Source organism: Barbatula barbatula (genome assembly GCF_947034865.1).
Source record: "Barbatula barbatula genome assembly, chromosome: 12".
Lineage (NCBI taxonomy): Eukaryota > Metazoa > Chordata > Actinopteri > Cypriniformes > Nemacheilidae > Barbatula > Barbatula barbatula.
This window is the reverse complement of record NC_136775.1, coordinates 10,373,724-10,495,619: the sequence shown is the minus strand read 5'-3', so window position 1 is coordinate 10,495,619 and position 121,896 is coordinate 10,373,724. Positions and strand designations below refer to the sequence as shown.

At 40.1% G+C, this 121,896-nt stretch overlaps 5 protein-coding genes across 7 annotated transcripts; 1 reads left to right on the top strand and 4 right to left on the bottom strand.

Moving 5' to 3' along the window:
• Positions 1-3,641: 3,641 nt before the first annotated feature.
• Positions 3,642-5,189, bottom strand: pdp1 (pyruvate dehydrogenase phosphatase catalytic subunit 1; the record flags this gene model as incomplete). Its single annotated transcript, XM_079469981.1, has 1 exon — positions 3,642-5,189. The coding sequence occupies one exon, from the start codon at positions 5,187-5,189 to the stop codon at positions 3,642-3,644; it is 1,548 nt and encodes a 515-aa protein (XP_079326107.1).
• Positions 5,190-12,816: 7,627 nt separating this feature from the next.
• ino80c (INO80 complex subunit C) lies at positions 12,817-15,411 on the bottom strand. Of its 2 annotated transcripts, none has more exons than XM_079470284.1 (5): positions 15,032-15,411; positions 14,765-14,860; positions 14,095-14,206; positions 13,847-13,914; positions 12,817-13,762 (listed from the first exon to the last, which is right to left on the bottom strand). In XM_079470284.1, the coding sequence occupies exons 1-5, from the start codon at positions 15,242-15,244 to the stop codon at positions 13,631-13,633; spliced, it is 621 nt and encodes a 206-aa protein (XP_079326410.1). In that variant the 5' UTR covers positions 15,245-15,411; the 3' UTR covers positions 12,817-13,630. The 2 variants fall into 2 exon arrangements, with proteins under 2 accessions (XP_079326410.1, XP_079326411.1); XM_079470285.1 differs by having other exon boundaries at positions 13,163-13,762; positions 13,847-13,902; positions 15,032-15,357.
• Positions 15,412-20,268: 4,857 nt separating this feature from the next.
• Positions 20,269-86,201, top strand: galnt1 (UDP-N-acetyl-alpha-D-galactosamine:polypeptide N-acetylgalactosaminyltransferase 1). 2 transcript variants are annotated; one of them, XM_079470056.1, is made up of 13 exons: positions 20,269-20,596; positions 45,598-45,706; positions 56,427-56,573; positions 59,095-59,263; positions 68,470-68,636; positions 74,586-74,793; positions 76,816-76,986; positions 77,835-77,952; positions 78,596-78,776; positions 79,641-79,780; positions 81,450-81,548; positions 81,672-81,806; positions 84,334-86,201. In XM_079470056.1, the coding sequence occupies exons 3-13, from the start codon at positions 56,435-56,437 to the stop codon at positions 84,478-84,480; spliced, it is 1,674 nt and encodes a 557-aa protein (XP_079326182.1). In that variant the 5' UTR covers positions 20,269-20,596; positions 45,598-45,706; positions 56,427-56,434; the 3' UTR covers positions 84,481-86,201. The 2 variants fall into 2 exon arrangements, with proteins under 2 accessions (XP_079326182.1, XP_079326183.1); XM_079470057.1 differs by lacking the exon at positions 20,269-20,596 and adding an exon at positions 24,574-24,860.
• A 1,922-nt stretch (positions 86,202-88,123) lies between these two features.
• On the bottom strand, positions 88,124-101,516 carry tmem245 (transmembrane protein 245). The gene is made up of 17 exons (XM_079469414.1): positions 100,012-101,516; positions 99,030-99,147; positions 98,478-98,573; positions 98,248-98,367; positions 97,632-97,823; positions 97,363-97,532; positions 94,196-94,300; positions 94,017-94,099; positions 93,826-93,916; positions 93,299-93,397; positions 93,068-93,199; positions 92,858-92,980; positions 92,617-92,762; positions 91,330-91,430; positions 90,531-90,705; positions 90,245-90,439; positions 88,124-90,161 (listed from the first exon to the last, which is right to left on the bottom strand). Exons 1-17 carry the CDS (start codon positions 100,603-100,605, stop codon positions 90,116-90,118), a joined length of 2,586 nt encoding a protein of 861 aa, XP_079325540.1. The 5' UTR covers positions 100,606-101,516; the 3' UTR covers positions 88,124-90,115.
• A 415-nt stretch (positions 101,517-101,931) lies between these two features.
• frrs1l (ferric-chelate reductase 1-like) lies at positions 101,932-106,176 on the bottom strand. The gene is made up of 5 exons (XM_079470595.1): positions 105,817-106,176; positions 104,817-104,901; positions 104,379-104,517; positions 104,050-104,296; positions 101,932-103,480 (listed from the first exon to the last, which is right to left on the bottom strand). The coding sequence occupies exons 1-5, from the start codon at positions 106,019-106,021 to the stop codon at positions 103,308-103,310; spliced, it is 849 nt and encodes a 282-aa protein (XP_079326721.1). The 5' UTR covers positions 106,022-106,176; the 3' UTR covers positions 101,932-103,307.
• Between the last annotated feature and the right edge of the window lie 15,720 nt (positions 106,177-121,896).

The following is a 121,896-nucleotide window of genomic DNA, read 5'->3' as shown; positions in this document are numbered from 1 at the left end:
TCGTTATCGCAATGTACGGTAATACTGGAAGCCGACCACTCTTTCCCCCATAGGGATGCTGCGACGACCAGTGGATACAGCTCGAAAAGTGCAGAGGATGCTAAGGCCTGCGGAATCTCTAATAGCTGGGGGGGCCAAGAGGATGCAAACCAACGACCTTGGTAAAAGCCTCCGAAACCTACAGAAGGGGCGGCGTCAGTGAAAAGGTGAATATCGACGGGGGAGGAGGACATGTCACTGTAGAAAAATGACAAGCCGTTCCATTGCTTGAGAAATTGTATCCATAAGCTCAGCTCGTCAAGGCAGGGGCTGGATATGGATAACATGTCCTCTAAAGCGTGCGCGGAGGACGCGAGAGAGAGGAGGTGTGAGACGAACGGGCGACCTTGCGGGATTATTCTCATCGCGAAATTCAGATGGCCGAGAACGGACAGGAGCTCGCGTTTGGAGCAGCGGGGATTAGCTAACAGCGAGGAAGCGATGACGATTGTTCTGTCGATTTTCTCTTTTGGCAGTGAAGCCTGGAATTGAAGAGAGTCTAATTTTATTCCGAGAAATTCGATGGAAGTGCTCGGTCCTGAAGTTTTGTCTGGGGCAAGGGGGACGCCGAGTTTTTCAAAAACCTGTTGGACTTTTGCTAGATGCGCAGCTGGAAACGAGTCGGGAGACGAGATGATTAAAAAATCGTCTAGTAGGTGGATTAGGTAGGGAATTGCATAATTGTTAGAGAGAATCCAGCAAATTGCCTCTGACAACATGTCGAAGATTTTGGGGCTGCTTCTGCAGCCGAAAGTGAGGCGGACAGAAAAGTAAAATTTATTGCGCCATTGAATGCCGAAAAGGTGCCAGAAGTCTGGGTGGATGGGCATGACTTTAAATGCGGATGTAATGTCGACTTTGGCTAGCCAAGCTCCACGACCTGCATGTTTTATTAAAGTAATGGCTTGATCGATGTTGTGATAGTGCAGCGAAAATTCCTCAATTGGAATGAGGCTGTTGATGCTTGGAAAGGCCGAGCCGTGCGGTGACGAGAGATCGAAAATGAGGCGCTTTTTGCCAGAGAATTTACGCGTTGCTACGCCGATGGGGCTGATGCGAAATACGGAAAACGGGGGAGCTTCGAAAGGGCCGATAATGAATTTTGCGTCAATCTCCTTTTTAATAAGGAGATCGACTGACTCTGGTTCGGAAAGCGCGGACTGAAGGTTGGGGCAAATTAAGCTGCGTGATGGAAGACTGATAACGCCGGGGTCGAAGCCGTTCGAGAGACCGGTCAGAAGGTAGTCCGTGAACTGAATGTCGGGGTGCGAAGACAACTCGAAAGACAAACAAGAAACGTTCACGGGAGTCGAGAGGTAATTTTTTAGATTTTTATTCTGCATTTGGGACATCGGGCATACGATGCGAGCGTGTGCACCGCTGCAGAAAAGGCACACGTGCAGGTAGCGACAACGCTGCCTGGAACATCTGCCAGAATTGAAACTCCTGCATGCTTCCAGACTGCTGGGTTGCCCGTGAGCTTGGTTTGCTGGGCGGTTTGGCAGGCGCGGAACAGAGGAAGTGGATTTGGGAGGCGTAACTGGGCGTGAGGGAAGAGAGGGGGTGACTAGGGGACAGTCGATAGTAGAATGCGCTACTGAGCGACATACCGCGCAGGAAATATTCCGAACGCCTAAGAAAACCCTGTTATGCAACTCAGTGTCCAGTGCGCCCCAGTAGGGGCACTGGTTCCACTGAGCCACACGAATGGCACATTTGGCGGAAAAAAGTTTGTGGTAAGTGTAAAAATGCGCGCCCCCGTAGGAGAGAGCGAGCTCTGCCACGATGGCGAGGTAATCGCCCAGCTCGCGTCTCCTATGAGGGAACGCAGTGCAGATCACGTCAGTGTAACGGGAAAAAGCAACGGTAAATTCGGGGAAAGACAGTGTGCGGGTGTGGTTGGGTGACTGATTTTTAAATGTGAGTGATAGATCACCGTAAGTGATCTGCCGCTCGGTTGACGGGGGTGATAATGGTGAGAGGAGAAAATAAAGGTCTGTGTCCGCACCTGTCAAGATCTGTGCTCTTATGTTCCCCGAAACAGGAGGCGGTTCCAGGGCTGGTGCGTTGATTGGCGCTGGCATAGCTGTCGCCGAGGCCAATGAGAAGCTCGATCGAGCCTGCGGAAGAGAGAGAAGGGGGGGAATGGCGGCCGCCTGAGCGGCTAGCGGAGTCATGCTCGCGCTAGCAGCGGCTACCAGGGTGGCTGGGAAATGGCTAGGAACCGGCGCCTGCATCGCTAGCTGAGGCAGCCTCGCGCTAGCGGCGGCTACCGAGGGGGTTGGGAAATGGCTAGGACCCGGCGCCTGCATCGCTAGCTGAGGCAGCCTCGCGCTAGAGGTCGACGCAGGCGCCGTGGGCCAAGAGCCAGGGGCAGGAAATGGGTGGTAAAGCACCGGAGCTCCAGGTGCTGGTGAGCCAATGCTTTGAGGGCGGCCCGCTACTGCTGGCGGGGTGTTTGCAGGTGGCCGAAGCTGGCCAACGGCGAGAGGGACCGGTGGGTCCGTGGCGATACCTGCGCTCGCGGAAGCCCTGCTGTTCCGGCTTCCCCGCGGGCGGCCGCGACTAGCTGCGGAGGTGGATTGCCCGGGTCGGGAATACGGAGAACCGCGAGCCGTGCCCGGCTTGGTGGCGGAACCCCCGGTAGCGCCCTTCGGTGAGGCGGTGTCCGCCAGGGAAGAGGCGTAGAGGCCGTAAAGCTCCGCCTTGGTCATCCGCCTGTGGAAGTGGACGTCCGCGTTGGACAGAGCTAGTCGTAAGCCCTGGACGGTCCATTTCTGTATGGCGGGGATCGCGTTGTGAGCGGAAGTGTAGGAAGAAGCCGGGGAAGCAGGTGGACGTCTCTTAGAGCCAGGAGACGATGTGCCACCTCTGGGCTTAGCCTTCCGAGGTGTAGAACGGCGGAGCTGGCGGCCTCGTGATGAAGCCGGGGAATCGCTTGATGTATCCGATCCTGAGCTGGACTGATGAGCGCTCGGCGGCGCTGAAAGATTGTCGTCGATGACGTGGGTCTCAGACATCGCGTTGATGCTTAATCTTAGGAGATCGAGCAGGTAAGATGGATTCTCTATTTATGAGCGAGCTCGCTATGGCTAATTGTGTATGTGCAGTGATTGCTGATTGTGGACCAGCCGGCTGATTATATGCTACGGCTCCTCCCGAACTTTGTTAATTAAACATCATATAATAATAGCATCTTGTCTGGACATCACTTGCTACTTTCATTTTCAATCTCCCATTCACTCACTCCCCATTTTAAGTGACCTTTGCATTAGTTTACATACATTTCTACATAACAGTCGCCCTCACCATTTATACTCTCTCTCCACGATGCAAAATGAGCTGAAAGTATATGCATACAGTTCAACAGTGTGCAGATTCTGTTTGGCCACACAGCAGATCAATGGGAATCAACCTCACTAACCTACTGAGATAAAGCAGCTGCCATGAATATATGAAAATAAAAAGGAACCTCAATACATACATAGTAACACATTCCACTGGCAAAGCTCTTGTTTTGCTGTGCTGAAATGACTGAGGATGCAGTGTGCACAAGGTGATTTATGTAACAGAGGGCATGTGGAAAAAAAGTATGTTCAGTTCTACTGTCCGCCAATAACATGTGGGTTAAACTGCACTATAATAATGGTAATGTCATCTCTGTACATGCGAGCCAGTTCCTCTGGCAAACTCAGCATCTTTGACAACCTCTCATGATCCACCATCCTAAACTCATTACTCCCCACAGCATGCCGAATCAGATGCGTGGCTGAATTCTGATCCTCAAATGTTGACGAGATGCGAGCTTTTCTCTCCTGCAACAATCCCTGCATCTGACCCAGGGTCACCTTAAATCCACCAACACTGACCGGCTGCTGCTGGTGAACTCCGGTGAGATGCTCCCCTACAATCCTCACCACTTCCTGTCTGTGTAGTGTTTCCCACAGTCCGTCTGAGCCCAGCACCAGGAAACGGTCCTGCGGACGGAGACGATGTCGGGTGATCTCCGGTTCTGCCGTAAGGTAGGGTGGCGTGTGGTAGTTGGGGGGAATAAACTTGGCGTGTTCGTTCTCGTGAAGCTGGTCGGGACCTGACTCTAGAACACGGCGCTGCAGCTCGATGCTCCACTTAAACTTAACGTCTCCGAAGGCACGAAAGGGCATGAGCAGCCCTAACAGCCGATCCTGCTTGACCACAGTCTTCGCCTCGGAGCGTGGGTGCTCAGACCGTACCCGGTGCACCTCAGACTCATTCTGCGCGCTGTGATCATTGGTTAGCGTATGTGCTGAGAAAGACCCATCGGGTTCTTGTACACCCAGCACCGCACGCCCATCTCCGGTGTTGGCCACATGCAGCTCATTTCCATCTATGTGCGCGACACATGCCGTGGCTCCCGAGAATGCCACGCGAAGCACCCAGTAGTGCAAATACGCATTCGGGTCGCCAACCTGCGCTTCCAGAGAAATATCATTGTCCAACCGTTTGAAGGCACTCACGAGCGCTTCTGCAACATCAGGCTGCTCTCCAGGAACGCTCAGATCTAGAAGCTCCTGCCAATACGTGCGCAAGCTTGAGAAGTAGAGCCGTGAGGCTTCCTTACTGAAGTAGTCGTTGGGATGCTTGTGCCACTGCAGGACTGGATGAAGAGGCCGACCGTTCTCCATTGCATTCTCCAGCTCCACCAACGTCTCATGCGGTAGCATCGAAACAGCAATGTAGTAGAATAGACGTTCGCTGAGAGCCTGCGCACAGGCGCAGCCGGCGTGACCGTCAAACACGCCGTAGAGCATGCCACGTGTTTGTAGGCACGTCGCAGCGCTTCGCCGGTCCTCGATGGGTGCATTGGCGGGTAGCTGGTTGCTGTCGAAGCCCATAACTGAACTGAGGTTTTTGCCATCAAACTCAGGAACTTTGAAACTGTACTCATTCGCCTTTAAGATGCTGTTAACCTGAGGTGGGGTGAGGTAGTACGTGTGCCATGCAGATGATGTCCTGTATCCCCGCGACTGGTGCCATCTTTGATCAAAGTTGTATGCGTGAGTTGCACTGGTGCAGGACTGAAAGCAGTTTTGGCATGTAATGGTTGGTGTGAAGATCCGACCAAATTTCCTTCCAAGGGCGACCCTGAACAGATGACAGGCTGCAGCCATGATGATTTGACCTAACCTTCAAAAGACCTGCTGGAAACCACAGTCGAATAACAAATAATAATCAGAAAATGATCACATCCGGCAGTCAGATTTTAATGAGGTTCAATACCCACCAAGAATTATTCATTTCTGGAGTCTTCATCTAAGATTGCATTCTAATAAATGTAGACATTTAAAACGTTTAGATCTGATCAATGCTCTTACCTGACTTGACTTAAAGTGATAGATGCAATAATGAAAATCTATCATCATTTACCCTCTCATAATTTCAAACCTTTAAGACTTTCTTTTTTCCGCAGAACACAAAGATAAGAAAGTTGGAAAGCGAACAGCACTGGCCCCCATTCACTTCTATCGTATGGACACAAAACCAATGCAATTGAATGGGGCCAGTTAACAACATTCTTCTAAATATCTTCTTTTGTGTTTTGCACAAGGAAGTCATACAGGTTTGACATGACAAGAGGGTGAGCAAATGATGACAGAATTTGTTTTGGGGTGAGCTATTATGTTAAGGTCAAGACATGGAAAAGCAACAGTATTCATGGATGGGAGAGCAACCAAAACCTATTAATAGACCCACCGCCACTGCATTCTTGGACATGCTGACCGTCCGTCTGACCGTCCTACTGCCCCCATATCACTCACTTATTACATAAAACAACGCCACTGATTTATTAGAATAGTAAATACCGTACTTGCACAGAAGGTTAAATAGTTGGCAAGAAATTGTCCACAAGCTGGTCTAAAGCAAGCGCATGCTACTTTAAAACAAACATACCGATACACTTCAAATGCAGCTTTCGTGCAGTTCAAACGAAGCTCGTACATGCATGAAATAACAGTGTCAAATATCCAAGAAGAAATCCGAAACGATTTAAATTTACGACTGTAAACTTAAAAACAAGCGTTGCAAATAATGAGAAGGACAAAGCTTATTGGAGTAACGTTAACGTTTCGCCCCGTCAGTTTCATATAACGTTAAGACAACATTATTGTAAGCTACGAAGTTGCCATATTATTTACAGTCATGGGTTGAGCTGAACAATAAAATGAAGGAAATAACATCACACAGTGACTTTATCTTTAGATTTTATCTGAAGAAATGCAGATGTAGGGGTATAAACTCGATGAGACAAGGTGTGGACTGGTCTGTTATGCAGTGCTAATAGTTGACGCCACTGCTTGTTAAACGCGTTGCGCTGTAATCGCCTGTACGCCATCGCCGAACACGTCGTGTTGTAGTATTTATAACCAGAACACACAAGATAAGCATCTTACCTTTATTTCTGGTTGAGTAGCAAAATGTGTGACGTTTGATCAGCCTACATTAGTTGATATAGCTACACACACCCCGCCCACTTCCTACGAGCCTGCCTTTTTCGGAGCAGATGATTGGTTCGCTTGCGCAGCTGCTACGTCATCAGGTGTGCGGAATCTTTATGTGTTTAATCATATCATACGGCATTAGAAAGTAAAAACATTATTTTCCATTCCTTGTTTATTTTAACTCTTTCAATTTTACATGCGGAAAATACGGACATGGCGACTGTAGTTACTGCGTTCACACTCCATCCCAGTAGGTGGCGGAAAAGCACCATAGTGTTCAAATCTCCAAGGATCTGTAGGAGAAAATCCTCAAAAGATAACCCTCTTGTGATCTTGCTTTACAAATCTTGTGGGAGTCATTTTTACAGAGGAGAATTCAGATGACCCCCATGTCGGAGGGGTCCTGCAGTTTACACAATAAGAAAATCAGATTTTACTCCCTGGAAGATAAAGAGCTTTTTTTTGTGGTGTGTAGAGATTTACAGAAACATGTCAATCACATATTTCGGCCCATATTTCAATGATATTATTTCATCATAACTTACTCTCAAACAATACTTTTTATGTTTACAAATAGTCAATGTTTTATTTAAATTAATTCAAGGAGGAACTCATTACCGCACCCATGTCCTTAAAAGAGAAGCTTAAACGTGATAGAGAAAGGAAAGTTAAGTATGATAACACGATTGATCACATCAAGGTGAATATTTAGTCAATGACCAATTACTCAACACATTTGGTTATTTTATGTGTAACTAGGTGATTAAACTGAACTACGTCTTGTTTTTAATCAGAATCAGTCTCAAAGAACAGAGAAACACATTAAAAAAGAGTTATGAAGCTTCACCTTCTGCACTTACCGCACTCGGGCAAGAGGGAGATAAGAAGACTCAGATGATGAAGGAAAAGTTTGAAAAGATAAACAGAGATCTCAGCTCTATCAGATACAATAAAAGACACAAAGAAAAAGATGAAAGCCAATGATATATCGCTTCTACAAGTGAGAATTATATTTTTGTGCACACCCAGCCAAACCCTTTATCTTTTAGAGGGACAACTGTTTTCTGATTAATATGGTTTGCAGAATTTCAAGGCCTTAAGGAAAGGTGAGTTGCTTACTCAATCCCACTGCAACATTTACAAATGGTACAAATATATTTTTATGTATTTGGCAGACACTTTTTAGGATGTGTGTTCACTTGGGCTCAAACCCATGACATTTGTGCTTCTAACACAACAACGAACTGGGGGATAGGGATTTATCTATGTACTGAGCTATTGATTGTATTGTTTCAGGAAAGTGAGAAAGAGTGGAAAACTAAGGAAACAGACGTAATGTCATGTTTTAATTCTTATTATAGTACATGCCTGTCATCTTTGATAATCTAGGACTATATGTCCTGTCTCTTGACCCCAGAAGTGTTCAAGAGCTTTGTGTTCTTGTTTATCTATTGATAACCAATCATGTGAGCTTGATTTACCCAAGTAATGACGTAGTTAGTTGACTCTGTTAGCTTAAAAGCAGGTCGGCTTGTGGAACTCCTTGAGAGTGCTGAAGCTGACTTCTGCTGGCAAAATTACAAACTATATTTCTTCAGTAAATTTTCTTCTATTAATTACATTCCTGATTTCTTGTCTTCATTCATCATAACTGGTCTTCGGGTCTGTACTGTAAACCCCCAACAGTAATTAAATGAACAAGGTTCACCTTTTTATCATCTCCTGTGATTCTTGACCCCAACACCATACATCCAAAGATTACGCTGTCTGATGATCTGAAAAGTGTAACGTACAGTGGAGTGTTGCAATGATGTCCTAATAATAGAGACCTCCACCAAGAATCCTTCTGTCCTTGGTTCGGAGGGTTTCAACTCAGGAACACACTGGATGTGGAGGTTGGGACAATTCAGATTGGGTTGGGTTAACGACAGCATGAAACCCAAGGACAAGAGATTTGTTTAAGAAGTATGTCTGTTTTTTGTGTCACAGAGATGATAATACTTCTCACAATCTCCAGAAAATTCCAAAGCTCTCTTTACCGTTAAAGAGAAGCTTCGGATGGTAAGAGTGCAGCTGGATTGTGACAGAGAAAGAGTGTTATTCTATGACCCTGTAACTGACAAATGCACAGAGATGGTGTTTCCATTCTTTGATAGTTATGATAAAACCTCTCCTCTAAAGATATTACCAAGTAAAGGGTTGTTAACAACAGTAAAAATACGAAAATTTGGTCTTTAATAAAAACAAGGTCACACAAATTAATGTTTTCATCGCTGCTTTACGAAAAAGAAACAATGCATTTAAAAGTCATACATTTAGACGGTAGGCACAAGTCCTACTGTAACCATTTTATTTAAGTGTGATTGTATATGATCTGTAGATTTCAGCTCAATGGCTAACTTTTAAACCGTCAAAATGATAAGAATCTTTCGAATGTCATCCATTATTGTCTGAACACTCATTGACTTAAGTTAATGCCATTATGGTTTCTTGTATTGAGTGTATTTATGACTAAGCAGCTTGTACCAACCTTCACCTTTTTAGTCCCCCTTGTCTACAGGTGCCTATTAATCTCTTCAGGTCTGTAACTGTAATAAATTAAGATTCGTCTTTCTTTGTCACTACAGAAGCCATTTGGGTGATGTGGTTATTTGAAAATAAACTAGGCCTAATTAATGTCACATTGAATGGCTAGAGTGCTATAATTTCTTGTACTATTACACCATGTATTAAAAAAATTGTTTGTGTCCTTTCAAATCCTTGTATGTCCGAATCCGTTATGTGTTTCATGAAATGGAAAAACACTTTTTAAATGAAATAATGTGTTGATGAAGTTGACAAGCACTTTTTGCAAAACCAATGACAAACATAAAGGGTGATTAGTACAAAATATTTATCAGGAAATACAAGGTTTCAGAAGGACAGCAGTTGCTTTGTAACAATACAAAATTGTAAAACATGTTATAGAAATACGTTTTAAGCTGGATAATATGTGTTTCTATAATGTGTGCCAGCTAGTTGTCAAGCGAACATAACTAAAGACCACATCTATTAATGAAGGGATTCTCTCAAGAGGTTGTGAAAAGCCTAGCAGTTCACAAAATTTGTTTGTGGTACAACTGGCAATCTTAGCCGAGTGTTAAACATATATTAACTTGCCCACAAACGCAGCATTACAGGTAGTTGTGTTAGAGCAATACTTTTACAAGCAGCAGGACAATGTGTCGAGAAGCAGGGTGTGCTCTGATGCACATCACTTCGAAAATAAGAATATAAGTGTGCTAGCCAAGTGTTAAACATATATTAACTTACCCACATTGTTTAATTTAGACTGGAGGGAGGTGAAACTATGAACAGCGCTAGCAAATACACTAACTGCGAATGTAATAGTTCATGACAAAAAGTAGACAAACAGTTAATAGTTTTTTGCCAAAACACTATAATAATGGCAAAATACGGACAAACTCTATAATATTTTGTAATGATTTTAGGGTAAGCTACTGTTGATTTGTAAAGTGAACATGTGGCCATTTTGAGTATAGCCCTACTCAAATTGTATGCTCTCCATTTTACCCATCCAAGTACACACACTGTGATGATATTTGTAGTAGAAACAAATCACAATTTGTATTTAAGCCGTGTCATTTACATTTATTCATTTGGCAGACACTTTTATCCAAAGCGACTTACAAGCAGTGGCACATTACTGCAGAGCAATCAGGGGCAAGGAAGTGTCCTTGAGCAAAACCTCAGGTCTTGCTCAAGGACACTTCAGACCTGCTGGCACTGGGATTCAAACCAGCAACCTTCTGATCACAAAACCAACGCTGTAACCACTAGGCCAAACCACTAGGTTTTTCATAATGTTGATCTGTAGTTCCCAGCATGGGTTGTATCTGGCTGCATTACGTGATTTGTCATTTTAAGTGGTTTTCAGTAAAAGGTTCATGTTTTTTGTTCATTTATCTTTGAGATTTAGAGGAGCTTTGGCATTATTTTTAAGTTTGAGTTTAAGTTGTTACCGTTGTTGTGCTTGTTCCTAGGCTGAGGGAGACACAATATTAGTCAAGAAGTGTTTTGAACAGTCTTCAAAAGTTGTAGAAAAAGGGGTGTGCCAAATTAAATATAACCGCTGTAATAATTAGGAGACCATTTCAGAGAGCGTTTTTTAATGTACAAATTTACAGGTATGTGTTTAGGTGAATTAATCTTTTTTTGTTTCATTCTGTGAACTCACAACAATATTTTTAACCAGATTTCATTTCATTTGCATTTATTTGAAGTAAATTACAAACTGGAGAAACAGGTCAAAATAACAGAGAGTTACTCTGTATTTTTTTCAAACCTCAAATAAAATAAGTTCACATTCAGATACAGTTATATTTGAGCATGTAGGGAAAATTAAAAAAGATGTGTGAAAAAAAATCACAATATGTGATAACCTTTCATGGGTCTTGTCATGCTGTCAGTCTTTCACATTGCTGCTGGGTGACTGAACTGATTAAAAAAGCACTCCTGAGATTTTATTCTATTGAAATTCACTAGCAACAATGCATCTAGAAGTGAAAATTTTGAACTGTCTTTTCATTTTTACTCTCAAGTAATAAGCTTTTTAATCGGACAATAGTTTATTTGTAGCTGACTTCACCCTATAGCTGTAACATTTCCATACACAAATGTGCATGGAAGTGAAGGGATAGTTCACTAAAAAATTACAATTCTTGTCTTCATTTACGCACCCTCAAGTTATGCCAAAGCTGTACATTTGCGGAAACTATCCTTTTAAAGATTATTAATGCTCATAATGAAGCCACTTTCTTATTGACATTTGTGTCACACCACTGAAACAACTGTGACACCTTGGGCCATCTGCCAATACAGGTGTGTCTGTTTTAGCTAACAATCCTTTATGTAACATGCATACCAGATGTTGATCATGTAAGGCTCCATAGCTCAGTGGTTAGAGCACTGGTCTTGTAAACCAGGGGTCGCGAGTTCAATCCTCGCTGGGGCCTAAATGACACTGCTGTCGCTTTTAAATAATTATGTTCAAAAGGGCATTGTAGCAGGATAATACAAGAGAACCAGATAGAACCAGATATTTCCCCATGTTTTACTCACCCTCAAGGCATCCTGACTGAATATGACTATTTTCTTGAAGAATAATGCATGTATCATTTTGTGGTGAATCAATGTTCTTATTGCAAAAAAGAATCTCGCATAACAAAGCTTCCAGGTGTGAAAAGGTAAAGACTTTATTGCTCAAGTCAACAAAGTGATATCCTTAGAAGACATCTAACAATAGAGTTCTTTGCATCAACAGTTATAGCCAAACAAGGGGGTTCCTTACTTAGTACCAATCAGGTAATTTCCCGTTATCTCTTAATGTTTTGGGCCATCCCGCTTCATCTGCCACCCTTTTTCTTAAGCAACAAAATTTGTTTCTAATGGTGGTAAACCAATCTTCACTTAATAATGCTATACTTATTTTATCAAGTAATCCTTCTCTCGTCCACCACAATTATGTCATGACTCATAAGTCATCATGACCTGTTCATGACAAATGGGGTCATTTGTTTCATGACCCGTTTGCTGGAAAAACAAGCCTCTGGTTCAAGCGCAGTCGAGGGATAACTGAAGCTATACATTGACGTTAATAGCGGTGTCAATATGGATATTTATTTTAGATGGATGCACTTTTTGGAGCTTCAAAAGTCAGGATTCCTTGAGGGTAATTGTTTGCGAGTAAATTTTTTTAAAGTATCAAATTTGGCAAAAGGTAAAAATGACAGAAATAAATTATAATACCAAGTACCAAACACTTCTGTATTTGGAATCACTTTGTTGAGATCTCTTCCCATGGCTCACAAAAGAATCTTGAGGATTTTGGGGAAGTTTGAAAGTTGGGATCTTTTTTTATTGCTGGATGCTGATGATTAGTCAAAAGCTGTGCTTTTTTACTGATAAAAGATAGCTATGACCTCTATACTGATAACTATTTAAACTTAATTTCAGATGTTGCAATGCACAATGAGTAGGCTGTCATGCATTACAGATAATGAATCTGCCTGTCATTGCTTAAACAATTGACTGTCAGGTGTTTCCTGAAGCGGCAGGTAAACATTAGACACACCTCTTCAAATGCGTAACAAGGTGTGACTACCTTTCAAATGGTAAAAAGGACCAACTAAACATCCAGTTAGGCTCCATAGCTCAGTGGTTAGAGCACTGGTCTTGTAAACCAGGGGTCGCGAGTTCAATCCTCGCTGGGGCCTAAAAGACAATGGTGTCAAATTTTAGAGAGCAAAATTACATTTATTGTGAAGAATTCTAATTAGTCACTGATGTAACATGAGGTGTGGTTTACAATGGGTCAAATCAGGAAAAATGTATTTGTATAAATATGCTGAAATATCAGAAAGCAAACTATTGATGCAGTCATTAGAAACTTTAATCATAGATACCACATTGTTCCCAGTCCCTCAGCGAGCCCGCAGATGGTGCTATATGAAACCCATTTCTGTTTTAAATTTCTTTAAATGGTTGTCGTTCACATTCATGTTAAAATCATTTAGGTTTGAATTCAGTTTTAGAGGTGAAAGACTAAAGTTGCAGTAGCAGACAGACGTTTACTGAGCCTATATAGTGTAATCAATTTTATTCAAGCAAGACTTTTCCTTGATACAACTTCCCATGCACATACAAGCACTCACAATTAAAGAAAATTCTACTATAACGATCTGCTACTTTCAGAACACTTTGAGACAGATTTCTATTAACAATCTTTTTATTTTTAGACAAACTTTTCGTAGAAAGGATTTGGTTTGGAGTTAACGCTTGCAGTATAAAGGTGAATTCAGTCCATACTTTTTTGTGTATTAAAACATAATCGAAAGAAAAGTAGTAGTCAAATGAAAGTCCAGAACTTAGAAAGAGGGGCAATACGTCTTATATTACACAATCAGTTTCACCTTACAAGATTAGCACAAATATTTACAAGAATTACACACTGATCAATTGGATTAGTGAATGATCTGAGTCTGTGGATCCTTCAGATCCTGTAGTATTCAAGAGTCAGTGAGCCTGTACACGTGTGTGGAACACATTCTCTCTCATGGCACAATGCAGGTTGCTTTGCGGAGAGCCAGGTATCCGGTTACTACGTCTGTGGGTAACTGCCGGATGTAGGAAAACTCTTCTGTCGATGCAAAGCACAGTTTGGTCTGAGGGTCAGTGTAGTTTGCCTGAGACACAAAGATAAAAACTATTAGGATATGATTGTTTTGAGAGTATAAGTAGAAGGTTTACAACAGATTTCAAAGACTCACCGGCAGACCAGAAATGTCTGAGTACTTTTTAGATGGTTTCATAGAAGGAGGTGCATCTATGGTACAGTCTAAATGAAGTCAAAATCCACAAGTAATAAATACTGTATAATATAATTGTGTCAAGTACATTACAAAATATAACAACACTCCACCGCAATACATTTTGTGACAAATCTTCTTTTTAGTTTTGGTAGTTTGGCCTGAATCACTTAAATGCATCCTTTATTACAGTTAGAAATCAGACTCACAGTTGGGATCAGTAGCTTTCCAGGGAAGAGCTTTCTCCGCAGCCAGAATCTGCTTCAGATTCTTCCATGTCCGATTCTTCTTTCCTGCTGCTGCACCACCAATAGCTGAGTGCTAGTGAGAGAGAAGATTAGATTAGATTAAACTTTATTGTCATTACACATATACAAGTACAGTGTAAAGAAATGTAGTTTAGGTCTAAGCAGAAGTGCAATTAGCAAGTGCAGGATATACAGTTAGAATAAATACAGAATACAATATGAGAGAATATAATACAGTGGGCATGGACTATACAAATATTTTGCAGTAGGTATGTTCTATGAAAATATGACAGTAGGTATTTACTATGAACAATATATACAGATGGCTATATACTATGAACAATAATGTACAGGTGGATATGAACAGATAATAATTTAGACTAAAATAGTAATAAATTATTGACATTGGCTATTAAAGTTGCAGTGCAATAGGTGATTTAATCCAATTGTTGAAGTAAACAATTTAAAGTAGTCGTCAGTGAAAGCAATTCCAACTATTTTCCTCTCATTCCAAATTTTATATAAACAGCATTATAAACCTTAACATTGCAAACTTTTTTCACATTTCAACTCAAAACAACTGATTTTATCAAATAAGCTTTGTAAAAGTAACTCGGAACAACCATCTTACCACGAAATTGGGGTTTTTAAAAGGAAGAGTCTTAATAGTAGATTCTGTATCAACTACTGATTTGCTGCCTTCGGCAGTTTCCTCCACAGGAACAATCTGAACAAACAGGGAAATCCATCATTAAAACAGATTCATTACCAAATATAGTGAGAAACGCAAACAGTAAAGTGGCTTTTCTGACCACAGTCTGTGCTTTTTAAAGTAAAAGAACGGCAGACATCTAGAATCCATCTGTACTCGAAATCAATAAAGGTGTAATTTCTTTACCTGAGCTTGAGTTGTTGACGCAGAAGGCTGTGTTTTTCTTTTTTTACTGTTGTTATTTTGTTGGGGGGCTGTGAGGGTCGCGGGGCTAACTGCCCGTTTCTTGACCCGGGCCTGTGCGATTAACGCCGCTGCAGATGGAGCTTTACTTGCCGAGACGGTAGGTGAATTAAAATCCCTGATATTTAACGTCCCCGGTGCGGAGGGCGCAGACATTTGTCTAAACTGTGTTTTAAACAAAGAACATAAGTGTAAATGTAACAACTTGCTTATGTTGAGAGCACGTTAGCCATCAGCTAACCACAACATCCCGTTCACCCGGAAGTGGTAAAGAGATGGTTCCCTCTGCCGGTAAGACAAGTAAAGTCCACATGTAAAAGAACGTTGTAAATATGAATTTATTGTATTATTTATAAATATGGTAATAAAATGCATCTGAGGTGTTTCAGAGTGCCAGACATTTTGGAATACACTACGTCAGCACACCCGTTGAGCTTACATCTTAGTTTTGATTTCAGCTTTCAAACAGACCTATTATTACTATGAAGGTAAAATCATGCCAAAAAGATTTGCATGCGCAGGATAACGTTTGTAAACGCGTGACATTGCAAGCATAAAATACATTTGCATTCGCAAAAACAAGTTTTGCAATATTGTATCATTTTTTGTAAGTGTAATTCATGTGTTGTGAAACTTCATATTAACGCAAATAATTATGATCTGTATTCTTCTGACCTCCAGCGTTTTTTCCACGCTTACACTTTTAAGACACGTATTTTGCGCTGAAATAAGTCCAAAAGCATAGCAAGTCTGTAAACAGAGGTGTGCATGTAAAAACAATGGTGTTATGTATGCACTTCACAACGGATTCACCGCGCAGAACCTGTCTTTGTATATGTAAAATAAATGTGTTGCCCGTCTGCGCTTAAAGTTTTAGCAGATTGTCTCACTCATTTGGATTTGCATAGCTTTGCAAGCGTGAGTGGGGAGGTGGGGCTGATTACTCATCTCATCGTTTTCTCTTATCTGATTGGTTCATTAACGCGTCAGTCAGGCAGACATCAGAAATGTACTTTAATGCATGCACACTGACAAATAAAGAGATTAAGTACTTAATATATAGATGATTCTTTGAACATTAAACTGACTGACATGTGTTGAATTACCAATATATACCCTTAAGAAAAATATATTTTTTTGTTTAACCATGGTTACCATAGTGAATCCGTTTTGTATGGAGGGATTATTGAGTCAGATTGTAGACTAAAAGTCTAAAACTAAATCCCAAACTAAAAGTCTAAATTTAATACTAAAAGTCTAAGTTGAAAATGAATTCGGTATATAGGATTGGGTCTTTGGTATTTAGGATAGGGCATTTTGTATGTAGGTGTCACGATCGTGGTAGTGGAAGAACCCAAGCGCAGGCAGCAGGGATGAAGGGGTTAACGAACAGACTTTAATAATAAAACCGGAACAAAACAAACACCCTCGATGGGGAAAACACTATTAAACAAGAAACCAACTGAAAACTAAACAAGACTAGCAAACACTCAATAGAATCATCAGGAAACATGAACACTCCAACAGGGCAGGATACATGAATACGTACAACCAACGAGCACAAGACAATAGACAAGAGGGTATATATAGGGAGACTAACAAAGGGGATAACGATGTGCAGGTGTGGGTAATGCGACACAGGAGGAGAGCTTATCTAGAAACGAGAGGGGCAGGGCCAAATGACGAGACAGGAGAGAACGCATGTCCTGATTGACCATAATATGTTCCTCTCCACATAAAACACGTTGGTCTGTCATGATTCTGCCCCTAGACCAGAAAATCAAGACAAGAGCAGGCAGAATCATGACAGTAGGATGGGAATTTAATCATTTAGCCATTTAGGTTTGGGGAGCACTGGAAGTGTTGTATAGGTGTGTTTGCACGCATCGAGTTTGTATGTATGCGTGAAAAAGTCTACATGCTTGCATTACTAACATAATATGTATTGGTATGGATTTCACATTAGTGCGCACATGTTTTTCATATGTGTTTGCTTGAACATCCAATACTATATGTATATGTGAGCAATGTATATGTGTGTATGCACGCTTTTATATATGTATTCATAAGCTCAGTTTGATGTAAACCGTACAGCGCCTCATAGTCCTCGCTCCAGCCACTCACTCGCTCTGTTTGGTTTCATTACTGTATGCTCCTTAGCACTGGGAGCTCCCTCTGCTGTCCATAAGGTGCCTCTGCGTACCAGCCATTTGGGCCACGCCTCCTGATTTGCATACACGCCTCAATTCTCAAATGTCCAATCCTCAAATTCCCAATCCTAAATCCCCAATTCCTCAAACCTAAATGGCTAAACGCCCAATCATCAATCCTCATAGTCCCAATCCTAAATCCCCAAATCCTCAATCCTAAATGGCTAAATGATTAATGCTACACTCGCAATGCTTTTGGGCTAATTTCTGCGCAAAATGTGGAGGTCAGAAGAATACAGATCATAATTATTTGGCGTTAATATGGAGTTGCAGTTTCACAACACGTGGATTACATTTATGGAAAACTATACAATTCTGGAAAACTTGTTTTCTTTCGTTTGCATCTTAAGTTACACCTTTACAAAACTTAATTGAGAATGCAAATTTATTAAATGTTTGCAATGTAGCGTCAAATTTTATCCTGTGATATGATTTTACCTTCATAGGATACCAGCTTTAATATGTTTGTAATGAAATGTAATAACAAGTCTATTTTACTATTCTCACAGAGGCAGCAGGACAAAGTTAGAGTTATTCATTTGAATCTCTCTGTTCTTGTACTTTCTTTGAATTACATTAATTGTCATTTCACCTTTTCTGCAGTCTTAAATGTCAACTTCAGAGTTCACTTTTTTCTTTCATGTAGATCTCTCTACATGTTATGGAACTCAGAGATGAAAAGAGAAAAATATGAGAATGAAAAATCTGCACAATGTCAAGCAGGCTGCATGTTTTGCAGAATATTATGTTGGATGCCCTTTGAGTCTATTGAAGATTGCCAATACTTTTATTAACTCAAAACTTGATACGCATGAAGATGAAACTTTTTTGTTTGGCTTTTTAAATAAAGTTTAATACAATCAGTAGATGTAGTAGATTTATTATATTATTCATTATTACAGATAATTATAAATACTTCATCGAGGAAAATTAATAATGACCTGACTAAGAGGATAAATAAACATAAGCACAGTCATTGGTTTTCAGGGATTCAGGATGATTAATATCATTGACTGACAAAAGTTGAGGCATTAAAAGTACTTGTACCTGTGTGAATTGTACGAAACTAATGTTGCTTTACTAACTAAATGTGCCATAGTTTTCAGATAGAATGTGACCCAAATCTACATCTTAAAGAAGAGCATTCCCTTTCATCAGTGAATAAAACCTACCCATAGTTTGTTCCGGTGTCCTGTTGACTTTGTTGAGTTTGATCATCATTTATCACTATTATTGTGTGCACACACACATGCACGTACACTCCTGTTCCTTTAAGAAAACAACAGAGATGTTGGCGGTAGCTGATAAGAATGGATACAGATCCTCCTTCCTGTTATACTGTGGGGTCTGCATCCTATCTTGGCAGTTGACCTTAATACAGCTGTCTGGTTCACCTCAATTTGCTCTTGCTGTAGTGTTTTGGCAGTTCTATGGCTGGGTTACAAGGCTGAGAAAGGACGGAGGCAAAGACACACTTGACATCTCATTCATATTTCATCATCACGGCAATGTCGTTTCAAGTGGCCAGTTCATACAATACATAAATAAACAATAACTATATTCTGGGTTCAATAGCAAACAACCATACATTTTTCATAAGGAAGAAATGAAAAATTTGGCTTTACTTTGGTTCTTTTTCAGAAATTAGCTCTAAATCAATAATCTCCAGTGACAAGTGAGAAATGTCAGGTGTGTGTATGCTTATGTTAGTTTAAGAAAGGCATGAGTTAATCATGAGTTAAGAGACAGAGGTGTATCAGTCATCAGTATATTTACAAATCTAATATAAACTACATAATTGTTTAGTTTTATTCAATATAAAAATAAAATATTTTACTAAAACATAAGCAAGTCTATGTCAAACATACAGATGCATTTGCGGTTTGTACATCTAGGTGATGTGCTATTTAACTGATAATTAAATGTGTTTTTGCTTATTTGTAATGCATAAATTATTTGTAAAATAGATTAACAATTAAAATTGATTTATATTTGAATATAGAAAAGTACATATTATAATTTTAGATTATTACAAACATAATTCATTCTCTGACTTTTTTAAAGCTGACAAGAACACTTTTCCAAAACAGGATGCATGTGTGTTGTATATGTACAGAGCTTTTTCCAAAGTGCAAAAATAATCCCATATTTCACACTACAGGATGTCAACATTACAGCGCAGTTTACGTCACAAGTTACAGTGCAGTCCTTAGGAAAACTGGGGTAGGGCAATAGCTAACATTGAGAGTAAAATTATAAGCTTCACTAATGGCTAGTATACACTACAAGTTTTTTTACAAGATTTTTAAAAAACTAGACATCATACACTTGCAGACTTTTTGAAAGTTTCAGATAGAAACACACAAACTGATAAAATCTGCTGACTGGCACATACTTTCTGCAACAAGTCCAGACTGAAAATCTGAGCAAAATCTGAGCAAAAGCCTTGCAGTGTATTTTAACCTTAAGTAAACATTACAGTGCAAAAGAGTAAACATTGTTTTAAAGCCTTTCCTTACAGTGGGAACTCACCAAACTCCATAAACTGATAACAGCTTAGATAAAAACACTATCTCAGTAAGGATTCACTAAATCAACATTTTATGATATAGTTTATGTTAAGATGTACTGAGTAGGCCTAAATATCATTTCACCTAATGTGAGACAGGGTGTTAAACGCCATTTTTGGATATTTAATTTGACATTCATTAACTGTTAATAACAAATATACGCACTAAGTCAACTCACTCGCTTTCAGAACAGTCTTTTCTCCACTTTTCTCCTATATGATGAATTAAGATTCAGTTAATTTATTGATCATAGTATTGCCCGTCTACGCAATCTCTGTCTATATGAACAATGCAGTAACAGTAAAGTCATTGAGGCCAGTATATTGACAGTTCTCTTCCGGGTTGAAAGAGTGGGCGGGGCTGTCCAGTCTCCGTTATAGACCGAGTAGCGGCGCTCAGCGCATTCTATCAGCCGAAGCACAGCGCTCATACCGCGGACCGAGTCTTCTCGATCCTCCGTCAATTTACACTATAATTTCGGGCGATCAGGCCGACCTGCGCGCATCAAATTACCGCTTCACCATCCCCGCGAAACCAGACGGCGGATTTTGAGGCATTTCGGACCAAGTCTCCTCTCTATCATGTTCGGGATATATTTGTGAGGTACTACGACCTGAAGATTACATTTTCACTGTGTGGACTCTTCACATCCGCGCTGGGACGAAGCGAGCGGTGCCAAAACATCTCCGTTTGTCGTTTCGTGCGCTGTTGAGACACCAAACGAGAAGGTAAAGGGTTTTAAATCGTGCATCTAACCGTATTATTGTCTGATCTCGAGTCCGTTTCTCGAATATCCGACAGTTCCTTGGTCGCTTCGTGCGTCCGTGTTAATTCTTCATCATTAATTCTTCAACATGCGGATCGACACAAGGGCTGTAGTGTTTCAAGCCTGTTAACCTTTCATTCAACATTTCTTATAGAAAATCGCTACCGGCTAGTGAGGATCTGTCGCTATATATGGCTGTGAGATCGAGTTGGCATTGCAGAAGACTTTGCTCCTTGAGAGATTTTTTTATGATCCATGTGTGTCCTACTCAGGGAAGTAGTCTATCAAGAAGTGATCATTGAGGGTAGTAACGTATTTTAGGTGGGATACTTTGACACTAAATGCTTTGTTTGGTTATTCTTAAATATTATGAAATTGTACCGTGTTGGTACCGTTTCATGTTTGCAAGCTAGACCCAAATGGCATGACAGATGACATTGAGTATCCTTTTCCTAAACACCTAAAGTTGTCATCATCATAACACACTGTTTTGCCTGAACCAGACGCATTGCTAAGTAAGTTGTCAGTCATGCTTGCTTACAGCAAATGACGGCTGCCAGATCAGGCAGTGCCCACTCCTTTAGATTTGATTACATTTGGAGCTCTGTGGTCGGGCCATCTTTATAGATTCAGTGCATGATTGATCTTCGAGACAGACGGAGCACTTATGTCTCAGTAATCACTGGAAGGACCATTAGATGATGAGAGAGTGGAGAAGGCGGGTAGCGGGCCCCTGGAGTCAGCCCGGCAAAAATGAAGCCGTACAGGCAGAGGAGCCAGAAACGAATCTGTCATATTTTTTCACGGAGGAATAAAAGAGAATGAGGTATCCATTATTTATCTGCTGCTAGTTCGCTTGGTCTTCTTCTCGGATCTAAACAGTGCGCTGTCTATGTGGGTTTTGGACAGGGAGCTTTTAGGCCCTTGCTACATGTGTGTGTTCGTGAGTTGGGTGGAATTGATAGTCCCTGTGTGCGAGCGTAAAAGTGTAGCCTGAGGGCATCGACTGCACCAGTCAAATGGTTGCTGTGCTTGGAGTACAGTTTCCTTTCAAGTGGAAGAGGCTGGCAAAGCACCACGGTAGGGGCGAAATACAGATGTGTGACTTTAACGTACTAAGTGTGCAGTATTGTTTAAAAACAGGGGTTATAAAAAAGATCTCTGTTGAGAAATCTTACAGAAACTCCAAAGCTGCTCTTAGCACCCACTTCTGCATTTGTAGGAAATGAAGAATATTCCAGTACAAGATCAGGCCATGAAACACAGAAAGCTGCTTCCCCCTTCAGCAGGACTGCAGATGTGCATGTGTGAGGCATCCAGCGTGTGCGTATGGTGGGTGTGGTTCTGTGTGACACACTGCTGTCAGTTTGTCTGTAGTTTTGTTTCTTGATGCGTGTGGTTATGTCGACGTGTTTTTGATGTGTTTGGGTTGGGGTGGGGGAAATTTAGTGTGTTCCTCCGAGAGGCTTTGGAACAATAGTTCCATTCTGCAGCTCTCCCTAGCTGCTGCCCGGGCCTGGCCGAGCGCTTGCCAGAACAGACAGACAGATGGAAGGAATCGTGTTCCTGCCGGCACCTGGCATCACAGAGCACAGGAATGCCATTGTTCCTCTTACCCAGCGGCCGACGCGCTTTCCCGGACACACTATGTCGATGCAGGGGCGGAACTGAATTCCAAGTTGCATGGTGCATCGAATCTCAGTTGGAGTGCTGTTGACAGTCACTGGCAACATTTGACATGAAAGCTTGGCAGAGTGAACAGGCTATGAGAAAAAGCTCAGCACTGCATGTTCAGGGTCACCAGTAATGGATTAGATTAAGACCCTCCATTGGCACTTGTGCAGCACTCTGATATTGACATTCAGGTTAATGGGGATCTCCAGAGGGATGGTTGATGGCTGATTCTAGACAAGGCGAGACCTTTAATGCCATATTTTAATATATTTTCCTGAAATAGAAATGACTGGAAGTCAAGTCATGTTTCATAATCCTTCTGGCTTGTTTCTCATAAACCAAAAGCACCAGAATTTTCTCATATAGATAAATGAGTTGGTTTAATTTCAGCCTGATCATATCAAGTTCCGTAAGCACACTTTATTTAGGGCTAACTTCCATAATGTACTTAAAGTGCTCCTAATATACTAAGAAATATAATTTATACTATAAAAATAGAATTAATAGTTATGTTAAGCTATTTTGAGACACCATGAATAGGATAAGTACACATATATCTTAAGAAGTACTAAAACTATATATTTACATTTAGCAGTCCATAGCGACATACATTGCATTATCCTATACATTTTACATAGGTATCTGCAATCCCCTGGGATCGAAAACACAACCTTGGATTGTAAACGCAATGCTCTTACCACTGAGCTTCAGGAAAGCATATATATATTTATCTATATGCTGTGTGTGAAAATAGAGGATTTTATGTAGGCCTACATTTAAGTGTATTCAAGTTTTTTAACCTTAAATATTTGACCTATTTCAACTTAAATATTTGAGGCAGCTTTTGAACTAAAGTTTTTAAGTTAAACAAATCAAAGTCAAACCACATTAGGAATTTAAATAAAACTAAAATTGCATTTTATCCGATTTTCAACTTCTAGTTTAGAAGTAGTCAACCTAGTTTAGCAAATTTCAATTTAATTTTGTAAGGTAAGTTTGCAAATTTAGTTATATTATATATGCCACGATTTGCTTATTGAGAATATTTTTGCACACCTGTGGTCCAGACATTTACTTTTAATGATCTTTACTTTGTTGGACCTATACAAGGCATTTCTGTAATACCAGCACTAGAATATTGGCTGCGTTAGTAAATAGGAATCTCTGTACGTTTCTAATATGAAACAGCGACCTTGTATTCATCTATCTAAGAGGCAGCTGGGCTGTAATTGGATTTGGTCTGGTGTTTTACGGCTGTGGAGATGCAGATCTTTAAATCATGAGCCACTGGCTAGCAAATTGGCCATCATGATAATCTCTGAGAACTCATCTGTAATCTGGAGCAATTTCTGTAGAAAAAAACGATTGACAGGCTTTGTAGACGTTGTTACACAGTTCCACGCTGTTCTAGAATTAAATTAAAGCTCATTAGGGCTGATTTGATCTGCGGCGCATCAGGTGACGGTGCATGTTCTTTACCATTAAGCAGTCTATTAGCTATCGTGCCATCATCTTCAACCTGCCATTTTAGAAAACCCTGCACCTTGAAGGCGCATTGAATTGTACCCCTGCATTGTTGACATTAACAAGATTATTTCTTCTCAGTGTGGGTTGAGGATGATTCATCGCAGGAGATCCCTTTCTCCACGCATTGGGATCATATGTTGATTTCCTTTCATATTTGATCTTCACCTCTTCCTTGTTATCTGTCTCTTTCTTTCGCTCCCTCTCGATCTCATTCCGTCTGTGGTTTTCTTTTTTGTTTCGTGGAGACTCTGTCATAACAACACATCATTTTGCCATCAAGCTAAAAGGAACTAATGCAATACTATACATTTTCTGAGCTGTGTTAGTTGTGAAATTGATCTAAACTATTATTGTGAGCATTACAATCAATCTTTTAAAGGACTGGTTTTAAAGGAACTTTTCACTAGAGATTTTTTGTCACTATTTACACACCCTAATGTTTTAAACCCATATGAATGAGCATTTTCCATGAAGCGTAAAAATGTAAATATTGAAAGGACTAGTCACTGTTTTTTCATGCAATCAATACACAATTTCAAAACCATTCTTATAATCCACAAGTATTCATTGCATGTTTTCCTTGTTTTAATATCCTTTAGTAGTCTAGCATATGTATAATTTATCTTTAGAAATGATTCAATAGGGCATCTGGCGGAAGATCAGAATTATGCTGGAGTAATGAGTCGGTTGTCCACTTGCTTCCGTCTCCTAATGAAGTCAGAGACATTAAACTATATTAAGAGGAGGATGGTAAAATGGCTCAGGATGTAAAGTGACTGGCCTTGGATCAGATTACAGGAAGGCAAAGGAAACAGGCAGATTACGTTGAGATAAAGAGGCGTGCGTTGAGCAGAACTACAGAAACTGGGATGTTGGTCGGGTTACAGACATGTGTGCTGAATGGAAAGGAAGCTGGAATGCCGGTTAGATTACAACGCTGCGGCGAGAGCTGTGCTACATGAATACGACTGGAAAAAATAAGTTGATGAAGCAATATGGCTGTTGCACCGATGACTGCTTAGACGGTGAGAAGATTGGTGACCTTGTTTCGTGTTTTATGACATCAGCAGAGAAACTGTTGGCGCTTGTACCCGGTGTCCTGCTGTTAGCACACGTGTTTGTCGGTTAGTCTGACAGTGCTTCTGGCTTTTTACGACTGCAGTGTTTTAAAGAAATGGGTCAGTCTTCGCCAAGAGCGATGAGAGCCAGGTTGGTGTAGAGGAAGAGCATTTGGAATGAGTTGAACTTGCAAACACAGCAGCCCTGTGTAAAATAATGGTGTTAGCGAATAGGCTAACTCCAGCGTATTATAAAGGTCTGTTAAGGATAATTTAATCTCAGTGTTGCAGGCCTTCATTTATGACTAGCTCAAGTTTTCAAGCTAGCAAGCTGTCTTTCTTGTAGCAATAAAAAGAAAATCAACACTCAGAGGGTCAGAAAAGCCCTGGGGCGAAAATGCTCATGTTCACTTTAGCTTCTTTTGATGCTTATTGTTAATCTTTAATGCAGTGCGTGATGGAACGAAAGTTATCGTATCTGGATCAACAGGGTTTAAGGCGATCTGTGATAGCCTAACTGAGATGACAAACGGCACTTTTGCATATCAATCTAGAGCATCTCACTTTTTGTGCCCCCGATCCGAGTAATTGTTTTAGTACCTCCTGATCCGATACTTGTATTTTCCTAGTGCTTGGTGCACGCTCCAGGTATATTAAGGTTATTAATATATTACTATTTAACAGTTCAGCATTCTATAAATGATAACCTAACATATTGTAGCAAACATAATGACAGAATTTGTCTTATAATTCAATGGCAGGATTAGATTAAACATTCAAAATGCATTCTTTATCAATGAAGTATAGTTTAAATGCTTTTACTGCAGCTTGACAGGAGTTTGTCAAACAGAATAACAGAGCTTTATTTGACACTGCCTCAAAATTAAAACACTCAACACAATATTGCAAGTTCACTCTGTGTTACTCACATGTATATCTTTGAACTTTCACTTTGAATTAAAGGGAAAACAGCATCTCTGTTGTGTTAGCGGACAGACGTTAGTTTTAGGCACTAAATTGTTCTCAAAGGCTGACTTGACACTGCTGTTTCTCTCTGACAGGTGTTGTTGTGCGCCCTAGGGAATGTAAATGCTTTTTTTATCATGTAAAATTGTATACTGGTGTTTAGAGGTTGACCGATTCATAGTTTTTGCCGATTAATCGGCACCGATAACGATAATTCGAACTATCGGCTATCTGCAAAAGTCCCGCCGATACTTTTTCCTGGTTACGTTTGATCCAGATAGCAGGGAAAGCTCTACTGTGATACGCAGGTGGAGAGTTCTGAGTATAGTGTAAGACAGCAACCTCTAGAGGTGGAAATAATACTGACGGCCTGTTTGGTTTGGAGACGCGAGACCACAGTCTGCACAGAGCGGAATACATCTGATGGGGGTTTAAAAGTTTCACAATGACAAGGTAGAGCCAGTTGCAGTAAACATGATGTTAAAAAGTAATTAATTTATTGACTTTATGCTGCATTTAATGGGGAACAGCAGTATTTTTGCCGACAGGGCTGAGTATGTGTTAACCTTAGTAGCCTATTATTGTTAGCTTAAGAAGTTATAACATGGTGACAAAAAAACACACAAAAATGTAAAAATTGTATTATTGTAACTATGGATAGGCATTTGTCAGAATTGTGTGTGTGTGTGAGCGCGAGATCCGCCTCCGAAATAGAAAACAGATGACAGAGACAGCACGAACGGCTTAATGTTAATGACATTTGTTTTAATCTAAAGAAACACTCATGTGAACAAGACTGTATACATTGTTAAATATTACAATAGTTTGGTGCCAGGAATGTTTTAAATTATTAAAATTGTAGAAATTACCTACTAGATTTTTGTTTAAATCATACACTGGAGTTTAATATTTATTAATGTAGGTTATATTTACGAGTTTTATTTAAAAGTACAATAGAGTTTAGGGGTTCAAGCAACTTGTTCATTGGTGTAATACACTACTTTGTGTGTTTTTTATTTGAAATAAACAATTAAAGACTATATGTAATATATCGTTATCGGCATAATCCAATATCGGTGGACCTCTACTAGTGTTATCGTGGATGGTATTAACTGGAAAACCCCTACATCAGACCCTCTTACAGAAGATGAGGCAAATATTTTCCTACAGAGTAAACACTTTTTTTCCGAATTTCATTCGTTTTTACTTACAAACCATCATCCAAGTCAGATTATGAGTTAAATGTCTGCTTTAGGGTGTAAAAACATCTCCACATACCTCATTTCGTTGTGTTAAGTCCTCTGCGTGTTTAACTTGGGTTACTACTCAGTCAATGGAAAATGAAGCTTAACGGTTTGTTTGTAGACCTGGTCCCCAGAGTTTGAGAAACGGACAGTTTGATCCTATTTAAACAGCAGCACAATGATATATAGAGGAGATCAAGGCTGTTTGACATGCTGTTTACTCTATTAATATATCTGAGGTTTATTTATGTTTTTTAAACAATGTGCTCTATGATATTAAAGTACTAAGGAAAGAATATGTGTAGTTGACAAATATGCTGTATATGTGTCCTTTATGGTGTGACATACTATAGCAAAATGTTGAAAACAAAGTGTTAATAATACATTATTTATATAAATTTACATTATTAATATTTATAATATAAAATATCATAAGAGAGATTTAAAGACAATGCAACGTTATTGTGTTTATTAGGGTTGACCCCGAATAGTCGCCAGTTTGATGCTTCGATAGGAGGAGCCTGATTCGGCTACCAATCTCACAGTCAAATCTTATCAAGGGTGTTATGCAATGGGGGTCATGCCATTTTGGTTATATGGGCAGTGGCGTAGCAGATGGGCAGGCACGGCGCCACCAAAAGTATTGTTATTGATGTAAAGAAATGGGAAATATTTAGGGCAATATAATTAATTACTATCGAGTAGTTTTGAAAATAGTTTTGAGTCGAGATCTGGTCTAGTAAGTGTCACATCATTGTAATGCGATGTTTAAGGAAAATGTCCATGAATTCTTCTATTTGTGGCTTGTGTTTTGTGCATTTCAGACATTTTGCCTAAACACATTTATTTTGCACAATGTGACTTGTGTTTTGTGCATTTCAGACATTTTGCCTAAACACATTTATTTTGCACAATGTGACTTAATTTCATAATTTATTACAAAGGTATATTCTGTTCTAAACAACATTTGTAAATTAATGTTTGATTGTTTTTTAGTGCATAAGTTTTGCGCTGCACTTTGCGCTGTACCCTTGTTAACCACCTGGAGTCGTCCACACATGCACACAGGCGCGCACACACACACACAGACACACGCACGTGCTATTCAACTATCAGTCGACGATAAGCAAGACGTGACAATTCTGAAATCTTTAATCCAGGACACCCCTAGTGTTTATACTAATTTACATGTCTCTGAATTCTATACACACGCACACACTCTGCCTTTCTTTGTTTTTGCTAGGAGCTGGGATGATGACAGCTTGCGTTATTCTTGAGGGAAGGATGCAGTCCCTCGTTTTGTAACACATTTTATTGCGTGTGTGTGTCTAGCTGCTTTGGAGCTGGCAGACGACATGACTTGTCCATAGCACTTGCATCTGTGGCAGTGCCACCATGAAGTGTTTACACACACAGCGCTCCTGATTGACAATTCTCTTGCGGTCCCCGTGCAATCCTTCCCATCTCTTAAAAAAAGGGAGAGTAAACTCAGGTAGTGATATCATCAGCATTTCGCCGGGTGCTTTTTTCAGAGCGCCTTCGAGAAAATCTATCTTTTATGTCCTCTTCTTTTTTGGAGCCAGGCTTAACTTCGTTTCAGTCATACACTTTAAGTTGCTCGAAGACAGCACGCTTTGTGTATTATGTTACATTAGCACGCCTGCCCTAATCGACACCCCATACATGTCTGAGCGCTGAGAATATTAGCGTGTCTTCATCTTTCCTGCAGGCTTTTGAGCTATCATCATGTTTCAGACTGTCGTGTGTGTGCGTGCACGCTGCTCTGACATCATCGTGAAGTTCACGCTTTATTCCACTGCTGCAGATGAAGAGCTCTTGCGTACAGACATCATGCGATGAGGGGACGGGGCCTCTGTGGTGCAGAGCCGTGTGGGAGTGCGGCTGTCTGTGCATCTCTCTCACTTCAGGTTTCTCTCTCTCACACTGTGGTCACAGGGGAACAGGTTCACATGAAATCAGTCAAATTCAGGAAGGTAGTTCTGGGGCTGAATGTAAACTCTGAAGGAACATTGCAGACAATCTTCTTAATCCTGACTTTTGTGTTTTCTTTGATTTAAAAATATACAAATATCCTAGTTTACTATATACATTTATTTAAATAATGGACTTTTGAAAGAAAATATTTGTATAACTTCGGAACTTAAGATGGTTTTTGCATGCATCTCAATGACAGAGTAAGCTTTGGCATGAAACTCTAGATCGCGCAGTTCTAAAGTCTAAACCAATCTGACATAAATTACCACACGGCAAAGCTGATTTGTTCCCTCCATATCAGCAGCCAATGAACTTGCTGCTCTACGTTTAAATATTGCCTAGTGATAATCGTAGCAGTACAGCGCTTCAGAAACCCTCCTCCATCCCCAACTCCACCTGTATAGATCTGCTAATGTGATCACGTAAGCTATGGGGGTTTATTCATATGTTATATGTGCAGCAGCAGCTTTCCTCATATGCACACAGCAGCAATCTGTGGATGTATTGGCAGTAGCAAGGCTCTGTATTTGCTCTGCCGCAGCAGCCTAGCAGATCTATTCCGCCAAGACCAAATATATTTATAAGTCATGTACCCTAGCATGCCAAGCCCTTCGAGAGTATTTAGGTTTTTCATGTTTTTTTAAAATAAATGAAGCCTAAAATTGTCCTGTTATTCTGACATCATTTATCCACTCTCAATGAAAAATATTTATTTAGAAGTGGTTTTGTGTCAATACAAGGAAAGTCAATGGGAGCCAATGTTGTTTTGTTACCATCGTTCTTTAAAATATATTATTTTGTGGTTCACAGACGAAAGAATGTCATACATCTTTGAAATGACATGAGAGTGAGTAAATGATTAAATCATTTTTATTTTCTGGTAAACCATCACTTTGAGGAACATACCTGACCATAAAATCTAGTTCAATTTCTTCTTTTCTAACAATCATTTATATAGGGAACCTCATTATACGATATCACTATTATGTGGAAATTTGTGTTGCACATCAGAAATTCATTCAGGTGTAAAATCATAACACGTCAGGGCAGAAAGAGGAGCAGTCTTTGAGCTGAGACTGCTAATGTGTTTTCGAGACCAGTCGTTGACAAATCCAAATGATGAATGCTCAAATGTGGAGCCGCCTGTAACACTGACTTGTCATGATTTGAAGGAGCACTTTGGAGTGCGTGCTGGTTTTGTGTCAGGGATAGGGTTGACCTTTGGATCCCTGCGTCCAGAGGTAATTTCTTTCCTTTTTTGTCTCCATGGCAACTCACCTTTTGATGAGGTCATCGCATTCCCTTATGCACATGGTGGTTCACATCTCTTTTGTGGATTATTTCAAATGTCAGGAGATGTCTCTCTTTCTTTTTTGAGATTTGCTTATCCTCATTTGGCCTGGTGCTTTTTGTGCTAAAGAGTCTCACATTTATAATCTTTAGTGAGGATCTCTTATGAAGATCAGACACAACTCACTCTAAACCAATGTCCACATGAGGGTTGGGTTTTCTTTTAGAGTTGGAATAATTGCTGTTTATTTTTAACATGGTAAATTTAAAGTTAAGATAGTGCTGTCTCAGTGAGCATTAAATATAAAGGCATGCTTTGAAAAGGGATTGTGTTCTGTGAGAAACCCTGTCCAGACGCACAAACATACTGCCAACAAGGCATTAGGAACAGAGCCAGGCACCGTACTATACACAATTCATCCCCCACAAAGAATACAGGAATTCATTTCTGTATGTACATGCTGTGCACTGCAAACATATACACATGCATGAATTCATCAATTGAAATTTGAGGAAGTTTTAATCCCACTATCAGTTGAGATGAACTTGCACCAATGTACAGCTCGAAGAGGATTAGCAAACGACACAGATACCTGAAAGAGAGCTATTGTGCGTGCACGTGAGACACCTGCCTGACCGATCTGCGACTCGATTGTTGGCAGTCCGTTCACAAAAGCCACAAGAGATCCAGCAAGGATTTGCAGGAGTCCAGCGGATCAACCCGGAACATCTCTGCACAACTCCCCATCTCATCCTCTGCTCATCTCTTCATCTCTCTCTTCATCCACCCCGTATCAGTCAGCACAGACCCAGAGGATTAGACTGGATTTAAGAACACACTGAATGTGGAGAGCGCTCCAAAAACCCACCCAAACCGTAAACCCGGGGCGCTCCAGACTAATAGAGCTTTCCACATCTCGTCTCAGTTTTGCTTGAACCCATCAAGCCAAACTGTTTTATGCTAATGTAGTAGTTAGTTGTAGTTAGTGTGTTTCCACTAAGCAAGTCAATTGGTCGTTAAATCTGCAGGACTATGATGTTGTGATGAATTATGTCATTTCTCATTGAGTCATTAAACTTAATTGAGTATGTTGAAAATCCTGTAAATGAGAAAATGAATAAAAGTTATATGCTATAAATTGATCATATTCCGTATATTAGGACTTGAATGAGAAAGGTACTCATTTAAAGTCGAGTCCTTACTACTAACGTTTAGGTCAAGGTTTAATTATAAAATGTTGAATTGCCTCGCAACTTGCCCGTTCACCGTAGAACAAATAAACACCAGAGGAAGTCACTGGACACTTGTTTACTACTGGTCACGATGACATCACATCCTTTGCACCAGCTGTGTTTCCTGTAAGGCAGATTGCAATACTATCAACCTAGGGTTGGGAAAATAGATCAATCTGTCTGTTCTGTGTCTGCAAATGCATTTTAAATACTAAGAAGTTTGTTTTTAGATAGGAAAATGTGTTAAACAAAGACAATTTTGAAAACTAGAATAATAAATTAGAGCTCTCAAGCTTTTGAACTATTTCCTGTATACTAAATGAAGAAATTAAGCCAGCATGCTCTTGAAATGTGTTTGAAGTGTTATATGGAATTATGTAGATTGCTAATCTTTTGCCCACAGCGACACGTTATACGTTATAGGAATCTCATGTATTTTTGGGAAAGACGCGGATGTGTGTGTATTTGCATGCACTACAATAGAACATATGGGGATTTCCATATCAGAGAGGAAACACGAGGACAGTAAGGAAGCTCCTCTCCAAACAAGCTCTTTAAAAATTCACGGTCGGAGGATCTCACCTCAACAGTCTGCAGTCACAATCGCAGCTCATGAGATAACCAAAGTGTCAGAAATGCTGCAGCGTTCTGTGTGTGTGCTGTCTTTTCTCTCAATGACTTTATCTGCAGTCTGTTGGAAGCCTTTATCAACTCCTTGCAGCTGTATACATAGCTGCATACAGTGGCACTATTGTGCATGTGAAAGAGACATCGAACAGAAGAATGGTAGGGTTTGTGCGCGTCTGAGTTCGATCGGGTTCGGACGGCATGCATCATCTTGTGTAGAGGTGTGAGTGTCTTCGTATATAGAGAATGTGAAGCTGACGTCACGCCCTATGTTGCATGTCGCATTGGCGCTGCCATCCTGGGAGGATTATACTCCACTGCTATTATTGTTTTGATATGTACGGTTACTTGTTGTGTTTAATATATGGAGAAATCAAAATTGAAAGGACCATGGGCTTTTTCTGAAAGACTGCATCAGGCTGTTTTAAACACATCAAGACCGACTTACCATAGTTATATTTCCTAATCAAACAAGTTGAACAAAACACTGCATTGAACGCACTAGTAGCCATCCTTCCAAGATGGCGCAACATGAAAATGTGTTTGCCTGTCTGCGTGTGTTTGTGGGAAAGTTAAGCCGTTAGAAATCTCTCTTGGGCTTGTGCGGCTCTGCGCAGAGGCTCTACAAACTTAATCTGCCAGAGACCAAGAACTAGGTCAGCCACCTGACGGACAATGTGTGCATGTCTATTACCGAACGATAAATAGAATATTGATGAAGCTCTAAATCATAAGTGAGAGGCCTTTATAACAAGTGAACTGGAAGAGTCGCTAACCGGCTGATTCAATCTGAAGCCAATAGCATAATTGTTTTAATTCACACGGTCTGACTGTTTCGCTTTTCCTATTGCAATGGGGGTTCAGCTTGCATCTTTCACACTTTTGATGTTTTCCTTTTGTTTGCGTTTAGCGGGTTTTAGTGACTGTGAGAGAATGCAAGAAATGGTCCACCAAAAAATCATCATTACCTTGTTTTGTTTGAAAACCTTTTTGTGATTATGGAACATGAGAGAGGATGTTTTGCAAAATGTCCTATTAGCTTTTTCGTGGATGGGATTTCCGTGTAGAATTTTCAATGACTTAATAGATTTTATTTTAGACTGTTCCTCACACAGTTCTGTCATGTGACTGGTGAATATAGTACCTGAATCATTGGTACTTTTGTCCCTACCGATAAAATCATTGCATGGGAAAATACAGTGGACAAAATTCACCTCTTTTGAAGCCAATTTGCTCAAAGTGTTTGGTAATGTTCCTACTTTAATAATTAAAATCACTTGAAAGAAGTGCTTTAAGGTTAAATATTTAAAAACCATTAGACACTTTAAAAGCTTTAATACAAAACATCATGTTGAAACGTAGCCCAGGAAATTGTCTGGCCTTTTTCACACCTCATGCATCCATAAAAAAATTGGTTTGGAGTTTTCTTTTTTTTTACAAGTATTTCTTCAACTAAATCTGACATTAAATGACAGTGCTTTAGAGTTTAGAGTTTTTCTCTCCGTTTTCTCAGCTGATGAAATGTTTGCTTGCAGAGTGACACAACGAAACATGATGAAACAAAATAATTTATGTTAATTCTCATTTGCTCTCTCTCTCTCTCTTTATGATTTGCATGATTGGTTGGTAGTTTAGGGTCAGCGGCTTTACTGCATTCCTCTATTTGACCCCCGGAGAGCAGGACCGAGGAAAGAGGGGTGGAATTTCATCCCCCATTTGCCCCAGTGTTTTTTGCTTCCTGTTTTCAAAATAAATATATCCATTATTGTAATTTAGACAGGGCAAGGCAATGCAAGGCTCTGTAGTTGCAAGACATCTTTTTCCTGTGCTTCTTAATGAGTGTACTGTGGTAGGCTAACCGAGACCAGTTTTACTGCACCTATGCATTGTTGTTCTTTTTTGCACATATTTCTTCTATTGTTTTCCCCTACTTTGTAAGTCGCTTTGGATAAAAGCATCTGCTTAATGTAAATGAGTGGAAGCCAAATGAGAAAAATGAGGTGATGGGAGCAATTGAGTCAGCTAGCAGGGTAATCGTGATGTCCTTTCTGCATAAGAATGAGAGAAATTAAAGAGAAAGTTAGAGACAGAAAAGCTTTCGAGACGGCAGTGTGATCGTTAAGCGGTACAAGTGCACGGGTATTGATTTAACTGTCCGTTACAAACCCACGGCCTTTGGCTGGCCTCTGATGTTAGACATAGGGCTCTATAATACACTCTGTGCCAGGCACAGTGTCATGATCCTGCTTCTCCTTGTCTTGGTTTTCGAGTCTTGTGGCAGGATCATGTGTTTTGTGTGTAGAAAGAGCATTGTTTTGGTATGTCACGCCATGCTCTCTCTTCGGAGTCGCGTCCATTAGCCCCGCCCCCTTGTTTCCTTGTTAGTGGCGCATTAGTGTTTAGTCTTGTCACTGTCCCTGGTCCATCTTCCCCTTAGTGTTTCATTCCCCTCACCTGCCCTGTGTAATCCTCCTGTTAGCTTTCCCTTAGTGTTTAATTCCTGTCACCTACTGCCACTCTCCCTTTGTAATTAGTCATCGTAAGTGTTCCCCCTTTTCTAGCCCCAGTTTCTCTCTGTCCCTTGTCGGTTCATTGTTCACATTTACTCACCTTAGTCTGTCCTGCTGACCCTGCCTCGTTTTGAATTACCCGTGTTCATGTTTCCTGTTCTTGAGTTTGTGGATTATAATTTATTTGTTATTCAAGGAACATCGTTTGTTTTGTCCCCCTTGTGGGAAGTTTTCCTTTGCATCTTTGTCTTGTTTTGTTCTTGTTTTCCCCATGGAGGGTTTTTGGTTTTAATAACGTTTTGTTATTTAACACTCGTCTGCCTGTGCATGGGTTCTGTCCTAAACCGTGACACACAGTGCTGAAATAGACTGCGGTCTTTAAATAACTAAACATTATTGCGCCTGTTGGTCAACGGCGCAATAATTTTTAGTTATTTAAAGACCGCGTCAGTAATATGCGTCTATTTGCGGGTGCACAGCGCACGTACATTCTGCTTATTACACACAGAGGGACACGCAGCAGCACACATACAAGCCAAACATAAAAAAGAAATGGATTACAACGTAAAAGATGATAATTGTGTGCATAAAGATGATAAATCAGGCTTGTACTGTAGATGGTCTGTTCGCGCACTTTAACCTAACGCACAAGCAGATGTTTTTCCTCTCTGGAGAAGCATCCAGTCTTTGCTCTTGCAAATTCTGCATTGTTAATTGCAAATTTGCCATGGTGCGAGCGCAACTGGATCTGAAATGGTATTGGAGATGAGACTGATTGGTTTTCTGCACGTTTAGCCCAAACACACCGGTGAGAATAGAGACAACCCTTTTAGACCATGCGCCCAGGCACGCCAATCTTTTTACATGTTCTTAAACTAGCAAAAGTGGATTTGAACACGCCCTTAGTGCACTTGCGCTTTAGACCATGCGTTTAGATCATCCAAATAGGGCCCATACTGTCATTATGTACGTTTATGAGAGGGGAAAGCTATAGAGAGATTGTGATATAATAACTCGGCAGGCAAAGGTTTTGAAGTGAACAAACTGTTTTGTTTCATCATATCATTCTCAGTTTTATTGTTTTTATACCAAAATAATTGATGTCCAACCCTTGATCATTGTTAGGACATAGTAAGGTCTAAATTGATTTATTTAAATTTGACTAATTTATTAATCATAAAGTTTCCTCACAGGTCAGGTTTTTGCGCAATTCACTAAATGAATGCATGCATGCTTATTCCTATGGTTATCAAACTTCATGATATTTACAAAAATAATTATAGTTACGCTCACCGAAACCTTTTGCCATTTTAACATTTCAATTTAGACATGATCTAGTTACTCAAAACGTTCTCACAAAATGCCAGGTCTTCCTACAGTTTTGTCTCAATGATGTATTAATGCATACATGTTAAGACATTTGCATATTATCATTTAACAGATGCTTTTATGCAATGCGACTTACAAATAAGAGACAAGCGAACAATTTGCCAAATGAAGGCTCCAATATCTGTAGTGTAGATTTAAATCTATGTCAATACAGCGGATTTTAATAGATGAAGCTAATAATACACTATGAAGTGCTTTTAGTTATGGGTGCAGTCTCGCATCCACAGTCAATCAATTATTTGAGTATTTTAATCACCTATAAGCCACAGGATTATGGGGTGAAATGGAAAAAGGACCTGAGAAACTCCTGTCATTCTCATTATGAGTCCATGAAGGCCAGGGGGAAAGTTGGTTAAGCATGTGTGGAGGATGGAGGGGGTCTGTTGATCTGCTACAGGTGCTCAACATAAGCTCTGATGCTAATTACATCTGCCAGTGACGGCGGCGGTCTGTTGCCATGACCACAGCAGGGTGTGTCTGACTCCTTATTCCCCACCGATGGGATCAGGTGTGTGATACACGTGATTAAACTCTCAACATTATATTGGCTGCAGTGTCATGAAAGATGTAGTGAAAATATACACAAGTAAACACACACAAAAATAGCCTTCAGTGACCGCTTTGTTGAGTATGCTTTATCTTAGTAGCTTTATCTTAGTATCTTTTTATTGTTGTTTGCATCGCGATGGGTTTTACTAGTTTGGGAGTACCGGGTAGCAGAAAGGCTGGTGTTTGGAGTGTATTTTAGTTAGCAGTGTATAAAAAATTTAGGCCATCTAGCGGTGAGGTCGCAGCAAACGGCTCACTCCAGCCCTTCCTGACACAGGGCAAAGAGGTCGTCACGTTTTCGCTTCTTGGGCGAAGAAGATAACATATTTGACATATTAACATAAGATTAACATATCATTCACACTGTAGAGCAGTTTGTCCATTAAGGGCTACTGTAGAAACAACATGGCGAATTCTATTGAAGTGGACCTGCAACGATATATATGTGTATATATATATATTAGAAATAGCTCATTCTAAGGTAATAAAAACATAAGGTCTTTATGCATCTCTGAAGACATAGTTATGAATATTATGTTGCATTTCAGTCAATAGATCCTCTGAAAAATTACACACAGCACCTTTAAGATTTTGTATTGAAAATGTATGCAAGTATTGTTTATCTATAAAGGAAGTATTGTCTATAGTGGTCTCAGATTTATTAACCCCTTTTGTGTGTAAACAGAAAGTGACTCTTTCTCTGCCGATTGCTAAATTTCCTGTTATTTTCTAATAGACCTAATGAGCCCACAAATTAATTTGTTGTTGTAAAATGACTGCTTGGTCATTTCACCAGCCCCGTGTCATAGACTGAGAGGTGTTGGCAGTGGGTGGTTGTGTTAATTGTGAGGTTTACAAGGAGAAAATACTTTCTCGGTGGCAAAATGAATTATCACTTGCATGTTCTTCCACATTCATTCAACCCACAGGAAAGCGTGTTTTAAACAGGCTTAGCACTGCATATTTATCATGGTAAATGCTGAAACCCTCACGTTACTCTTGTGAATGTGTGTGAATGTCTAAAATCACTACTCTGTGTTTTGCTGGTTTCCTGAGCAGAGATAAAATGTGACTGGTCAATGTTTCTTCAGAGCGACTGTGTGTGTGCGTTTGTGGTGGGCAGAAAGGGAGGGAAATGTTCACCTGAATGAATCTCTAATGGCAGGAAAGGGATCTATTCATTTGTCTGTCTCAAACTGGTGTGCCATCTCTCAATTGCAGTGTGTGTGGATGCGTGTGACTGGATCTGTAAGAGGTATGGAGGCAGGAAATGTTGAGCATACATGACTGTAATATGGGGGTCGTTGTATTAATTTCCTCCGCGTTCCCCAATGTGTTACCTTTTGATTCAGTTTGGTTGTAAATCAGTTTTATCGTTCATAGCAATAATTCATTTATTAATGCATAAATGTAATCATTGTAATTTGCTTAATTCAGCCATTCTAAATGAAAAGTCATTTTATTTTGTAATAAAGTTCAACACAAAATCAGTCAACCTCTACCTTCCGTTTTTGTCAAATTGATGATGGGCATTGTGTTATGGAGGAGAAACAGTGAGAGAGATGAAACCGATTCACAACTCACTTTTTTGTGGCTCCTCCAGCTTTACTGAAGTCTTCTCTCTGCTTCTCTTCTTGTAACACTTTTATTCTGTCAGACGGTGGACGTTAGAATAATCTTGTAAAAAGTGAAAGAATTTGAGTCAGGGAGTGAGGGGAAAAGGGTAGAAAAGAAAGTGTTTGTGTGTGTGTGTGCGTGCATGGGCGTTTGGGTGGGGTGTTGGCAGTAATATGGCTGAGATCACTGTGGGCTGAACTGAAGAATCACATTTCACTCACCACAACTAAACACATGTACAGCTGCCCCAAAGACACATTTCAATTTCATCTTGATTGAATTTGCTGCGGCACAGCATCTTTGTTTCTATCAAACTTTGTCACTTTTATTTCTGTTTCACTTTCAATCTAATGACCTGATTTTTTGTATTAGTGAAGTTCGTTATTAAAAAAACGCATCACTGCAGTTTGTACCTTTTAAATTCTACAGTGTTTTTATCAAGTTGTATATGCAGTATTGGTGGTATTTGTTTCACATTGCTTTAACAGAAAGCAGAGATGTTCGTATTTGGACTGTACTTTGATACTCACCTACCCATAGTGTTGTGTTTATGTACAAATATATCTTTCTACAATGAATATGGTTAACATTATTACATAAGTCTAAGAGAATTAAAGGGACCCGACTCCTTTACAGCGCAGATGTGAAAACAGAAGAGAAGAAATCTCTTTTCTCTATGAATCAGTCAGCCAGGGCACAACCTGTTGTTTCTTGCTATTATTTAGGGTTAGGTTTTTTTTTAAAGCTGTGTAAATTGTCCCTCATTGTGAGTGATTCCTCTGAGAATGTTTTTTTTTTGTGCTATTACTTTTCTATGGCATCAGATTTATGATTTTCCCCCTAGGGGGCAATGAATCTAGCAAAAAACCTATAGACTTAAAGAGACTTTTCACTTGGGCTAGTAAGCGTTCATCTAGGAAACCACTCAGCAACTATTCTGGTCACCTTAGTGATATACTGATATATCGATCACATCAATTTATAATAAGCCATATTATTATACATTTAAAGGGATAGTTCACCCAATAATGAAAATCTGTAATAATTTACTCACCCTTTAAGGTCCCATTCCCCGCGATCCCATTTTTCAACCTTTACATTTACATTTAGTCATTTAGCAGACGCTTTTATCCAAAGCGACTTACAGATGAGGAAACATTGGAAGCAATTGTAACAACATAAGTTAGTTAGTGTGTATAGTATAACATAATATAGTTAGTATAACAACCTTTAGTTAGTGTGTAATATTGCTGTAAGAGCATAAAAAATACCTGCAAAATTATAAAGCTCAAAAGTCAGTGCCCAGCGAGATATTGTCTTTAACAGGATTCACTTTTCACGGACTAAAGGGAACACCTGGATTTGGACTACAGCCCTCTACTTCCCGGGTACATGATGTCACTATTCCGAGTGCTTTTAATTCCAAAGGAATACGCCAAAAAAGGTGCAAGGTCTTCCTTAGAGAAGAGGAAGAGCCTCTGGAGTAGTATTTGGTTATCAGAGATTGTAAACATTTGACTGAGCTACGCGCTAAACTACTTTCATTACAGGCCTACAGCTGGAGATAAGAATTCAGCTACACACATTTGGATAACCAACGGTCAAATAACAGTTTCCATGACTTTTTACATCGGCTGTGTAAGCTGTTCTGTGTAATACACTGATATTTTGTGTGTGCGCTGCGCACACTTCTATGAAACTTCCTTTAAAGTCCTGCTTGCATATGTCTCCTGTTCAATCTGCTTGTTTTATTATCCAACTCGGGTCCAATAGAAAGGCAAAACTAACGCTTCTGTTATTAGTGTTAATTAATATTACCGGTCTGACGGCATTTGGTCCGGTGTCATTTCCCTTGCCATAGCAGGAAAATAATTGCAATCTCTAACAAAGATTGACGTTTGTTTATGCACTAGCAGACCTCCGTTACACTTCGATCGATCCGCATGTTTTTAAGTGATGCTGACACCATTGCTACTGTTTATTGCTAAAAGCCAAACTTTATAAATACAAATGCACTGAGAGGGGCACCGACAAATCACAACAGCCTGTCAAGCGGAAGCTCACTGATATGGTATGGGTGGGACATCTACACACACACACACACACACACACACACACACACACACACACACACACACACTCTAAGCGAGGAACCAATCACGACAAACCTGCTCACCAATCCGAACGTTTTGGAAGGAGGGACTTTATATAGACCGGAAGAAATCCAGTCGTTTTGTTAGAAGAGAGACAGCTATGAACTATAGACTTGAAATATAAAGCGGTTTTTTTAATTAGAAACATGAACATCCATTGTTAAACACCCAAAAACATTATCAAAGCCTCAAAAACAGAAAAAGAATGGCTCCTTTAAGTTGTTCCAAGCCTATATAAATTAAGTTGTTCTGCTGAACACAAAAGAAGATATTTTGAAGACTCTGTATGCAAACAGCTCTGGGGCACTATTCACTACTATGTAAAAAGCGCTTTATAAATAAAGTTGACTTGACTACCATTGTAAGAAAAACTCATGTGGTGCCCTTGAACTGTTTGGTTTTCCACATTCTTCAGAATATATTCTTTTGTGTTTAATAGAACAAGTCTTGAACAAATTGAGGGTGAGTAAATGATGACACAATTTTCATTTTTTTGTGTAAACTAGCCCTTAAACATTATATATACACCATAACAACGGCACATCATTGCCCTACCAATAGCTCACAGCCGTGCATGAGCAAGTGTTACATTTTCTTCATAAATGTGAAAATCTAGTCGCTATTCACAAGAGCAGATCAGCAGCGCTAATAAATGGTCTTGAATACTCTGTAGATCTCTTCTTTGTGCTTTGACAGAATTTCAGAAGGTCTACATAGCATAACTGGAAATGCATGACAGAATTAAACCTCAGAGTTATTAAATAATTTTTTTTGACTGGTGGGTGCGCTTTATTGAAACTCAATGAGCTGAATGAGTCAACCGATTCAGCAACAAGGTGATTGATGTTCTGCCTGAGTCTTAAAATGAATCTGTCTCTAGTTCTTGGATGTCAGTTATAATCCCAATCGCAATTCGAGTAAATCTTTCAGATTCAGATATTTTAATCCTGTGTCCTTTATGGGTGCTGTCTTCTGAAGGAACAACTCTATGCATGTGCTTCTCACACAGCTTTTCACTTGTTTTGAGCTGTGCTAGATGGGGACTAAGGTGATTACAGTGTCATTTACACTACATTTTGGATAAATCTGTCTGACAAAGTATAGTTGAGCTACTGGAGTCTGTGCTTGTTGTTCAGTCAAAATTGTTGACAAAAGGTTTTTTTTAACTGATGCAGTTTTGTGAAACTTTTGAATGTTATTGCAGTAAGAGGTTTGTTGTTGTTTTATGATGGGATGTTGTGAGCGTGAATTTTACATCGGTTGAGAATGTGGCTTGCATGCCGTGCATTTTAATGAAAAGCAATATTACGTTGGTTTCCAGCGGGTTCAACACACACACAAACCACTATCCACAAACACGACCTCTCCATGCATAAACACAGATGCTTCGCATGTTTTAACAGTCTGTCCAAAGTACCGCATGACCGTTTTGGGAGCGGCGCCACAGACGTTTCTCATCCTCTCTAAGGCGTGGTGAAGGGCCAGATGGACAGAGTCACGGGTTGTCTCAGATGACGTGCCTAATGTTCAGATGTTATTACACACACACACACACACACATGATTGGAGGGCAGGCCTTTGTGGTCTGTGAATTCACATGCTCAGCTGTGAAAGAACACAGAAGTGTTATAGGAACCGTAGTGTAGTCTATGTAAGCAATCCAAGCAGACTTTGTATTACTCTCGGCTAAGTGCCAGAACATTACACAGCACAAGTATTACACGCCATGTGCGTCTGAATGCTTCATAAAACTCTCGTAAATTCTGCCATCTCACTATGTGAGCAATTGCACTTATGTCATACCGCACTGACAAGTGAGCTGTGATTTTCCTTTTATACCGTGTCAGTTGGCCTTTCGGATGTAGTGGGAGAGAAAGTGCATAGTACCAAGATTTTGAGTTTGATTTTTGTATTGTTTTTGTAGCGAACATTTGGGCAGGGAGCACTGTTTGGTGCCAGTGCAGTTCTTAAAACCAGTCCTATGTTGGATTGATGGTCTTAACTGGTTTAAACTGATCTCCCAGTTTGAACACTGCCATTTCATCTTGGTTTCTAGCAAGTTTTTCAGTTTAAGCAGGTCAAAAGACCTAAACCCACTTTAAAACCAGCAAACAGGCCAGTTTAGACCAGCAAACCATTTTGGACTGTTTTAAGTTGGATTACTGAGGGAACCCTCACATGCCTGAATAACAGAATGTTGAGCTTTAATAAACTACAGTATTATAGATCGGCGTTATTGTGACCGATTGTACTCCTGTAATTCTTGGTTTAGGTTCATTTTCTCCAAAGGGGTAGTTCACCCAAAGTTTTTGCATTCTGTCATCATTTACTAACCCTCTTGTCATTCCCCGGTGTGACTTTCTTTTGCAGAACACAAATGAAGAATGTTGGTAACCGAACACCGACGGTACCAATCGACTTGCATTGGTTTTGTGTCTATACAATAGAAGTGAATGGGTAGCACTCATGCTCAGTTTTCACATTCTTCAAAATATCTTCTTTTGTGTTCTGCAGAGTAAAGAATGTCAAATGTATAAAATTATGACAGAATCTTCATTTTTGGGTCAACTATCTCTTTAATGACCCTGCTGCAGTGGCTGACCTCATACAGGCATCATTGACACTGCATAGTTCCTGGAAAAAAATCTCCTTTTCCTGCAAAGCTTGCCACTTCCTTATGGTTTGAGTTGATGATTGTATAGATGATCTGATCCATTAGCAGGAAGTCAGTGTCAGGCTGTGAAGTGGAACAGAGGCTGCTTCCTGCCACATTGCCCTGATGGCGTCAAACCTGAGCGTATGATGGCGCGTTCGCATATAGAGAATTTGTGTATTGCATCCCATTAGGAGCTTGCCAGAGAGAGAAAAAAAGGAAAATGTTAGTCAGGAGTATTGCATTTCTGTCTTTTCATTGGCACGCATGAGTGAGAGAGGACTAGGTGCATTGACTTCTTGACAGAGCCGAGTAATTTATGTTCCTCCGAGCAGCGATTCATAGAAAGCATCACTCTTTAAATCACTTTCAAAGCTATTGAGGAGATTAATATCCGAATAGCTCCACCGACATGAGCCATAGAAAAACAATCCATTCACTCTCTTTTCAACATCATTAAAAACACTGTAGAATAGGAACTCAATTTCTTGTTGGGTGTCCAGTAGTCTATATAGTCTTGCCTGGTTTTAAATGACAGCTTCCCATTCACACTAAACAAAGTCAGGATGCTAATGTCATAGATTATTTTCATAAAATAATAATGATATTGCTTGAATGCACAAACAATAAGTCCCTTTTGAAAAAAGCATCTACAGCAAAACGTAATGTTGCTTTAAGTGTGCGTGAGAGTAAATTTGTGGGAGAGTAAAGCTGAGAGTCAGCTCAACTGAGGAGTTTAGCTCTCATAGGGTGATAAAGTATTGAAGAGGGAAGAACAATTGCTTTTATGGTCAGCTTGAAATAGGAGAGTTGATCTTTATTGAGGAACACAATCGGCCGTGTGTGCATGTATGTGTTTACAAGTGGGATAATAGAAGTATTTTATTTTCCTGTGCCCATTTAATATCGATTCTTATGGATGTGACAATCTGACTATAGAAGACTATGCGTTGAAAACAAGAGACCTCAAATGGGTATTAAACTACCAAATATTGACATCTGACCTATCAATACTGTGAAAACCAAGGTTGACATTTGCCTGAACTGTGTTTGCTGTTCCCCTGCTTTGCAACAATTCAAAATAGTGAAAAATGAAATTAATAGAAATAAATCGAAATATAATTTAATTCAATTAAACCATCTGCATGAGATTTCAATACCCACTCAGTATTCTGCTGTCTCATATATGGTGTTAAATTATTTTGCAAAAAGTTATCCAGTCATAACATATAACAAATGATTTACTATTATTAGTCTTCTGTGTACAGTAACAATAACTTTATTGTACAGGTTGGAGAGAGTGATAAATGGTGACGTAAATCTTAACTTCGACAGTTTCAGTGCAAGAAACCTTGATTAAAGTGGGGGGAAATCTAAATGCAGGTGTAGAATATGTCACCTTTGCATGCGTGTTAAATTCAGTTTTATCATGTGAAGGTGTTTGAGTAGATAGGAGTCTTTAATAATTTGCCCTTTGTTCACCTAACACCCGTTACCATGGTGCTTGGGAAAAGCGCTAACGCTAGTTGTGTCACACACACACACACACACACACACACACACACACACACACACACACACACACACACACACACACACACACACACACACACACACACACACACACACACACACACACACACACACACACACACACACACACACACACACACACACTAGTTATATGTGATGTGTGTTGTTGGGTGGCCTGTGGAATGGCCTGTACAGTTTGAGGGATTAGAAAACTGCCTTTGATGAAGTGTGTCGGCTGGGCGACTGTCACTTCACAGTGTGTCAAAGCTCCACTGATAGAGATGTTGGGCTGCATGCTGATATTTTATTCATCTTGGTTTGAAATGCGGTGCGCCTGAGCTGCATGTTTTTGGAGGATAACCGATTCTAACTACATCATTTCTACCAACACACTCATCTCCTTTGAGAATGCAGGAGAGGCTAAAAATTAGGAAACAAAATGTATTTATTTGGTGTAGAAGCCCAACTTCTGGGAAATCTGTCTGGAGCTGCAATGATCTTATTTAATCTTTTGTGATTATGATTTTTCGGTGCAGGTGAATGTTTTTGCATGCAGGCTGTTTCATTCTTGGAGTGCTTTTTTTATTTCCCTTGAGTATGAGAGTTAATCTCTAGTTTTGGTGGTCATTTCTTCTAAGACTCTTTAAAATATGGGACATTCGGGTCACACTGATGAATCTGTTTTGTGCCATATCCCGATACTATTTCTGTTGCCATTTCCTTTTCTGTCACTCTACTAATAAAAGACCACTGATCATTATCCATATATCCAAATATGCTTGTACTGTATATTGTTCGATCACAATATTTTGTCTATATACAGGTACAGTACATTCTGTCATCATTATATCCATATAATATACTGTATATACATTGTTTGTTACTGCTGCGCACAAGCACACGCTGGTTGATATCTTTAACAGATTATGTTTTTGTGTATTGCAGAGAGCATGCGCGAGTAAACGGTGTCTGTGGCGGGACCTCAAGCTCCTCCACTCTCCAGGAGTCCCTTTGCTGTAGGACACGAGACCCTCACCCACACTTAGTTCAGCAGGTATGCAGGGAAAACACAGCAGACAGTCATTCTGTCTCTACAATGCTTAACGTGAATCAGCCATATCTCAATTTTACTCACAAGACATGATTAATTCAGTGTGACAATGATGCAGACATTTCTTGTGTCTGAAGGGAAATATTCGAAGAGTCGTAACCAGTGTTGGGAGTAACACATTACAAAAGTAACAATATTACGTAATATATTCGTTTTTGCTTTAACATTTACATTTAGCTGACGCTTTTATCCAAAGCGACTTAAAAAGAATTCAGGGAGCAATCATAAAAGAGCAATATACGATAGGTGCTAATACAAAGTTACTAGTTTCAACAAAAGCTAGACCACTACCTGTTGAGAGAAGAGAGAGGGTTAGTGTTTTTTTTGTCTGAAAAACGCAGTAATACATCGTATTACTAATTAAATTTGTAATAAATTCTACTGGATTGAATGGTTATGATGGGAATATTATTGGTTGTAATGGAAACAAAAGGCTCTACTGGTATGTGTTGGGTTCTTTTGACAAGACCATTAAATCATACTCAAATAATGTCCAAAATACACTACAAAAAAGTTATTTAATAAAACCTAATGGAGTTTTAATGAAAACAATCCTGTTTCTGTGGTGGTTTTTTTTCAGCAGGGTAGTCATACTTTTGTGATTATTTTGATCAAAGACACTCAAAAGTAACGCAAAAGTAGTGTAACGCATTACTAGTCAAAGACAGTAATATTGTACTGTAACTAATTACTTTTAAATGAGTAACTAGTTATATTTAATTTATTACATTTTGGAAATAACTTGTCCAACACTGGCCGTAACACATTGTAAAATGATTTTCCCCGTGGCTTGCTCCTGTATTATGAGAAATGTATTTTTCATTTTGGAAAGCATGTTTTTTTTAAGTAAGGAACAATGTGTTTGCTAAAAATACGTTTTGTCCTCACGCACTGTAAATGTGCGCATGTCAGTGGAACTCCTAACTCCTAAATGGACAGTAATGCAGATTGATCGGGCTAATGCCACAAAATGGCAGAATGATGGCAAATTGAAGTATTTAATTTTACTTGCTTTTACAGCCTGGCTTTGCATTGGTAATCAATTTGTGTTTGTTTTCTGCTTTGGGTGCAGTTTTTGCCGCACACCTTCTTCCATCTTCCTGTCTGTTTTTGCTCTGTTCTGTTGTTGTGTGTGTGTGTGTGTGTGTTGTGCTGGTTTGAACGAGGTTCTGCTTGAGGCATGCAATCATCTGTGAGAGGAAGAGGAAGTTACATACATAAGCTTGGTGGGGGGGGGACTTTTACCTCATGCACATGTGACCATTTTCTTTATATTGAACACTATTATTGGATTCTTGATCTAATTGGTTGTTATTGACCTCCAAAGGTTTTTTAAGGATTTTTAGAACATCTTTTTGTGTGGCTCGGAAACAATTATATAAATTTGGAATTATTCTTAAATTGTAAAGGTCCGGTTTTAAAATTTAGCAGCATCTAATGGTGAGGTTACGAATTGCAACCAACAGCTCAAGTCACCCCTCCCCTTTTGAAGCACTATGGCTGCTGACACAGGGCTAAGATGTTGTTGAGTTTCCACTTCTTTGCAGAATGAGTTAAAGTATTTATGAAACGTGCTTAGTAGAGACATTTTTCAGTTTAGGGCTACAACATGGCGAATTCACCATAAAAGGAATACCTGCGCTGTATGTACATAGAAATAGCTTATTCTAAGGTAATAAAATATAACATTTCATTATGTACGGTCTTTATACACCACTAGTTATGTATATTACATTGCATTTCTATCAATAGAACAGATCCTCCAAAAAATTACACACTGGACCTTTAAGAAAATTGCTGGCTTGAAAATAGAGCAGAGAAACCTTGAGGGGTTCCTGTTCACTATGCCAGTCTATTTCGAGCCCCCCAACACGCACGCCACACCCACGCTTTGTCTTCGGGCCTCTGACATCACCGCTTATTGCCGAAGTCTGAAATTAGATGGTTACATTATGCGCTATAGTTGCATTCTGGGTAATTCTGCTGACCTCTAAAAACATACAACAGGGTATGTCCTGTTACACTGTTTCCATCAAGCCCAACCCCATAAACACACAGGATTCATGGGAAAGTGAAAGTCACCTACCTCTTTAACCATATCCTGCTTCTTTTCTTAATTCTCATCTATCTTTTCTCCAGAGCAGTATGTTTATTCAAGGAACGTTGGAATATTTCCATACGGCTAGCAGATATTGTTTGGTTATGGGCCTACACACTTATCTCCTGTAACGGTATGTGATGTTTTAACCACATTGAGCAAACATAAAGAGCAGAGACGGATGGTATAGACTGGAATGACTCCCACACACCGCTGAAGTTTTACAGGAGCTTGGACGTCTCAATGTAACAAGAGCTGGACATGCACTGCAGAAGTCATTAGAAGACTTTTCCAGAGCTTGCCGCGATAACTGGACTGGATCTGTTAAACACCCAGGAATCGTTGCCTGTCACCCAGCTGGTGTGTGTGTGTGTATAAGAGAGAGTTCATTATGCATGACTGTATCTTGGTTGTGTGTTAATTATGGAACTAAGTCTGGCAGCTCCATCCTTCTCGAAGCTGGATTTTCTCTTTGAGGTTTTATCAATTGCACACACATACACACACTACACATTCATACTCAACAATCTTAACATTTTCCGACACCCCTTCTGAATAAATGAATTATCATTTAGGAAGGGGTCGTCTATTTCTCTTTCTCTCTCTGTTCCTCTCTCTCACTGTTAAGTCCTTATCGGGGGCTGTTTGCTCTGAAAAAACGGACTAGAACTATCTATGCAAATTTCCCTCTCTATTTAGAAGTACATTTGTATGCTTGCTAATTTATTCCTGAGGTCAAATCAGTTCAGAAAAGACAGAAAAAGTAAATTTGGTGCTGAATGAAAAACACCCCCAAAAAAACGTAAGTCTTGAGTGGAGTTTTCTGTGCTGTACTTTTTGTGTATGTGTGTTCTATCAGTCAGTGTTTGTTGTGTTGTGTGTGCTGGTAAATCTCCAAAGAAACACTGTGAAGTGTTAAGTGTGTAGGTTGTTGCAGGAAATGCTTTTAACTGCTAGTCTTAATTATATTTAGTGTGTAAAACGCTTAGCACAACAGTGACTTTAGGAAGTATTTAGAAGTTTCTTGACAAGAATGCATGTTTGTGCTTGTGACGACTTTCTTTCCATTCAGAAGAACATTTTAAATAAAATCAACATCGAAGAAAAAGCATAGTAAAAAAATGGCAGTTAACCACAGTCCTATACAGAGATACTGAAATAGACATCAAAAACATAAAAAGTGTGCTATAAAGACGGCAATGGAAAGAAACATCAAAACGTGAGATAAGAAAACTTTACCTAAAACAGCACTTATTAGTCTGGGCAAAATGAAAGGTTTTTAACCTACTGTAGATTTATATTCATTTTCTGATCTGTATTATAAAACCCAAGAGCTCTGATGATCTACTTTAACATTGTTATCGTTACTAATCCAGCATTATTTAATACAGTAGTGAGTAAAAGTCATCTCCAACTTTGGTATATTAACATATTTTACTTTTATTCAAATATATTATGAAATATAATAAAGAAACTCTCTCTTTCTCTCAACAGTTGTTCTAGTTTTGTTGAAACTAGTAACTTTGTATTAGCACCTGTTTTATTATTGCTCCTGTATGACATATCGCTTTATTGCTCCCTGAACTCTCTTTAAGTCGCTTTGGATAAAAGTATCTGGTAAATGAGTGAATGTAAATGCAACATGCAAGCTCGCTGATACATATTACATAGTTGTGATTAAGCTTTTAGATGGGGGGGATTGGCAAAAAAAGACACAACACATAAGCAAAGCTTATGAGTCAAGGCCCTAGAGAAAATATTACTACAATGGAGGATAAGCACATATTAATACATTTTAAAATGACAGTTAAAGTATGCGTTATATGTATTCTTTATTGTCTTTACGGTTCTTTTGACTTAAAAGGACAGTCTACCATATAACATGGATGCTCATATAATTGTTTAAATCATCACGCATTAATCATTCAGTGTGCATGATGCATATTTATTAAGGAAAGGAGCAAGCATACTAAATCAACATATTAACATAACCCCCATCGCACAAAGATGAATCATAATTCACACAGACAGGAATGCACTATGACCAGGTTACATCACACGTGTTGTACCCCCTACTAAGAGCTTTGACCGCTGCGTGTAAGCTATTCTTCAATGTCTGTAGTGTGCGTATTATGCATATTATTTGAGCTGATAGTGATAAAGCAAAGCTCGCCTGGTATAATATATCCTATTCCTGCTGTAAAACCATCAACCTCATCATTCACCTTTTGTGCTGCTGTATGGGATCGACTAATTTAATATACATAATTCATAATTCAATCATGTAGTGTGCAGATGACCTGTTATTGCCTATGCAGTACGTGCCCTTCCTGTATGTGTTGCAAAGGGTATCTAATTTTTTTTACTGCATTTAAGTATTTTGAATCTTTTCCAGACATCTTTTCATTGACAGCTGTTTGATTGACACAGAGGTTCTTCTGACCAAAAAGATATCACACTTTAAGTACAATTTATAGTGAAATATTGCGCATGTATATTAAGGATGTCATAAAACGGCTGAAAAATATAATCTCATCTTTATTAACCCTTCCTTCTCTCACTTTTGTGCTAAGAACTATAGTGAAACATTTAGAGATGGAGATGAAAAGATGCTAAGATTGAAGCAGAAAGGGCTGTGGCGGGTTTAATTTGCTTTCCTCTAACAGACGGCAACAGCCAAAGAAAGTTAATTACCCTCTCGTCTCGTATCTCGATGAGCATGCGTGATACGATTGGGTTGCGTTTGTTTGTGTGTTCGTGTACCCATCTGTTTTCCTGCCAGGCAGAGTTGTTAGGAGACTGTCTGCTTCAGCATGCGACCGCTCTGTCTCTTTAGCTCTTTCTTTTCCTGTGGCCTTTTCTGCCCTGTGTTTTCTCATTTTATCTCATATCATTTGTTAATCACGTTCGCCTGCCCGTCGTCTACCTGCCGTGTTGAGCAGGAAGCCGACCTTCTCCGCATGTGACGCATACATGTCGACACGGGCGGTGTACTGTCCATATTTTTCATCATCAGATAACAGCATTAACAGTGAATGATGTGAAAGCACGTTCAGATCTTACTGCAGGAAGTAACACAGGAACTGACACGCAAAACTTCAAAAGAACAATCACAGTGGTGCTATGATACTCTATTTTGCGGCTGTCTGTGTTTTTGCACTATGCGCTACCTGTGCATGCAAGTACCCACAGCATGCATCACAGGGGCAGTAGTTAAGTGAGTGTGTAATCGTATCTATAGCCCTATTTGGACTGTAAATGTTTTTACAGGGGAATGTGATGTAAGTTCAGCATTTGCAGGTACTGGTTGGCAACGTTATCGCCGTCGGTTCAGGGAAATGTTGTTTAGGGAAATTGTTTAAGAAATGTCTTTGTTTTTTCTCCCTCCACACATGAGATACTTCCTGTTTTGTTTTTTATGACCAGACCGTAGTTTCGTGGTAACTAGACTTCTATTCAAAGCATCATCTGTTTGTGTGCATGGAGCTATCGGCCCATCAGTCATTTTGAAAGTTCTGCACAAATGATGCTCTCTGAGGACTGAAAGAAATGTTGGCCACGTTGACATTGCAGATACGTTAGTTTTATCACAGTGAACAAAGCAAATGATCTCTCACTGACGTCATTCTGAGAAACAGTTACCGTCTGAATAGTGCATAAGACAATGGTATTTGTCCAGGGAAGCGTTTTATGCACATATGGATGAAGGAAACATCAGATATGTGAAGATGAGAACAGGATGGCGAAGGAAGCGAGGTGATTTGTGACCTTACATTATGAAGCCTTATGTTTTTATTACCTTAGAATGAGCTATTTATATCTACATACAAGGTTCCCTTGAATGGAATTGGCCAAGTTGTTTCTACATTAGCTCTAAACGGACAAACTGCTCGACAAAAAGTGTTTCATAAATACGTTATCTCTTTCGGCAAAGAAGTGAAAACAGAAAAACATCTTCGTACTATGAGAGAACAGCTCCCTTAGTGCTTCGAAAGGGAGGGGTGGAGTGAGCCATTGGTTGCAATTACATTTACATTACATTTAAATTTTGGCAGACGCTTTTATCCAAAGCGACTTAGATAGCATTATCCTATACAATTTACAAAGGTATCCTAGGTACCCTGGGATCAAATCCACAACGCAATGTTAATACTCTTACCACTGAGCTACAGGAAAGCTACAATTCGCAACCTCACCGCTAAAATCTCCATATTGCTCCTTTAACTACTTTCATACGATCATTTTTGTTTCATTCTGAGAACTAGTGACTACATTTCTACCAACTTCCAAAGAAATTGTTTGGTGAATTTGTTTTTGTTAGAATCTTGTTTGACACTGGACTGGAATGACCTCAATGCACATGAACATGCTGATTCAAGGCAACATTGGAGTGATCTCCTAATATTTTCTGCGGCTGTATATATTTAGCATTTACCACACAACATTATTTCCTTCACATAATAATATAGGACTCATGCTGTCAGATACTCACTGCACACACACACTCCAACACTACAAAAGGATGTAGATCTTTTCTCCATACAACCGATGTCAGCAACATGCACATTAATCTATTCCTAGTGTTGTGTAACATGTCCAGTCCGATGAGTCTGAACCAGAGTGCTGATGTCATGTTTGTGATGTCAGACTTCACCATTCTGGGCCAGCTCACTAGAGATGTGTGTCTCTTTTCATTTCTCAGGCCTGTGTGCTCACTTAGGTGTGTACGTGTGTGTTGTCAGGGTGATGAATGTCTTGCCCGGCTGGCGTGGGCTGCGGCCTTTGCTTTTGCTCGTATGATGGACGAGGGCCACCAGAAGAGTGGCGTAACTCGTTGTGCCAGTCATAACCTTGAGCTCCATACACACACACTCTCTATTTGCTTTTGAGACCTCCTCAAAGGTCTCTGATGTCAGCAGTTTGGCAAACTTTGGAACTAGGGATTCTCCGATCAACCATCTTCTGATACTGACTCCGATACCTGAGATTCAGTATTGGCCGATACAGTGCAGGGCATCAGGCTCAACTTAAACAATAATTTCCTAACCCTGTAAAACAAAAGAACAAACATATTATTCACAATAATAATTGTGAATGCATTAAAGTTTTATTTGTCTTCCAGTCTTAACATTTTTAATAAAAAGTTTTATTTGTTCTGTTGAACAATGGTAGTCAATGGTGGCCAAGAACCGTTTGGTTACAAGGATTCTTCCAAATATCTTTCTCTGTGTTCAAGAAATGTATATATATTGGAACAACTCGGGTGAGTCGATGATCATAGAATTTTTTTTTTCGGGTGAACTGTTCCTTCAACAAATCTTGTTTATATAGCAAACATAAAAGGAACCCAAACCTCTTCTTTTATAAGCGTATTAAAACTTTAATTAATCATATATCAACGGAACCGTGTCCCATCCCAGCGTTTGTGTCTGGGTGGGGCAGAAAATAAAAGAGAAACCATGAAAGAAGGGGGATGGCTGACGTTCCATTTTGTTATTTGATGGCGTTGCTGTCATTATGTCCTTTTCAATATCCCCTCATCTTTTATGTGGAGCACAAAGAGCAGTGGTTCTTGAAGAGACCCCGGTGGAATGTGACAGGACAGAAAACTCTAAATATTAATTTAGGTAACACTTCAGTAAAGGGAGGAATTCTCACTATTAACTAGTTGTTAGTAGCATGTCTATTATTTGCATATTGACTGTTTATTAGTACTTATAAAGCACATATTCTGCATGACTATATTCTGCATCCCCGATCGATAACTAAACCTAACAACTACCTTACTAACTATAAGTAAGCAACAAATTATTGTTTTTTTAGGAATAAGTTGTAGTTAATGGTTTGTTAATAGCGAGAATTGCCCCCTATATTGAAGTGTGATCTTAATTTACATGTCGTGTTTTAAATGTAATTTTAAATGTTTAATACATGATTGATAAATATGGAATACATCTCGGTATGAATTATTGTTTATTTATCATTGGTGGATGTAACTCAGGTGCGTGACGGGCAGGTCAAACACAGAGCGGGGGCAGACAGACCCTTGTGAGTCCCTCACCCTCTCTCTTCCAGCGAGCTGCGTGCAATTTAAGTTTCTAATGTATTCTTGCACTTGAGACGCTCTTAAAAGCTGTTGTTATTGCTGCAAAGTGCTAATTCCATCTTCTCAAGGTTAAATTAATGAAGCGTGCAATGTGTTTTAGTTTTGACACGCCATTTTGACAAAAGCCGCTGCAGTAATGTGCAAGTCTCTGTTTGTTAGATACAGTTGTTCTCTTGATGTTTAGTATACTGTACGCATATTTATTTATCTTCTGTGTTAAATATTATTTCCACATGTTTATCTTTAAAATAGGTTTGTAGTCCATCTGCAAGTCCCCACAAAGTTATTAAATCCCCCATAAAAGTAATTTACAGAGCCCTGTTTATAGTGCACTATAGAAACGTGTTTTGTATCTGCTGACTAACTTGAAAAACAGGAAAAAAAACATCTTCTTTAGTTTGAAAACAGCTATTAAATAAAAATTGTTTTTGTATTATTAACAATTCATTAGAATCGGAGAACGAGGTGTAAAGATAAAGATTCACAGCTCTACAATTATGTGTTTATTCGTGTGATTTTCTATGGCGGTCATTTTGTGGTACTTGGAACAACAAATTATATTAAAGGTGGAACCGGATCTGAAAAGTTTGAGAACCACTGCACGTACTCGCACAAATACACTTCAAAGAATCCTATGGATACAGAGACTTTGAGTATCTGACAGAAGTTTTGCGGTGGTGTCATCAGTACAGCTCTCTGGAGAGAGGATGCTTTCAGGTTTCATTTTAGTCCCCAACAGCAACGGTGGACTGCTCTTCTTCTACACAAACTTCACTTACACACACACGGTAGATCAGGAGAACACTCACATATACATTAAATTAGCTTAAATAAACTAAATAGCCATAGGTATGTGGACACCAGCTATTTAGTTAACGGGCTTGGCCATTTTAGTGACACATGTTACTAAATAAAGCCTGTAGGCATTCAGTCTCCTTAGTCTTTATCCACATTTATCTAAATAAGTTTTATGTCCTTTTCAATAGAAATGCTTACCACCCACACTGGCATGTTGGAACGGTTTCTAAAAGTGGCTTGTCTACACAAAAAAGACAGAAACATGTAAATTAAAATGCATAATAGCTTCAGAAACCAGGCTTTATCTCCCAAGATTACTGTCTGATCTCACAGATTCTCTTATCTCTGAATGGAAATCCTTCCTTCATCAAGTGCAAAACTTTTCCAGAAAAGTAGGTAGGTAGGTACGTAGATGTTTAAAAACTATGTAGACTCACAAAAATACTTTTCTTCTGGAGTATTTGTAGAGAAGGATTATGCACAGCAAAGTGAAGTTTTTACAACTTGTTTTATAGTTTGGCGTTCTCAGCGTGTTATCTTTAATGTTGTGTAATTGGGCTGTAATGACTTCTCCTTTATCAAAGTATATCACACGCTTCTCACCTCCCCCAGGAACATCTCATCCTTCCGTTTCTCATTTTACATTTCATCCATTTTTTTATTCATGTCTAGTTCGCTCATAAAATATTCATTTCACGTTCATTAATTAAAGTGGCTGGCTGGATTAAAGGAAGACTGTTAAAGAAATAGTTCACACAAAAAGGCCATTTACAATTTATGGTGCCATTTACATTCAGAACTCTTAAAGGTACTGTTGTGGAATTTTCTCATTCCTTAATCTAGGTTGAGTCCACTTTGACTAACGCAATACACAGAGAAAAATGGAAGTACTTTGCAAAGTATTTTATTGTCGTTTAATCTGCATCATAAGCAATGAGATGGTGCAGAGAAAAGGCGCTCTTTCCTCCTGCACACAGAGTATATATATGCTTAAAACGTGACACCCCTCCCTTTGCCCCCCAGCAAGAATACCGAGCTGGTTTACGAGAAGTGATGCCCGTTATTCCAAACAGAACATCTTGGCCCCTGCTCGAGGGCAAAGGCAGAGTGGTATGACACGTATTGAGAAAAACATGATAACATTTTAAAGAATCATAGATAAACACTTCATAAACATAGACAGACACATCAAGAAGCAAGATTAGAAAATTTCCATTACAGTACCATAACTATTTTGAGGGTCAGACGATGGACATTGGTCTTTTAAAAGAATAAAAATGCCATAAATGTGAATATATTCACTGGCTGTATTGCATGGTAAAAAACATTGCTTTTAGCAACTGTGTTTTTAAGACACAATAAGGCTGTAAAAATCACACGCGGGTTATAATTGGTGTGTTTTATTTCATAGAATAAAACGTGAACATATTTTTATGGATTTGTTTACCACAGATCTTATTTCAGGCGATTTACCAATAACCCGTTAAAAAAAAACCCATAGACTTTGGAGCGATGGAACCGGAAGTCCTTAACTGCTAACATGCTTCCAGGGCTTGCATACAAAAATTCGTCATCTCTGAGCCTTCCTCCTCCTTAGAATATTCTATGTGTATATATATTGTTGGATGTGTTTGCACTTCTCATGTGTATTTGTGTTTCAGGTGTGAAGATGAGGAAGTTTGCCTACTGTAAAGTGGTGTTGGCCACCTCTCTAGTGTGGGTGATGCTAGACATGTTCATCCTACTCTACTTCAGCGAGTGCAACAAATGTGACGAAAAAAAAGACAGAGGATTGCCGGGGAGAGACAGTAAGTACAGAATCACATACCCATTCATACAGCATAGATTATATTATTTGTGCATATAGCTGAAACCTTTTGTTTTTAGATTGAAACGAACATTATTTAACTTGCATATTGATTTACAAATGAGGATATGACGAAAATTTGGGAGAGGGGAATTTGTGAGATTTAGGATGGTACAATGTTAACAAGTAACATCTAAATTAGGTTCTTGATTTTAATGCTAACTGTAGTTACAGTTTTACTCCAAATTCTCAAAACATATGAAAAACTGACACAAAAATGTATTTAATAATAAAGAATATTATACATTTGAAAAAAAAAACGATATCCTCAAAGGGAAGTTTGGTCGGATTTAGTTCACTTTTACCTATCATTTTGTCCAACATTCAGAAAACATAGAACAACGTGTATGTCTCTAGCTATGTGTATCTATATCTGAAAATATTGAACTGTGTGTGTTTGTGTGGGAGAGAAAGAGAGTATAGAAATATTATATGATAGTTTCTGAACTGTATTGATTTTTTATGTTCTGAAGGACACAAACAGTTCCAAAGCTTATCTGAACAGAAAATCGAAGAAATCCAAAAAGAAAAAATATTTGAACACTTTTGGACACTTCAAGTCAAACTTAAAATAAATGAATTCAAATCCAAACAAATTATGTTTTATCTTTTCCTCAGTACTAATGTCTTATTTTAAGTCATTTTTAATGAACGTTCATGCAGGTGTCCTAGTGTTATTGCATTTATCATAGACATGGTTCACTAAATGCCAAGTCCAAAAGCTAGCTAGTAAACAGTATTTATTGTTTTATAAAATGAAACATCCTATTGAATTTTTTTCCAACTATCTAAATAAATGCCACTTATTATAATATTTAGTTATATAATGTTGCACATTTTAAAGTATGGCTCAAAGGGACAGTTCACCCCCAAAAAATAAATATGTCATCATTTACTCACCATCAAGATGTTCCAAATCTGTATACAGAACACAGATAAAGATATTTGAAAGTATACTTGTAACCAAACAATTCTTGCCCATTGCCATCATAGTAGGAAAAATGACAATGGTAGTCAAAAGTGCCCCAGAACTGTTTGCATTCCTACATTCTTCAAAATATCTTCTTTTGGTTCAATGGTAGTCAATGGTGGCCAAGAACTGTTTGGTTACCAGCATTCTTCCAAATATATTTCTCTGTGTTCCTCAGAACTAATACATTTGTACAGATTTGGAACAACTCGAGGGTGAGTAAATTAAGACTTTTTATTTTAGCATGAACTGTACCTTCAAGAGTCCAAATACATTTTGGGGAACAAACTATGAGAAAATGGAGTGAATAATGAAACAGTATAAAAGTGTTTCCTTTCACGTTGCTTTGTCAATTATGTGGTTGGTTTCTATGTGGTCAAGATGTACTTTGCTTGGTTTTATGAAACAATAACCCTGAAATAATCTGCACATTTTCTGCTGTGTGTGCATCTGTGTCACAAGCGATGATTACAAGATTTCCCCCCAGAATCCCTCAGGAATGTCATTGGGTTTTGCTGAGCAGGAAAGCAGGACAGAGTTGCCTTATAATGCGCTATCTGATTCTGGACAGCTACATTCTGCCCACTTGACACACACAACTTTCCCACACGAACACACACACATGTCTGGTTTATTATCTCCGTCGGGACATTCCATAGGCATAATGATTTTTAAACAGTAAAAAATATATTTTATCCCCTAAACCAACAAATCATATAAATTGTACAGAACGATATTTTTTGAAAATCTAAAAAAGCAAATGCTTTTATGCCCATAAGGACCTCAATTTTGGTCCCCACGGTGACACGAGTCCCCACGAGTTGGTGTGCATTCAGGTTTAGGTCCCCACCGGGATATAAAAACAAGTCCACACATACACACAGAGGGATTAAAAACAGGCAGTTTGCCTCTTAGAGCAGATTTAATCTCTCACTGTTTGCAAATCTGACCTTAATCTCACCAAAGCATGCTTTTTGAGTTATTAATGATCAAAGCTCAGTGCTTATCCACCTACACTCACACAAAATCGCACATACATTAAAACAATAAAACCATTACAAACACACGGACCACTTGTGGTAGAGCTTCTATTTTGTGTTTTTATTTATAAAATATTAAGAATGTGTTAGTATTTGGTCTGTCCCCTTAACTTTAATGAGAGCATCCACTTCACAAGTGTGTGCCAAACCTGAGGATTCTTGTTATCCCAGTATGATTTGAGAATGTACTTGTGTGCTTGTAAGGATATCTGACCTTTTGTACACAAGAGTTACCGTTTGATCATAGTGACCTAGAAATTGTACATGATAAAAAAGGTTTTGGACACTTTTGTGTGTACGAAGAAGTAAATTAAAGAGTGTGTTAGTACATTGTGAGATAAAGTCAACTCCCATGGTTGAGAAAGCTGAGAGTAGTCATTATCCCAGACAAATACACACGCGAATGCCTCAGGCAGGGGAAGAGTCTTTAACGTGTGTGTGTTGTGTTTCAGTTGTGGTTCAGAGGCCTCACGACGGCCCAGGGGAGATGGGAAAGCCAGTAGTCATCCCTAAAGACCAGCAGGAGAAAATGAAGGAAATGTTTAAGATAAACCAGTTTAACCTGATGGCCAGTGAGCGGATCGCTCTCAACCGATCTTTACCAGACGTCCGGCTTGAGGGGTAAGTATTGAGTTGCTTTAAACATCTCAGATCATAAGATGTGGTTTCATGTGTAACATTCAATGCCAAAAACAGAATGGACATGTGAACATAGCCCTGCAATATTATGTTGACGTCTTTGTGTTTTCTTTATGTTTGTTATGGGTTTTGTAATGGCTTGTCTGCAACAATGATTTTATCTATTTTATGTACATATAAATGAATAATTTGATTATTCAATCAGCATATCACGTAAATGATTTAATTATCATTTGTACTTTATTGACAGTTCTACTAACTGGCTAAATAAACACATATCACATTTCTTCTGCACGAGCTACAGCAGTTCTTTGACTGTTTGCATTTGGCTTTAGAATGACTGACGTGTGGCCGTATGCATGTGCGCTTGTTCCTTGCCGTGAAATGCGTGCGTCAGCGACCGAAATGTAAACATTGATCCGTGAAATGTGTTTATTTTCTAGCCCTCAGATTAATTACTGCAGAGGCATTTTTCCTCAGCTGTATTTGAAGCAAACCAATAGAATCAACAATTTCAATTAAAAGATAAGAGCGTGTCAATTATAGAGCCACAGCCATGACCCAACTTCACACACACGTTTACACAGCGTCATAGCAGAATGCTTTCACCTTCACACAAATGTGATCTTAGAATTCTCATACAACGATAAAGAGACACTTACTGAATCGTCTTGTTTTCAAACAAACTTATGAAGTGTTTGACTGGAGACAGCAGGCTGAGGTCTTAATGTGTAATAATGAAAGGGTTGAATCAGATTATTTATCTGGGGCACAACATAATGAGGGATAGAAAAAAGGACGGTTCACTGAAAAATTTAACTTCTGTCATTATTTACTCATTTCAAACCTGTATAACTTTCTTCTGCACAACACAAAAGAACATATTGTCAATGTCGATTTTTAAATGATAACACTGAATACCTTTTACATTTACATTTAGTCATTAAGCAGACGCTTTTATCCAAAGCTACTTACAGAGAGTTCAGGGAGCAATAAGCAATATGTCATACAGGAGCAATAATACAATAGGTGCTAATACAAAGTTACTAGTATCAGCAAAAGCCAGACCAATACTAGCAAAAATAAGACCAAATATTCACAGAAGAGATGGGTGTTAAGTAGGTTTTTGAAGGTCGTGAGAGATGTGGTTGAGCGGACTGAGTTTGGAAGAATGTTCCACCAAGACGTTGTGAAGGAGAATGAGAAAGCGATTTACTACCCTTTTGAGAAGGCATAACAAGACCCCCTCCTGGTTCCCCCGAACGCAGGGCTCTTGATGGGGTGTAGGAGGGTGCGAAAGTACGGCTGGGCAGATTCAGTGATTGTCCTGTAGGCAAGCATCAGTGACTCGAATCTGATACAGGCTTCTTCCGGTAGCCAGTGGAGAGAGATTAAAAGGGGTGTCACATGAACCATCTTGGGCTGTTGGGAGGCGAGACATGCTGCTGCATTCTGAACCAGCTGGAATGGTTTGATAGCCTTTGTTGGAAGACCAGCAAGGAGAGCTTTGCAGGGGTCCAACCTTGAGATCATCAGGGCCTGGTGATCTTTTATTTGTTAGATAGTTACAAAACCCATTGACAAACAAAAAGGATGTCTAACAATAATAATTTATTGTAAAACATTTACCCGTATTAATTTTCTATGTTTTTTTCATGCATAGCTGGGTGTTTTTTGTTTCATCTTTTGAAATGAAATTAATAATTATAATGAAAAAATTTGTGAATAATAATAAGTGAATTTTGGTGACCAAATCTCACATTGCCAACTCAGTGCTTACATGCCTCACACAAATGACAACTACACATTTGTGCTCATGCATCGGGACTAAGAATTACCTTATCTTCCTCATCCTGTTCATCATGCAACACTCGAGGTCCATTTCAGAATTTATTCTAGAATGACTGGGACCAGCCATAATAAAAGTCTGGATAAAAACAATCACAAGAATATTTTCAAATGTACATAAAACTTTTGGTCAATTACAAGAGATACATATTGTCCCTCTTAGACAGAAACCTTGTATGTCGAAAACTGTTACTGCACTATTTTTCAGCAACACTGACAGACATGAAAGGTCTACAATATACTTGTAATATCAAGTATATTGTATAAAAGGGCTCATGTGACACCCCTTTCCATCTCTCTCCACTGGCTACCCGTTGAAGCCCGGATCAGATCCAAGTCACTAAAAATCAAAATAAACTGATCGACTAAAATGTTCCCAATAGTTTACATGAGCGACTTCATGGATACACAAACCTGTTTATTACCTGCAGTAGAGCTGAAATGAATTTAGAGTTTTAGCATTTTTATTATCAGAGTTAAGCTAATATGGGACCATAGACTGCACAATATGTGGTGAATTGTTTGTGTGTAGCAATCATTGACCCCGTGTTATTTAAACACATTATTGGAACTGCACTCGGCGCATCAAATACTGACGGCTAATGTGTTTGCATTGTAGATGTCAGATTACTGTGTGTGCATAGCTGCAAACGAATGTGTGTGTGCACAGCTTTATTCTCAGTAGCTTTTATTTCCGTTATACTTTGCAGTGTAATGTTTACCGGAGAAAAATAGAGACGGAGAAAAGCATAGATGTATGGATAACATGTCAAACTCGTCCTTGAGAAAGCTTAGAAAATGACGTTTGTGTGTGTTTGTGATTTGCGACTTTTCTTTTGTTTGGCGGGATACCGCTCCAGACGTTTCTGCTTTCCCACTGCATTAAATAACGTGAGGAGTTTTTTCCTGCTGCAGTGGCCGCACACATTCAAAAGACCTTGGCTTGAATATTTACGGTTTTAATAAGTCCCTCGATGTTCTCTTTCTCTGGGTGCGACCATGGAAACTATTCCACCATGACAATAATGTGACTTGTTTTTTCTGAGCCTAGTAAAGCAGGAGCTTGTTTATGACAAAGGAGACATGATATTCACACACATAGCTGCACATACAGCTGTTAGGCTTATTGTGTTATCATGAATTACATCACAGTGTATGTCATCTCTGCTTTAGTGATAACTAGAAGGTCGTGTGAAGAACTTTCTTTAAGAATTTGTTTGTGACTCGCACTTTAAAGCTTAACCACAAATATCACTGGTAAATTTAAATTGTTTTACGACAAGCATATCTTAACATGTTGGCGGTGTAAGATTTGTATATGTAAATATAGTATAATAGCCTTTTTGCTATTTTTAGTTGCCACTGTAGTTAAGTGAGAGGTAGAGTTGTTGATGTGCGAAAATGCTAATGTCAACATCATTGTATCTTTTGCGGTTTTGTTCAAACATTTGCTCTGACTAAGGGACTATATATTGAACTAATGTACATATACAGTTTCTGCCCTATTTTGACAGGGTTCCGGGTGGAGATGTCCAGTGTAGGGTGTGTATGCTGAAATTGTGTCGCTGTTGTGAGCATGAGCTGAATAAGCTAATGCAAGACACCGCATCTCAGACAGTTTATGTGCTACTCTGACCTCAGGAAGGGAACTCACGGAGTCTGATGTCATGTGTTGACTTTTCAGCTCAAAAACATGCGAGAGGAGGATCATCTGCATTCCATAGAAATTCATTTAGTTTCTCTTTGCTTCTGTCTGGCTCCAGACTCACAAAAAATAGCAGACGGACAACATTTAGGAGACCGACTTTTTAGGAGCCAGATCAAAATAAACATGAAAACAATTTTGTGTGAGTCAGTAGTTACCTCGGTGATCACTCACACTGATTGAATAGTTTAGATCAATTCAAGTCGATATCTTGAGGGTTTCATATTGATTCACAAACCCATTCAGCTGTTTCATTAAAAAGAAGTGGCTTATTGAATTAGGAGTCAGTCATTTGTATTACAATCAGATATCACGCTGTTGTGTTATATTCCTTGGTGGAAAGATGCTGGATAAATGTGTTGGTAACACAAACACACACATACAATGTAATGGAATAGCAGATTTATAGCATGAATGTGCAAATGACACATCTGCAGTCACGGTATGATGTTGTCATGGCAACATGGACCAGCATTTCCAAGGAATGTTCAGCACCTTGTTGAATGAAATATTCCACGTTTTGAGAGGGTAAGACCAGGTTTCTTCTTTTATTAGAAACGCGCAGCTTATAAAATGGGATATCAAGGAAGCAAATACATCAAGTTCAATAATATGTTCAAATGCACAACGCAAACATTTTTTAAGGTGAATTTGTTATTTCTGTTTCAGAAATAATGACTGTTATTGAACTCCCCCCGGCTGACAAATAATGCCGCTCTTTTACTCACTGCATCTTAAGCTGGGACGTGAGAACGTATTTGAAGGAATCGCATATGTCGGGTCCGGCCGAAGGATCAAATTGTGATTGGACTGGCTTGACAGTATCTTAGCAACACTGTTAAAACATACTACTGCGCTTTTCTCTTCCCCAGATAAACATTTTTCTCTGCCGGCTTCTGTTTTACCAGACCTTCTGCTCTTTTCATCATCTTACGCGCACACACTTCACACTTGTAGCTCCCGTATGCCGCAGTGTGTTTTAAATTACTGTTTTGCTGCTCTGAAAGGAGTAAAATGGAATACATTATTCCGTTTCGGTAAATTACATATCAAAGGAGGACGAGCAAGAGACACAGAGAGGGAGCGAGGAGAGATATCTGATTTCAAAGCAGTACGATATCTCAATCTGTACAGAAGGATAAGAGTGGAATACCTAGGCAAGGAAAAGGAAAGTGGAGATGAAAGTGATTGAAAATGCATCTGTCAAAGTGTGAAGTGTGTGTATGTGCAAACGTTGTTGTGTTTTTCAGCCTGGTTGTGATTTTAAAGGGTGGCTTGTTCCTTCATTACACTCCCATGTGTGGTGTGTGTCATGATGAAGATGAGTCTTGGACTCAGGAGATGTTTTCTCAATACATGAAGCAGAAAGGATGATTGACATGAGATTTAGCCAACGGAAAAGGAATAAATGAGTTTTTATCTCATGTATCAATGAGAGTGTCACATTCAACTGATTTGCAAATTTATATCAGTTATTAATGTTAAGTAGAAAAAACGCCTAATCCTAAATGGCAAATTGCAATAGCAGTTGTACGTGCATAAAACCTTAAAGGTCCAATGTGTAATTTTTTGGCGGATCTATTGACAGAAATGCAATATGAACCATTAGGGCTGGGCAAAATCGATTTATAGTTTTAAAAAATGTGGTCGATTCGATATCGATTCTCAAAAGCCATGAATCGTTTAATTCATACATCCGCGTGGAGTTTGTGTCTGGCATCTTTAAGCACTGGGACCGAGCCATCTATCAGTTTCAAGTCATCTCCAAATCCAGCGTTTTATTCACCGTTTATATTACGGATGCTCCGGTATCTAGGTACTTTGGTACTAGGCCTATCTCACGAACTGATAGCAATTTGATGATGTCAACGCGTGATGACATCCAGAATGCATGAGGAAATTAAATCTATAATCATTGATTCGAATTGAGAATCGAATTATCAATAGAATCGATAGCCAGCCCTATGAACCGTTAATGGTTAAATTACCTTAGAATGAGCTATTTCTGTGTACATGCATGGGTCCTCTTGCATGAAAATCACCATGTTGTTTCTACAGTAGCCCTAAACGGACAAACTGCTCTACTGACCGCGTTTCGTATATGCTTTTCAGCAAAGAAACAAAAAAGTTCTGCCTCAGCCTCCATAGTGCTTCGAACGGGAGGGAGAGGGATGGAGTGAGCCATTGGTTGCAATTCGCAACCTCACCGCGAGATGCCACTAAATTTCATACTGGACTTTTAAAAGTGGACTTCTTGGAAAATAATAATGATGTTCATGAAGGTTTGGCATATTGTCAATGTTTTCTTTATTAACTAGGTTTGTGTCTCTGTGTGTGCAGATTTTATTTGGTTCGGTTGTCTAATGTGGAAAGCCAACCATTTTTGGCTTGTATTCCTGTAATTAACAAGTGATGCACAACCATTAAAAACATGTGGCCAAGACTATAAATGTGCATCCAACATGCACACAGACACACAATCTGTTTAAGAGTTGTGTGTTTTACAGTTGTGAGCAGCTGAACAGCTGGAAACAATTCTGACCTTTTCTCCTTTGGTGCATTCCTGCTGTCGGGGAGGGACGTGTGTGTGATGCTGAAAGCTGTGGACACACAATATTTCCTCTGCTGTATTTTTCGCTCTGATTCAGGCCTAAGTTGCTTCATTAAAAACCATATCCAAAATGTTAATAACATTTTGAATATACAAATTTAAAAACATTACGCTTTAACTATTTTTAAAAAGTGTTTAGTAGAAAATATGATTTGAGTTTATTAGTTCTGCCCTGTTGTTTTTTTAATTCTTGGCAGAACTTCAGATAATTGTCTGATTTAAAACCACATGGGTTTCATACTTGCTTTTCCGTTTGTGTGATTTCAGCTGGTAGTTTTGTAGTGACTTTTCAGGATGTCCTTGATTTGTGCAGTAAGGGAATGAAGTGCAGTTCTGTTTTCACTTTGCTAGATGTGCAATGCGGGCCAGGGGTGATCACAGGGCCCATGATGTTTTTTATGGGTGGGCCCCCTCTACTTCAGCCCCAATGAGCAGAATATATAGAGAACCCCTGGTGGGGGTCAGCCTGTCTGACTTTGGTAGTGAAGTCATCATTTTTTATATTATTACTTTTACTTTTTACTATTACTTAGATTAATATATATATATATATATATATATAGAGAGAGAGAGAGAGAGAGAGAGAGAGATAAGATGCTAATATTCTTCACAAACACACACACACCCAGCCCAAAAAAATGCATGGAGAAGTAACTCAATCAAGTAGGCTGTCCCGTCCATAACTGAATAACTACAGCTGGAATATTTCCTTTCCACTGTGTGTGTGTGTGTGTGTGTGTGTCTGTCTCTCTCTCTTTTCACAGCACAGAACTTATGGAGGATTTAGCCTGAGGTTTCTGATCAAATTTCCAGTATAATGATGCGTGTATGTGTGTGATGGAAGAGTGTTGCAGACCTGCGGCTGTTTTTGTCTCTCTTTGATTGCACCAAATATATCCCATTATTCCTTGTGACTGTGTGTGCATGTTTGTGCGTCTCTGAGGGCTTGTGTTAGCATATGTGCATGAGCATTTCATCTTAGATTCCTTCCATTTTTGTCTATGCTTTTCTATGTTGTTTTCGCCTGATAGTCTTACACACAGGGCCAGGCATATGTCACCCTCTCACCTTTCAGTTGGATCATGTTGTGTGTGCTGATCAGAGTGAATTAATATATAATATCCCTACTGTAATACATTTATTTTTTAACACCCCGTAAAATTGCATTACAAACGAAGTGTTATTTAAAAAATAGGCTTCAGTTACACCACAGCCATTCATTATGATTGGCTATTTACTGGTTGGTCGCAGGTGGTTTTAGCGGAGGTAGGTTTTCAATTTAGAGAACATATGAGCGAACACAAAAATCTATGTAGCGCTCAATAGTCCTCAACATATTCGGTTTTCATTTTCTCCACATAAATGCAAATAGAAACCGTATTTTTATTGGAAATTTGGTAGAAATACTCTTAGTAATTCAAAGAATGAAACCAAAATTATCCTTTCAAAAAGGAAATTCTGAAAAACTGAAAATAATTTTAAAAGGGTCTCTGAGTTATTTCTGCAGCTGTTTATCTGCTCATTTTATCAATATATAACAATACATAAACCAGAATGTAAGATACATTCAAAGCTAGAACTTACAGCTATGCACTAAAGCTCTTATTTTTGGGGGGCATATTTTGAGGTCTTCAAAGAGAGAGTCCATGTAGGAGAGAAAATGCGAAAGAGAAATCTGTGACCCATTTTAATCAGGCAGGTCGCGGGGCTGACCAATGAGACGCCTTGGCTGCAAATTAAACTGTTGTCTAGGGTGCTGAGAGTTGACTTCAGGTTAATGACTTTAGAAAAGAGCGCTCTGTATGTGTGTGTGTCTGTGTGTTTTCAGAGACTTGGGCTGATGAGTTTAAGAAAGATTGGGCCGGTGAGGGTCCGTGTTACCACAGTGATGAGACATGATGGGCTACAGCCCCTCACCGTTTTGTAATTAATGGTGTGTTTGTGTGTGGTTTGTAATGTCGAGTGGGTTGGGAGCTGTTATGCAGATACGATATGGGAGAATTATAGGGGTGTATAAAGGCAAATAGAGTATATAGATCTAAAAATACAGTGTGATTTTGTTTTTTAAATTTCATGTCTTTTTTTCTACGTTACCCCAGATTGTTGTTTTGTGTTGGTGCGTTTGTTTGATGTTTTGTCATTTTTGGGTCAGCTGTGCCAGGGCAAACAGGAAACAAGGCAGGAAGTAGGGGCTTTTGTCTCACTTTAGCTCTCCAAATACAACATACACTGGCTTTCCTGTTTCTATCCAGGCACAGGCTGGCACAGAACCCTACAGTTACAAAGTCCGCAAACAGTCAACATATCCTTTATCACCAATTAGGAGGTCGAGAAGTGGAATGTGTCACTTTTAAAAATTAACGCATTTATTGCAATTTCAAGCCTTCTTGCGTTCTCTCTCTCTCCCTCTCAATTTTAATTTTAAGTCTGCTGCATAACAAAGCTGCATTGCTAGACCCTTTGCAGCTGGGCTGTACACAATGCCGGCAATGGAAAGTACAATAACAATAACAGCAGTGCAAACACTTAATGTTTACATAGAACAAAGTCCATAGCAGAAAATGGAATAGAGTGAAACAAAGTAAGACAAGACTAGAAATGAAGGAATAGGGTTTTGTTGTTTCTCTCTCTAAGGGGAATGATAATTGTTAGCCCTTTTCAGACTATAGATCAGACCTTCTGACGCTCATTCAGCATCTAGTGTTTTCTGTTTTTAGAGCTTCTCACAGTAGATAAGATGCTTTCACAGTCTCTCCATCAGCTCTCCAATCTCCATTTCTTTATAACAAACGTGTGTGTTTGTTATAAGTGCCAATCTCATCTCAGATAATGCTTTCTGAAGCTCTTGAGACCCACTGCGGCTCACTGTGTGGGGGTGTGCGTGCATGCGATAGAGTTAGTTTCATGTGGTATCAGTTGGGTTTAGGACAATTGTGCAACTGGATTGATGATTATCTTGTTGTCGAGTTTTTTTTGTTTTGTTTTACAGCTCCTTCATTCTTATTGATTCTTTGTGGTTTTCAGATGTAAGACGAAGGTGTATCCGGACGATCTCCCTCGTACCAGCGTGGTGATCGTATTCCATAATGAAGCATGGACCACTCTGCTCCGAACAGTCCACAGCGTCATTGACAGGTCCCCAAGACAAATGCTGGAGGAAGTCGTTCTGGTGGATGATGCTAGCGAGAGAGGTGAGTGTGTTTGTTGAGATCTTTTTATGATTACTGAGGTTTCTTAAAGATTATTCAAACAAAAATGACAATTCTCTCATAATTTCAAATCTCTAATCTCTTCATAGTTTCAAAACTCAAAAAAACTGAAAGTTGAACACTCATAAGCACACACTAAGTGACAGATCTGTCTGTGTCTGTATTTATTCAAGTTAGGATGAGCACATTGCATTACAGCGCCACGGATATAATGACATGGTTTTGTTTCCACTCTTCAGAAATGCTCCCATCATCCCGTTTTTTTAGTACTCTAGTTTGTGTGTGCGAAGGGAACAAAACACATCTATCAGATGCTCAGCTGTGGTCTAATGGTTAGAGCGTTGGGCTTGTGATCAGAAGGTTGCCGGTTCTAATCCCAGTGCCAGCAGGTCATGACTGAAGGGCCCTTGAGCAAGGCACCTTATGCCAGATCATTATTTCACCCTGATAATCGTGATTATGGTTAAATAATAGCTTTGACATTAAGTATGTTTGAAAAGAATGTATAACTTTCTGTACAGCATTTAAACGCCATATTTTATATAAACCTAAAAAACTACTCCTGAAACATTTTATTGCGTTGCATAGTCTCCAAAGGTCCACTTTATTTTATATACATTCATCAAAAGTGGCCAGGTTGCATGTGTGCCTTATCTGCCCTGTACAAGCCGCGCCTGTGTGCTTAACACATTAAGACACCTTATAGGCCTAATATAGTCTACACAATAAGGCAATATGCAATATTCATCAATGTTCCTGCAGAAGCTTGTTCTGTTTTTGCTAAACTGTGGGAACAGATTGCGAAGCGTGTGCATGGTTTATGAATTACCATGCAAAAAAAATGAGGATACAGTGTACAAGACCAAGAGCACAGATTTTGATGTCGTGGGTATGGTTTATTAATCCGTGAACACGGTTTTGTAAACTATGGGAACAGTTTTAGAATCTGTAAATTCAGTTTTTAAACCGAGTGAACGAGGTACAAAACTGGCCATGGATTTGCGGATCTTGTTTTTTTTTCTCCGACAGGTGATCTGGCGGGCTCCGTAGATTTACGACATGAATAGCAAGTGTGTTTGTTCCAACACATTTACACATATCAAAAAAAAGTGAGAGTCCATTGTGTGTATGCTGGTGTGTGTGGGTGTATAACTCTATTCTCTTTTGTCTTTATCTGCCGCACTAACCTGTAATTTGAACTAGATTATGGGATTAGTGGATTAGTAGGTGTAATGAATATATACCTGGAATTACACTGTCAATAACCCATCCCGCCGTGCATTCGCACACACTGTGACCTGACAGTCGTTCACATTAACATTTATGCATTATCAGACGCTTTTATCCAAAGTGACTTACATTGCATTATACTACACATTTGTTTCTAAGTATGGGCAATACCTGGGATCGAACCCATGACCTTGACATTGTCAGCGCCATTCTCTAACCACTGAGCTGAAGGAAAGCTGTCAGAACTTGGCAGTGCCATAGAAATGTGCAGCAATGTGCCTGGTGGCTGGCAGTGTCTCCATGGCAGCTGCTCTGAAGTGCCTTTTACCCCCGGATACATGACCTCTGCAGAAGTCTCGGCCTCGGGCATCACAGGCACGGCTGTGAAATCCCTTTGCGAGTGGCCTGTGACACCCGGCTTGGAGTGGATCGCTGTCGGGTGAATATTTCCTCACAAAATCGGACAGCCGGCTAAACCACTCACATCAGTGTGACTCTATAGGCCTATGGCACAAACACATTTCAAAAACCTACTTTTCTAATAGTGTGGAGGTTTGCGGGCATTGAGGAATTTTCAGGTTCAAACTCGCCTTCATGAGCATCATAGCTCAGTTTGTCAGCACACGTGTGCTTGGTTGCAAGAGAATGCCACAGGGATGACATATTTTTGTATGCAAAACTTTCAAGTTAGTTAGGGTTTTAGCATATCCAGTTCCTTAAAAGCCGGTTAACAGGTTAAGGTTAAGAAAAGCAGCAAATACTTCAGGGTCATAAAACACACTAGTAATATCCCGCTTGATTTTTTTAAAGCCTTACCATTTCTGAAAAATCGTTGGTCAAGGCAACTAATGTGGCGCTAACTTCCAAGTTGGCCTTCCAAAAGTACATCATCCCTGCAACACTCTATAGGAATAATTTATTTAACGTTTGTGGTAGTCTGACACATAACACACACTCTTTGTGTAATATATCAATGTGAGTTTCTCACTTACACACTCAGTCATTCACACAACACTGGAAATGCTGACTTTACAGTTTTAAGAGCACTATTTATCCGAAGGGCACTCTTCAAAAAAAAACTCTCTCCCTTTTGTCCTTCTTTCTCTTTGTTGATTTCTCCCATGGTTTCTCTTCCTACAGTTGTTGTCTGTATTGGAGGGTAAATAGTGAATGTAACAGCAAACTATCGTTTCCTCTTTAGTGGATTCACAAGGAAGAGTCTGCTTTGGACTTTTTCGAGTGTGTATGTTAGCTTAAATTGCGCTGGCTTGTGGTCGACATCCCCCAGGAAACATTACCTCAGATGTTAAGTAGCCTAGGTTATGTGCACACATAAACAGATGTTTCTCGAAAGCTTAACAGCAGCCGGAGACTTTGTTGTCCTAAGCAAAGTATGATAGTGATCTACAGTACAGTATGTGTGTGTTTGGATTCTCAGTAAGCTGCGTTTGTAGTTGTTTGTTTTTACAGTCAGTCTGGTGTGTTTGTACAGTATGTGCAGCTGGAATGATTATGCAGAGATCAAAACTGAGTTTGGTGAGAGACTGTAAAATCATTAGGTGTTGAATTGTTTTGAAGCTCGTGACACACGTTTACTTCTCTATTAAATGAGGACATCCCATAAACTTCTATTGTTTTTATACGCAGCTAGTTATAAACACTATAACCTAACACTATAGCCTCCTACATATTCAAATGGGTCCCAAGAATTGTTTTCAAAATCTGAAGATTTCTACAAATATGTTTTCTTTATAAAATCAAATCTTGCTAACTTTTGTCTACAAATTTGTCCCCAAAATATAGTTATGTGGGTACACACATTTGTTTTGATATCTTTGTGGCATGATAGTAATCTATTGTTTTTACACTGACTATTTTCTATCCCATATCCCAGACCACACCAATAACTCTCACAGAAACCTTTATGAATGTTTACATGGTTAATAAGCATCATTTTGTATGTTTTTGAATTATTTTCCCTCATGAGGACCACAATGGAGGCAGCACCTGTACGCACACACACTCCTTCCTAACCGGTGCAACATTTTGTCCTATGCAAAAAAAGATACATCTATGTCTCTCTCTCTCTCTCTCTCTCTCTCTCTCTCTCTCTCTCTCTGTGTGTCATGCACACACACGTGCACTAGTTCGTTCAGTAATAGATTGACTCCTCAGGTCACGTCCTGCATAAGAATAGCTGCCAGCCCCCCATCTTCCCCCCACCTCTTCCCTCCTCGTCTATGCTAATCTGTCGCTCCTGTGGAGAGATAAAGACCCAAATTCCTTCTCTCATCTAGCTTCTGCTCAATTTTGTCCTCTAATGATGTCCTCTCTCGCTCTCCTCTCTCTCTCTCTCTCTCGCCCACTCTCTCCTCCCCTTTTTTTCCACTTAAATGACTAGAGGAATACGCCAGGATATTTATTTACATATGCATAGATTTAGACACGTACTGTATAGACACAGCGAGGGTTGAGTGGAGTACAAATTTGACACAGTTTTTGATGTAATGAAATGGCTTTCACAACACCTCCAATTTAATTTCCATAATGTGACATTTGTCTGTGTGAAACAGACCTAGAAGGGACTTTATTTTTGGAATCTGGATTTGATTGGCTTGTGAGAAAAATGTGATGCTGTAACACGATTTGCTATTTCTTGTACTTTATGGAGCTTTACAGCCCATGGTTACTATGAACTGTCATTGTATAGAAGGATCAGGCCTATAGACAGTGTATTTGTATTCCTTGTATTAAAGAGATAGTTCACCCAAAAATGAAAATTCTGTCACTCTCTAGTTGTTCCAAATCTGTATACTTTTCTTTGTTCTGATGAACACAGAGAAAGATATTTGGACGAATGCTTTTAACCAAACAGTTCTTGGCTTCCATTGACTACCACATTAGGAAAAATGACAATGGTAGTCAAAAGTGCCCCATAACTGTTTGCTGTCTTACATTCTTCCAAATATCTTCTTTAGTGTAATCTTTCCTATTATGGTAGTCGACGGGGTCCAAGAACTTATTTACAAGCATTCACCCAAATATCTTACTCTGTGTTCATCAGAACAAAGAAATGTATACAGATTTGGAACAACTATATAGTGAGTAAAGGATGACAGAATTTTCATTTTTGGGTGAACTGTCCCTTTAAAGATGACGAAAACAATTGATTGCTTATGTCTTCTCGCAGTTTACAGCCAAACAGAGGAGATTACCAGACAGTAACATGAGGCATAAAATGAAAGTTCAATCGCTGTTTCTCTCCCTGCTGAATACATCACTTGATCTCTCCGCTTTATCTTTCTATTTCTGGAGCCTTATTGCAATGAGAAATTCCTGCAGCTACATTTAGTTCAGAGTGTTCTGTTCCACATATCGCTCGTCAAATAAAGCATAAGAAAGCAGATAAAGCTGCCGTGGAAGCGTATTGCACAGACTTGTTCTCATGTCAAACCTTTCAAAGCCTTGTGATTACATGTATTTGCACGTTTGGCATGTACCAGTTCTTCTGAGTTTCGTTTCATCATGCACCGTATTTTTGTACAATTTATTACTAAGGGATAGTTAAACCAGCATAATTTTGACATGTTTAATTACAAAAAAAAAATTGTGTGCACTGTCCATTTAGGTTTATGCATGGTACTTTATACACAGATTACCTTGTCGGCCGCTTTGGTCAATTTACGCGCATAAATGCAACTAAAATAAAGGTTGATGTTTCACAGGAGTTCTCCTCGTTTGGCTTTGTTCTCTTTCACGGTCATAGTGTGACCTCTGCAGCATCTGCCTTGGTTTGAATAATCCTCTCAGACAATTCAGTGTCTCTTGAAAATAGCTTATTTGATAAGAACACAAAGCTTTGGTAGCTGAAGCTGAAATAGGAGCAATTTAATATGGCTGGTGCAGCTGAGCATGTTGATCCTCTTCTGGCATCAGGAGCTGAGAGCTCTCAAAAACAGCGTTTGAATCATCGGCAACATGAACTCAACCACCCACAGCAGACACTTATGTAGAGCCATACTTGATCAATCATTGAAGTGCTTGAGAATGGATGAAGAAGGGCTTGTGTGCGTCACAATATGTTTATTCAATATCTCAGTTTTTCTTCTGAACACAATGATAATCAGATGATTTATGACACTTTAATGTCTCTTTTATGACCTGAACCTGCACCCTGATAGCACACTACATCCGGCAGACCTCAGATTGATGTTTACAGTACATCTGGAAGACATCTACAATACATAGTTTGCTGATCTGCAATACGTCTGCTCTCAGATGCCATATAGACATCTATAAGACGTCTGTAAGATGTTTAAGATTTAGAATGAGTGAAATCTTCTATGATGATAAGCAGATCTTTTTACACAGCAGAAGTTTTCCAAATCTTTCGCAGACATCTTACAGACGTACAATAGTTCACCCAAGAATAAAAATTCTGTGAACATTTTTTCACCCTCACGGCATGCAAAACCAGGTATATGACTTTGTCTTTAGTCTGTGGAACACGGAAGAAAATATTTAGTGAAATATTTCAGTTTTTTTTCCATACAATGTGGGTCAATGTTGTTTGCTCCTCAACCTTCTTCAAAATATCTTCTTTTTTGTTCTGCAGAAGAAAGAAAGTCATACAGGTTGGAAATGACATATTTTGTGTCACTAGTGTATAATTGTATGTTTCCTCCCTCTTTGTGTGTGCAGACTTCTTGAAACGTCAGTTGGAGCAGTACGTGCGACAGTTGGAGGTGCCCGTTAGGGTGGTACGGATGGAGCAACGCTCCGGCCTGATCCGTGCTCGGTTGAAGGGGGCGTCCATCTCCACGGGTCAGGTGATCACCTTCCTGGATGCCCATTGTGAATGCACCACTGGCTGGCTGGAGCCACTGCTCGCACGCATCAGACTTGACAAGTAAGCGCTTGAGCTCCCAATGGATTCCTTATTTGATGGTTGATATTTACTTACTTACTTTACTTACCTCAAGACGAAACGGAAGAGCACAGCAGCCGATAAATCCTTTAAGAAACAGAGACTATTTACAACAAATAACATAGTGTATGTGTTTGTTTTAGCAACACATATCAAATGTGATGTTTTTCGACCTGGAATATTCTCAAACCACAAACCCCAGTGTGCCATCAGATGTATCAGCAGACACTGATACATGTCAGATACTGTATATCCATGAAGACAAGATGTCTGCTGTGTGTTGGATATTTGTTTGTAATCGGGGGGCGTTACATGGCTGTTAAAAGTGAGGTGCACATCCTGCCCCATAATCATCATATTTCAGGAGTTTTGTGGCAGTCTAAAAGAAACCAGATGTTGCAAACCTAGTAAAACATTACCTTTAAGACTTGGTTATAGGTTACCCAAAAATAAAAATGATGTCCTCATTTACTGACCTTCATGTCTTTTAAAGCCAGTATGTGTCTCTTTTATCTGTTCAATGCAAAATATATTTTAAGAAGTCTCAGTGGTTTTGAGTCAATGCTTTGGTATTCAATGGGGGCCAATGATATTTGCTTTCCAACATTCTCCAAAATAATTTTTTTGTGAAGAAAGTCACACAGTTTTGTGAAATGAGGATGAGTAAATGATGAAAGAATTTTCATTTTTGGGTAAACAAAAAATCCTCTGCTGCCTGCTAGCATTAGCAGTGAAGTAAAAGATGAACATGTTTATTCAAGCTTTGGTTGAAAAATTACATTCCACTAGAAATCTCGGACATAAATGCGGCCACACACGCTGAAACGTTACACCCGGCGCGTGCTCGCATGCCTTTCATTTCATTTCTGCAATTTGTGGTGGACCTATAAATGAACCAGTCATTTTCACACACACCCTCGCTTCCGCCGTTCGTTGGTTTTCAAAGAGATCAATAGCTCTTAGTGCTTTGTTTACTCGTAATGCTGTATAATTTTTTTTTACTTAGCTTTCACCTGTACGGGAGAGATGGTGAGGTATGGAACATGAACTGTAATCTGTGCTTTATTCCTTGATTTCCCACTTCTGGACCGTACACATGTGCACATGCTCGCACACGCGTGCTGATCCTCCGTGTTGTCTTGCCTCTGGCGGTCTGTTGGGGCATCATTAGTATATAAAGCTCCAGAATGCTGAATTTAGGAAAGATGCGTGAGCCTGCAGTGCTCTATTTGTGAAGTGTGTTTGTCTGACTGTGTGTGTGATCCATCATCATAGCAACTATTAGCATCACAGCGGGATGCTTTGTGCTGATTGATGACACAAGTTTAGCAAACGTCCCCTCTGATCTGTGTCCGCATCTGTTTGAGTGTAGAGAGGTGTGCTTGTCAGCTGAATTCAGAAATAAACAAGGGCTATTCAGTATCCGACTTAACTTATTTAGATTGCTGAGGTCGTGTTGGTTAATTCAGTAAAGAGTATATAATAAAAAGTGTGTGTGCAGGTTAGGTTTTAAGATTTGCAGGATGTTGGGCAGACTTGCGAAGACTCAAATGATCTAATAAACATAATAAATAATTTTTAAATTTAGCTAAAAAAGGACAAAAACTAATGTGATACTATCACACCCTGCAGAAAAAACAAGTTTAATGGTTATAATGGGAGTTGATGTGAGTATTGAATTTAGGGGAAATGATAATGGTGTCTACTGGTGTGTGATGAAATCTATTGGTGGGATCTGGCAGATGGGAACCAGTAGAACACCATTAAATCCTACTGGAATAATGGCCAAAAATGATTTTGTAATGGTCCATAATGTTTTTTTTAATGGAAACCATTTTATATTCTTTTAGTTTTTTTCAGCAGGGCAATGTTTCATATATGATATATATCATTGTACATGAATTTCATTAGCATATGTCAAAGCACCATAGGCATTTAACAATAGATGTCAAAACAAGAAGTCAATACCCCACCACATAAAAAAACATATGTGTGTGTTCACAGGAGAACTGTTGTGTGTCCCATTATTGACGTGATCAGCGATGACACTTTCGAGTACATGGCGGGGTCCGACATGACATATGGAGGCTTTAACTGGAAGCTGAACTTCCGCTGGTATCCAGTACCACAGAGAGAGATGGACCGCAGAAAAGGAGACAGAACTCTGCCTGTCAGGTAACACACAATAGTGTATAATTCAGATTCAAACTCACATTACCCACATATGCGCCATGTGTCACCAGGTCACGTTTTTGACTTGCCAATGCATTTTAAAGGTAAAACAAACATTTATTTAATCTTTCCAACACTGTATTTCATATTCACCTCAAAGCTAGGAAAAATGCAAGTGCAGCTTGTGCCCCTGCCCTGAAGCTAAACGCTCTGCGGTTAACACAAACAGAAGAGTTTTAATCCACACAAGCGTTTTGCAGAGATGAAAGTCTGTTTGCCTCCTCACCTCATAACAGGGAAGCTGTTAGCCTTTCGATGCCGGATTTCTTATTTTCCCAAACGCATGCGTTGTTTTGATCAGAAAGTAGTTCTGACGCCACTCTGCTCGCTTTGTTTTAAGTCTCACCACCCCTTGCTCATTTGCTTTGCCTCCCTTCACTTCAGAGCTTGGGTTTCTGAGCAGCAAAGCAGTGTGAAACTACAAGAGAGCAAAACAACAGCAGGTTTTTGAGAAAAACATGACTGGAAATGAGTCGTGCTGCAGGGGAGAGATGGAAGCAATGCAGGAAAGAACAGAGAGCGCGTGCTGAGGCAAAGGACAAAGAGAGAAAGACTTTTAAAGAGGAAGAGAAATATGTTTTTTCCGTAATAGGCGCATGTAAACGTGAGACTTCCATTGAAGATGTCATTCCTTTGAGTGACACGCGGAGATGTGTTTGTTCCCGACCTAGAGAACCAGACAGGCAAAGCTGCTTTAATGAGATGCGAACGCATCCCTCAAGGGGCCGTTTTGGATGACAGAATTTATCCACATCTTTCTCATTTTTGCTCACTCCTATTTGTCTCTGCAGGACTCCCACCATGGCGGGTGGTCTCTTCTCTATAGACCGAGATTATTTTCAAGAGATTGGCACGTATGATGCAGGCATGGACATCTGGGGAGGAGAGAATCTGGAGATTTCCTTCAGGGTCAGTCTCACTACTGATGATATCATTGAGCTTCCTACCCATAATTCCTGCTGTTTACACTTTGGATATGCACACAGTTTATATGCACTTTTTATTCTTTTGTCAAGAGTGATTGCTTTGAAAATGTATATATTTAAACAATATCATATTCATACGTTTTCGAGTTATTATAGTTTAACTAAAACTAAAACAATTAAATCATCCCTGTTAATTGAAATGAAATGTAGGCCTACATACGTATATTACATACAAATTTAACTCAACAGAAAGCAGGAATGTTTTTCTAGCTAAAACGGAAACAATGAAATATCTTAAAGTTAAGCCCTCAAATTATTAACAAAACAGAATTAAAAACTAAACTAACCAAAATGAAATAAATTAATCTTAATTATCAAAAATGTTATTAAATTAAACAAAAGCAAAAGCAAAGTTAAATATGAATTTGAATAACACTACAATAAAACTTTTAAAAAAAACTTTTTTTTAAAATCAGATTGGCAGATAATGGTTTATATTCATATTATATCTAGAACCGCAGCATGATACAGCACCACAGACAGTAAAAGTCATATTAAATATAAGCACTCTTAAAATGCTGCTTAGCTAGTCTGATTAAAATGAAAGAACATGAACTGTCTCACAGATCTGGCAGTGCGGGGGAACCCTTGAAATCGTCACATGTTCTCACGTGGGTCACGTGTTCCGTAAAGCAACTCCTTACACATTCCCTGGAGGAACCGGTCAGATCATCAACAAGAACAACAGACGGCTGGCAGAGGTCTGGATGGATGAGTTCAAGAACTTCTTCTACATCATCTCACCTGGTCAGTCACACACATTTGCATGATAAACACGCACACAACAAACCTCGAAAATATAATATTGCGGTTTAAAAATGTCCTTATCCTCCTGTTTATCGGTCCTTGTTTTTATTCATCTCAGTCGCTGTCTTTCTGTGTCTGTCTGTATCTGTTACCGTGTGTGCGCGCGTCCGTGTTATCAGCCCTCACGGCCAGTAGAGCGGTATTGACTCAGAAGTTGTTGGATAATGGATATTAACGTCACTGTCAAAAGTGTCCACCGTAGCTCAGCTATCTGTCTGAATGTATTGTGTTCTTTCTCTATGTACATGCCTGTATAGAGTCTCTCTGGCTTGTTAGTGCTGTGAGGCAAACGTCACTATTGCTCGTCTTTTTGAAGTTGAAGTATTCAACTTCAACTTGTCCTTCACCATTCGTGATACCGTACATGAATAAAAATCGTGCAGCTTGGTGGTGAGAGGTCAATTCTTTAGTCAATTACACTTGGAATGTTTGCCTGGCAGACTAGTAAATGTGTTTAAATCCAACAAATTTTCCATCATGAGCCAGAATATGATATAGACCTGAGGTGGGTCTCTGTTCACCTTGAACAAAAAGCAACCACTCTAGAACCTATCCAGCAAAGCCATTTCAGCTGCCTATAATATCATAGATTATAATATATTTAATGGGATAGTTTACCCAAAAATCTTTCCAACTTTTTTTGACAATTTCAAGAGTCAAACAGGTATTCAATAGGGTCATATACAGGCTTTGAACAACATGAGGGTGAATTTTTATTTGTTGTCGAACAATCCCTTTAAAAACTATTACACACAAGCTCCACTCAAACTTTTCTGTTTGTTTAATGTTCTTTGTGCGTGGTAGGTGTGACGAAGGTGGATTATGGAGACATCTCATCCAGAACATCTCTTAGACAGAGGCTGCAGTGTAAGCCCTTCTCCTGGTACCTAGAGAATGTCTACCCAGACTCCCAGATACCACGACACTACTACTCCCTTGGAGAGGTGCGACACACACACACACACACACACACACACACACACTGAGAGCGAATGCATTGCATAGTGTGATAAACAGTTTTCTGTTTGTGCCGAAGATTAGCAGGTGTGAATTAGCACACAGTCACAGGGTAGACGTTTTTTATTCTGTCACTTCACTAAGGAAATGAGAGACATTTATTCTGTCCCAGTCTCCTCTATTCTGTCATCGTCGCGTTTCCTGTCCGGTCTCTCGTCCGCTCGCTTTCATTCCATCTGTCCATCTCTTCCTCTTTCTCTGTCAGACAGTCTTATGAATTAAACATGCGTGTCATTTCTGATGTTTGAGACTCACTTTTTTTGACTCTGTTTGCTTGAGTCTCCATCGCCGCGGTCTGTCAGCAGTTCCTTCTCTTTTCACTCATCCTTGTCTCTCTTTTCCACATCGTGAGGAGGAAAGGCCTGTTCACACTGTAGGGGGCTCACAGTAAAAGACCCATAGACCAGTTGAGATGAATGAAGACACAGAGTCAGGAATGCAATCAATAGAGAAGAAAATTTACTGAAGGAAAATCGTGTGTAGTTTTGCCGGCAGAAGTCAGCTTCAGCGCTCTCAAGGAGTTCCACGGGATGCTCTGCTTACATTCAAATACAGTGATATTTATGCAAACAGAGGTTTCAAATTATGTCCGTACTTAAGTAAATCACACTCACATGATTGGTTATCAATAGATAGTGACTTAAACATGAACAGAAAGCTCTAAAAGAGTTCTGATGTCCTGAGATAGGACATATAATCCTTTAGTTGATCAAATATGGCATATACTTGAGAACTAATTAAATCATGTTAAAAGGCCTCTAGGTCTCTGCTGTTATGTCTATCTTGTGACTTTCCATTCATTCTCACTTCTCCTGAAACAAAACAATCTCACACACACACACACACACAAAAGCCCTCAAGGTTACAGTGCATGCTAACTGCAGATGTTTTCGAACAGGATGTTAAGTTTTCTCCTCTTTACAGTCACAATAACCTAGCAGAAAGAGAGGCCTAGGCATTCATAGAAACTCAAATTGGATTATTGGACCATTTCAAAATAATTTTCAGTTTTTCTGAATTTACTATTTATAGGTTTGCGTTTAGGTCATCATTTTTGTTTTATTCTATGAACTACTAACGATACTTCTCCCAAATTTCAAATAAAAATGTTGTTTCAATTTGCATATGTTTGCAGAAAATGAAAACTGGAAAAACAGGTCGAAATAATAGAAAAGGTGCTCTGTATCTTTTCAGACCTCAAATACTCCAAAGCAAGTTCATATTCACTTTAAAGCAATAGAAGACTTCAAATGCTAAAAGTATTTTTGCAGTCTTGTTTTACAATAAAAATAAACATCCTTGGAACAAAATGAGTTTGTGTTAGTCATATAAAATCACGGTGCTGGTGAAGTTGTATGTGTCACTGTTCCTGACGTGTGTTCAAGTATTTTGGATGACGCATGTTCGTGTATTTGATTGGCACAGTTGTCTCTGTGTTTATCGATACACCCCCCCCCCCCCACCAAACTCGGTGTGCGATAAGCTTTTGGGTAATTAAGCATGTTTGACACAGAGACTGAGACGTTACTGTGTTTATTCATGCGGGAGAGCTGTTTGACTGTGTCTAATCTATCTGTGTGATCCGTTCTCTTCCAGATCCGCAATGTGGAGACTAACCAGTGCCTGGATAACATGGCCAGAAAAGAAAATGAAAAAGTGGGCATTTTCAACTGTCACGGAATGGGCGGCAATCAGGTCGGCCGCTAGCGTCTCTCTCTCTCGCTTCTAAACCCAAATGCTGTTTGAATAATGATGGTGATGTTTTACGATGACCACTGAAATGACACTGACTTATTGTGACCTTTCCCGTCTGCTCAGGTTTTCTCCTACACGGCCAATAAAGAGATCCGAACTGATGATCTTTGCCTGGATGTGTCCAAGCTCAACGGCCCTGTCATGATGCTCAAGTGCCATCACTTGAAAGGGAACCAGCTCTGGGACTATGACCCGGTGGTGAGTTTAGGCTACGTTTTGTGAGATACTGTGCAGTCATTATTGGGTGTTTAACTCTTATATTACATTGTTGCTGTTCTTCCTCTGATGCACTTTTTAATACTTTTTATCGGTTATATATTTGCAAAACCCAGTGACAAGCATAAAGGGTAACGAATAATAATAATAATCAATCACAAAATATGGAGATACACATTTTTAAAAAGACGTCTGAAAACAGTGTTAATAAAATGCTAATATAAATAAAAACACAAAAGAATGAAACAAAACTTTATTTGGTGTGTGCATATACAGTATATACTGTAGACTATGTGTCCTGTATGAACCTGCAGTAATTTGACTTCAGATAGTCACTTTACACTCGAAGCATAAAAACAATGACTCCTGGGTCACAGTAAACACACCAAACACAGATTAAGATGTCTGATACGTATAAAACAAGTCTGCTGATCAGCTGTAATAATGTATGTCCTGTGGCCCTCCGCTGATGCATGTATGCATACGTGCTTATGACTCAAGTATTGTGTCTCTCTAGGGTGTTTCTTGCCTCATACAGTATATGTCATATATCATCAAACAACATTCAGCTAACCCTTTAAAGCTGTCAGTCTGCAGGCCGTGCTGTCATCATGTACATGAACACACACATCCACCCCATGGCTTCCCTTATAAACACAGTTTGATTTAGTTAAATTGCATGAAAAATCCTTTCAGTCAGTTTAAACACGTCGTTGCTGCTCTATTTTGGAATGTAGTTAAAACGCAACTTCAGGCCTGTTGAGCGACATTTTAATTAGCGTGTAATACGTTAACATTATTTTACTACTGTATAATGTAAAAATGAACAATACTTTTACTACATTTATTCATCTTAGCTGATGTTAATTGTAACATTTACGAACAACATTTGATTTTACAATGACCAAAGATTAATGCATTGTCAGTTCATTTTTTTAACCTTATTGAACATTTTACACTTGATCTGAGAAAGTTGAAGGCTGCAGTCCACTGCCAGTGGTGTAAAGAGGCCTGTTACTCCAAAGCTGCTTCTCTCTTCACCCCTTCACTCTCAACACATCCCCCCTGCCGCGCACACACCGCATCGTATGCCCCAACGCTGGCCACATGCCTGGAGAGACGGAAAGCTGCGCACAGAATAGAGAACTCGAGCAGGCACTTTGCACTGTCAGATTAAGGTTGTGTTTCCCTCGTGGGGAGAGAGAAACAAGAATGGAAGGGAGATTGAGAGACAGAGAAATCAGGAAATCACTTGCCACCGGAGCACCTATGCAGCATATATTACCATACATTACCATCACAAAGTCATCTTTGTGCGCGCACGTGCCCTCACACCTTAAACTCGTGTAGGCCCAACAATACCTAAGGCCCAATGCACACGTTCCTGCTGTAAAGATATCCCTGTGCATTGACAATTTATCTGTGTCTCAAAGCGTGCAGGTTTTTATGTCCATCCATCCATGTAATGTTTAGTGTGGGTATGAATGCCATTCTATCTATTATTAGTGCTATTGTATTACAGTATAAATGCTGTGCACATGTGTGGAATACCCGGATGACCTTAATGCCATAATGAGCTGTTTACAAACAGAGGGCACCAAATAATAATCCCATAATGCATTGCATTCACCTTGTACAATTCATAGAGGTAAGAAATAATACCTTTCAAAGCACAATGGCTGCTTTGGTCAGCTGCGACGATATGTCAAAGGCGCCGCCATATTGGTCGTGGCAAGAGTAGAATGTAAACAAATACAAGAAAATGGGGGAAGCTGAGCTTTTCCAGCGTTAAAAGTGCAATAACCTTTAGATATGTCAATGGATGACAACTGTTTTACAAGGTGGCTATTTCATATGAATTTGTACGATCTCATTCGTACGCTTTAGCGAGATCTGCTTTTGCGCCAGTGATGTTTAAGTTTAGAGGTTTGGGCTTCACTATTGGTTTTTATACATATTGTTTGTTTTTGCATGCTTTACACTGTACGGATTCATACGAATTGGCCACCTCATAAATTAAAGAGCTTGTGCTGTATGTTTGTATTAAAATATCTAAAAACTACTAACACACTATTACTGTTCATAAATTACATCATAAAGTTTATTTCATGACGTCATCTATGAAGAGGAATTGTGAATGTGTTGATTTTCACTACCAGTGCAGATAAACCCATAATTTCATGCTCCTCCTCAGCATCATAAAGCTACACCTTTGTTATTGTTTTGCATATGTTTAAAACACAAAATAGTTGTATTCTTCATTTCAGCCACAGGCCACATGCTTATTATGTCCATACAATAGAATTGAATGGGTACCGCCATTGTTCGGTCAACAAGTTCTTCATATAATATCTTGTTTTGTGTTCTGCAGAATAAAGAAATTCATACAGGTTTGAAATGACAAGCTTATTCTCAAATTGTACCAAATAGTGCATCCAGAATAGTCGGTGTATATGTGTGAGCTAACTATGTCTCACAGCCAGTATATATGTGTTCCTCTGTTCTGCAGAAGCTGAGTCTGGTACACGTGAACAGTAACCAGTGTTTGGATAAGGCCTCTGAAGATGACAGTCAGGTGCCCAGCGTCAGGGATTGCACCGGTGTCCGATCACAGCAGTGGCTGCTCCGCAATGTCACACTGCCTGAAATATTTTGAGACACGCAAGCACACTGAGCTTCAGCTGGACGGACTCTCACATGGATGTAAAGAGAGAGAGAGAGAGAGAGAGAGAGAGAGAGAGAGAGAGAGAGGACTGCTTTTCTCTCAATACCTGGTGGTCTGCCTTTAATAGATCTATACAAACAGAACTGCATATGTATATGAATCTCCCATCACTCCACCGAAATGAGCAAATGATGGAGAGAGAGAGACTCATTGGAGAGAACACTTGAGTTTGATGCCCTGGCCTCCTTGTTCTATGAGAAGGGGCGTTTTGGTTATGTTTACGAGAACGCCTCCCTTATAGAGTATCATTGTGTGTTGTGTGTGTGTATGTGTTGAGAATGTGTGGGCCAGATGGTTTTCCACAGAGTAGTTCCCTTTTAATTATATTAAGCCTTTTAGAAACGAAGGGTTTTTAGCACATGAAGGAGAGGCTAATATGCGTGTGTGTCTGAGCTCATGTGTGTGCATGTCTTTGAGTGTGTTACATATCAGGATGGATCTTCCTTCAGTGTCTGTGGTTGTTAGTGGACTGCTGTCTGTTCGCCCCAAGCTGAGAAACAAGGACTTCCCCTTCTGGCCATTGACGAATACTGACATCTGTCAATGAATCTAAAGTGGACAACCACGATCGATCAGTGATCTATAATCAACCAACAAAATGATGGATTATCAAGGACTTTATAAGAAACCTTTCATATCGTCAGTGTTCATGCAACATTTTTTACACCAGATTCTTGGTTTCTGCATTCTTGGGTGCCACATAAATGCACTTTTCACTCTTGTAGGACTGTTGTCTCTCCAAAAGGTATAATGGCAGTTTGACAAAATTTGATTAAAATGGTTGCCTTTGTAACAAATTGCATTACCCATAAGCACATGGGTTCATCGGGCAGAGATGGAACATATTTTGTCATATCATCCAACAAGGGCTTGGTGTCACTGTTTTTGTGTGTCAGAGAGATTGACTGCATTTACTTTTGTCTGATATTTCGTCTGTGTTTATTTTCACTTCAAAGTGTTACTGATATGTATGTAGACACATTCCTTTTTTAATTCATCAATTTGTCATATGAACATGATTGTGGCCAGTGTCTGGCTTTAAGAGAAACAACATGCAACATTTCAACTCGCGTGTTTAGGTGTGAGCCTAAAGAGATTTATTCAGAATTATGTCCTGCATTTCAGATATTATTGTTGATCTGTCATTTCACTTTTCTTAATTCAGTCACTCGGATCTCGTGTCATATCAGAAAAAACAAGAAACTAAGACTAAAAAAACTAAGAGGAAAATTGGGAAACAATCTTTATGTTGTTGTTTTTTACACTTAAAAGTTTTTGACCATGCCCAAATACTTCAAATGATCTTGCACTCTTCATGTCCTTCATGATCTTTAATGTTAAATATTTCTTCTGCAAAGAAATTATGATTTTAGATTCTAAAGGTTCTAATACTCCACACTATAAGATTCTAAAATTGTCAAACTATTGTCCAATCTACATGAACTACAGAAGAGGAGATGAATTGAAGATGACATTTCACAAGTATTTGGATAGAATATCAGGATCACTGTGTGTTTATATCTGTCAAAGGGATGTCTTTAGTTTGTTTTTTGTTTTTTTGTTGATGATGATCTGGCCTGCTGATTGGTGGGTTGGAGAGCCCTGTGTTGAGATGATCCACAGCCTGGAGAAATAAACCACAGAAAGTTTACAGTCTAACTCCTCTGTTGGTGTTTATGACAATTTCATGCTGAAGTGTATCAGAAACAATCAATATATATATATATATATATACAGCCGAGGAAAAAGTGAAAAGACCAATTTAAAATTATTTTCAGTAGCTATGTGTTTAGGTAAAATGGTTATTTTTGATTAATTCTTTGAACTGCTAACAATATATATTCCCAGAAATCAAGTTCATGTTCAATTTTAAACAACACAAGAGCAAAATGTATTTATGTAAAAAAAAACTCGGTTCTCATGTGTCTTGTCATGCTGTTTGATGACTTAATGTCACTCCTGAGGTTTGATTTTGTTGAAATTTAACAGACACTGGACTGGACACAATATAGAAATGCTAATTGAATGAAAATTTTATACTTCCACGGCTTTATAAATATACTGTATCCGGGTGCAAGATTCAAGCAAAGTTGACATTGGCCAACAATTTATAATCTGTTACAATATGGCTTGTTTAATTTGGTGGTGCTGCCATGAAAAATCTCATAAACTAGCGAGATGCATGTTGCAATATGTAAAATGAAACTTAAGCTTCACTTTCTGTTTGATGTTTTTGCTGTCAACCAAATTTGTTGTTGATACCGTTTAAGGGCCACTCTAGCAAACACTGAAGGGGCCTGGCCCATAAAAAAACCTAAAACAATACATATTTATAGCCTCATTTCATGCAATAGTAAGATGTTCCTTCCTCTAATTAAAATACTACAGCAATGAAAAGAGCACTCATATGAAATCTAATTTGCCAAAAGTTGCCTGGAGATATTTCATTGGCCCAACTCATTAAGAGATACTTGGTCTGTTTTCATATTTCATCTTTTGCTGGAGGACGCAATTTATTATTTATTTACATCCCCAGAAAGTTTTTAAGTTGAAGAAGTTTTAAGTTGTTAATTTGCAGTGCTAGAAGTCTCAGAAAATAAATGTGCACATTTTGGGTTGGAAAATAAAAGTTACATTTAGATTTGAATTAATAGAAGTGCATACTTTGATGTTTTTAAGCCTAAAGTCTGCTGATTATTAACATCACTACACTTAAAAGAGAGAAAACAAAAGGTTGGATGACAAAAAGTGACTAGAAGCCTGAGGGATGAACGATGTAGAACGAACTGTTCCCAAAGTGACAGTATTTTTATTAGAAATTCTGATCCGTTGGCATCTTACAAAGTAGTCTGGTTCAAATGGTTGCCTATGATCTATTCCGATTAACACAGCGCTGAAGACGTAGTCTTGTACGTTATAGTATATATATACATATATATTTCAGTCAGTTGCTGTGTCTATTCTATTCTACGACCTCTTTGCCTCATTCCTCCCTTACTGAATGTGCAGTTTGTTATTAATTAAATGTCAGGATGATAAGATGCACGCAATATGCAAATTTTCCGTTGACCATGACATCTAAGATCTAAGAATAGGCTTCATAAAAACAGGCTTGTTTAAGAGGAATCAATACAGTAATTCAAAAATGTTTAAACAATATACATAAACTCAAGTAATGCCAGACGCTGTTGTGTTCGTCTTGCTTATTTAACAGATGATAAAGCAGCACCTTTACAAATACCAGACAGGGAGAATCAGCAGCATCTCACATTCTTTCACAGCGCACCCAAGAGAAAGGTTCAGTGTAATTGAGTGTGGGTGAACAGCGATCGATTTCAATCTCACCTGAGATCCCACGTGACGGACCTGCAACGTACTGTATAGCATTCTGCTAAAATGTTGAGAAATAGCAGGGAACGTGCCCTTATCAGAGGACTAGTAGGGTCAAAGGTCACTTTACATGCAACAAAATCTTTCTCTAATAACTGCTCCCAAGGTCTGTGTGTCAAGAAGGAAAGAAAAATCGATACAATCCATACTACTGGATATGTTATGAATAAGAGCGGACTGTTTTACCTGCATTTGTCAGTTTGACATTTATTTCCCAGCAAATAAACACTTAACCTTTCCACTACCCAGATACTCAAACAGTCAGATTCAGCAAAACATTTGTAATTCCTATTGTAAATGAATTTATGAGTTAGTGTTTTATCAAGATATTTGAAACATATTTTATATGAACATGACTATAAAGCCTTTTAGAGGATTAGGATCAGCAATGAAGTTCTCCAATATCTTAAATAAATTCAGCGGGTAGCAAAATCCAATTTCATAGGAGCCTGATGAAACACAAATAAATTTTACATACAGTTTTCCCATCCACAGGGCAGTGTGACTAAGATGAATAAACCGTTTTATTTATTGATTTAATAGTTCAACAGCACTCAACAAAGGGAAGAAGTCTATATCTGCATTTCACAGCTTTTACAAAATTAAAATGTTATTTAAATCTTGTGACTAAACTGTACCTAGTCATCACAGCAGTTAACTACTGTATAAACTACACACTTCCTCTTTTTTTGCCATAAACCAATTGGTAACCTCAAATAATGTGAATCCACCTCCACCCATAATTGAAAAACGCATTTAGTTACAAAGAACCTTGTCAAGTTAAGAAAATAATTGCAATATTGTTAAATATTTTGTTTTATACTGCACTTCTTGACACTTTTATTTCGCCAGCAGCATTTGGTCATTCTGTCTTCAGCTCGGTGTCGGTGTTAAGTTTTAAAAATATGTCTTTCTAATCTTTAAGCACTTAACCATAAATAAAGCAAACAGTACCGTATGCAAAAAGAATGACCTTGAACAAGTATAACAAAGTATATTTAAACCTCTCCTTAGATAGGAAGTTACCAGACCTGATAAGACTTATCTTTGGGCTAAATAAAGACATATTAAATATAAGTTAATAAAACAAATCAGATAAAGAAATGCATTGGTATGGATGTGATGTACAGTAAGTACATAATCATTATTACAGTGTACTTCCTACCCATGCTTTACCAATAGAAACTGAGAAAAGTAAAATAAAGAAGCTTGAGGTAAACAAAAACATAACACAAAGGCATTTGCATGACATAAATATGGAGGTGTGCATAAACAAACCTTTTCACAATTGACTATTTGATAATATCATTAAAATTTTGAAAAAAGTTTGTAAGTAAAATGTTTTTTTTTACAGTTTAGCACAATTAGCCTATGAACTTTAGACTTTGTTCATAAACAAATATTTGGATATTTGTAAAAGCAACTGTTGCTAAATCCTGCCAGAGACACTGTATTTCAGTAGAACTAAACCTCCAAAACCGATGTGTTATGGTCTATTACAGGATAGCTGTGAATGTTAAAGATTCAAACAAAACTTTGCAGGCTGTATAAGTCTGTTATACTAAGGCCTTTGGTGTCAAAATGAACAGTGTGTGCTAAACATAAGCAAAGCTACATTAAACCTGACATTAACTCAGTCTTTCATTCATGCAAACATATCCGTTTACATGATAAACAGTGCCAGACACATCCACAATATGGGATGAATCATCCGTACAACCAGATAAACAGGTCCATATACAGTATGTGAACCAAAGTTTGAAAATGCGTTTGATAAGCTAGTATTACAGCAAAGCGCATTGTAAACGTGTAACATTATTATTGTGCTAACTGAAGATAGCACTGGCATTAATTCACTAGTACAGTGCTACACAAAGCACAGGTGTGTTAACTAAATGTTGCATTGGAGTGTGCAAGCGACGCCGTGCAGCTCTTTCTAAGCTTGGTCTCAAATTTATAAAATTAAGCCTCACAGTGCTAAATGCGTTAAGTGTAGCACATAGGTCGACTTTGGGGGGCATCATACTGCGGTGCCATGTGCTACATGAGCCACATTAGCAGAGGATGTGGTGATACTTTTGACCGAACAGGAAGTGCTGGTCACCAGGGTAAGCCCCTTTTCATAGTCCTGCAGTGCACTATGGGATTCCTCAGACAAATGCTGGTCAGATTTATCTCACTCGGTACATCTTTTCAGCTGCATTGGCGTTTCTATGAATGACCTGAGAAAGATGATAGTAAGAAAAAGAGTTCAAAGTGGCTGATCTTGCAAAAATGAGTTTAATAAAAAGATGGTATGTGTTACCGGCCCTGATGTACGGGGAAGTTGCTCTGCACCGGAGTCTGCTGGGCGCTGCTAGGGCTCATCAACATGGCGCTGTAGATGTTGGACGCTACCACCAAGATACACAGCAGAATAGGCCCAATGATAGCCCCCTCTATACCCAAATAGTACGCTCCACCCGCTACAGCGAGACCTGTCAGATATGGGTGTCCACCTCTGCACACATGATCACAAAAACAGATGTTTCTTTCACGTTATCAAACAGATTCAGAAAGCACAAAACCTAAGAAATCGCACCAACACACACCCCGATATATCAGAGTATATGGCAGTGTCAACAAAGTACGTAGGCAGCAGATGGCAGAGAAGCAGCAGCAGAGCTTTGACTCCCTCCCCCTGAGCCAACCACAAATCCAGCACTGCAGGTAGAGCCGCCCAGTACGTCCCCAAAAACGGCACGGCACCGAGGATAGCCGCCATCGCTGCAGAGACAGACAGAGAGCAGGGCTGGGCATTAATAATCGTCCAGTCAAAAGCTCTCCACCGACTAGTAAAAACAATGAAATCAGATTTTCCTCTGAATCTCACAGATACTGAAAGCATTACGTTGCAATGTGGATATGTGATGTGGAGGAGATGGTGTGTTATCTCTGGCACATCCAAGGTTCCTTTAAATATATTCAGCTCTAGCAGTTATTCATGCATTTGCTCATTCATGGTTTTCAAATTAAAATGGGTTGTTTAATTTAGCTTATTTCGGAACAGGTGGATAAAAAACATACCTTTATGAGTATGCACATTCCCAAATGTGTTAAAAGTACTACTGAAAAAACGACTAAACTCTCCGATAGAAAGTCAATGCGAGGTTAAATAATTTATCAGAGAGAGAAATAAAGAAAATATGACATACAGCTTAAGCTGAACAAACAGCATTTTTATTGTACGAGTTGAAATCCCACAAGAAACCCAGATAAATGAATAAAATGATAAAACGCACACTTTGAATGCACTGCACGTAATAAGCGTCTGCCTAATGTATTCATGTTAAATAAAAAGTGAGAAAGGAACTGAACAGTCTGTTTTTTGTCTGTGTAATTCAGCTTTACCTGAGGGGATGAACACAATGTTGATTCCAAATATTGTGTGCGTAAGCCAAGTGTAAAGGCCATAGAATCCAGCCATCTTCAGAGAGGCATCAAACACACCCCTAACAGAGAAGAAAAGATTACACAAACAACAAAGATAGACGCCCCAAACCCCCATTATTTGGCCTAATATAGCTGAGAGAAGGCAGTGTGAATCAACTGCTCTCTGACAGCTCTCATGAAAATGCCTCTAATGAAAAATTGATGTTCATTTAGGCTCCACACACACAGTTAAAGGAGCTACTGAATTGCTCTCTTCGTTTAATCTTCACAATGACACACACTCTCAGATTCATCTCCTGACCTTGTCTAGAAGACAAGAGTGTGATTGCGCTTTATAGAAACAAACAGATGCTTTTTATCTAAGCTAATTACAGTATGCTAATTTCAGGCTCAGTCCCCCTGGAGCAGTCTACCCTTAAGTGCCATGTTCAAAAGCTCCACTATCACTCCATTACCCTCTGCTTTTCTGCATCACCTCCATCTGTTTTAAAACCTTTATTATAGCAGTCCAAATGTTTAAACAGTAAATTACTATCAGATCATTTCAGTTGTTCGTACCATAATCTTTGTTAAATGTTGTGTGCATTTAAAAAAAGATCACAGACAAATGTAACAGTACCGCCACGCCCTCTTGTGGCGATTATAATGTACACCAGCTCTTACCAATGATGAGCAGGAAAGTGCATTTTGTTTCGCAGTCATTTAAAAACATCAAATCTGTTTTCATTCCTGTATTTCCAATTGAAAGCAATTTTAAAGCTTATATGGAGAACTATCAAAGAGATTTTTTTAAAGGACAATAGACTAGAAAATGCTGGGTTATGAAAAGGACAAAACCAGCGGTTGGGTTGTAAATTAAACAGTGTTGAGTTGTTTAAACACAAAATGCTGGGTTCTTTTCAACCCATTGTTGCTGGGTTTAAAAATAATCCAGCTTTTTGTAAGTGTATGTTTTAGAGACTATTATTTTTTATAGAGCATTTGATTGGACAAAACAAACAAAACTTTAAAGGCCAATCACAGCTCTGAAAAAACAGACCACCCTAAAACTATTTATATGTGGGCTAAGTGTTTAAGTAAAATGATCATTTATTTCATCATATATTTTTGTCCGCTCGCTTACGCTTGTTTAGACAAAGTCGGGCCGAGTACCAAAACCTTGTAGCCAATCAGCAGTAAGCAGTCGAGCCGAGCGCTGACGAAAGCGAAAGATGATTTCAAAAGGTTCCACATGGCTTTGTGTACCTGATGGCCTCCTCCACAGACTGGCCAATAACATTTGAAGACGGTCCAGGTTGGGACAGAGGTGTGAGGCTGATGACCCACTTCACAGGTTTATAGTATTCTCCACTGGAGCTCAGAAGGTAAAACAGTGTGGTCAGGAAAATCACCTATGTACCCAAACCCCCCCAAAAGATATATTAATATTTAAAATAAAACCTACTTAACATCTCATCTGATTGTGATTTGACCGTGTGTGTATTACCAGAGAGAGGGCAAAGTTGAGCAGGGCGGTTCCGCTGTGAAACAGTACAGTAAGCAGCGTGGTTGTCGTTGATATCAGCAAGCCAACATTTCGACTCATGACCACCCACAAAGACTCCAATATCTACCACAAAGACAGCATATTAATCAATCATTAATCAGTCAGACAGAGAGACTCTTTCCCAGCTAACACAGGCACACACTCACTAACCGAGAGCAGCATCTCTATATTCTCTTGAACGAATGAGGCGATGTCCTGCCAGTCGAGGATGTCCCCTAGCCAGCTGCTCTGTCTGTGTAAATTCAGCTTGTGTCCACGGTTTCGTCCGGTGTGAGTTACATTCTACGACACAAAAATCAGCAACATAAAGGTATCACAGAAACGCAGACAGAGTTTTACAGATTTTTTTTTATAATTTATTATATTAAATGTATTTATTACCTTTACAATCCAGGACTGGTAGAGACGATCCCACAGCTCCAGAACTTGTTTCTCGATCAAAGCTGTGTTGTTCACTTTATCGCCTAATATTTTATGAAGCTATAAATGCCCACACACATAAACATACATAATAAACACCTATTTATTTTCTGCAATATACACAGAAATGTTTTAAAAACAACAAAATCATTATTTAGTGATTCTAAGCTCTGTGGTCTTAGAATCAGAGGTGGACAGTCCTTAAATATTTTTACGCTCAAGAATATTTTCAAGTATCTGTACTTGAAAAAATGTTTAGTGTAACTTTCTGCTGACATCTGCAAGCAAGTCTGGAAAAATGATAATAACGAATAATATCATTGCTATCAACACATGATCCAATCATATTAGGTGTCATCCCAAATCATTGCCCACTACATTATTGTGTTTTACCAAAATACTGTACACGAAAGAAGTTAAATGCATTAAATTTCGGTTCATGTACTTTTGTTCAAAGCACACTTGAAACTTTCTGAATTTCTTCTGACCTTAAGTGTGATCCATTCTCTGCCATGCTGGTAAACATTAGTGGCTGCAGAGTTCACTGCCTTCTGAACAACCTGGGCCTCAGGGAGCCAGCTACAATACACACACATATCAATTGTGCAACATTTTTGACACATAAGTACCCTCTGCAACATTCATTTCCAAAATGTTAAGCATTTTAGTTTCAACTTACTTGGCCCATTCGGGGTGGTTGGAAACGGTCTCATTGATCAGGTTACTGGTGACCTTTACGATATGAACGCTCTCATGATGGACCTGTGAACACAAACGATATGTGCAGAGTCATGGATCAGACACGGATCACGTCCGCCACCCTGTGAAAACATCAACCCAAAGACAGCAGGGCCATACCATAGCAGTGAGCAGCAGGGCCATGAGCAGTGTGCCAGTCACCAGTAGAAAAATTATAAAAATACTAATCAGCTTATCCAAAGAACGCTCCAACCACACGATCATCTGCAAAGAGAAGAAAGATAGAGAGAGAAGTGAATTTCAATACAACACATTTGATCATTTATGCAAGTGTGTCGACACAGAAACCTCCTTCCCTCTGCCAAACTGAAGAAACATGGATGCACTTATAGGTCCTGAAATTGTGTATAATGTTAAACCTCTTTCAGTAAAACAAATAAAGGAACAATGTTCTTTTTTATACCGTGTAACAATAAAATAACAATAAATATCTTCCGGCGCCTTATGACAAAATCAGGGTGACATGAACATTTTCTTATTACTTAACTGTACTAATAATGTTCTAGATACATTAGACTGATAAAAACAATGCCCCAAAGCTGATTATATTCAGGAAACAGTGAAGGCTTGCAAACAGAAAGTGGTGGGCATATTTAGTTTGTTGGCAGATGGACTCAGTTTCTCTGTGCACTCTTTGCTTCTGTTGGCTGCTCTTGCATTTTTAATCCTGTTCCCTCATCCAGTTAGTGTTGCTAGCATCACATCCACATGTGCTAATGTGTATGATGAATTAGTGCAGAGTTTTCAATATTAGAAACGATAAGATTAAATAAAAAGCAACACTTTTTACTCCAAAAGTACAAAGCAAAGCTAAAAATCAATTCTGGCAATGGATGTAAGATCGCATTATGAGCGCGTGCGTGTGAGGGTACTGTCAGAGAATGAGTTTCACCACCATTTGTTCTTGTTATGACCCAGTTAGACTTCTGATACAGTCGAAAGATATTAAGTTCTTTACTATGCTGCCTATTATGTTACCTTATTTGAACCAAATCTATTTTATATAAGGGTTGACAGAAGACAGCTGCCTTAGTAGGCAGAAGGCAGCGGACTAAGTTTTGGAACAGAACATAAAAACAACTGGCACCTAAAATACCCAGTTAGACAAGCAGACTTGGGCTCAGCCACTTAACCCTCTATCCCCACTATCTCTTTTCCACGTGTTGTGGAAGAGTACCTGGCCTTTCTGGATTTTCTTCTGGCATTTTTTCTGACAGTTAGTCCGTCAGCATATCAATCACAACCAGAGGCACACGCTCTTCCACAGCACGAGCATCTCACACACAGAAAGCACTGCAGAAACAGCCAGAAGCCAGTGAGCTCAGCGGAAACTTAAAGATGGAAGGGGTGAAAGAGAAAGGGAAGCATCAATCCAAGCTTCTGATGGGAGCACACGTTGTCAACCTATCACTCTCTTCCCCTTTACTCTTTTGTCTCTCTTTCACGCTTGTTAGCACAACTGATTTACCTGCTTGTTAAGCCAATGCCACAGCTTTCAGGAGGAAGACAGAGAGACAAACGGTTATTAGAAACAACCAGAATGCAGGAAAGCAGGAAACATTAACATGGTATCAAGGCAATAAGAGGACCGCAAAAAGATTAGACTGGAAAACTCCAGGACTCATGGGAAGGGATGGACTGGGATTATGCTCCTAAATTGTTATTTAAATTTACATATTTGGCAGATGCTTTTATCCAAAGTAACTTACATTGCATTATACAATACATTTGTTTCTGAGTATGTGCATGACCTTGGCGTTGCTAACGTCATGCTCTAACCACTGAGCTACAGAAGAGCTTTTTCTGTTGATTGTGAAAAATATTATAACAGATCAAAACATGAGAACCTGAATCTATATTTATCTGCCCTCATTACAACAACTGCACTTCTGGGGAAGTAGGAAACACAACACAAAAAATGAACACCATAAAAGTGTGAACACAATGTAGAAGAATGGTGACTTGCTCACATTACACCTCAAAACCAAAAAGTCAACAAACAGCAAATGAATTTAGATCAAACAGTGTACAATACCATTCAGAAGTTTAGGAACACTTACTTTTAATACTCTTTCCAAGACAAATCAAACCTATGTTGAATGTCCATATGATCTTTTTAAAAAATAACTTTCATTAGAAAAAGTTAAAGGTGCTGTGTGTAATTCTTTAGCGGCATCTAGCAATGAGTTTGTGAATTGCAACCAACCGATCACTCCACTACTTTTCGAAGCACTACGGAGGCTGAGAGAGGATCAAGACGTCATCACGTATTTACTTGTTTGCCGAAAGAGATAACGTATTCAGGAAACGCTCTGTAGAGCAACCGGGCTACTGTGGAAACAACATGGCGGCAATTCAACAACATTCCATCCAAGTGGACCCGCAGTGTATTTAGATATAAATAGCTCCTTCTAAGGTAATAAAAACATAACGCTTCATTCTGTGAGGTCTTTATACACCTCGAAAGACAGCTATGTATATTATATTGCATTTCTGTCAACAGATCCTCCAAAAAATTACACACTGGTCCTTTAACTAAATATATAATGCAAATGCCTTTAGATCAAATTCTTTTTCTGTCAGGTGATCCTAAACTGTTGAATGGTAGTGTATGTGACATACCATGCTACCATAACTTAATCAAATAAAAAAGCTTTGAAGTACATTCAATTGCATTTGAAACATTTCTTAAGGAAACAAATTATATTTAAAGGGATAGTTCAAAAATTTCTTTCATTGTTTACTCACCCAAAAGAAGACAAAACACAAAAGAAGATATTTTGAAGAAAGTTGGTAACCAAACCAGCGTGCTTGCCATTGTTTGGTTTCCAACATTCTTCAGAATATCTTCTTTTGTTTTCTGCAGAAGACAGAAAATCATACAGGTTGGAAATCATAAGAAGGTGAGAAAACGACATAATTGTTATTTCTGGGTGAACTATCACTTTAATTGAACATAACTCACAGGAGATTGCATTCTGTTTATATCCTGAAAAGGTTAATATTTTCAATAGCACTCTCCAATTCATATTAAGAATAAAACCTAGTAGCCAGATTCCAGCTTTAGCATTTCCTCTGTGTTACTTATGAAAATTTCCTGCCCTAACTGTGAGTGTAAAAGCGATTTAGCAGCAAGTCACAACTGCTTCCTGTTCCTTTTTGTAATCACACATCGTAGTCACAACCAAAAATAAATGTGCACACGTGGTGTCGACTACCAGCAGACGTGAGTGGTTTTGTGCGAGCGTGTCTGTATAAGGTGTTACCTTAGTGTCCACCCGTAGCAAGAACTGAGCTAGGCCTTTGATCGGTCCGGGTAGCAGAGCCCCCTGTCTGTCTTTCACAAACTTCTCAAGGAATGCCCACCATTTCACCAAAGTCCGTCCTGTGAAATCCTTCAGCCCAAAATGAACAATCACCTTCTTCAGGACCCAAACTGGAAATTGTAACACAATAGTTAAACTCTTCATGAAACATTCACATTCTTGCCGTCAGATGAGTATAACAAACAAATCATCTATCACACACTGTTTACCAGCGACAGGGATTGGCAGTAACTGTAAAATCCAGAGATTGAGCCAGATCTGCACCAACATTATAGCCCATGCAAGAAGCACAAAGTAGATATCACTAGTTTTCTCCTTGGGCTGGAGACCTCTGAAGTCTAGCCTGCTGCGACTGCGGGTGGGTGGAACGCTGAAGAGCCCCTTAGAGGAACACGCTGAATCTGTGAGGAAAGAAATCACTTAACTAATGACATTCTCTCACATAAACCAAAAAGTCTGAGCTATAATCGTATAATCCCTTCTTTTTGGTAAATAAAGATTATGTTTGATTGTGTTAGTCATTCATAATCAGACCCGCAAGAAAATGCAGATTCCCGAAGAATGGCTGAATGCCTGCCATTCATAAAACTGTAAATCCTTAACCTCTAGCTTATTATGAAATATTTGGGATAATTTAATAATACTTTTAGTTACCATTAAGAGCGCAGTAATCCCATTTAACAAATTACTTCATATTTTAATCCCTTTAACAGAATTCCACGGATAGTTCTCCATAAGGAGAACCGAGTCTGGACCAAATTGTAACTTCAAACATCAATATGACCTCTAACTTCAAACAGACTGCTCTGTTTCCTTTCGTATCACCTTTGGATTGTTCCATGCTCTTCTCTTCCTGTATGGTCTCGGCATGGCTGACATTACTGCAGGAAATAGCCATGTAGATTGTATTAGCAGCAAAAGACAGAACTTGACCTGGAAGTTCACCTGTACGTAGAGAACAGAGGATGGGGAAGGGCAAAGGGGTATGTGGAGGCGTCTACAAGCCTGACGATATCAACAGAAGTTTATATTGTGAGAGCTAAAAAAAACTTTACCTTTCCCTGGTACAGCAGGCTTCTCCTGTATGCCCACTATAAGCAGTAAAACCACCACCACAAACACAGGCACTCGCCACGACCCAGTCAGAGACACTGCAGATAAAAGAGAAAGCAAGAGATTAATAGAATCCTTTATTGATAAGCAGGTCAATACCAGGACAATAATATGAAAATGAACACCAGTGCACACGCAATACAAAATTCAATTGTGCATTATCTATAGAAGTTGCATAGGTTGTATTAACTAATATTTGACAAATATTGCATCTAAATATCTAAATTAAGCTTTGATTATTTTCTCTAAGACATGACAAAGCTTGTATAATATATTTGTATACTTTATTTGTAACATATTTTCCCTGAACCTTGACCTAAGCTATAAATGTATAAGCCTCTATAGGCTATACAGTATGTGATCTTGGGCTGTATGACACAGTTGATGCAGATAAATTAATGACTTGCGTGTTCCCCTGTAGTTTTCACTTCCACCAGAGAGACTTAAATTGTCCGAACAGAATTATTCACGCCTTCAAAACAAGACGGTCTTACCCAGGTAAAATATAAGAGTTGTCCATACGGGCACAGACATGGTGCGCAGGAAACCTTCCATACCGGGCGTCCACTTAAATGCCACAGCCAATACGTAACCCACTACTAATGTCCCAACCTACGAAAGAATGAGAATATATCAGCTACGGCACTTCACCAAACATTTGTCACTGATCTATTTATAATCACAAAGATCCTCCGTGTGTTACTATCCCCCCATAGATTAACCACTGTCAAGAGAGTATCAATGCAAGCCTTCATGAATTCTGAAGAAATCAACAGGCCAGTTCTGAGGCAAAAATGTACCATAATGTAACAAAGTTTCCAGCATAAAGCGATCAAAAGGCTCTACTGGAGTTAAAGTAGACATCACAGTGAGGTCAAGTTAAGAAGCATGCACCATTCAAAACAAGGTCGGGTGAAAACATAGTCATGCAGAGGTCCTGTAACCTTTATAAGAATTAAATGCTTTAAGGGACCATCATACTGGCTGTGTAACCTTAGGGACATATTTTTAGATCAGGGAGTTCGTGCTCCAATTCCTACACTATCCAACATGTTCCGAATGTTTATAAACCCAACAAACCCAGTCGCATAATAATGTTAGTAAAACAATATATTACACTTCTCATCAGATGCAAAAGATAATGGAAATCACCTCAAAAATGATAATAATGGTTATAATGGGATTTTAAATTTTATGGGTTTTAATGGTCTCTACTGGTAAGGTGTTGGGTTTATTGGTTGGATGTTATAATAGTGAATGCATGGGAAACGACACAATTCTATCCTACTGGAGTAAAACACAGCAAATGGGGATTTTGTAAAGGTTTAAATGGTCCTGTTACTCAAGCTGTCAGATATCTTAATATCTAATGGAGATAGTAGGCTGCAGTGTACAGTGTGACACACCCCACGACCACTTCCTCCTTCTCACTGTCCGACAGGAGTTCCTCTGTCCCATTCACGTGTCTCTACTCACCCACACAGCGTTAAAGCAATCCAGGCCGAAACAGATGATGTCACACACATGGCTGAGGATGACCTGCATGCCGATAACGCTCCAAAACAGATATAAGAAATAAAGCAGCGGTCCACCAGCACCAATAGCCAGCAGCACGTTCAACCGATTTAAAACCAGTGCTCCCATCGCCTCCGCCCCGTAGTTCACGCACCACACTGGCACCAGCAGGGTCCCAACAACTATGGGCGTGCCGCTCTCTTGCAGACCGCTGAGCCAAGAGCGGCCCAGTCGGGCGAGCGAGTACTTGAACGGGTGCAGGAAAGTGCCGCAAAGAACCGCCCACAGCAGCGGTCGCAAGAAAGCCTCCAGGATGAAGTACACCAACACGGCAGCCCCGCAACAGATCGCCACGAAGATCATCGCTCCCGTGTTGTAGAAGGCCTGTTTGATGTTTTTGTCAAACTTCAGGGACGACGGGTGGCTCAGTAGTTGGCTAACCATGCCGACCGCTGGCTGGACCGTCTCGCTGAAGGAGACGTAGTGTGGCCGGGCTGTGCGCGGGGTGTCCGATTCGGTTGTCGCGCCTGGAACCGGGTCCTCTGTGTCTGCCATGTTCGCTCCGCTTAAATCCGGAGGATACACACCATCGCATATTATGGAACTGCGGACTTGGCTAAATGTGACGTAATATGTAGGAAGTAGTCTGGGAAATGTAGGCAGAAGGGCTAAATCTCTTTTTCTTGATTATTGGTTGAAGAACCGCTTCATTCTGGTAGATCAGTTATTTAACTCAAATGGTTTCCCTTTCACTTTTTATTAATTTTGGGGGGTTTATAAAATGCCTTTAACACCAACGGATTATGTCAGAGTTTTTGATGCTATATCTCCTCAAATTTGCACTTTATTTGGACACCAACAAAGAAATAACACTCAACTGTGGTCCCTGCCTAATGGTATCAATGCCTATGTAGGTGGGAACTGTCTGTCTTCTAACTCTAAAAATAGATACAATTTATATACAAAAAACATTGTATCTTTGCTCTTTGTTCATTCATATATGAACTGGTTCATAGATTGTATTAAAGGTTTGGTTACTTCCCAATCAATATTTAATCACAAACAAAATTAAGGAAGTTTAATTTATACTTATACGTGGAATCTACCCCACAAAACTTTTTCCTTATGAAAAAAACATATAGATAAGATTTGCACTTTTTGAAATAATTGCATAGAAACTGTGGTTCATACTTGTACTGTCCATTTGTGAAACCTTTTTGTGAAAATGTTTATGGTTTTATTATTAAGAATGTTGATGGAAATTTTGGAAAAATATACTTTTTGGTGTTTTGGAGAATCATCAAAGAATTTACCATACTAACAATTGTATTTATATAATTAATTTGAAGAAATGGAACAAACAAAAAGCACTAAAAACTTTGCACCGTTGTAATTTCTTTCATATCTTTTTGTAAACCCCCCTAGGGTTTGTTTATCTATATTACTGTCAATAAAAAATGTAGGAGGAGGGACAGCTTTTGTGTGCCTACCATTGAAGGAAATGTATTTTTTTACAACAAACGAAGAAGAAGGGTTATTGTAAAGAAAATAGAATAACAATAATCAAAGAACATATATTATATAATCTTATACGTAGACATTAAATTCACATTAATATACTTAATATATTTAAAAAATAAAAATAATAATAAAACAAAGAGTGTTCTTCAAAAATGTAGCCTACATTTTGTGAAAACCATACATTAATCACAAACGTTATATAAAAGGCATGTGCTTGGGTTTATCAAGACGTTGACAATAACTCAGCAAAACCTTTTTCCTTACAAAAAGTTAGCAAAAGGTTACCTTTTTTCTAATATTGGTTTGTGTGACGACAAAGAACTTTTTTATTTCAACAAAGATTCCCAGTGAGACTTTTTTCATATTTTACTCAGCTTTATTACAAACTGCAGTGTGAAAATGAACCATGGTCTCCGGTTTCACTTATAAAAGCATGTCTTTTCTAAACTTTTACTCTAATAAAACCATGGTTAATTTCCAGGGATTTCAAGGGGGTTTTGGTGTTCAGGACCACCATTTAGAATTATACAACAAAGGCATCTTTGCTCCCAATTTGGGTAAGATTTCACATACTCATGTTTATAAGCTGTTAATGTAGCAATAGCTTATTTCATTTTTTTAAAAATTGGCTCACTTTTCACTATGCACCCTCATTAATGCATAACCTCTAATACTTCCATAATAAAAAATATATATAATTAACGGCTTTACAAACATTTTTCTTGTGGTTACAATGTCTGCATTCACAAAGAATATTACATGATTATCTCTGGCCTGCATACATCAAAAGGAATTACTTTCTTGTGTCTGTAAAACTACTGTATGCATTTCAGAGTGCGAAGGATTATATAAGAAACTAAATGGTGTTAGATCCTTTTAATGTCGGAGTTCTGCAAGGGTATGAAGTCCTTGTTAAAGAAAGTATTTCGTTCCTTGGTATGCAGATCAGGTGACTCCTGCACTGATGTTCTATAAAGTGGAAGGAAACACTGGTCTAAAACGTCTTGGCTCATATTAGGCTGGTCTGCTGGCATGCATCATTGAATACTGAGCTGGCAATGGTGATAAATACACTCTAAATGGAAGGCCGTGGTGTTTTATGGTAAACTATGTGCGTTTTTGTGCTGTTGAGCTGCAGGTTGGTTATAATCTCAAGAGTCACAGGCATTAATAATCAGAAATGTTCAGAATTTCACAGCCTTAACGTTACAGTAATGAGAACAATTATATACTATATAATACTGGAAAATAGGCTACAACAGACAAACAGCAGAGCACTTCTACTGAGATTTAGTAACGTATTTCTAATATATCAACGTTAAATAGCAGGTCATCTCTCTGTAGTGGGTTATAGTGTGTCATGATGTGTGCCATTGTAAGCATACGGAATATTAACTGTAGTTTGGCTCAGATTATTTTACTGTAAGCAGCAGAGTCTACCACGGCATAACATACCATTCAGGGATTTCTCAATTCTTAAAAAATGTATTAAAGTATACACCTGATTCTTGCTCTCTTCTGAATTAGAATCAACATATATAACATTACCGTAAATGACTAAATATCAATCTATAGCCCAAAATCGATTGTAGCGTATATAACAATGTTCTAAAATCTCAATGCTCATAGTTTTCTTGTTTATTGCTCCCTGTTTCTAATACTGATAAAGTTGGCACTCCGTTGTGCTATTAGTGGCTCCACAGTTGTGATCATTTTCTCGATGACATTACTGGTTGTTATGGTGTTCCCATGAGCAGATAGAAGGTAAGAGCAACGATGAGGAGGAGGCAAAATGGGGAGGAGAATGTCTGATAGGCCGTTGCAGGCATGAAAATGTCCTCGTATTTATAGATGCTAATCATGCGATCTGATACCGGTGGTGAGTCAATGTCATGCCTTGTGATGGAACCTGAGACGGTGAAAAGAGAAAATAGAAAAAGACCTCTATTAAAAGTGTGAATTTAACTATAAACACTTTTTATATTCTATATAAGTCGTATTTATAATACTTTTTTTAAAGGTCCAGTGTGTAATTCACCTTGTTGTTTCTACAGTAGCACTAAACGTACAAACTGCTCTACAAAGCGCATTTCGTAAATATGTAATGTCCTTCGGCAAAGAAGCAAAAATTGGAAAACATCTTAGTTCTGTGTCAGTCACCATAGTGCTTCGAAAGGAAGGTGGAAGGGATGGAGTGAGCAGTTGGTTGCAATTCGTAACCTCACCTGTATGTCGCAAAATTTCATACACTGGACCTTTAAGACACCCTTTCTGGACATATTTAGTAGTAAGTAGAATCACAAATATCATTGCACAATATGCATTGTGACAAGCTTGGAAAATTATGAAGTTCTATGGGTGTAATAATCTTCCCAAAGAAGACAATCACCTATGTAGGGAGCAATGCATCCCAATAGGTTTTAGAAACAGAGCTATATTCACATGCTTTGCACCCACAGGTAACACACATGTACACACCTTGTATGGCAGGTCCCCAGGCAAACAGATAGTACCAACTAAGATGCAGGTCAACCAGTGTTTCCTCTCGCGCAACATGAAGAGGACGTTTGAATCGACACATGACGCGGTTGTTTTCAAAGATGCCCTCCTCGTCCCGTGCAGGGTTGCGCTTGATCTCTTTGGCCCACTGGCCCACATTATAGAAATGATGGATCCGTACACGTCCATTATCATCGTGAACACAACCCATGACATCATCACCACCCTACAACGAGGATATTATTGTGCATTTGTTATCTGGTAAATATGTAAAGAACACACAATATATTCACTCTTTCTCTCTTTACCATTTTTTTGTCCGAGGAAAAACCAACAGCAACCCAGCCATCAGTGTCCGCACTCATCTCAAATTCCACGTCCGTCCCAATGCGCCGGTAACTCAGGAAATAGTCGCAGGTTTCTGCATCACAGCCTGGTTTTCCGTATCTACATCAACAATACGAATGAGGGAGAGACAAACAAACAAACAAACAAACAAGTGAGGCACACAGAATAAAGAATAACAAAACTGCAGCAAGGCTGATGAATAATAATAAGATATTTTATGCTGTGCTTGTTTGTCCTGCAACATTTTCCATTGCACAGCATCAGCTTGACAGGTTTGATTGACATTATTAACACTTGAGTGTGAACAACAGTTAAGTGCGAGCCGTTTGATACTGCACCATTACAACAAAATGCTTTCAACAGTCGTTTATAATTCAAAGACGAATTTTAACCTTTACCTGATACATCCTTTGGTTATTCCACAGTCGCTAACTTTGATGCGAGCAAATGGGTCCACGGGGGGTGCGGTTGGGAATGGGTAACCTACGAGACATGGGACAACAGTTTTCAGCTGCTCCTCAGAGAGGCGCCTGAACCATTCAAAACATGTCAGGGTCTTTCCAACAGCTGACCAAGTTGTCTAGCAAACACATTTAGAGGAACCAAACTATACAGCTTTTAGGTATGTTTAAGCTCCAGAAACACTGTAGAATAAGACACCTACTGTAAAGATTTAAATTTCTATTTTGATCTGTTAAATAGAAGACAACTGCACAATTTGCAAATCATCCAAAAAAAATGTCTAGATTTACATCTATGATAGGCTTAACATACATACATCACATTTCCATTTTTAGACAGACCAAGCCTTATCACTGTAAAACCATTGAAAAAGTAAATAAATGCTATTAGTTAGAATTTAAATTGACCTTTAAAGGTCTATTGTTTTAAACTTTTTTATTAAAAATTGTATTTTGAATAAACAATTTAACTTAACTGAGCATTGGATAAAACTGCACTCACAGATTGCAGTTTGTGTTTAATTGTATTGTATTATGAACGGTGTGTATTGTACTGTTTTGCAATAAACATGCGGTAGGCCTAATATTTATATTCCATACCTGTACTGTATTTTTCACATATCAAAGTCTTTATTTACAGTATACATACAGCATACCTCTTTCAGCTGAGTGTAGCACTAGTAAAATAACGAATAAAAGGGTTTGGGGAGGTCTGGGGTAACAAAGCTCTCGAGCTCTCGGGGTGCTGACCAAGGTGCTGATTTAATGCAATGCGCTAGAAAAGAAATTTGTTTTTCTAAACAAATAGATAATATAAAAAATATATGTTAGCCTAATAATCAGGCCTGTGAAAGAAGAATCACCTTATATCGTGAAAAAAAACAGAACACAAACAGCGTTCGTCTACATGAATGACTTCCCTCATTTCCCCTCGTACCTTCATCCGAGAGATATCTAGACTCGAGGAATTCTGAGGCGAACGTGCTGTACGATTCTTTATGGGTTTCTTCGTGCCCCGGCTCTCCGTGATCGCCGTGTCCAGCTCGCAGTACGTTGTCGTCGGTAGGGCTAGCAGAGACGGACAGCCACAGTGTCGGATCCAGCAGCACACATATCTGCAGCAGCGGGTGCAGAAGAAACATGACTGAACGTGAGGGACCTGCCGATGCGATAAGGGTTATTGCACACGGTTCCAGTTTACCAGTCGCATTCCAATACGGATGCTTAGACTGATATTAAATAAAATAAAGCTAATTAAATCGCGTCCATGATAAAGCGTTTCGTTTGGTCCGCGGGGGAGGGGGTACTGATGCGATATAGCCGGTAATGGATAGGGCTAAACCAATCTGCTTATGGTGAGATTTGTAACCGATAGTGATGCTGTTCGGTACGGACACCTGGCTCATTGCCAATATGAACGCAATCCTGATTTTGCTTTGCATATTGATTCCTAAATGATGCAATGTCATACATTTGTGTGATGTAATAGACCGTCGTATACCGATTTCACACATTGTGCCTCCCCTCTCTTTGGTCGTTTTCGTCGCCTCTCACGTCAATCGATTGAGATTGCCAGTATTGCGTTCCAATAGTATTGCGTTACGTGTAATCATGAATTGCAGTTACAGCTCAAACTCAGTTTAGTAAATGGCCTGCATGACATAAAAACGAGGAATTGTAGTCAAGATATATATACCAACAGTGTTTACCAGCTGGCATGGAGATTTGTGTGATGTTTTTACAGAAAACAGTGGTAACACAATTGTCTGCCATTTACTAAAACGAACGAAAAAAGTTCACAGCCTTATAGCTTTTGTGCATGTATAATAACAATTAAGGAATCATGAATACGATATAAATGCTGTGGTTAAAGTATTAAACACTTTTTGCTAAACCAATAAAATGTTTTGAGATGATTAATTATAAGGTCATATTTCTTTACCATATTTTTATTTTGTTTCAATATTTTGTATGATGGAGAGATCAGATCCGTGATCTGTGTGTTGTAGGGCTTTTGTGCATTACAAATCTCCTTTGGGAAATTCATCACAGTTAATAAAACATGTTTGGATAGCAATTTCCTGATAACACTTAATAAAAAATTGTGAACAAACATATTCACATTTTTGGTTAGTTATTTGTTTGACCTGTCTGATGCATTTTATTTAGGCACACAGTATCCCACTTTAGTTTTACATGGGGAGCATGCCAACCTTTCATTGCCACTAGATGGCAGTGTTTCATTTCTTAAAGAATAGGAAGCTTGATATTGTCTCACGGTCGTTCCCTTTCTGTCGGTCTCTCGACGTTGTGTCGAAGCCGACAGATGGGGTTCGCCCTTGAGAACCAATCGTCTCTGACTATTTTGAAAAGGCCAATGAAATTGGCGAATGAAATTTGCATGCCGGGCTCCGCCCCCGGATATCCGGGTATAAAGGGGAGCCGGCGTGCTCATTCATTCACCTTTTGTTCTTCGGAGCCTTCGCATCTGATGACATTCTTCGAATTGCCGATTTCTACGACGCGGTGCAGCGGAGATTCCCCTGGGCGTCCTGGCAGTTCCTGAGGTATTTTTCTAAAAGAGCAATTTCCTCAGCGTGGCATTGCCCGCTGATCTCTTGGGTGCAGTACACTCATCGAGGACGGGGACGGACACGGTGGTTGCCGCAAGTGTTCGGGGGTCCGATCACTGTGGCAGCCTCGTGGATTCGTCCTGCCCGCACGGCGCGCGGATGGCTATTCAGACGTTGCGTCACTGCGCGCGGATGGCTAGTCAGACGTTGCGTCACTGCGGGCGGACGGCTATTCAGACGTTGCGTCACGTTGGCTACGTTCTGTCAAGAGCAAGCCACCACCTCGTTTGCTTCCCGTTCTGTGACCGCAGCGGCTACGGCCCTGCCGTCAGCGGCGGCGAGCAGCGAGGGTGATGTGGGGATTATCGTGAGCGTTAATCCGTCAGCCGGTCGGCTCGCGGACCGCTCGCGCCCCGTCTCGCTTGTTTAGCAGGTCCCCAAGGATGGTCCTAAGCCATCTTATTCCTCAGCCACGCGCTCGGACACGAGCCGTGGAGATGAGGTGTCTCTTGCAACATCGGAGCGCGACCTGCTGGCATCAGACTCTGGCGATTCCCTGAAGCTCCCTCCCTCGGGAGGTCGAGCACAGGTGAGAGCAGACGTCAAGATGTCAGCCATGCTCGCTCGGACCGCCGTGAGCGTCGGGTTGCGGTGCAGCCCTGGTGCTCGCGGCTGGGTACTCGCACATTGGGCCCGGCTCAAGTGCCAAGTTTTACCGAGCTGCATAAGGAGTTCAGTAAGACCTGGAGCGTCCCTTTCGGCGCGCTTCCGTCTAGCTGACTCTATCGCCCTCTCTTCCCTCGGGGCGGGGAGGCAGCTAGGGACTATGTCAATGCACCCTGGGTGGAGCATGCAGTCGCGGGTATCCGCAGACGGCGGCCACCTGGGGGGCTTGACCTAGACTCACCGTCCAGGGCATGTAAGGTCTCAACATCTCTGGTGTTGAGGCTGGCAGTGCCGTGGACCAAGCTGCCTCCACTCTTACGCATGGCCTTCCTGCAGGCCAGGGCGCTAAAGAGAGCCCCACGGGGTAAGACCGACCCAAGTAGTGCCGCCGCCGACTGGCCCTCCGGGGACCGCGGTGGCAGCGCAGGCTGGGTCGGACGATGTCCACATCAGTGGCCCGGAAAGATGCCTCGGACCCAATCTTGCGTAGGGGGGCGATGTCGAGAAAGGCCACTTTCCCGACTCCCCTCTCGCAAGGTCGGCTGATTGGTGGCGCTGTCAAGGACTGCTCCAGCAGCCTTTTGACAGTGTAGAAACAGACCGGCCTGCTGTGACCCGGCCGCCTTTCGGCCGTCGAGGTCTCGCACGTGGTCTGCCCCCAGCAGCCCTGGCCTTCTCCAGCGTCGACTCCGGTTCTGGTGCCCCCGCAGGTGGCCCCCCGGAGGAGGACGTCAAGAGAAGGACCACCTAGAGAGATTGAACCATCGGGCCCGACCCAGCCTGGGTTGCTGGATGGTCGGACTGGGGCGGTCCCTGCCGCGTCCCAAACACCTTCTGGGCCCCTTCGGGGGCCTAGTGCCCGCCTTCTCACAAGGAGAGGTCTCTCTCTGGGTCCCACTTGCAGCCGCTCTCACCCTCTGAAAGATGGTGTTCGGCAACTCGACGTTGCGTCGTGGCGGCACGCAATGACGAGTATAAAGCAGCCCTCAGCACTCTCGCTTCGACGGTGCGTCGAGCTGCGCCATCGCCTGGCAGGTGATTTAGCGGAGCCGTTCCCCCCGGGGAGAACAGCACTGCTAGTCATTGAACCAACCCCCGCGGGTTGATGAAGTAGATCGCAGCCCCCCCTGTGAGGTCTCTGGGTGCTTGGTTAGCATTTCAAACCATCACGGTGGCTGGGAGTGTGGTCCGTCTCGGCATTCGATCCAGCTCGCCAGACCTCCGCCGGACTTCAGGCATCCTCTTACCTCAGCAGAGGCAGGGATGTTCCTGTGCTCCAGGCCGGGGCTGCCACCCCTCTGGCGAAGGCGATCGAACCGTCCCCTCGGCCGAGATGTCCAGTGGCTTCGACAGCCGCACTTCATCATCCCCAAAACCAGGGGTCGCTGCATACCTTGAGCAGCACCTTGCAAGGGTGCCGTTCGGGAGGCGCAGAAGCGCGTCCTGGTGTCTGTCAGACGCCAGGAGTGGTTCATGACAACTGACCGCATACTCTCATGTACAGTTCCCTCGGCACTGTCGAGGGGCTGGCATGTCAGTAAACGGGTCAGCCGGGAAAAAGAGAGCAGCTCTCCCTGGCGCGGAGCTCCCCCTTTTCCTGGTAGAGAACTCAACACTGTCTCCATGACGGCGTGCTCGCTCACGAGCACGCACAGTCAGTGCTGAGCTGCTTGAACTTTCAGGCAGCAGCCAGCGGTCCCCTGAAATCAGTTTCAGAGGCTCCTGGGCATGGTGTCCTCGGGGGTGGCCTGTCCCCCTCGGGTTGACGCACATGGGACCGCGACAGCACTGACTACAGAGATGAGTTCCCTGGAGAGCGTGGCGCACCGGCAGTAGGCGTATCGTCATTACACCTGCTGCCATCGCATCCTAACCCCGAGCAGGTCTTGAGGCCGGTCGTGGAACGACAGACGCCTCCCTACGGGGTGCGGGTGCGGTGTGCAATGGGCGCGCAGTGTCGGGTCGCTGGACGGGCCCCCGCCTGCGTTGGCAGATCACTGCCTTCAAGTTGCTAGCTGTCCTGCTTGCACTGATGAGGCTCCGGCCTCTCGTGCAGAGCCAGCATACTGGCCCGGACAGCACGACCGGCGTAGCGTACTAAACCTCAGGGTGGCACTCGCTCGCTGCAGTCATCGCAACTCGCCCAAAACGCCTCCTCCCGTGGAGACAGCAGGTGGCAAAGCCCCTGCAGGTCACATGCCCACCGGGCGTCCTGAACCAGACAGCCAAGCGCTCTCTCGTCAGTTGACACCCCGTGGGAAGTGATGACTCCACCCCTGCGGGCTGGCCTGGGTGTGGTTTGGGCGGGCACAGGGGGACCTGTCGCCTCCCTGAACACCACCCAGTACCGCTGGGCATTCCTTGGACGAGGACCCCCTCGACACGGAGGCCCTAGCGCGCAGCCTCCAGTGGAGACAGCAGGTGGCAAAGCCCCTGCAGGTCACATGACCACCGGATGTCCTGAACCAGACAGCCAAGCGCTCTCTCGTCAGTTGACGCCTCGTGGGAAGTGACGACTCCACCCCTGGTGGAGACAGCAGGTGGCAAGGCCCCTGCAGGTCACACGCCACCGGGTGTCCTGAACCAGACAGCCAAGCGCTCTCTCGTCAGTTGACACCTCGTGCGAAGTGACGACTCCACCACTGCGGCCGGCTTGGGTGTGGTTTGGGCGGGCACAGGTGGACCTGTTGCCTCCCTGAACACCCCCCAGTGCCGCTGGGCACTCCCTGGTCGAGGCTCCCCCCTCGACACGGAGGCCCTAGCGCGCAGCTGGCCGCGGGACAAGCGGAACTACGCTTCCCCCCAGTGAGCTTCATTGCGCAGGTCCTGTGCAAGGTCTGGGAAGGGAGTATCAAGTGCTGCTAGTTGCGCCTTACGGGCCCAACTACACTTGGTCCTCGGAGCTAATACTCCTGACGACAACTCCCCCTGGCCAAATCCCCTGGCGAAGGGCCTACTCGCAGGGGATGGACACGTTGTGGCGTTCGAGCCGGACCTCTGGGTCTGGCTCCTGGATGGGACGAGGAGTTCCTGGATGACCTACCCCCCTCAGTGGTGGAGACTGTCACTCAGGCAAGGGCCATGCCCACAAGGCTGGATGCCTTTAAGTGGCGCCCCTTCTCGTCCTGGTGCTCTTCTCGAGGAGAAGACCCGCGGAATTGCTCGCTCAGGAACGTGCTGTCCTATTGCAGGAGAGGCTGGGGAGTAATCTCCCCTTCCACATTGGAACGTGGGTACCCGCTGTCGCGGTTATCACGTACCAGTTGCTGGTGAGCCTCTGGGGCGGCATGACCTGATTATTAGGTTCCTCTAGGGCGCGAGGGGCTAAGGCCTCGTCCGCGCCCCGTACCCTCTTGGGACCTTAAGGTGGACCTTTGGGTCCCCTTTTTTCGGGCCCTGCCGAGAGCCCCTTCCTCGTTCTGCGAGGGGGGTTGGCTCTCCTGCTGGGGCTCGAGTCCATCCAGAGGGTGAGGCACCTGCAAGCATTCCGTGTCCACCGATTGCCAAATTTCAGGCCCGGTGACTCTCACGTGATCCTGAGACCCCGGCCGACTTACGTGCCCAAAGTTCCGCCGCCCCCCTTTGGGACTAGGTGGTGAACTTGCAGGCGCTCCCACACCGGGAGAAAGACCCAACCTGTACGTGGGGTGTCCAGTAAGCGCATTGCGCCTCTACTCGAACCACACTGAGGGCTTCAAGGCCCTGAGCAGCTCTTGTCTGTTATGGAGGTCAGCAACGGGAGTGCTGTATCCGAGGAGAGTTGTAGCGCTGGGTCGCACACGCCGTCACTACGGCGTGCCGATCCTAGCCCGTGCCCATTTGAGTGACGGTACACTCCGCTCGGGGTGTGACCTCCTCGTGGGCATCGGCTTAGTGCGCCTCTCTGGCAGACATCTGTAGAGCTGCGGGTTGGGCTACGCTATACCTCGCAGAGGCTTACAACCTCCGTGGGGAGTCGGCAGCTCGAGTCTTGCCAGCAGGTGAGACCAGCAGTCGTGGGGCGTACGCCTGCCCATAGCGCCATTCCCCTTCTGAGGTGGACCAGTGCGCTATGGGCTGCCTCCCTTCTTTCCCCAAGGGTGAAGAATAGGCAGTCCGTCCATCCATCAATAGCACTCAGGGCGGCGGGCTCGGCGGAGCAGCCCTGCCGCCTATGGCCGGGTATCAAGCTGAGTTATTACATATAGCTCTAACCGGACCTAGTGCCCCACACGTAGTAACCCCCCACTAGGGTGGTTCCGTCTGAGATGTCGTCATGAGATGGTTCCCCGCGTGGCAACCCATGACCTCCCCAGGTGGACATCCACCTTGCGGCATTCCGCACATACCTCCCATGAGTTCTCCCCTATTTGGTGAGACCATGTTGGTGTCTCCACTGTATTCCCCCCTAGGGTGGGAAGTGGTCTCCGTAGCGCACGTCCTCATTGAAGGAACAGCGCTTACCCAGTAGCCCTACGACTGGATGGCCCTCGCCAATGGGGCCGTCTGAGTTGGCAGAGGGCAGGGGCTACTCATCTTTGCCAAAAGCTCTGGGAGCCCCTGCCTGCCCACTGGAAGGTTACAAATTTCGCGATAGCGCTCACGTGTGGCTCGCCCAGGCCGGTCAACGTCGCTTCGCTAGAGATTGTGACGCGGCTAGTGCCGTGGCGTTTTCCATAGGAACCCCATCTGTCGGCTTCGACACAACGTCGAGAGACCGACAGAAAGGGAACGTCCCGGTTACGTATGTAACCTCTGTTCCCTGATGGAGGGAACAAGACGTTGTGTCCTTCTTGCCACGACAATAGCCGTCCGCTGCAGCAGTCACGAGATGCTCTCAGGCTCCTCAGCACAAAAGGTGAATGAATGAGCACGCCGGCTCCCCTTTATACCCGGATATCCGGGGGCGGAGCCCGGCATGCAAATTTCATTCGCCAATTTCATTGGCCTTTTCAAAATAGTCAGAGACGATTGGTTCTCAAGGGCGAACCCCATCTGTCGGCTTCGACACAACGTCTTGTTCCCTCCATCAGGGAACAGAGGTTACATACGTAACCGGGACGTTATTCATAATAAATATATGAAGTAACCATAATTACAAGAAAGCTACAAGAATGCTAAGAAACATTGGATTTATATACAATATGAACTACATTTTTAACTACATAATTTCGAGAATAATTTAAAGATAAACACAATTATTCTTGAGTAGGCTATCAGACTTGTCAGGTTTGTTCAAAATAGGACAAAAGAGGATATAACCTAGTAAATCATAAACAGACCCAAGATGAACTGAAAGTGAACAAAACTGAAATAGCTATATAAACTTGCCATTTTTCACTGGACAACACAGCTCTACCGAAAATATACTTGAACGTACAATAAAATGTATAGAGTTGGAGTACACATGTGGTTATTGAGAATCAAATGGTTAATATTGTAAGGATTTAATATTTTTTATTTTTCATTTAAATAGTTACAAATCAAATACTAGGGGACACTTCATCATATATTTAACCTGAACTCACAATTTAAAATTCAGCCCTCCAAGGTGTCCACTTAAAACCAGTCCCCTCTAAATCAATCTCTCTTATTTTCTCTGGATACGGCCAATTACCCGATGCTTAGCAGGACTATTAAAGTCTAGCTAAACCAACATCAGCCTTAATAGCCCCATGCCATCAGCACACATATACACACGACCTACACAAGCCTTCACACACGTCAGATAGTTACACTATTCATTCCCCCCAACTGCCACACACACCATCACCCTCCTGTCATCACACACACACACACACACACGCACGCACGCACGCACACACACACACACACACACACACACACACACACACACACACACACACACACACACACACACACACACACACACACACACACACACACACACTCTGTCTAATAGCCTTACCCAATTACGGCCACCGTGCTAGGGGAGGAAAGGATGATGAGATCCCCTAACATGTTAATGAAGAACCTACGGCATACCTGCCTTATCTTAATAACCTGAGACTAACGTGCGTTACTCTCTCACCCACTCTCACACTTATACACACACAGCAATCTGCCAAATGTCAATTGTGTGTCTCCTGGGTATGTGTGTGAGTGTGTGTGATTGACACAGAGACAATGGCCGCAGGTCCCATTCATAAACACAGAGGGGAGAGAGAAAGATTAATGCAGAGAGAGAGAGAGAGAGGGTTGAAGACAAAATGATGTGACCAGAGTTTTCACTGAAATTTTTTTTTGTTTTTTCCCAAACCATAAAGCTTTTAAGTTTAGTAGCCTATTGGTTGAAATCAACATTATGGAAACTGAAAATGTATGGACACAAAAACACTGGGATATTTCTTAAAATACCTTGAAACACAATTGTTTATTGCACACTGCTTGCCATCATACATATATTACACACACATAGTACAGCTGGTGGCATCTGAGTCACCGAAACCCTACATGGTTATTGACAGAAAGAAAAAGAGCCCTATTAATCCTGAGAGAGCGTGCGTGTGAGGCTTCATTTTAACTTGTCAACAGTCCTTACATAATGACAGCAGAGTAAGCTGTACTGACATAGCCATCACTCTTACTCTCACTTTGAGTCTAACACACACACATATGCAGGGATCGATAAATGTCTGTGTGGCACGACTGTCTGGTAGGGCCTAATCTCTGTGAGTCTCCGTTGTCCCCGGGAGCACATTATGGGCACGTGCTTGGTGTTAGCCCATTAATCGGGTGATGGTTGGATGTGTTATGTTCCTTCTCCCCCAGGGGTGTTGTGTTGATAGATTGAGCCAAGCGTGTGTGTGTGTGTGTCTTTTCCAAGAAGAGCGATCTTAATTTCTTTGTTTGAGCAAATAGAGACAAAGGACGAGCACTTGCGATGCTTCTTTTCTGTGTCTCCCCATCTTCAAATCTTATCTGGAGTCCGGTCACAGATATCTCTGACTGTTGCTTGATTGCTGTTTGGTCCTTGAACATTGGCAGCGTTTCTCTTTGCCTCCATGTCTCTGCGATCTCTCTGTCAATCTGTTTGCTTTGCTGTATTTGTTTCTGCGGTTATACAGGTGTACTTAGCTAATCTGATTGGTTTGACAGAGGCTGTTAGAACACAAACAGCCGCATGTTCCAATCAATAGCGTCATTAAACGCGAATTAGTGCTAACTCAATCAAACTACCCAGTTTAGCACCACTCTCGGTCATTTACCATGGTAACCCAGTGCGGCAAGCCCTAACTGACGTGCCGATCTTTGCGGATGGTGGCGGGGGTTGTCAATCAGTCTTTGATGCCCTGGGGATGAATGAGAAGAGATGATGGGAGAGGACAATGAGGAGTCAAGGTCTCCTCTAATGTATTTAATAACCAGAGGGTCCTACAATAAATGACCAGTGCATCTCCATTATGCTTTTTTTTACATTTAGACCAATGTGAATCATTTTGACCGAATCATGGAATTTTTTGCCAGTTAAATATTTCAGAAGCAGCACAAAACATAAACATATTAAGGTATTAACTTCACTTTTGAAGCCTTGAAAACATAACTTGAAATGAAATTCCCTCATCATTTCGTTTCTTTTTGTGACTGGAAGGTCCAAGTAACATTATGGAAATTGCTTGAATTTTCAACACACTTTTGTATTTTAATTCTTTTATTTAGCAGACGCTTTTATCCAATTCGACTTACAAAGAGTTCTTCAGTGTTTGCTGAAACGCTTTCATTTGTCTGGGGTGATGCGTTTATCTGCAGGTACACAAAGACACTGATCAATCACCCACCTCTGTTAATATACATAACATGAAAAACACATGACAAACAGAGACAACTGCTTCTTCCTGGTTAATTCGTGGTGATTCCATCCACAGGCCTCTTTCCAAACCTGTCAAGTTAAGAATTCTGATGACAAAGGAGTGAAGTGATAAGCAGTCTAGTTTTGCTGTGGTAAAAAAGGTTCTTCAGATTATAAAAGTCTAAGAAAGGGATGATTCTTTAAAGAACCTTTGACTGAACCAAAAAATGGTTCATAGCTGATTTCATAGTTTTGATGGGGATGATTTGCTGTTAGTGGCTGATTTTTGTTGTGTAACTTCCCACAGCAGGACCCGGCTGGAATTGTAGTTCTGGATAACCCTTTTTGAGGAACACTTTGGCTCTTTCTCTGAAGCAGGTTCAGGATAGGAACGATACGTATGCTGCTATTTGGACTTGGAATGTTGAGATTTTTATTATGTTGTGTATCTGGTATTTTGTATCTTTTTTACAAGCAAAAAAAAGGAACTATCCTTGACATAAGCAAATGCTGATGGGCCTAACTTTTGTTGTTTGGTCATCGTTCGAGGGACACGCTTAAATTACATTGTGGTTGACCGGCTTACGTGACTAAATTGTTCCTTTTGCTGGTGCAAATGCGATCAGAGAAATGGCCTGAGGAAAAACTTAGTTCAGGAACGAAAGCCCTCTTTACTCGTTCCGGAACTTTGTTTCTGAACTTATCCAGTCGGCAAGCGCCTTATGGCATCGCTGTGAAGAAACTTTTAAGCAACTTTAATTTAGTGTAAAATACACTTTATTTTAGTACATACTTCCATAAATGTACTTAAAGTGCTTTATATTCACACATTAAGTTTGTACTTAATATACTACAATAAAGTCTTTACAGTTCAAATCAAAGTGCTTCTCGATGCCATAGAAGAACCTTTGAGGAATGGTTCTATGGGGAACCAAAAATGGTTTTTCTGTGGCACCCCTGTGAAGAACCATTTAAGCACCTTCATTTTTAAAAGTATACTATTCATAGTGTCTTAAAATAGCACAGTGCAGATCCTCTCACATTCATCTGAAAAAGGTCTAAAGCATATTGTTTGTATATTAAGAACCAAATTAATGCGTGAAATAGAGCACAATACATTAAAGTGTTAGTGCACATTTTTCACCTGCATGGGCTACAAAAAATAAAACCTTTATAACAGAAAGATTAAGGCAAAAATGTATTTCGATGGCATCAAAGAACCTTTTGAAGCCCCCTATTTAAGATTAGACATGTTTGTGATTGAAAAAATTAAGCAATAGTTAATATTTAATACAATCTACAATGAATACATATTTCAGGCTTTATTAATGTCTCCACAACATTATATCCACCATATAGCCCCCTCCCTCCCTCCCCAAACATACTCTTTTAAGAACCTGTGATTATCAAATCATTCAGTTTGGATCAATAACAAAAATCTCTTTATACTTGACCTTTATAAAACAAATTCTTTTTTGCAGCCAGTATCCACTCAGTAAACTGAATTTTGTGTGTACGGAGCGTGTGTTTTTGATATATTAGGAACACAGACATAAGCCCCCTTGTTCTGCCCTGTGGACAGATTTTCTTAATGAGAGCCCAGTGAATTTCTGTACTAACATCATTACTGTAATCACAGGCACTGATGAGGTTATCATTATTATGATGCTCCCTTACACACACACACACACACAAACACTTGCACATACATGCATAAATAATCTCCTGTATACTGTTTGTTAACGTAATTGATGTAGATATGAAAATAACCTGCAGTTCCTGCTGTAATTGGTACATATAAAATGTGATGAATATAGCCTACATAACGCACCGCGTAATAACTCTTAATTAATACACTGCCGTTGCATGCATTACACAATATCGCCTATACAGCTTTCTATAGATTTATACTGCTGTGTGTCACATTAAAATTCATTACCTCTGTAAGAAAAAAGCAGTAGAGAAAGAGAGAAATTGGAACAATTGGATTATGAGAGGAAATGACACATCCAAGCGTCTTTGTCCTACTTGACCTCTCTCCACCGACCTTCAGCACCTCAGTAGCTCCTCTGTGGATCACCGTATGTCTGCGGTGCCGCGGCGAGGAATGATTTCCCATGTGTTCTACCCTCCCTCCACCTTCCTTTCTCGCCTTTTCTCCATCTGATATAGATCGCTGGCTGGGGTTCAGTTGCTAATTGAATATGTTATGCGTCTGTTCAGATGACAGGAAATGGAGGGATGATGATTAAGAGATGGAATCAATTCAGCTCAACAGCTGCTGTTTTCTGTCACATTTATTACGGCCTTTTTAGAGAAAACGGTGATATTTACATTTGTTTGCACATTAGTGTTCCAATTCCAAATTCACCTTTCCGGTTGGTTTCCTGGATATTTATACTTTTTTTAAGCAAAATGAACACACGGGGATGCCTGTAGAATTCCTTTATTAAAATGTCGCTCTAGACGTTCCAATGCTTACATCAATAAATGCACGCTGCTTTCCTGAAATCACATTTCCTTACACACATTTAGGCTCAGACAGGCCCCTAAGCTGTGATTATCTGCACAGGCAGCATTGGGATCTCTCATAAGCATCCTAACCCACGGCTGCCAATAATTAGCCCCAGTTAATTACAGCCCGGCTGCAGGATAAGCTAGTGAAAACCACCCCGGAGATACCCTCACACCTTCAGGTACATATGCACATACTCACACCTCCAGAGACTGGTGTCCAGAGCTGAGGCCGATCGGTGTCAATGAAACTGACAGCTGACAACATCAACCCTCAGAACTTACATACACAGGTCTGCAGCTCAAATGCAGGGGGCACAGGACCGGAGGATTAAAAAGTGCCTTTACGTACTTTTATTGTCTTAGATTCATTTTTCATCCGTCTCCATTCCCCCCTCTGCATCCTTACTGTTTCTCCTTTTGTTAAAACTAAAGGTGTAGCTCAAACTGGGGACCCTAGATGGATGTAATTTTGTGGCATTTTATGAAATACAGTCATTTATCATAGATTTTAGGTAATCAAACTTTAAAACCAACCAAAATAATTGATGTTCCAGCATTGCATAAATATGTTTTTGGTTTAATTAAAATTCTAAGTTTAAGATTCTAAGTCTATTTGGGGGGCTGCAAAGCAATATACACAAATGGGGCATTGCAATGAAAAGGCTTTAAGAACCATTGGTGTAGTTTATTAACTTAATAATATGGAAAAATTCTCCTATCCCTATCTGTGTTAAGGTGGATTGCAAATAAGATAGAAATAAGCGGTTGATATTAAGGTGGTCAAATTAAACTTAGGACAAACTTCATTTATATGCAACTTTTACACAAACCAGAACTACAGTCTCATCCGATAAATCCATTCTGTCTATTCTTTAATGTTAGCATCCTTAAACCACAATTACAATTGTTGTAAACACTACTGAGTCATTATAATCGTATGATCTTCATTGCTCTCATGGGATTCTGAGTGATAGCTGGCCATTTGCAACAACATAATTAACCAACAGAGATCAGTAATGAGCCAATTAACAATTACAGACTGTTTAAGAGTCACCATAGCGTGTGCTTAATTCACACCTCTGGAACTTGTTAAAGTTATTGTGTTTCATTTGGAAGGTAATAATTCAGCGTCCCTATTCACTCAGTCATAATGACATAGACCACACTGTTTTAAATTTACTTTACATTATGGTGTTTAGGAGGGTCTTTTATCCAAAGCTAAATTAATTGCATTCATTAAACACAAATAGAAAAAGCAATATTTATAGCACAGTAAATGTTCAATAATCTGATTTGAAAGAGATCGCTCAGGATCATGCCCAATGTTAAAGAAGTCTTATTTCAGTTTAAGTCTTTGCTTCTTGAGTAGTTTTTAAAATCACCTTATTAACTTCAGTCAATAAGTACAGGCTTCAATGCATACATTCAGCACACAGACACAACCTTTACTTTCAGCATCTTCAAAAACTCTGGGGATGGCCAAGGTCAGTTGTTTTTTGTAGAGCTAGATGAAGTCACTGAGCAGAGAAACATTGCACAATTAAGCAAATGTGTATTATTTAGATGACTGCTTTTGAAAAATACTTAGAAATACTCAGTTTAGTTTACGATGACTTCAAAAGACTTAAATGTCTGGCATAATCTGAAGATGTATACTAACATGTTTAAATTATTTTGTAAACAAACTTAAAATAGTCAATTTATTACTTTCTTTCGTTATAAAACTAAAATTTAAGCCATGTGTGCAAGTTTAAATCCTGGCTCATGGTACTTTCCTGGCTCCTGTACCACTCTCTCTAATCCCATAATTTCCTTTCTCTCTAAAGTGCTGTCCAGCAAAAATGACAAAAGGAAAATATTTTTGGTTCCACAAAGCAAAAAGGGTTATTCTATGGCACAGAATAAAGTACCTTTATTTTCAAAAGGATTCTTAGGTATAGAGCGACGTATGGCTTAATATTTGAACAATGGGATTGACTTAAAAATTATCAAATAAAAAAACAGTGTAACTGTCACAGTATTCATAATCTTTGAGAACATATTTTTACCTGGAGGCCTCCGTATTTTGCGTAAAAATCTGGGATGTCTAATGGTTGCAATCTAAACCGGTTCTCTATCGCTACAGCGAAGCACACGCGTTTTCCATATATAACAGTAAAATTTGACACGTAAAATATAAGATCAGATATATAAACACAAAGGGACAGTAGGTGGCCAGCCTGCCTGCCATAAAAGAAGAACTCGTTCAGTATCAGTATGCGTCTGTTCAAGGTAAGCGTGCATTAACTCATAGCTTTAAACTACCACCTTTAAGACATTTAAGACTACAGTATTTAAGACATCAGCATCCACCATAATCGTATACTTGATGCATTATGAAAATATACTGATAAACACAATAATATGCTGCTTGCTGTTTAGTTATTTATTCTATATTAGAGCACACATGAAGCTAATGAAAATACACCAAATAGCTTCTTTATTTTCTTTCTTTCTTATTTTTGCAGTATATATATATTATCCTACAGAACCTTATATTTACTGAAGAACTGATTAGTGTATCTGCATTTAGTTTGGCTGTGCGTGCAACCATTTTACGTCATCAAAAAAGAACATGGTGGTCTCCTTAAGTTAAAATGAGTATTACATTTAGGTTTTTTTCTAACAACAACTGCAAGTACTGTAAGGCTATTACTACGCATCTCTCTATACACTGGGTTCCCTTTAAGAGTAAACTATATGTGACTATATTTAAGATGGTAAAATAAAACACAGGCCTTAGTCAAATTAGGATATTCAAGTCATTATAAAAACACACAAAAAAACACTACTGTGTGCATGTTTAGACAAAACAATCATTCTTATATGTTTTTTTGTGTAAGTTGTTTTCAAAACACCACTAAACATTTTAGTCTGGAACTAGGTTTAAGCCCTGTCTGGGAAACCAAGCCATCCTTTTTTTAAAGTAACAACATAATTCCAATAGTTGATATGAATAAATAAAACATAAATAAATGTAACTAATATAAGTAATTTTGATGCCTAGATACAAAAGCTAGACAGGCTTTAAACAACATCCAACCTTAACTAAAAACATATCCCAAAGGAACGATGTGAATGAGTCTCCATCCACATTACAACTCATTTCTGGGTTTTGGCCTACAAAACTATATGTCACTTCTGGTGGGAAGCCTCCTACAACTCTGTCATGTAATCTCTTATCAAGTTTCTAAACTAGTGGAAATCAATAGGGCTCTGGCAGTCATGTGACCTATTCTGTTTGTTTATACCACGAATATGAAATGAATGGCGCTAGCATGAGTTTCAGGGCAACAGTGTTCACCGCGCACTTTAATTCAAAAGACAAAGATGCATTTATAGATTAAACATAACAGATCCCAATAATGACCCCAGGGTGCTTTTAATGTGTATCAATAAAAAAACTAATACATTTCCTGACCTGCAGGATTCT

Bases quoted from the DNA above. Each gene is read 5' to 3' on its own strand.
- ino80c (XM_079470284.1), bottom strand. From the start codon at position 15,244: ATGTCTGCGCCCTCCGCACCGGGGACGTTAAATATCAGGGATTTTAAT. The intron at 14,861-15,031 runs GTAAAGAAATTA...CTGTTTGTTCAG, and splicing joins CGTCAACAACTCAAGCTCAG to ATTGTTCCTGTGGAGGAAAC. The intron at 13,915-14,094 runs GTGAGTCTGATT...GACTTCATTTAG, and splicing joins GAAAGCTACTGATCCCAACT to ACTGTACCATAGATGCACCT.
- galnt1 (XM_079470056.1), top strand. From the start codon at position 56,435: ATGAGGAAGTTTGCCTACTGTAAAGTGGTGTTGGCCACCTCTCTAGTG. The intron at 56,574-59,094 runs GTAAGTACAGAA...GTTGTGTTTCAG, and splicing joins AGGATTGCCGGGGAGAGACA to TTGTGGTTCAGAGGCCTCAC. The intron at 79,781-81,449 runs GTGCGACACACA...GTTCTCTTCCAG, and splicing joins ACTACTACTCCCTTGGAGAG to ATCCGCAATGTGGAGACTAA.
- tmem245 (XM_079469414.1), bottom strand. From the start codon at position 100,605: ATGGCAGACACAGAGGACCCGGTTCCAGGCGCGACAACCGAATCGGAC. The intron at 90,440-90,530 runs GTGTGTGTTGGT...TCATGTGTGCAG, and splicing joins ATATACTCTGATATATCGGG to AGGTGGACACCCATATCTGA. The intron at 90,162-90,244 runs GTAACACATACC...CATCTTTCTCAG, and splicing joins TTCCCCGTACATCAGGGCCG to GTCATTCATAGAAACGCCAA.
- frrs1l (XM_079470595.1), bottom strand. From the start codon at position 106,021: ATGTTTCTTCTGCACCCGCTGCTGCAGATATGTGTGCTGCTGGATCCG. The intron at 104,518-104,816 runs GTAAAGGTTAAA...TTGTTGATGTAG, and splicing joins ATAACCAAAGGATGTATCAG to ATACGGAAAACCAGGCTGTG. The intron at 103,481-104,049 runs GTGTGTACATGT...TCACCGTCTCAG, and splicing joins CTGGGGACCTGCCATACAAG to GTTCCATCACAAGGCATGAC.